Raw genomic sequence first — 121,896 nt, forward strand, 5'->3', positions numbered from 1 at the left:
TTTCAGAAATAGAGGCAGAGACACAAATTTAAGAAGTGATATATTTGTAAGGGGAAAGCCAGGAACACTGCAGGATAAGCAATTTCATTCAAAGCACACACCAGTTTCTCAAGCAGATGAGCTGCATACAATGAATGGCTTTTCAGTCTGTGCCATTTCTCATCCCTCACACTATTCTCACCTATGCCCAAATCAGCTCTTACCACCTACATACACTTTTTTCAAGAGGTAGAGTCACTTTGGCCAGAACTACTAGAAGTACACAGTCACTAGTGTAATAGGAAGCAGGAACCTGAACAGATGTTGAACATAAAATCTAGAACAAAACCCCTCTGATGTCTACCATGTTATCCGTGTATACTATATCATCATTGTGCCTGTGATAACTGTGGAACTTTACTGGGGCCCAGATTTAAATCCTGCCTTCCCACTTTCCAAAGTTGAGGTGGATTAAACCACAGGCTATCTATCACTGTCTCAAGAAGAGCATCCAGCATGAGGTGAGCTGCTGTCTCTCAACAGGAAGCAGGGTAACTCAGTAAGAATTGCAAAGTAAGAGAAAGTACAGCTGTATATATGAGTAAATCTTCTGCACATGAACATATTCACTTTGATTTCTAATGCGATGTAAACAATAAGCAGGGTGTTTCGAGCAGAGTTGTACTAATACAGTAAATCAGAAGGGATGTGAGATTCTGTGGTAAGTAGAAAGATCTAGAGCATTTGGTAATTCAGCTGGGCAGGCAGAAAGAGGCTGAGAAGCCAGTAATGGATCACAAGGAATCACTGAGTAAGAATAGGAAGGAGAAAGGGAGAACAATACAACAGGAGGTCTAATCTGCAGTCAGAGAAGAAGCAAGAAATTTACAAAAGACAGCTGGGTCACACAAGGTAGAGAGAGCACACAGGTAATTTTAGTTTATTTTTAAAATGAGAAATGAGGAATGAAATAAATGTGATAGCACTTTCAAAGACGGTTAGTTTAATAAATTGCTTAAAAGTGAAACATTGCATAATAGGCAGAACAGACTGATGACCACTATGATCATGGCTCCTCTTTGGGCTCAACTAAGTCACAACGTGACCTTTAGCAGGTCAATTAAGGACAGATCCAATAAAGGACTCAGGCACCTTAAGCCTGACTTAGGCAGATTTGAGGTACCCAGGTCTAAAACTGGAGGAGGTGAATCTGCTGTTCAGTGCTCTCCATACAAATGCCTCAGTCAGCAAAGGGTGTGCTGAGTTAACTGCTGGTGCCCCACCAGTGCTCTCTTCTGGGCTGAATGTTTAGATGTTCTTTTCGTGGAAATATGGGCACAAAAGAAAGACAATGCAGGCTGGCATTTCACCTCAATATGTGCCCAAAATCCAGCTGTGCTCCTTTTCTCTCTTTTTCTTGGCAGCATAGTAAAAGGCAGAAAACCAGCAAAGCTTTGCTTGATCAGTAGTCTGGAATTGGCTGTATCCAACGGGGTGTGCGTGGCCTGCCCTTGACTGAAAGAGTCCATGAGAACAGGAGTCTCGGTCCCCTTTCCACCTTAGGGAATACAGCCAACCTTTGTGGGACCTAAATCCTCGAGTGGGTCCAGGCTCTGGATCCAAGGAAAATATTTCTTGCAGTCTCATTTTGGTGACTGAAGCTGAGGAGACAGCAAGGAGCTCAGAAATGTCCCCATGATGATCATGCTCTGCACTGAGCTGTTGTTAACTGTTCCCAGCTTGTCAGGGGAACTTCCCCCCCTTCAGAGATGCTCCATGAAGTGCACCAAGAAGGGCGTGCATTGCACAGAAGACACTTCTTTAAGTGGAAAAATACATTGTGGTATTTGAACGAAAGAAACTACTGAAAGTATTAAAAGAAAGAAAACTTTAAAAAAACCCTTCCTGTATAATTTGAAAATTTGCTTTCATTCCAAAACCCGGTAAGAAGGAATGTCATTGAAAACACTGGATTGATTAAATGGCATGGTTTAAATAAAAGTGGAATAACTAGTAAAAGTATTACAAAATATGAATATTCCATAGATTCTTTGAAAATTGAATGGCTAGACAGAGAAATATCCTAAAAACCACCTGAAAGAATTTCCTGTTTCAGTTTTGCAAACTGCCTATTTTGAAATTATCACTTTATGCTCATGAATGAAGTTCTTCTGTGGTTTTTTTGTAATAAATTAGTCTCCTAAAGACTGATGACATGCACACATAATATTACTTTAATATGTAATTGTTCAAGTAAATAAACAGATAATAATTTTGTGCTAACTCATGCAAAAATGCAAACTTTGAGACAAATTCCTCTTGTTTTATAGCTCTAATAATTTTTCCCTTTCAGTTTCAGTGATGATTTCCTACAAGTGAAATACAAGTACAAAACCTATGTTACAAAGTGTTCAGTCTGTAAACAGGAGCAGGAAAAGAGGAGGTGCTGCAAATAGAATATAAACGATTAGTTGTAACCAAGATGAAGAAAATTGGGGTTTAGACCAACATCACTTTAGGGTTTGAATAGCAACATTTCCTTGACCACAGTGCACTTAGTGTGCATTGAATTATACATTTTGCAATCTAAATAGCAATAAATGCTGAATGTATATAATGCATCTACATTAAAGGTGACCTGTCAAGTGTCGGTCGTGTGTCCTTTCTCTTAGTATTTATGTAATGATCTCAAAAAGTGTAATTACTATTTTTTCCACATGTGTTAGTTGTATTAAAAATTCAGGTAATCTTTGGGTTAGAACCTTTTATGGTGTCCAGAGAGCTACATAACTGTGACAACACAAAAAACAAGCAAAAATTGCCTACTTCTGGCCATAAGCAATGCAATAAAGGACAGCTTGTGTGCTTCCTCCTAAAGAAGGGAGTGGATTTTCAAAAGCATAAAATGCTTTTATTAAAGTTAACCATTTTAGTAAATTATTGAATTTTATGAAATTAATAAGTTCCAAATTATTTTTGAGAAAGTATTTGGTTTAGAGGCTTAATTTTATATTGAATTGTACAGGGTAATGCAGAAGTCATCCGAGACTACGAGAATCTTGCAAACTTGAGCGACTCTTCGGTATGTATTGTATTGCGTATTGTACGGCCAGACTTCGCGAACGCAGATTTGGGCAGGGCTCTCCCCACGTGGGTGTGCCCTTCCAGCCTGCGCAGTGGATTTTTTAGGTGAGGCACAGCGTGCGCAGAACTGGCCCCAACATTTAAGTCCTAAGGTCCATATGCCACGGCTGAGCGAGCTTGGACAGTGACAGGGAAGTCCTCGGGACTGTCACAGCACCCGGTATTAACCGGGGTTGACCCTGCTGAGCATCCGAGATGTGACGGGATGGGATGGCAGGGAGGCTTGAACTGCCAGGGACGGTCCCACTGACACTCGAACTCAGGACCTTGTCTTCGGTATGAATGGCATGAAAATACAACAGTTCAGTAAAATAAGGGCCTTTAAAGGTATTCTTTCACTTTTTTTTTTAAAGGAGTACCGGTAAGCTCCTACTTCCGCTTTTTGCGCGTTTTTGCCATGTTCTGTTCATCCCTTCAGCTACCACCAACTCATTTCTACTGTTTGTGGGCTTACCAGGACGGTAATTTTTGGGCTTCAGACACTGCACAGAACTTTCTTTATCCGTTCATGCCGCGTTTTACACGCGGGGAGGGTCCCACGGCTCCGCCCCGCAGCGCTGCCACTCCCCGGCCGCCGGGACGGACGGAGCGGGGTTTGCCTTCAGCACAGCTCAGACCCGCAGAGCCGCACCAGCAGCACTGATCGAAACCCGTTTACCGGTGTCAGGAGCGGCACACCGGGCTCGGGCGGGGCGGCACCGCGGAGCCAGCGCCCTTGGCCCCGGGGCTCCCGGGAACGCGCTCCCGCCCCGCCTGGGCCCGCCCAGCGCCGTCCCGCCCGCACCTCCGCCCCGGCCGGGCGCTCCCTCCCGCTCTGGCCTCACCTTCCCCTTCCCCTTCCCCCTTCCCGTCCCTCCGGGCCGGGCGGGAGCGCGAGTGGGTGGGCGCAGGTGAAGGCGGGGCGGAGGGAGTATCCAGTAGCACTCCCTGTATCTTTTATGGATATACCGACATATGTGAGTGCTCCCAGTTTCTTCACAGTGCTCCAAGTATGATTCCCTGGCTCACTCCAGTGCTCCCAGTATCATCCACTGTATTCCCCCCACTGCTCCCAGTTCCCTCCCAGTGTCCCTCCTCGGCTCGCCCTAGTGCTCCCAGTTCCCTCCAGGGGCTCCCAGTTCCCTCCAGGGGCTCCCAGTATTACTCCCTGTCTCCTCTCCCCCCCATGCTCCCATGCCAATCCAGTACTCCGAGTCCCGTTCTCTGGCTCCCCTCAGTGCTCCCAGTTCACTCCCTGGCTCCCACTCAGTGCTCTCATTCCATCCAAGTTCTTCCAGTATCGCTTCCGGGATCTTGCCGGTGCTCCCAGTTTCCCCCCACTAAACCACTCAGTGTCACTCCCTGTCTTCCACCGCAGTGCTCCCAGTTCCCTCCCAGCGCTCCGAGTGTCCCTCTTTGGCTGGTCCCTCCCAGGCCCCTCCCGCGCCCGCAGCCGTTACCGGTCGCCCCTCGCGCGCCGAGAGGGACGGGACGGGACTGGGCGCGGGCACGGCACCGGCGCGCGCATTGCCGCGCGCCCGCCCCACGTGAGACGTGCGCGCCGCCGGGGCGGCCGTGGGCGAGCGGAGCGGCGCGAGCCGGGCGCGGGCCGGTACCGGCCGGGCGCGCGCGCGCGTGCGCGCGCGAGGAGGTGCCGGGCGGGCGGGGGAGCGGCGCGGGGGCGGCCCCGGCCCCGCCCGCACATAAAGCCCTGGCGGCGCGCGGGGGGCGGGCAGAGCGCGCGCTGGCACAGCCGGTCCCGACAGCGGCGCGTCCGCCACCTCCTCTTTGCCAAAGTGTAGTGGCGGCTGCAGCGGCAGCGGCGGTTTCTCCACCTCCTCTCGCCGCCTCCTCCTCTTCGCCAAAGTGTAGTGGCGGCGGCAGCAGCGGGGGCTATGCGGGGCCGCGGGGCGCCGCGCCGCAGCGGCGGCGGCGAGCACATGGCGTAGCCGGGACCGGCGGCGAGCGCCGGGCCGGCGTCACAGCAGGTCCGGCGGGGCGAGCGCGGCTCCCTGCATGTGGGAAGGGAGGAGGCGAGCCAGGGAGCCCGGCGGCACCGGCGAGCACCCGGCGGCGCGGTCCTGAGCCGCCCGCCCGCCCGCCATGGATTGCAGCCTCCTGCGGACCCTCGTGAGCCGATACGTGAGTACCGCCCGTGCCGCTCGCACCCGGCGCGGGGCAGCCCCGGGCACGGCTCGGCCGGCACTCGGGCGGTCCCGTGGCCGGGTCGGCGGCCGGGGCAGCCGCGGGGCCGCCGCACGCCATGCCCGGGGCCGCGGAGGAGGCAGCGGCGGGGCCGGTCCCTGCAGCCCCGCGGGACTGTCCTTCGCTGAACCAGAGCGGCTTGACCTAAGTTCGGAGCGCTGTAATTTACAGCGTGCTGCGATACGTAGTTATTAGGGCAGATAAAAGTCTCGTGGTTGTGGGATTGTTTTGGTGGGTTTTCCTCCCTTTTTCTCCTTGTTATATTTTCTCAGTTAAGCGGCGTTTTTGTGGAATTGTCCAGTTTAAATACATTAACGAATGGTCGGAATAGTCCCAAGTTTTTGTAGGTGTGCGTGGTAAGATTCAAACGCGCCAGACTTGAGAGTACAGCGGGGAGAGAGTTCCATTAGCGTGTGAAAACCCACCCGTACGGCCCGAAAGAACAACTAGGTGCTAGTGCATTAGGATGGATCCAAGTGTAAGTTGAAGTGCGTCAGTGAGCACGAGGTTCCATTGAATCCCTAACAAATGCTCAGGATAATGGTTTAAGTAGATTGACAGAACGCCTGTAAGCGTGTGGTTGTACAATACAAGGGATGGGGACCACCAGTACCAGGAAACTGCAAGGTTCTGCTTTTGGGTGTAAAAGAAATTTTTTAAAACGGTGGGGAGAGGTAATTGGGATTTTCAAATATATACAGCTTTTCCTATATGTGGGAAGTACTGTAAGTGAGGAAACTTTGATGCTCTGACCGAGTAAAAAAAAATACACTTAAGCTTGTGTGTGTCAAGAGCTATCTTCACATGATACAGGCTGAAGTCTGTCCTTTTCAAGTATCAGTGAAGAAAAATAGCAGAGGTGAAAAATGGCAGGATTCTTTTTTCTCCTGTTTACAATGTGGAGAGAATGGAGAGGTGAATACTGAAAGCACCTGTGTGTATATGGATCCTTAAAAAGTGGCCCTGAAGGAGAATGCTCAAACTAATATGCATATTAATAATGAGGTATAAGAGAAGCGGCAGTCTCTATGGATATCTAAAGCTCAGGTGAGCTGTGCTGATGTGTGAGGCAGGTAAGATCGCTTTGGGTGTGGAGATCTGTTAGTGTTGATCTAACCCCGGGTTTCATTTAAGATTTCTTTTTTGTGTGCTCAGATCTGGAACTTGTACAAATGGCACATTTATCGTGTACAGAGCAAGATGCTGTTAAATCTGCTCTGCATAACATTGTTAACTTCTCTCAAACTAAGCTTAGGCTTCAGACATGAAGGAAACAGTAGCTGCTGTAGGTGTACCTAAGATAGTTTGTTGAAAATAAGGCACTTGAGCTTTTAATTTGTGTACTGTACCACCCTCCTGCACTGTTGACATCAGTTTAGCAGTCTAAAAGATAAATGAAACGTTATTATATCCCATGTGAAGAAGGGTTCCTATTTCTTAGATCACACTACTTTCAGTGTTGTAAGTATGCCAATAGGCTATGCTTAGGTAATTGCCTGGCTGTCATGCTGCCTTATATGTTTTCACCTGTTGCTTCTTGTTCTTTTGTATGCCTTGTGTCTTAATTTTGAATTCTTTCTTCCAAGGAAAGGTGATCTTGAAATAAGGTGCTGTAAGTAAAATTGTGTTGCTCACTTAAGTAAGGCCATTAATGCTTGGCAAGCTGATGCCCATGTAGTGTGGGTTTTTTTGTAGTCTTTTTTTATGTCTGTAGTTCAACACTTTTGTACATCTACAGCAGTAAAAATGGGAAGTAGTCACTGATTGCTGGCCCTGAAACTGGCTGCTGTGCGTGAGTGGCGGATGCAGGTGTCAGTGGTACCGCTCTGTAGTTGTTCACCAAAGCTCTGTTTCACACCAGCAACACCACACAAGTGCAGATGTTTGCCACTTTCCAAGCTGCTTCTTAATAAGGGAGAGCTTATTAAGCTGTGAGAGAGCTGGGGTGGATAGTTATATCTTGTGTTTATTGCAAAGTAAGCTCAATCTTGTGTTTAGTTAAAATAAAATCTATACAGAAACTTTTTCAGTGCTCGAGGTCCTAAAAGTACAAATTTGTGTTGTGCAAGTTGTGTCCAGGACTTGTTCAGCTTCCCAGAGCAGGCTGATCTCTGGGTTATCCTGAGAACCTGGGCTGATGCAGACTGGAGATGTTGGGGTAGCTGGTAGCTCTTATAGTCCTATTTTGGGATCACACAGAGTTGCTATGTGATGTACTCAAGGAGTCTTCTAATAGAATGGTTTCTAACAGTTTTGCATCATTTCTTTTCTTTCCCAGTTACTGTTTGTTGTCGGACATAAAGGCATAAGTTAAATACCAGGATTCTTGTTACTGTGAAGATTCCCTCTCGTTCCCCTTTCTCTTACTGTACACTTGCTGTCCTGAAGCAGTGCAAAATCATACATAATTCCAAGGCCCTGTGGAAGAATAGCAGTGACCAGATGCTGTCAGTTTTCTGGTTAACATTTTCAAATATTCATCTGCTCTTTTACCTGCATTGAGTGTCATGTTTATATTTTGCAGGCATTGAACCTGCGTTGTATAAAATAGTTGTTGATGGTGCTTGTCATACTGTAATTCATATCTCTTCACCAAGAGATGGTGTAGTCTCTTAGAAGCAGAGACATGATTATGTCTTGATCTTACTAAATTTTTAAATTCATGTTGTTATTCTGCCTCTTTGAAATCATCCAGTAAGCTTTGGATTTTTTTTTTCACTTCAGCTCTTATTTCGTGTTACCATTACTAATGTTGCCATAACTTACAGGACTGATGGTGAAGAATAACTTTGTATAGAAAAAGTGTTTATTTCACTGCAGTACGGCTGCCATGAAGTTCAGTGTAGTTCTCCAAATCGTTTGTGATCCCTCAAGCTGATACACACCAATGTAATTTTTCGTTATTGTGTCTGATGAGGTTATTCTGTATATTTTACTGCTTTGAAATGTCTATGAGTTATAGTAGAGGTACGTTTAAGTCACAAAATAGAAACACCTTTATATACAACTTTTCCACTTTGTGGGACTGTAGGAACTGAATAAGCCTTTTACAGTAAGATAAATAAGATAAATTTTGACAACTGTATTGTTGAATTTACTTTTCAAATAATGGAAGTAATGATTGTATGGGGGATAGTATGAAAATTGTTGGGAGATTGCTATGGTTTTTGTCTCATATGCTGTAAAATATTACCCTTTTTTCCTGGATGTTGCTTTTGCATCAGACAACATGCTCCTCTGTCTTCTCCTTGGATTGTTTGTGTATTCCCTGGAGGATGTGTGCCACCCCAGGGAGCTCAGTCTCACAGCCAGAGAATACAAAATTAGCATGCACTATCCTGCAAGTGTCATGCAGAACCTGCTGTGTGCTCAGTAACAAGAGGAACTCATTATCTTAATATTAAGCAGTACACTATTTAGCCAAAAACCAAGAAGGCAATAGCTGTTAAACTGTCTGCAGTCAAGATTAGCTTTTGTTTTATAGTTAGATTATTTGTGACACTGTGTGTGTATCATCAAGCAGTGTGTGCTGCCTGTATGGCTGCAGCTGCCTTAGTTTTCACTGGTGACACATTTCTTGCTGATCTTAGGACTTCTGGACTCCCTCCTCTTCACAGTCAAAAGATGGCTAATGATATTAAAGCAAGTCTTGGTGACATCTTTCATAAAGTGAACACTTTTCTTAATAAAACATGTGCATATGTCATTTGTATAGTCACAGTAGCTGTTTATAACTGAATTTGGATTTGGGTATTCCTGAATATTGTGAATTTGAATATGTCTGGGCAATCAGGGAAGATGCTGCTCTTTAGCATATGTTTGTTTGGACACTAAATGGTTGCTAAACGTCTTGCAGCCTCTGGTGGCTGGCTGTTCTGTGTTTGAGACAGCTGGCCCTCATCACTGAAAGCTCCTGCGCAGGTTGATGGCTTTGGGTTGTACAGTAAATGCTACTGGGTCAGAGGTCTGTATTTGCCTGTGTTATGTAATATATGTGGAGATCCTGGCACTTTACTGCTTTACCTCTTTCAGGTTTGGCTGTTACTTCAGGATTAAAATTCTGGATATTAAGTATTTGTTACCTATGTAAATATCCCTAAACTCATGTAGCAGTAGGTAAGACTTGTTTTCAGAAGGAACAAGGATTTTCTACAGCTCTGAACTCTGGGAAGCTGCTGGCCTATTAATTGTGCAAGTATTTCTGAAAAAATCTTTTTTTTGGAGATTGGAATAAATGAGTTTACAAACGAATGCTCTATTTTTCACTTTTGTATAAGTGGGTCAACTTTAATCATAGTCTGAGGAGATGACTGACTAGTCTAACCAGGAAGTTACAGTAGGGGTTTTTAGCCCCTAAAACTAAGTTTTGCGGCAGCACATTTAGGTAATTTTTTTCCCAAGTATTTTGCTTGTGTATGTAGTCTTTGTGGACATAAATAAATGTTGAGCTTCAGTCTATTTATATATCTAGCTTTGATACAGCAAAGGTTGATAACTGCTTTGACCTGCAAGTTGGCAGAATTGTAAGCGTCAGTGCTCTGTGTTTGTGTCTTAAAGGACAATCCATTTATCAAATGTTTCTGATGACCTACTGGTTTTAATCCAAGTTCGTTTAATACATTTGAGGGTACCCTTGTGGTCAGTTCTTGCTTTTGCTTGTATTTATTCAGCTTTCTCTGCACTCTGGCAGATGAGTATTAAACTCGTGCTGTGTAGATGTTTCACAGTCAGGGGGCCTGTTAACATCAACACAGCTTTCTTCCTCGCTCTCACTTAAAATAAGGTTTGACAAAATTTGAAGGTGTTTTAAATGTTGTAAACGTGTTTGTATACAGATTTTGTCTGCCAACTGTCCTGATGGTGAAAAAGATGTTCTCTATAGGAGCTATGGGTGTATTCTGGGTCAGGAATTAGTGACTTGTAGCTCTTCAGTGTTTATCCCTGGTATGTAATGCATTTTTGTTATCTCTTGTGCAAGTCTGCTGGGCAAAATGTTTTCCTGAAACCTGAGATGCTTCCCATAATCTCACAGCTCTGCTTCTCTGCAGGGCCCAGTTCTTCCTGCTGTGGAAGGCATGACAGAGTAGGTCGAACAGCATGAGTAACTTCTGAATTCCTGTTTCCCCAAACACCATTGCTTTGTTACTCTCCTAATTGGCTTTTTCTTTTATTTTCTGTGGGTGGGTGTCTATATGGAGTGCTGCCTGCATACTTTTCAGGAAGTTATTCTAAAAGGCCAAGTCTGAAAGCTTTACTTCAAAGTTAATTCTGTTGAACATTGGCTGTGTCTGACAGGATTTTGCACTTGTGCAAATCTAACCAGCTCTTCATCCTGGTGGTGACTCCTGTGTTCGTTCCAGTTTGTAATATACTCTTTAAGATATTTTAGTGTTATGTGAGGCTCAAAAAAACCACCAGACACTCTTCCTTCTGCCATCAATTATTTACTGCTGAAGGACAATAGACATGAAGAATTGCACGGGCTTTGTTTTTTCCCTTTCCCCTACCCCATGGATTAGCTAATTTATACAAGAAAAACATAATTTCCTTCTTTTGAGAATAAACAAGTGAAAATAGGACATGGCATATGTAAACCAGTTTGCTTACAGGAAGTCAGCATTACAAGCTGGTTGCTATTGACTACAAAATATTGCTCATCTGCACTCATCAGATGCTCTCTGATAGTAGCAAACATTGCTTTTGGAGCATCTAAACTGTGGAAGTATTTCAGTGACAAAATAGATCAAGAACTTTTAGTCTTGCTTTTTTTAGCATCAAAATACTTCTCTTGAGATGAGAACTGCGCAGTTGTTTTTGTCATTGATAACATGTTGTTTGATTGAAAAAGAAGTTTAATATTTTTCTGCTTTTATGCCTTTTCTCAAGCACCACAGAGTATCAGCTCTGCAAGCAGGAAGCCTTTTCAAAAGTATTTTTGGGAATGGAAGGAGACAAACTATGATGTAGCACATTTATAGCTTTACATCTCTGATAACCATTTCTCATTGATTCCTTACTCCTGTCATACAATAGTAGTTGAAACAGGAAAAGTGGCAAAAGGGGATGGGATTTTCCAATGAGTCTTCTTTTTAAACCCCAAACACTTAGGAAATAGTAACTGGACTGACAAGCATTCCACAAATACACACCATAGCTGGCTCCTGTTTGTGGTGTTGAGATGGGGATAATAAAAGTTGTCCCATCTACCTAGTTTGAAGTGTGATGAGAAAACTGTTGTGGTTTCTGAGGGGCTACAGTGTGAGGGACAGTGAGGTGCTGTTTGTCATGTGCAGGTGTGTCAGGGAGCAGAAACCAAGAGAAAACTGTCACAGAAGACTGAGCAGATGTTTTAGCACCTGTTATGCAACTGGGTTCAACTTTACTGTGAGGTACTTGTTGTGGGGTGGGGTTTTTTTTGGATGGGGGGGTGTGTTTGTGGGTTATTTTGGGATTTTTGGTGGGGCCTTTTTTTTTTTAGCAAAGTAGCCTGCCTCTCCCCCCGTAAGTCTTTTAGGCAGATTACATTTTTCCAGAATCATGCTAGTGATTATTCTCATGGCTTACCATTACACAGGATAATGTGATATTTCTATTTGTGTCATTGTTGAGGGACATTTTAGTTGAAGTTCATCCTGAGTTATGAAGCAGAATGACATGGAATGCTATTATCTTCTCTGCTGTAATTGCCATGGCAACAGTTGCAGGTAGACAAGGCAAACCAAGGATTCTTTTTCTATATCATACGTACACCAGCTGTTTTTCTTCCCTCTCAGTAATGACTCTGAGAAGCCTGTGGCACAAACACTGAGTCATCATGAAAAGTGTTTTGGTTTGGGCTTTTTTGCAATTTAACTTTGATTTTAATTTTGTAAGTATTGAATATTTGTGATACTATCTTAAAACTCCACTCTTTTTAGGAAGAAACTGGAAGTCTGGCCTGGATTGTTCTAGGAGACTCAGATGAGCCAGTGATGGGGTGTTTGTTTGGAATATCACAGCAGACCACAGGCTGATTTATCACCTGAATATCTTTGCAGATTTGAATGTTAATTTCTCTATTCATGCATCTTTTCTTAGTACAGGGATGAGAGTATTGCCTGCCTTTTCCATAGAGAGAAGTTGTAAGGGTTCTTTAACGCTTCTAGGTAAGAAAATTACTGTGTCACAGGAAGAAAACTGGGTGTGAACATAAGCCTGTAATGACTGTGTCTTAGGGTTGGGTTTTTTCTTGTTACTAAATGTTCTACTCTCCTGCTTCTGATCTCCCCCTGATTCCTCCTCCTGCATATGTTCACATGCATTCATGTGCAGCTGAATGAACTTGTACTTCCTTAAATTGGGTGCTGTTCACTTGATAATGTCAGAATTATGCCAAGGTTTACTAGAGGTCCAGATGCATCTTGGTATTAAAATAAAAAGTTCTTCATACAAGCTCTTGTCTCATTACTGAAGTACCCTGTGAAAGTGTGTTCTGGGCTGCTTCTTACTGAGATCATTGTGCTTGTTACTACACGCATGAAAGCTTAAGAATTTGGAGTTGTGATAGAGACATACTTTCTTTTGTTCTGCGCTCACCTGTAGATTAATTTACCTTTTTGAAACAGGAAAACGTGTTTCCCTCGTTTATGATTAAACTCATCTAGATATGGGGCAGAGTGAGGGGGGGAATAGTGTTTCTTTTTCCTGGTGACACTGACTAATCTCTTTGCTTCAGTCAAAAGAGGATTTCATCTAACCTATTTTGAATAGAGGATTAAGGACAATTAGGCTCTTCCTCTACTTTGCCAGTAAGATAGGATGTTGTGAAATCCTCTGAAAAGAACATCTGCTGATGCACCATTAAAGTTTTGTGAAATTAATGTTAATAACCAAAATAGTTACATGCAGAAAAAAACCCTTCAGTTGTGAAGTACTTGTCTGGATGAAATTGTATGAGTAAACTGGAGTGAGGGAAGGAATACTGAACTGTTTGTCCATTAGTTTCTTGTCTCTACTGCTTCTAAATTCCATGGTGGAGTAGACATATAGATGAACTGAAATGGATTTTGTGTTATCTGAATTGCATTAGTAACTTGTAGTTCATGCTTAGCCTTTTACGTAGTCCTTCACTTCTTTTCAAAGCACTACTAATGAGCTGTTTGCACAAATTATAATAATGAGATACAAACACTGTCCATAATCTGTGCTTGTGTAACTATTTTATGTCACATTCATTATAAGTGGCATCTCATGAGATAAATCTGACTCAGCAGTGACATGAGAATAGCTAACATGAAACTGCTGTACTTGTCAGGAGGCCATTACGGAATAAAACTGAAAAATGCCACTATTGTTGGAAGATACATAATGTGCATAAGACAATGTAATGATTAGTGGGAAGGAAAAATGGCTGTGTGTATTTTGGAGGTGGTTTGGCTACCAAATCCATCCCATAAGTGATAGAACTGCCTGCCTTGCATGAAGCACAATGTGTAGTTGTGAGGCTACAGGGGAGATTGTTGAATGATACTTGGCTCTGAGAAATTGCTCTTGTGCTCCTAATTTCAATACTAGCAGTTTAGGTAGGCTATGGAAACTCATAGTTTCTTTAGCTTTGTTTCCTGCAGAACACTTGTCTAGAGAGTTCAATCTAATCTTATTTTTTGGACGATAATAAACCTGAAGAAGGTTGTTCAGAAAAAGTTGAAGTCCATTTATTTTATCTTATTCTTGAGGCAACTTGGAGTCAAATAAACTGTAATTTCTCAGGCTGGCGTTAACTGCAGTTTCAGAATGAGTGAAGCGTTTGGCTCCAGGATCCCAAAACTGACTTGAGGGAGAGTTTTGTTCTTCTGCTATATTGTATCTCCCGTCTTTGCCTTCTGTTTGGGTTTCAGGCTGTGGGAGAGTAACAAATGGCAGATCAATCAGGAGGTGAGTTTTGAGTAGAGTATAACAAATGTGGAGGAAACATTGTTGGGGAATTTTACATCCTGCTTTTCAGTCATTTTGTTTGTTTGCTTGTTTGTTTTTTCTTCAGTAGGAGAAGAGATTATCTAAAATTTACCTGCATGAAAGTTCTTAAAAACCAGGCCAATATGTATCTCTATAGAAATACAGACTTTTATTATGTGAAAAACAGCATGTATGAGAGAGGGTACTGTAAATGTAGGGTTAATAATGACCGAGTTGGAGCTAAAATAATAAACTTATTTACATAATACTTCTACTAATATTAGTATAAGTTCAGGCTAGGCATTTTGCTTTGGTCAAAAAGGCTCCTTACACTATAAGCAGATTTTGATAGATTAATGTTAGTCCTTTAGTTTAATACTCAGCAACATGGAATATAATGAAATGCTGTTCTTCACTGTTTTGTGTGTTACAGAAAACCTGTAACTCCTTGCTAGTAAATTGTGTAGTTCTTTTTTCTTTGATTTTTTTCAATGGAATTGCCTTAACAGTAGGTGTGATATTAAAAGTTACTATAACTTTTCATGTTCTAACATCTTGACACACAATATGAACTTGGGAAAGTTTAATAAAAACCTTCTGTTCAATTATACTAAAAAAAAATCAAAGACTTCTCAGGTAACCTCAAGTATTATAAACATTGTCAAGTGAATTTAATGTTTAAAATCCAATATATAGATTTTTATAATATATTATGCTGTCTCATTTTTAAGAATATTTAGTATTTTTATACTTTTTACCAGATTTTCAATTTCTGACTACCTAAAGCAGTTCTAAGGGTTCTAAACAAATCCCATTTCTTGTTGACTTTGAGCTCCTTGTATATTCTCTGTACAACAGACATATGGCAAGTTAAGTGTATGGCTGGTTGTTGTTACAGTGGGGAGGATGGAGGCAGGCAGGTTAAAGCTGGGCTAAGAATTTTGTTTAATGACAACTATCGAGCACAACTATGAAATTCGTTTCACCTTTGAAGATAAAAAAAGTGCAAAACTAACTTAGAAGATTATTGTACCTTCACTGAAAGTACTGTAGGGTTGTTAATCTCCTGAACAGTGTTAGCTGACTGCTTGCTATATACAGTTGTCAAGTGACCAAGTGGCCTAATTTGGTAGGAGGTGCCTGTGTATTGGCACTAGAAGGGAAGGGAAAATGGAAGAAAGCTCTTTCCTCAGCCCAGAACTGCATGATTGCTCTAAGATGATTCATGAACATGCATATGTTGACTTTCTGATGCTGCAAGCTTTCCTCTGGCATAAGGAGGCTGAGTTTCCATGCTTGTTGGCTGAATGGCATAGAAGCAATAGGAAAGCCTTTTGAAAAGTACACTAAAAAAATTCCTTGAGGCTAAATTTCTGCTGGGCATGTAGAATTAAAATATCGTATTCCTTTACTGTTCTCTTACAAATTATAAAGTATTTTAAGCTGAAAATAATAATGCTTTTACATGTGTCTTTGCTTTCTGGCATGTTAAAAATGGTGACAAAAGCCAAACCAAGTTTGAGTTGTGGTTATGGTTGAGTCATTGAGTGAGACAACTGCAAGTACTTGAAGATATTTAGGGCTAGTAAGACAGTAGCGTGGACTTTCCTTGCTTTCTCCCACTGCCTGCAGTCAGACTACTTCATTCTGCATGTAATGACTGCTTTTTACTGCAGAATAGCAGCTGCTTGGTTATGTGGCTTTTAGCTGGTCTTTGAAGTATTTTGGCAGGGAGAAACAGTGCTACAGCACTGTCAAGTTCATATCTGTCTTGGAGACATGGAGGGGAAAAGGAGAAATATGATCTTTACAGCCCTGTGTACTTGAGCACAGGGAGCTTCCTGCCTGGTGCTGGGCAGTTCGATCTGCACAGGAGTGGAAACCATGTTTGCAGCTGACTGGAGGCAGCTCCATCTTGTCACCCCTTTAAACTGATGAAAGGTGTGATCTGGACTTCCCTTCAGCTTCTTATAGTATGTAGAAGACACCAAAGCAGAAGTGGTTAAGTGGGCTGATGCAGTGGCATAGATGTAGTGGTCGTGCAAGAGCTGTCAGGAGGATCTCTGGCTGTACAGACAGGTCTGTGCTTTCTTTTCTCTTCTATTTGGCATGTGCTGTTGGCCTGTGGATAGAGACCTATGTCACTTTGCTGTCTGAGGGACAAACCATTGGGTAGTGACTGGAGGTGGGTGTGTTCCTCAAGAGGCAACTGTTGCCCTGGGGTTGAGGCTGAAAAGGGTAATGTAGTAGCAAGTTTCCTTGTGAGTGGGAAGAGTGCTACTAAGTGCCAGGGTTCTAGACTGTGCTTCCAAACTGGGATGATGTGACATCCTGGAGTGATGACTGACAGGTCAGTGGCTGATTTGGCAAGTTCCTGCCATCCTTGTGTCGCAGGTTTGGCCTAGCTGTTGCCAACCCTGGACTGGCCCCCTTTCCCCCCTCCCAGAACTTTCCCAGCAAAGGAAAGAAAAAAAACACTGAAAAGAAACGCACTCTAGAGAAACTGAACTGAATAAAAAGAATAAATTATATTTTCTAACATTCACAAACCACACTGTATACACAATACATAGGATCCCACCCCCAGGGAAAAGGGGAAGGGAAAAAAAGGGGACTGATTAGCCAGAAAATAGGGAAGACACCAACCCAACCTAAAGAAACCGAATGAATCGAAACAAACACAATTGAAAACCTCAAGAAAGGGGAACGAGCATGAAACAATCTCACCCAGGACAGGAGAACCACCAACAACTGGAGGGACCAGACTCCAACCACCTCCCACCAGCTCCTCGGCCAAGAGAGGAGACCAAAACCACTCCCCCCCCCGCTACATGGAAGACACGTGTGGAATACTTGTAACTTCCTTAGATACAGTGGTTACTGAGGAAGCCATGGGTCAAACCATTACACCTTGGAACACTGACTTGTTTTGTGAGCAGCATCTGTCATCAGAAAAGTCATTGAGAGAGGGATGGGAGTTAACACTTTGGATAAATGTCAAGAAGCTTTACAATTTATAGAATAAAGGGAAGTATTTGGGGGGCTGCATACTGGAGGAAATGTTACTTAAAAAAACCCCAAACAAATAGGAAATAACTCCAGTTTTTCCTCCCCAAACAAACTCTGATGTGCGTGCTCTTGTAGCACTTATCATATGGCTTGACCTTCCTTTTAAGTGCAATCAGAACATAATGACGTGGCAGGGGGAAATGGAACAGCCATTTTATGCTTATAGTTTCCTCCCGTGTTTATTGGAACATGTTTCACTGAAATAAGGATGCTGGCCAGCACAGGAATACTTTAAGGTTGTGAAAGTCTATAGTGCCTTTAACCCTTTCATAGGCAACTGTAGGAGATGGGTATTTTTGGTTTAGTATGAAGGCCAATATCAAATGCTTAAAAAGCAAAGTTTTCTTTGCACAAAGACAAGGTGTACACGATCTGATTCACTGGTGATATTTGGAATGAGTTCTCAAAAGAATTATTTAAATTCAGTGTTTCTAAAAGAACAAAAATATTTGTTAATATCAAACTGGTTTGATAAAGCTTCATGCTTTTTAACTCTTTGCATAAAAAGTAACTGGGTGTTCTGGACAGGGTCCTTCTAACCTACACTGTTCTGATTCTAAAACAAAAACCACTGAATTCTGCTTAATTTAAAGGGGAAAATACTCCTCCCTCTTTTGTAGACATCTTGGTTTTCATCTCTGAGGAGGTGATAGTAACAAGACATCCTAGTTTAAAACAGGCTCTGTAGATAAAGCTGTGTGACTCTTTAAGTGATAACCCACAGGCTCCACAGGTTGTTGCTGTGAGCAGTAATTATACTGCTTGGTGTGTTTGTTCATTCATGCTTTAAGATTGCTGTAATAGAGGTTTACAACAACTTCATCTACTTATGTGATCATCTACTTACTCAGTAAAAATTGCTGTAGGTGGAACTGAGGCTTTAATAGATGTGACCTGAGCAGGTTAAACTATTTCTTCTGGTTCCTGTTCCAGTTAAAGAAAAATTATTGCAGGCAGCCTATATATGGTTGTTGTCATCATTCCCTACTTGCTTTAACTGCTAATGTGGCTATTCCAAAACACATTTCCATAAAAAATGGATTTTTCTCAAGCTACTGAGGAATTTGTTAAGCTGTCTGATTCATGTTCCCTCATTCAGACATTCATAGTATCTAAGGAAGCCTTAGCCTGAAAGGGAATGGTAGTGAGTAACTGGGTGAGGAAGGACCTGGAGATGAGAAACTCTGTGGAAGCTTGAATAGCCTGCTTGCCTAGAACTTATTTTGGATGCTGCTGTTGTGTAAGGGTGACCTGAGAAGCTGGAAGAGAAAAGCTACTAGACTTTAATTAGTAACAAATAGTGTGAAAATGCTTGTGCCCCTGAGACTTAAGCTGGCCCATCTCAGCTTTCATGACAAGATTGTTGTGCCACCATGGAGCACTGACTGGGTGCAAGTGCTCTGAGGAGTTACTCTGGAATTCCATTTAGGTGCTAGAACTGCATGTGTTTTGGGGAGTGTGGGAATGGTAGGAAGAAGATAGAAAATAGCAACAACTCTAGAAGTCTGTATGACAGAGTTACTTATTCAATGCCATTACAATAAAAAAACCAAACTAGATCACAGTAATGGACTGTAAGCTGTTCTTGAAAGACTTCTTACTGGGTTAAGAACTGATGAGAGTTTTGAAAAGGTTCTTAAGCCTTAAGTTGAGTAATAGGTGATGAAGATTATTTGACTGTTAGGAAGGAAAATATGAAAGTAAAACCACCTTGAACTCCCTGTATTTGACTTAGATTTTCTTAAAGTAGTTTGGGGCATATTAATGCAGTGGGTTTCTATGTCTCTTTTAAAATGTCAAAGGAAGAAGGATGGTGAAAGAATATTCCATGGAAGAGGAGGAGTCCTTGGCTGAAAAGGAAGGTTGAGCCCTTGACATCATGTGCTTGAAATCGTGTGTTGCAATGGGTCCTTTTGTGGTTTCTGAGCTGCTGGCTGAGGGAGAGCAAGCTGTAAACACTTCTCTGTTCTCCACTTATGTGGTGTCTTGGTTTGAGGGGAAAAACCAAAATGTTTACCCACAAGTGGAGAGGGGGGGCCTCCTCCACAATAATCACGCCACTCTTTATCAAATTTAGGAAAAGGAGCTTTAATCAGGCAATGGATACAAGAAGGATAACTGTTCTTAACTGATATATATGTGTGTGTGTGTGTGTAGACAGTCCAGAGCAAACCGCTTCCTCAACACCACAAGAGAAAAAAAACCAACAAAAACCCCCCAAACCAGCAGGTTTCCTCCTGGAGAAAAGTTATAGGCAGTATCAGTGTCACAGCCCGGCTGGCGGCAGGGTGAGCTCCCAGATGAACTCTGTCTCTCTCTGTGTCTCTTGTCCCAAATGAAGAAGGAAAACTGGAAGCGACGAACCGCTGCGTGTCCTGGAAAAGCAGCTGCAAGTTCTCTCTCCCAGGTCGCTGCCCCAGCCGGGACGGGCAGGCCGTGATGCTGCGAGCAGCAGTGAGACCGGAGCAGAGGCCGGGACCCCAGATGCAGGAACCAGGAGAAACAGCCGTGGCGAGGAGAAAAGAAACGGCTCACCAAGAAGCAACAGCAGCAGCAACGAGGAGCAGGAGAAAAACGGCTTCCCTCCTGAGCAGCACACACCCCGCTCCGCATTCAGCCGAGCTAGAAGTCAAAAAAATGTCCCCAAAACCAAGAGACAACCTGCCCCCACCCGACCGATCAAGAAGATGGTAGCAGTTAACTACCTCTTTTTGTTAACTACTGGCATGGGCATTTAGTGGCAGGGGAGAGAATTTACATAATAATTCCAAACTACAACATGTGGTTAGTTGAAGCTTACTGGAGCTTTTATTTAGAACTTGATCGCCAAATTCGAAAATTGAGGCAACTTTCCTCCTTCTGATTTAAGTTTGCTCTTAAAAAAAAAAGTGAATCTGCCTGCTTAAGTGATTTAAATAGGGTGCATTCTTAAAAGAGGTGTGTTCTAAAAGAGGATCTGGAAGCTTTGACAGACTTCTCCAGGAGGAAGGTTTTTCTTCATCTTTTTGGTAGACTTTTGAAGAATTAATGATAGTCCTTCTATACCAGGTTCAGCCCTTCTGTCCATTTGCATAAAACAATCTTTGCTTAAAATGTTTATTTTCACTAGAAAATGTGTTAAAACATCTGGTCTTACTTTGCCTTGTTCCTGGATGTGTAGTCTGTTTCCAGCAGCCTTTCAAACACCAGAGACATTCCTGAAAAGGCTTAAATTCTCAGCTTGAGCTGTAGCTTCAGTAAACGTCAGAGAAGATACAGCCCTTGCTCTGGGTGGCATCTGACAGCCTCACATGGCTTGTTAAAGCACTGTTTGTGCAGCTTTGCTGCCTCTGCAGGTGGTTCAGGATGCTCTGTTTTTCCATGTGCTGTCTCAAAATAATATACTTGTCTTCAAGCCCGGGTGCATCCGAATTCCAGTGCCTCAATTTCCCTTTAGTGCTGCCTCACCTCATCTTACTATGGTTCCTTTTTCTTCTGAAAAGCCTTTCTTAAAGGTCTTTTTCTGCTCAGGTCTGCTGGTTCAGTGTTCCACAGTTACCCTTCCTGAGCCTGTATTCTTGGGTCAGTGGGGTCTCTGCAGTTCTTTGCCCTGGCTTGCCCAATCCTGTATGCATCCATTTTGGGAAGTTACAGGAAACAGCACAGTGAACTCCAAATGAGTTCTCATGGCCCTGCCAAGACATTGATTGCCTCCTTTCCCATGGCCTGGTCTGTGTCAGCTGATCCCCGGCTGACAGATCAGCTATTGCTCTGTGGTGCCCTTACACAGGAAGGATAATGGACCCTCTCTTCCTTTGAAGATCCCACTGCCTTGGGTGTTTGGAAAACTACAGCCAACAAAACATGCTTTTATCTCCCTCAAACTGAGATGAAGTGTATGACTGAAAGGAGTATGTCACACTAGGTTACTAAATATATTTTTGTATGACACTCTTAGATGAAAAACACCATGGTAGCCATCTCCAGTAATGATGGGAGTACCTTCTCTTGGTGGACATCAGTGCCAGAACTTTATTTTAGTACCTTTAAGTCATTAGTACAGAAACCAGTGCAGCTGTCTTGGCAGGCTGTGCTAGAAAGAAGTGCAGTTCTTAATTTAGTGTGTATCTGATTGATGCACTTGAAAGTGGCAATTCAGACTGGCAGCAAAAGAGGTTTGAAAGCTGCTGCTGAGCACAGCAGTGTTTAGCTTATGGTAGCTCAGGGCTCCTTCATTCTGTGCAAGGAGGAAATGTTAGCGTGGTCACCCTCTGCCCTCAGAGAAATGGATTGCAGAGTGGTCAGAGTTTTAGCCTGGCTGCTTGTTACTAGAAGGGAGTTGGAAAATAAAGGTGTCTTTTGAAATGGGTACCTTGCTGAAGGCCTTGGAATTTTGAGTGGCCTACCAGCTATAAACCAGGTGTTGTACCTGGGAGAACCACCTGAAAACATTCCCAACCAACATTATTTTAGTCTGTCCAGGTCTGTTTCAGGTGTTTGTTTATCTAAATAATGATCTCATGCATAGGCTGGAAAGTTTTTATGAGGCCAGTGGTTGCTACTGGGTCACTTAAAATAAAACCTACAATCTGTAAGCTTGTTCTCACAGGCCCGTGGTTTGCAGGAGGTTGGGATACTGAATACTGTCTTGTAGCAGTTTTATAGAGAGTGCAGGAGTCTGGGGGAAGCCTGTTCCTTTGGCCTCTTCCATGGGGGAAAATGGTTGCATTGCAGTGTGTGCTGAGGCCTGCCAAAAACAATTGTGGTTATTGCACAGAGCAATCACAGCTCATTGATTGCGATAAGGAGCTGTACTTCAAATCTGAAAGTTGCAATGGGATTGCTGAGTCTCATCATTGTTCTGTGTGCCTGTTGCCTTGAGATATGGGCATGACAACTGCCAGGGCACCCATCTAAAAAATGTACAACTGAAACTTTCCTTTGGGATGGGCCATTTAAGAGTGTTATGTTAAGGCTCCTGCACTTCATCCAGCGGCTTGTTTTGCAGATGTTACGCTCCCAGTTAGTCTTTAGGTTTGCTGTTCTGAAGGTAGAAGTGTTGCTGCCAGAGGGGGATAGAGATACTTTCATTGCATATATGAAGTTGATAAACACTTGTGACCTTCCTAGGTTTGTAACATGCACTGGTGGAAAGCTTGGAAACAAGTCAATTGTCTCTTTGCTTCACTAAAATGTTTTCCTAAACTTTTTTCAGGTAGTGACAAATGTCCTTTTTATGGAAGACTATTTGTTGCGTGTTGACCTAAAAGCAAAAGGTTAAGCTGTCTCATGTCGCTGCTTTTTGTCCTGAATAGAATCAGCAGTGAAAGTTGGCCTGTCAGCTTTGTTTGCATTTCCCAGCTATTGTGCATTTGCCAGCATCTTTTAAATGTTTTTAATGTAGCTTTTGTATTTTTCTAATGCATAGCATTTGTATGCAGTGTTTCTTGTCAGGATGCCAGAACAGCCATATAGTAAATATTTAATAAGAGTGGTAAAGATTTCTTGTTCTCAGTGGGCTAAGTCCTGATATAAAGGAAGTGAAATGGCCATTTTTAAATTATTTATGAAATGCTGCACAAAAAGAGAATGGATTTGTTTGCTTTACAATAGGAAGATGACAGGAATAAAGGTCTCAGTTTAGTTAAGACATAAATGGTGTAGGTGGCTTTTAAGCATGCTAAAAATCTAAGTAATCCTACTTTCATGGCTGAAAGTGACATATCCTTTATCATCTGAGATGGTATCTGTAGTACAGGTTGGATGATGGAAATTCTCCTCTTACTCCATACTTCAGCTGACTCAGTTTTAGGAGAGCTTTGCTTTGTTATCCTTTATCTGAAAAGCACAAACTGTTTGCCTGAAAGTCTTAACAGTAGAATTGTCCCCTGTGTTAAAAAATTATTTTTTAAGATGATAGACATGGCTATCAACTCTGATGGGGACATGAATTTCCCTCATGATACACCAGTGTTTGAGACAGTGATTATTGGTATAACTTCAGTGCAAGGGGGAAGAAAGTGAAACAGATGTGGTTGATGCTTTGAGTATCTAACTCAGCATGCAAAAAAGTGCTCTTCCCTCTTTGTTCAAATGCAAAAGAGACCGGGGAGGGGTGCACAGAAGTTGGGAAGTGTGGAAGGGACAGGAGACTGAAGTTGTTAAAGAACATGTACTGTGACAGCCTTTACCCAGCTCACTGTAGAACTGTACATGTAATCCTGGTCTGGTGAGAGGCCACTGTAGTTTGTGGAACATGACAAGAGAATGGGCAAGATTGCCTGGCTAACAAATAAGGGCACTGCATGAGAGGAATAATCCTTTTTTAAAATAAAAAGCTCCAACATGCTTTCTTTCATATCTCAATTCTGAAATTTACTTTGCTGTTGGGATTTATTTTACTTATTGGTATTCGTTTCTTTTCTTGCTTATTGTGCTCCAAACAAGAAAATAAGTTGCCTTTCACAAGTCATTGTATCTGGAGTGAAAGCACGTTGTTATATTTAAAAATGTATGCACGTGTCCAGCAACTTTTAACTTCAGTCACCCCAATTCACTTCTTCGCAAATGAGGAGAGACAGGTTCTAAGTAGCACCTGTGGAAGTTCAGCTCCTTAAAGAAATGACTTGCTTTTATGCTGCATCTCAGTGGGATTACAGTTCTCTCTTAATTTGTTTTTCTTTACACATAAACCCATTCAGAAGCCCTGACTGTGTGTGCTTATGCCTGGATGTTTTGCACTTCTGTAAAAGGTGAGCTTTCAAAACAGGAGTTCAGCACCACCTCTGAAAACACTGATAGTTACTCATACAACAGAGTGTTATAATTTAGTTAGAGCAAAACAGGAAAATTAAATCTTTGCTATTGAGGTTTCTTTCTTTCTTTTTAACATTTTAGAGTATAACTGGTCTTAAGACACACTGAAAATTCTGCTGCAACATTAAAAAGATTTTAATGATTTAGACTTAAATCTATTCTGATTTGCCTCAGAACGTGGTGATGTGTATTTAAGTGGCGGACCCTGAATACAAGGAGTATGATGGAAGTGAACTCAACTCTTCCACAGTGATAAGAGGCATGAAAAGAGCATTTTCCAGTTGTATAAAACCTTTCCTGCCCACTCTTCGGTCTTAGAGGACTGAAATAGGGTTAACTTTCTGAGAGTTGTGCGCGTTGTATCTGTAATGGACGACACGATAACAGAAGTGTGCATGTTAAAAATGCTGGATCTGGAAAGAGTTACAGGACTTCTTGTGTTCTGAAACAGTACAGGGAATAGACATGATGATTTATTTTAAGCTGTTTCTTTTGGGGGCAATAAAGATATAACTGGATACTGTGAGTTTCTGTATGTATATAAAATTATTTTTGTGGAAACAAATCGTGTTGTAGATGCCAAGGATGTGGATGTTCATAGGAGAAAATTAAGTGTGACCAGGTGAGCTGTGTCATTGTTTAAACTCTCCAAATTCGTCCTCTGAGTAGCCCTTCCCATCTCCCTTATTTGAATACACTAATTCTTCTGCTTCTGAAATAATTTCTTTCTGCCAAATAATGAAATGTGTTCAGTTTGGTTTTGTGTGCATTTTTTAATGCTGTCTCCTGCAGAAAATGCAAGTGGTTTAACAAAACAAACAGACAGTTTCTGACTCATGTCTGGTTGAATCCTCATTTGGGTTTTTATGCCTCTGTGTGAGCTTCTGAGAAACCTGTTTCTTTCCTGTGTTTCATGCTCAAGAGCCTTTTATAAGCAAATGTTTGCAGATCTCTGCTGTTCTTTCCTGTCTGCATTTTGAGACCTCTTCCTAGAAGTTTTGTTTGCATGCTCTGCTATTAGTTTCTCCTTTTGTAGGAAGGCTCATTATTTCCTCCAGGTTGAAGGAAAATCCTGTCTCTTATGTAGGAGGAGCCTTCCTGTCCAGGGCTGCCTTCAAAGCCCGTTTATCACTTGGTGAACTCCCTGCAGAATTGGTCTGACTTCACTTCTTTAGTGATCCTTGCACTTTGTGAAGTTTTGAGCTTTAACTTAGTGTATGCTTGTAATTCTTCAAAGTGCTAAAATGGATTTGCCAGGGAAGAACCAGGGGTTGAAACTCTCTCATGAGATTCAGCCAAACAAATTCTACCAGTTTTTACTCTGGTTATATGTGGAGTAACTCCAGAGTATGCTCTTCTTTTTACTGGAGCCTTTGGAGTTTTTTTGGTTGATTTATTTTTGTACTGAGACTGATTGTAAGCAAGGAACACTGAAAAAAAAAAAAGAACTACTGTTCTTGCTAGATTTAACTCCACAAAATAAGAAGAGGGGGAAAACTTAGTAGCTTAGATGTCTTTCTGATTAAAAAAGCAGCCTGGAGAAAGGGTGATAAGGTAGATTCTTCCAGAATGGTTAATGATCAGCAAACTGTGCTTTCAATAGAAAGACAAGCTATGAACAGGTTGTTCATTTAGCAAATGGTTTTCTTGTGGGAAGTCTTAATACTCCTGAATATTTTTGGCTGACTAGTTGCAGGTGCATGCAGAGTGTGGTGGGGTCCTTGAGCTCTCTCCGTGCTTTCCATGTTCTGATGTGGCTGTGGGTCATGCACTTTACCAATCCTGATAAAATAAAAACAATTCTTGTGGCAAAATGGTGGGCAAGGGAAGATCTGCAGTTTGGTGTGGAGGAGAAGTGGGGAAAGAGCGAAACTTTAAAAGTGATATGAAGCAGAGCATATCAGGTTGTGGGCTGGGACTTTAATTTCATACTTCAACTATGTGAAAAATTTGAAGAATTAAACACTTCTCAGTGTAAGTCAGCTGAAGTGTAAATTTAAAAATTAAACTTGAGAGAATGCTTACACCCAGTTCCACAGGTTGGTTGTCAGACACTTACTGAGAGGTGCTGTTCCCTGATGAGGAGAACTTTCTGAAACCTGGGAATCCATGGGTTATCAGGGAGTCGAGATGTATGAGAAACTGAGGAGTGTTGTTTTTCTGGTTGTTTCTGCAGAAGTCCCTGAAGGTTCCTGTTGCAGCACATCCAGTTTGAAGGATGTCTCCTGATGAACATGCTGTGAGGTCTGTCTTGTTCTCCTGATTAGCGATGTTGCTGTGGGCTGCAGGGCTAACATTAGACTCATCTACTACTACAGCGATATATGATAAAAGCATAATCAGGAGAAGCAACTGCTCAGATAGGAACGACTCTCTCCTACAGTGCCATATTTATAACAGTGATGATCCAGAGTAATGTGACTCTTGGACTGATATTGCTGCTGTAGAGATGGAAATAAATAGGGAAGGAAGAAGGTGTTGCCTGCATGAAGAATTAGAAAATATTTTCTAAAATCAATTTGAGGTTTCCACTTCTTTGTATTTCTGAATCTGGTGGCATTGCATGCTACCATGTCATTTAGTAAAAGGTAAAGTCACTCAATTATGGTTAAGTAAATTATTTGAACTTATAATGAAACTTTGTTTTCTTGGCAGTTATTGCCCTTTATTGCACTCTTGGAAAAAAAATGTGCTTTAATCTTAGGGGATAAATCCCTCACAGTGTCTTGTGATGTACATATAGATGTTACACTAGTTGTGTGTATTAAAGGAAAAGAAAATCCCTTTTTACTGCAGAGATGTTTGAGGATATGCCTCTAATGTCTATTCCTTGTGTGTGCATGTTGGAAACTTTTACATTGTAAAGCATCTGTTATGCTGCTGTGGATAAGCAACTTCATTCTCTCCATTACTGACACAGTTTTCTAATATTTTATGAAATGGCCTTCCCTTTCTGTGTCCTGCACTGACACTGTGAAGAATCCTTCCTTTTAACTGGCATTATACACTATCTGAGTCTGCTTCAAGGGAAAAGTGTTGCTCTCATTTTTCCAGGCATCAGGCCTGTTACTGAGAAAGTGGAACTTGAAGAATGTCTCCCAGTGGCAAGTAAACATTTGAAATTTTTGGGTTTGTATCTGAATTGTTCTTGAATTTTACTTTTTTCCTAAGACAAGTCTAAGGCACCAGAAATGAATGAAGAATGCTCAGTGGGGTCTGATGTGCAGTTTAGACTTCTCAAGAAGAGTTTATACTGGTTTAAGCCTTAAGAGTAAATGGCAAAAGCAAAGATTGAGCTTTCACAACTGGCCATCTTAAAGCTGACAATGTCATGCAACTGATAATTTTACATTCCCAGGAAAACCTGGTGAATAGAATTACTAAAAGAATAAAAAATTGTTCTACATTTAGATAGCAATTCCAAAGCAAGTAATTTGTTACAAAACAAGATTATTAATCTACAGTCTATTATTCTGTGTCAGTGTGTAGACTGAGTTGGAGGATGGCAGCTATTTAGCTGTTCATATGCCTGGTTCTTAGGAGGGTAAGACATCATATATACAGTTTGTATCAGATGAATTAAAGCTTTTTAGAAACAGATATGTGTCTTGCCTCCTCCCATCCCTGGTCCAATATGTAAGCCATTTAATATATTCAAGAATTCCTGTAATTTTGATCATGGGAGATTAGTTAAGTCAGTAATGTGCATGCTTCAAGACTTAGCAATGAAGTAAGTGCTGGTGAATTGCTGTCTCTGTGTCCAGATCTGGGTGAGCTGGGTAAGTTTATTTAACATGCAGTGCAAACAAAGGGTCCGAAATAGGATAAGCAACTTAGCCAGCGTCCCTCAAACCTGGTGGCAATAGTGGAAACTAGAATTTGGCTGGTGAATGCTCTTAATATGCTACGCTTTTTGGATGAAACTAGTAAACTAAAATGAAGGTTTTAATCTGTCGGCACCATCTGTCGTGCAGGGCAGCAGCAGGTGGGCTGTCCGTGGACAGGACAGGCAGAAGGGGCCGGGTGTGCTGCAGGGTGGGTGGAGCAGCGATAGCAGTGGAAGTGCTGTGGGGCCATTTCCTTGCTATCGCATTCACCCTGACTGATTTCCATCTAACCACTACCCAGGTGCTTGTACTGAGAAGTCTGTACTTGAAAAACAAGAAAAAACATTTATCTCCCTGATGTTTTAAAGTGACTTCAAGTGTGTTCAGGTGAGATTTCGAATCACCCGCGAGTATCTTGATTTCTCATGTTTATCACTGTCGCTTACCTTAAAAGGGTCAGACAAGTAGCACAACTCAAGTGTAGGATGCCTAGATTTGACTCCTGGGGTTTGCAAAGATCAGTGATGTGATACTGTAATTATGTATTGCACTTGCATCAATGTATCAAAACTACTTTACCATTCTAATCTCTTAGTCTGTCTACTTAAACTGTACTCAGATACTTCCATGTGGCACCTGCTTTTGCTTGGGGGAGTGGTAATGTGCAGAGTAAAGTCTCATCAGCCCAACTGGCATTATGCAGAAAACGAACCTGGGAAAAGTAGAGAGTGCTTATATGGAAAATTATTTAAGTTGTCCCTTTTGTAAAATCAAGTAGTTGAATTAACTAAACAAATTAAAGCAAATTTAAGCTGACTCTTTTAGATGTTTATTTAGGGGAATGGGCTTATCTTTTGGTTGATGGGTTTCCTAAGAGACCTCTCTGCAGGGTGAGTGCCTAAGAGTCATCTAATTTGTTGTTCTGATTGTGGTGTCTGCGATAAAGGAGCCTGTGGTGGCTGGGGGAGCAGCCCTCTGCTTCCTCTGCGTGGTTATGGTGCAGAGTTTGTGGGTGGGTGCTCTCCAGCTTTACTCACCTGCTCGGTAGTGCTTTTCAGACTTCATCTTTTTTCTTGTCCATGATTTCAGTGGGTCAGGTTCAGGTTTTATATGTTGGGGCATGTGTATCACCATCTATGCTTGCAAAGGTGAGGTGTTTTCTGTATAGAGAGAGAGGAAAAACAGTGCTTTGAGCAAAGAAGAGACTGGGAGGATAGAGCTGAGTCACAGAAACAATGAAACTTCTAATTTTGAAGTTGAGGGTTCTCTTTGATTGCTTCCAAAATCTTTTAATTCTCAAGTATCCCTTCTAGGCAGAATAGAAAGTTGAAATAGAACAAGAATGAAAGATTCTGTTTAGTTTTCTAGTATAGTATATTTATTAGAGGTAGTTTGCTACTCATGACTGTTTTTTCAGAAGTAAAACCAAGAAGCCTCCAGACTCTTGGAAAAAATTGTCATGCTTGAAAACCTAGACAAAGACTCTGTTTCCTCTATCTCTCTGTCCTTCTAGAAGCAATGACTATATAATCTGACAAAAAGTGAGCATACTGTAATCTAATATGTCAGTTTTGGTGTAATAAGAAAGCTATTCCATGCTCTACTTGCTTTCATGCTATTAATAAAAGGCTGCCACATTATATTACTTTGTTCCTGAGCTGTGACTTAAATTTTTCACCCTTCAAGCAGGCCAAATTCAGTGATCTGATGCCCACTACATTTATTTCATACAGAAAGTCAAATGAAGTGACAGAGTAGCTGCAGGTTATGGAACTTTGACATTTCAAGAGGATGGAACAAAAGGCATCAAGAGTCTTTGACAGCTACTGAAGTGCATCAGAAATGCCGAGCAGAATGGAAACGATGCCCTGTAGTTCCATTTGATGTGTTAATGAATGCCAGTAATTTGCTGTGTTTTCGTGGGTTTTTATGGAAACACACATGTAAATATGTAGGAAGCAGATCCCACACAGAGAGCATCTGAGCTGGAATTAGTTTGAGACCATAAGTGGGGATTGTTGTCTTCCATATCCTTGGGGAACCCTGGGCATTTGTTAACACCTGCTGTTAGTGCAGGTAGCTTTGTCTGCTGTTCTGTTTTAGCCAAGTCTGGTTTTCACTGAGCTGTTACACTAAGACATAAGGTTGGAAAAGATTAACCCAGCATGCCCAAGTCCACTATTACACTGTGGTAGGAGTGACTGTATTAATGTCATGCTGCTGGTAATTTCAAGGCCCCAAAAAGTGTATAGGGACCAGTGTGCAGACAGGTGTGCCAGCTTGCCAGTGGGAACAGTTAAGCAATGGTGCTAGAAAAGGGGAATTGAATGGAGCCAAAATTGAGCAAAAGGAATGTCTCAGGTAAGAAACAAGTGTTTGGGGCACTCTCTAGAGCAGTTTAGTAGTATTAGAGATGATCAATGTAGAGTGCTGGGGTATCCTGAGTTGGTGTAGAGTCTGAAATGGCTCATGAAAAATGTGGCTGAAGGTGTCATAAGGCAGTATTTGAGAAGCAGGATTGCTGAATGAAGGTGGTGAGCTGTTACACATCCTGGGACCTGGCAAAGGGGCTAAATGTTTTGGGTGTTTTTCAGCTATTGGAAAATACAGGAATGGGCAGGTGAGTTAAAAATGCAAGGATTCTTTTTTAGTCCTGGGGTTTGGAGGTGCACTCTGCCAGCTGTCAAATGTGCTGTAATGAAATTTAAAAACAATGCAAGCTTTAGGATAATAAATTTTTCATCATTCCTTAAACTGAAAGATGTAGAAGAAAAGGTTTTCTTGGGCAGTAGTTCATGGAGTGATAGAAGGTGAAGGAAAACACTTCTGTCCCTTTTTTTCCTTATTGCTTCTTTCGTGAAATTTAATGTATCAGCAAATTAAATCCTCCTAAATGAAGCACATGAAAATAGACAAGCTGATTAAGTGTGTGGAGTCTGTAGTTTGCCTTTATGAAAATGCTCTGTTGCTTTTGAAATAACTTCTGAAATGAGCATATTGATAACTTTGTGCATTCTGAGAAACTTGATGGAAGGGAGATAATCAATGAGACTGTAGTATCTGGGTGCAAATATGTAGGAATTCCATTGCAGGTGAGTTCCTTTAGTAGGAAGGTTCTATATAATTAAGGAAAATGGAATAAAGTAAGATGTGTGTTAACTTATGTGGATTGAAATATGCCTTAAAAGGGATTTAATATTGTAGCTGTTTAATAGTGTAGCTGTGCTGTTGACCACATAATCAGAATAATGACAGTTTTCTACAGTGCCAGAAGACATGAAAAAGGAAAAAGCTTTGGTAAAAGTAGTGCAGTTCATCTACTCTCAAGAGGGAGAAGGAGGGCCATATCTCCCTGCTGAGTGTGATGAAGAGACAGGATTTATTTCAACTGTCAAGGATGTTCTTCGATCATCTGCCTCAGCGTGCAAAGAGCAAGTTTTAATCTTAAGCAGTGCAGGAGGTCTGGTGCAAGATGTTACTTGGCAATCATCTTGTCAACATTGCCTGTGTTGTATTGTTATAGAACAATACAGCACAATGTATATATTGTATATATTGTATTGTTCGTACATTCCTGGATGAACAAAAACATACCCCAAATTTTTAATAAGACTTCTTCCCAAAAACTGAATTGAGCCTCACAGAAGCCAATTAAGAAGCAATGAAGAGGTGAAGCTGTGATGGAGAGTCTTGTATATGTCAAGACAGCAGACTGGGGACTTGGAAGTGATGTGTCAAAAACCCTAAAAAAAACCCCAACCAAGCCCCAAAAGAATCTACAGGTTAAATCAAGTGACAGAAACTGATGATATAATCTTTTCAAGAGCAGAACTGTTTGCAGAGTGACAGATTTCAAATTAAAACCCTCAGATAATTACTGACATCACTGACAGTGGGAAGCATCTGGGGAATCCTGCAGTCCACTAAGTGACCAGAACATCAGGGAGTCCTTCTGGAAGATGCTGTTATAGCAGACAAGCAACAGGAGTTTTTTGCAGCAATGTTCACTGTGGAAGACAGTAGATCAATTCTCTGACTGCAGAGTTTTTTACAGGTGTGGACAAGAGACTCTGTCTCTTTAATTAATGTGTAGAGAATAAATCAGTATAAATGAAGAGTATCATGTAAACCAGCTAAAATTTGCTCAAGTTGTAAAATACCTCAGATAGGGAAATGTCAGATTTTTCTGTTAGACATACGTAATCCATCCCTTACATCAGGCTGTGTGTACTGGGGGTGTGGAAGATGCAAATAGTGACTACAGTGACCCAGGAGAGCAGTAGAACTCGGCATTTCAGGTAAGTAAAGTGCCATAAAATTCTTTAAATGCCTAAATAAAGTAAAAAAAAATACTTGTAGCTATAAGTCATGCTTTGCCAAGCGGTTTGTATCCTTGGAGGGGGAGGTGGTGAGGGGAATAAGTACATGGCTGGTGTAATGCACTTCGATTTATAAAAAGCATTTGAGGAGACCTCCTGCCAAAGGCTTTTAAAGGAAATCAGCTGCTGTGGATTGAGAGGAACCGCCTCCTGTTGTATTAATAACTGGCCAGAAGATGAGAAAACAGTAAGACTGAATGATCAGTTTCCACAGATGTCTTTCCAATGGGATCTTCAAGGATATGTGCTCTCAGCAAACTGGTGTGTATTCTGGACAAAAGAGCAAAGTGTGGTGACATTCAGCTGGGAATACAAGATCACATGAATCAAAATTAATTGTGAGATTTTCAAGAAGAATTTGGAGAGGAACAAACTGGCCCATAAGCTGGGATTCAGCCTTGGCTGATTGTAATGCCTGCTGTGGGAGGAGGATGAAAACAGTTCTGATTGTGTCAGCTTTAACAGAGTCCTAGTTAGCTGTGATACTTTGGCAGAAATTTAGTTATTATTGTGGGTAGTTCTTTGGAAGTATCATCTCTGTGCTCAGTAGTTGTAAAAACCCCAAACAAACAAAAAACCAAACAACAACAACAAAACAACAAAAAGCCAACAAAACCAAAGGCAGAAGTGTTTAGGAAAGAAAGAGAAGGTGGAGCAGGACACATCCTTGTTATTCCTTACTGTACTGTGTGCTGTGTCCTTCCTTGGTCACTGCCTCAGACTGAGTAAAACTGGTCCTGGTGACTGGGATAATCACCGTGGCACAGCTTTCTGGAGAGACGGCTAAACAGGATTGAGTGGTGAGAAGAAAGTTTGTGGTTACACTTCAGCAGGAGGTTCCTGTGGAAAAGGGACCCAAGGGGTGTGCCTCTATTTTGCTTTGTATTTTTTCCCTACAAAGTCCGACCGCTTTATTACAAGATAGTTTCTATTGCATGAATTACTGTGTGAGTACTGAAAGATACTTTGCAGAGGGGATTTCATGGAGAGGGTCACAGGTCTTAGAGAAGAGTCCTAATCAATTTAGGAACTAATGATAAAGATAAGAAAATAGCTAAATTTTCAAGGCTGTCATGTAGAGTACCAGTGGTTCTGCTGTCTATGAATGATTGTGTCCTGTGTAAACTTTGAAAATTTTAGTTTCCATTATCTACATATGGGAAATACAAATGTGGACTAAGTTGGGCATGTGAACTTTGAAACCAGAAAAACAGCATCTTAATAGAGGTATAAATCACCTAAAGCCCTGATTACCTACAGCAGGAGAAGCTGTGGTAAAAACTCTACAAAACTAGAGCAGCTTTAATTTAATCGCCTTCCTTCAGGCCTGAAGTGACAACTTTGGCCATAACTCTCACCTTCCCAAAGGGCAGGATTGTGTTTCCTCCTCAGACACCCTGATGAGTGTTCTGAGTCAGGTTTGTGGCTACAATGCTGCTGCTCTTGTGAAGAGGAATATAGGTGTTACCACTTCAGTTATGAGAATATTTCTGTGTGTCACCTTGAATGACTCACTAAATGGATGAGCAGAGCAGTCTCCTCCCCGTAAGGTGTGGTGGGTGATGACCAGCTACTGGGACTGGTGTCAGGTGTTGTGGGGGACAGGAATAAAAGCTGATCAGCCAGTGTAAGCTGCCAGGAACTAATTTTCATTTTAAATTTGATTTGAAGAACTGAGATTATTAACCCTTCTTTTCCTTTCCATGAATTGCTAACATTTCTGAACAATCTTGAGTGAAATGTGTGAAGGGAGATAAAATGGATTGCTTTTAAGGGGGGGGGAGGGGAGAAAAAAGTCTCCAAACTAATCAGGGATACTCTGCTTAAAATATGTGGGGTTTGCATATAAGTTGGGTTGGTGTTTTTTTTAGGGGTTTGTTTTGTTTGGGGTTTTTTTCACTAAAACTTTATGCTGAAACAGTACAAACTCAAAGGGAAATTCATACAAATTGAGGATTTTTTTAAATTTATTTACTGCATTAGAAATAGTATCACAAGAAAACTGCTTTTGAAAGATTGTGGTTTCTTCTCAAAAATCTTTGGGAAAAAATTATAGTTGAGACTTCTGGTATGCTTGAATGTATTAGAAATGAGGATCATTGCAATTCCATGAAATACTGGCTGTTCTCCATATGGAGTGAATTACTTGGCAGTAAAATGTAATTATTCAAACTGGTTTTTTGATACTGTGTTTTTTCAATCTTGGTATAATTTCCTGATCTAACTTTGTTGAATTAGATGTCTGTTTAATGTTTTAAACATACTTTTTCACATAAACTTTTGTTAAACTGAGACAATAATCAATTTTAGTATATGGAGATGAGACTTGACCACCCTCCCCTTTCAACAACTGATGCACCAGCCTCTATATCTGAACAGTGAGAGTGACCTCAGTATTAAGCAGGCTGACTACAGCTGTCTCAATTTAAAATTTTGTGAACTCTTGTGAAGATTGTTTTACTTTTATCTCTATAAAGAAAACTCAGCTTTTACAAAAACCTAACAAATGTTTCCTCTGTTAGTACCAACTACTAGACCTGCAGAGCAGTTTGAAGGATAGCACTGCTCTTAAGCCCTTTTAAGTATAGAATTTCTTCAAGGCTTTCTGTAGAGAGGAATTAAACTCCAGCTTAAAACACACTGTAATCCATGACAGATCCAGGGTTTTTTTGAATAAAAAAGAAGTTTTGCAGTCTTTGCCCCTGGTTGTTTTTGCTGCAGAAGTGATTGACAAACTTTTCTGGTTGCAAGTCCAAATATTCCATGCTATGCTGCAGTTATAACTTAGTCAGGCTTATCTGAAGATTTTGTTTGTGCAAGAATTTGTGTGGAAATAAGGTATGACAGGACTCAGATTGCAGAGGGCAGCAACAGGTTCACCTGTAGGGACTATGACTGTTGTTAATAATTTATTTAAAGGTAAAAATTTTTGGCTTCGTTTGCAGTTTGTGTGTGCCAGGGAGGTCTCCAGGCAAAACGCTTCATTAAACCAACTCCTGATAATTAATGTGTTTGAATTGTTGAGATGGCTGTTCAAATACTTAAATTCCTATTGTTTGGTTTCCTGAGCCTGACAATGTACTGAAACATGACCGACCACTGAGTTGCTTCTGTTCCTTTTGTTTCCTTTTTTTTGTGGTTTACCATTTACAGAGTAAACTACTTAACCCTTTTCCTACTTAACTGTTGTTGAATTGGCTAATGCTGTGCTATGTGGGTCACTGGCTACAATGATGTCTCCAACCTCATGATCTGAACAGAAGGAATGATACAAAGAAGGGAAGATTGGTGTACTTCCCAAAAAGTAGGGTTTTGACAGTTTTTGCTTTCTTAATGCTTGGGAGTTTTTCCTTGCCTGAAGGTACTGCACGCATTGAGCAGTAGTTGAGATGTAAACTGAAAATACCTTCCTGCAGGAACAGGGGTCAGACTTTTTTTTTTAATAACTCAGAATAAAGCTTTCTGATTCTGCTGTCAGTTTAGGGAGCTGTGTTATTATTGAAGGAAGGAGGTTTGCATTGCTCTCTGCTCATGTCAGTGCAAAAATGTGGAGAATTGTGGAGCATCACGTGGCTCACAGAAGGATTAGTATTTCACAGAGAATATCCTCTCAAAGCTGAAATCACTATTCTCTAATGTGTGGAAAGGACAAGGTTTCATATTATTTTGAGATAACTTCAGGGCCATTTTTGAAAACCAAGATACAGAAACATCAGTGCAAGTGATTGTATCAGTGCTTGTAAAAGAAAAATCTCTTCAGTTGTGACAGAAATGTGACATATTTAATACCACAAACCAGAAAGTGCCCTTGAAAAATGACAGATAATCTTAGAGATGCTTATGGAGAATGAAGTAAATACCTTATCTGCCTATTGTTTGAGTGTCAGTGCCACTCAACAGTTTGCTGGTAGAGCACCTTTTTTTAAATTAATTTCCATCTGGAATAAAATTGGTTCTATGTTACTGTTGTTTGTAGCTCCCTTTTTAATGTGGCATCATATTTACCAAGAACTTCATTTCAGTAACATTTAAATGTGCCAGATTTAGTTGAGAAGAAACATCATTTTTCCAAGGACTCCTGCCTATTTGATGGTTTTGTTTTCATGACTCCTCTTTTCCTTTAGTAATTTTTTTTCACTTCATTCCAGCCTTTTGCTTCTGGTATTCAGTAACATGTTGCTGTCTCACATACACTGCTGGTGCCTGGAAGGGCTTAGGAGTTGCATGGAAAATGAGAATACAGGGCCCACTGATCTTCATGTGTTCAGGGCACACTTCACCTCTTGAGATCCTTTCCTTCCTCACCATTAATTCTCTTGTCTCGTTCTATGCATGATACATGTTTTGTTCCTGTGCCCAGGCTAACCTATTTTCTTTGTTCAGAATGTCTTTTGTTGAGGTTAGATGTGAATGTCACATCTATTTCTTCTTGTTCCAGAGCACTGAAATTCTTCCCTCTGTTTGTCTCTGAACAGTCATGTCTGAAGAGTGCTTAGCAGTGCTAATAAAATTTGGCAGCATTTTGTAAACTTTGTCTCAGTTGAGGACTAAATAAGCTTCTGTGGAAATGTTTTTATATTATTTTTATATTTATTGCTGTGTTCTCACAGTAAACTTTCTATGTATTCTTACTGTCTTCCCAGCTGCCTTTGCCATACCTGTTGTTATTATTCCTGGGTTGGGGTGTTTACATAGATGTGTTTGTGTGTGCAGTTAAGAGGGTGTTTAAAGCCTTGTTTACACTTCAAGACAAGGTCTGACCCAGCCACTTTGCAGAGAGAGTGTGCAGTCAGCCTCATGTTAGGTCATCTTTTGGTGTAAAACACGTTCCTGAGTCTTCTGGCCCTTTTGTCCACTCATTTTTTTATGACCCAAGAGTTACTTGCCTTTAAGAGTTGAACACAGTTCAGTTTTGGTAGTATGTGGCCATCAAGGATGCCTGGCTGTGATAGTGTAACTGGTAATTGTAATTGGTAATTGGTAAAGTTTAGGGGTCACTAAAACTTCAGGTAATGTTGCCTGCACCCATTGGGCAACTGGCATTTGGTGACCTATGAGTGAAGTACTGCCAGAAGCCAAGAAATGACTGGACGTGGCACTTCATGCTGTGGTTTAGTTGACAAGATGGTGATCAAAGGCTGGACTCGATGATCTTGGAGGTCCTTTCCAACCTTAGTGATTCTGTTATTCCAAACCAGCGAAGTATTTCAAGCACCCTGGTTATACCTCTCACAGGTGGGCCATTATTATAGTGGAGACTTTTGTGGAAGGTTGAATGTGTTGATCTTGACAACTCCCCCACAACATTATTTGTGGATCTTCCAAAGGTTCAGGTAAGAATTTTTCCATCAGCCATAGCTTAGCAAGTTCAGACAGGTATGCTTGTTTTTTGCTGTGGTTTCCTTCACCAGGATAATGTGTTACACATACAAAATTCAGTGACTATTGGAGAAGACCCTGTGTGTGCTAAAGGCACCATCACCTTCTGGGGCAGAAAATACCTCTGCGGAACTGCCTTTGGCCTCTCTCTCCTTCCCTGTGTCTTGGGGCAGCAGCTGCGTAGTCAGGAGCGAGGGTGCTTTGTCTGCCCTGACACCTTGACACAATGTTCACCTGATCATACAGAAGGGAGAACAGAAGTTGCTTCATTTATGTTTTGGAGGCTGTGAATGCTCTGAACAGGGAATTGGGAGGGAAGAATGGATGGCCTTACAGTGATGACTCTTTGCAGGCTGCCTATAATTCATCACCCACTTGGCCCTGAAAATATTTTGTAGAAATCCTATTGCAAAACTGAGGTAATTACAATGTAAGTATAATTACCAGAGGATGTGTATGAGACTTCTGACATCATGTAATCGCCATCTGATACTATGGGGATACTCCCAGACTCGAGCACTATTTTCTTGGGCAGGAGTCCACTGGTACCCTGTGGACTGATTTTTGTTTAAACAAAGGCTATGCCAGTTGGATTTATTTTTTAACTCTGGGCTTTGTTGTTCAGATGAATAGTGCCCCTCACCCAGGAACTTCAGAATGATTACTTTAAAAAGATTAAATTTAGCCGTGGTGGCCCTTATCCCAATGGAGTATCCTCAATGGTAACCAGTGATATTTTAATAACTGCAGTTACTGTTCTGCAGCTTGAATACTTGAAAAGTTTAGGATTGTATTTTCCTATTTTTCTTGATTCCAAAGCAATTAGAAAAGGCTGTGCTGCTGCTTCATTTTGAGATGTTTTTGGTGATGTAAGTACACTAATCTTCAGCTTTGAGGCTTTGGTCTGCTGGGCTTAGATAACTGAAACAAGCAAAGTCTGAGCTTGTTCCATTTGTTTGACAAGTGCTTTAGTTTTAATTCTGACTTATTGCCAGCTCTGACTGCACAATATGTATATCCAATAAATACAAATGTATAGGTGTAGTCATCTGTCTAGTCCCGTTTGTCAGCAAAAAGTCTTTTGGCATGGAAAAACATTTTAAGTATGGACTAGATAAGCATTTAGAGATGTTACGATTGGTAGAAATTTTCTATTAGATGTCAGGTGATTTTTTTTCCCCTAAGCCCTGTTCTGAAATATTCTCCATAGACTCTCATTTCATAAAATAGTGTCATATTATTTCAAGTGAATGTTTCTGTAATGAAAATCATTTTAGGAGCTTAACATTTTTTCAGTGGAAGAAATATGCAGATTGGCGGGGACTTAAAAAAAATTCTCAGAGAGAGGTCATGTGTCTGTGAGTGAATGATTTGTAGTAGTGCCTTCCCCCAGCCCTGGATGCCTTTTGGCATTTATTCTGTCTCATAAAGTCCCATATTTCAGGCAGCCAGGTCTCCTGTTATCAATTTACCAAGTTCAAGATCTGTTAGAATTTTTTCTCCTGTTTGGAAGAGTTTCTTTTTTTTAGCTCCCTTCCAAACCCTACAAAGAACCAAAACTTTGCTTCTTAGTTTGGAAGCCTTGTTTTAATTTTCAGTGAAACTTTACAGACAATTAATGGATGTCTGTTCATAAAACAAGCTGTTATTTAGTATTTGATTACTTTTTATTATTTTGTATTTTACAGGACAACCACAACTTTTTTCACTTAAATTTCATAGATTCATAGGTTTTCCTGATGGGTTAGTTTCTTTTCATCCAACAGGTGCTCTGATTATTGATACAGCTCTGCTGTATGCCCGTCTTAATTTGAGTTGATCCTTTTTTGAGTAAGGAAGGCCAGAATCCTACATTTTTTTTTAGATGCCACCCATGCCTTGCCTGATGCTGTTGGTGCAGTGCTTTCTGTACAGACACCATCCCAGCATCTGCCTCTCTCCCAGCTAATGACCTGCCAGTTACAGCCACAGCTTTTGCTGAGAGCCCTTAGAAGGGCATCACCTTATACTCAGTATGATTAAATGTTACTGCTTTTTTTACTGCAGTTTTCAAGGTGTTCTATTACGAGATCCCAGTCCCCTTTTGGTACCCAACTTTGTGTTGTCGTTAGGATTTACTGCTATTCTGTGACACATTCCCATAGTTATTTACAGGCCCCAGTGCTGTTCAGTCCCCTGCTGTGGATGTACCTTGGTTTCACTGGCCAGGCTGTGTGGTTGGTGTGCTCAGTGTCAGCCAGGCCCGTCGCAGCTTCCAGGCTTTTGTTATCTGGCACTTTTCCACACAAGAGTGGATTTGTTGTTCTACTCTGAGTTTCATTTGGTTCATTGTAATAAAACACAGGAAAATAGAACCATAAAGTTGTTTAAGTTGAAAATTACCTCTGTGACCATCAAGTCCAACTGTTAACCCAGCACTGCATAACAGGCTGTATTTCCCTTGTTCTGGGTCAGAAGAAAAGGTAAGTCTTGAGATTCTCTGTTGGTGGGATACAAAACTCCCCTCCCCAACCACACAGTTCATATAATACTCTTAATCATTTTGGGGGACTGATACAGAAATAACACCTCATGCTGTGCTGTAGTGTGTGGTCCTGCCGCTGGGTTGATCTTGTGATTCTGTTACTCTTTAGTAAAAAAGAGCCACCTAAAAGCTACTTTTTTGTGTTGACTTGCTCTGATCTCTAGTGGGAAGATTCCCAAGGTAAGGTGAGCTTATGATCAAGTATTTTTTGGTCTTTTATTGGAATTGCATGTCAGCAAACAATAGGATGAGCCAGTTTTGTCGCAGGAACAGTGTGAGACTTTGATGGAAGACTTTCGTCAGTATGAATGCAGAGAAATGCTTTCACAAGAGAGACAATAGAGAGAAACTTCTACTGGCTGAAATGGGTAATATAAACAGTGTAACAGAAGAGAAAGAATTATTAAAATGTTGATACTTTTTAGGGAAAAAGTTCTCATGCGTGGCAGCCTTGAGAGGAGGAAGACATAGAGATCGAACTACAATTTGTGTTGAGAGATCTTTTCATGTCTTACAAAGAAGACACGAACCTTTCTGTTCAGGCTTTGGTGTTTGCGTTATTTCCCTTTCCATGTATGCAGGTTGTGGCAATGTAAAGAGTGAGCACAAGGCACAAGAGGATGCTACTTGTATTGTGTTTGGGTGACTTTAACAGCTTATGCTGCACCTTCCTTTTCCTTCGTGGAAGAAGAGCCATTTTTATTAATAAGAATTTTTTAATCTACAGTGACCCTGAATCATTCCCAGCATTGCTGTTTAGAACATGGTATTTTGAATACAATTAGGAATGAAGCTGTACAGAAAACTTGAAATGCTGATTGTTTTTAACTTGACATTGCATACCACTGTATTTAATATGATGATCTGATTCAAAACTTTTCCTTTCTGATGCCTGGAGTAAAACCTGCAGTTTTTGCAGTTTGTTTTTGTGATAAATAGATTGATTTTTCTCTTTTTGCAAGTTTTTTTTAAGGATTTATGCTTTAATATGAATAGAAATGTTATTTGTTCCAACAGCTAAGTCTTACTTTCTGTAACATTTGGTGCATTGTTAACTTCTAATCTCTTATTATGCCATTATTAAAAGAGCACAGAAACTGAAGCTTGACATTCCAAGTACTTTGCTTTCCCAAGCAGAAAAAAACCAGCATAGTCCTGTAAAAAAGCATTTTTATTTTGTTTGTGTTAAACATAGAGGGAAGGGGTAGAAATTTCTTGTAGATTTGTAAATGAAGCAGTATTTAGGAAATAGTCTGTACATGACAAAATAACACTGGATGTATCTTGAAATAGAGAGGACACAGGGTTGTACCTTCTTAATTATAAGGCAAGTGACTGCAGTGTCCTGTGGCCAATGTCTGGGGAGTGAAGGATGGCATTGCATGGAATGGTAGCAAAGCTTGTCAGAGACAGAGCATTGTTTTTTCTGTAGTATCATCATATATCTATGAAAATCAATTACACTGTAAAATTTTTTTGTTATGGACTAATCTTTACTGCTTCGGAGTTAGTAGTAGTTTAACTGTTGAGGGAGGGAAGAATTTATTATGTATATAACAAGAGTTAAAACCAGAAATCTGAGATGCAGGTTGCTTTCCATCTGTACAGGTAAGGTTGGACACACTGTAAGAGTCTTTTATAGATTTTTTTAAAATTTTTGTTTTTTACTCATTCACACCATGTTTAAGTGATGGTTGTTACAGTTGGGAGTGATCATGTGTTAATATAGAGAGAAGCCATCATGGAGTGGTCAAGTTGATGTGGCTGTTTTTTTATTCTGCATAAATAAATTGAGATGGGTAAGGTTTTTGAAGGCCTTGAATGCCTGACTTCAAGAGTGAAGTATATTTGCTGATTGGCGTGTGTTTTACATGGGAGGAAGGGTTTGGTGATGGTAGTGGTTGTCAAGTCACTGCTTATCCTGCAATTACTTAATTTCTGTCTCTTTAGCTTATCAACTTAGATATGATATGAGCAGCACATCAGTTACGTGGCTGTTTTATGCCTTCAGTGATGTGCAGTGGGAGGTTGTCTATGCAGATTTCATTTCTGGAAATGGTGGTACATGGGTAAGTTGTTCTGATGGCCTCTGGTCCAGTAAGGATCACTCATTGTATCATTGACTGACTCTACAGTGACTGTAAGTAAGGAATGGTATCAGATGTAATTTTGTAGAAGTGATGCTGATAAGGGGAAGGACCTTCATAAGACTGAACTGTTTCATCTTCTGTTTGAGGCCATTTGTGTTTTGGACCTTTTTTTTCTGTTGTTGTTTATTTCTGGGCTCATGGAAACATAACAAATCCAAAGTCTTCATGTTGTTTCGTGCTTCCATGTCCTTCTGTCTGTGTGTGGTGGGTCTTTATTCTTGATGTGCAAGGTAGAAATTACCCACATTTTGTCAACTTCAAATGTGTTTGTTATGCCTAAAGTGCTTCAGAACCTTCAGAACTTTACATAGAAATAGACACACTGAGCAGACAGGGTTTACCTGACAGCACAGTGCATAGTTCAGCAAAGCCCCTCAACCTTGTGAGTTTATAAGGTTAGCAGTGTTTTTCTAAAAGTCTGTGGTCAAAAAACCATTTCCCCTTTGCCATTTTCTGGTGGCCGCCTATGCTTCAAAGTTGGATACTGAAGGCTCTCTCTGACCTTGGAAATTGATCTGCTTGCATTCTTAGGAGCCTGAGATAGGGAACTTTTAGATCCTGCCCTGAGGTTTCCTTGCTCAGCATGTGTAGCTCTTTTCCTGTTGTCTTTTGACGTTTCATTTCTCTTAGTTGGCTGTTGGGTTTATATTGTGTGTAGCTAAGAAAACATCATGTAATAAGCTGAGCTGAACAAGTTACTTTTGTTTTAAATGCCAGAAACTGGACATGCAGTGTTGGTTCTTGGCTCTGTCTGGTAGTGGGAGAAACATAGGAAAGTACCTTTATCCAGATGGGAGTGATGATGAAATTGGTGAGATTTTTCCTAGGGTAAAAAAGGGTATTGTTTCCCTTCTCACAGTGATTATTAAAGCTTGGAATTAGTATTGGTGTTTAAATGGTATGTAGAAACCATCTGTAAAGAATTACCTTGTGTATTGGTATAATTCTAAGCAAACTGAAGTACCTCTTAGTCTTGGGGTTTTTTCTTCCTGTTCCGTTTTTTTGAGGGGAAGAAGCAGCAACAAGTTGTGTGGAAGCACCTTCATGTTCTCTCATTTGGCCTACAAGTCCCAGTGCTGACCTTTAATCCTCCTGTGTCTGTATTGAATGTCCATCTAGGGATGTTTGAGAAGAAAGCTTGAACAGTTTTAGAGGGCTTGAACAGGGAAAGGGAAGTGTCTGGAGGGTGTGTGAGTTTCAAAATGTCGTAGCATCTGCTAATCAAATTTTGAATTTCAGTTCTTGGAAAGTAGCGATAATCTCATTAAACCAGCCTCGCATAACTTTGTTCTGGTCTTATTTCCATCATTGAAAGTAATTGTTGTGATTAGAGCAAACTTGCAAAAGCTGTTACCTGTTCTCTTATTTCAATGCATGGGAACGAGGAAAAATACAGTAATAATTTGATGTGTATTGATTTGTTGCTTTCTGTAACTTTAAGGAAAGTGTTTTATATGGGCTTTCTCTTTTATTTATTAATTTCAAGGAATTGCCAAGGTGATTTCTTTTCTTAGCTTAGCCTTGTTCTATAACCTAGAGAGTTTTTGAACTAAGGTGGTGGGACAATCCAATAAATTTCATCATTTGATTGAATTTAATGTGAGCTCCCTGGAGTGGAACCTCTCAAATCAATAGGCTTTAGAGCCACTCATTTTTGAAGGAAATGGCACCAACCAATAATGACAAGCTAGCAATAAAAGAGGAATGGCCTTTTTGGAGAGATTTCAAAAGTATAAAAGTGTTCTTAGATCTTCTGGCATGTGATCATTTCAGAGACACAGGAACTCCTTAACTAATGTTGGTGAGACCAAACCAGAAAGCTGGCTAATGTTGGCTCTGTATGCAAAGTCAGAGATGTTAAGTTTTTTGAGATTATTTAAGTTGCTGTCCACAGTTAGATGCATAGTGTTTTAAAGTAAAATACAATTTCAGAGCAGTCTCCAGTGGCCATTGCTGTACAGTGTCACTATGCCATGACTGAGTTCCAGGAGCTTGGACAATGCTCTCAGGAGCGGGGTGAGATTCTTGGGGTCACCTGCACAGTGCCAGGAGTTGGACTCAGTGATCCTGATGGGTCCCTTCCAACTCAGCATATTCTGTAATTCTGTGATTCTGGTAGTGTTGAAATATGGGGACTCTTAAAATGGTCAGCAGCAGCATGTAATTTAAAATGATAACAAGGGGAGGGGAAAATGCCTTGCTTAAGCATCAGTTGAAGGACATGGGTATCTGTAAGATGACACAAGTTTTCCAGAATGAGCTGCTTCATGATACCTTGTCTCTTCCATCTCCATTGTCTGCCCCACTTGCCTTTCCTTGTATGCATGAAAACTCTTTCAAAAAAAGTTCATCTTATTCAGCTCCTTGACCAAATGCTGACAATTCCTCACTGAGGGGGAGCTCTGCAATGAGCCAAAATGGAAAATATGATTGTAACCTCTGTGGACTGTCAGTAAATCTGAAGCAGCTTCATGAGTTGGACACAAATAACAACATGGCTGTAGAGACGTGATATTTTTGTTGTTTGTTGGTCTTGAGTGAAACGAGCTTTTTCTCAAGAACTCAAAATTGAGATGTTTTCTAAACCAGTTAATTTTGATACTGAATTTATAGACTTGTAGCAAAGTGACTTCTAAGAATAGTTACTACTATGGAAATATAAGCAGCTTGCAAAGAAAATTACTGCAGTTCTTACAGAGCCAACAGGTCACTTTTATATGTGGAACTTAGCAAGTGTTTCTTTTTGCAACATCTCTAAGTCTTTCAGTGGTGACACTATGGAATAAGGGAAAGCAGGTGGTTTATTGTTTTGTCTTTCCATTAACAGTTCAATGTAAACATTGCTCCTTCAAAGGACATACCTTTGCTTTTCTCTAAAGCTAAGGCATCATTTTGTAGGCTTTTTATAGAGTATATGGGAGGGATGATGGATTCTAATATAGATGATTTGACAATTTTATGTACTCAGGTTTTATAGTATTTGCTTTGTTTTCACTCAAGATTGACTAATTATATACAAATGAAACTGTGATCTTCAGTGGTTAATATGTATCTGTTTCAAAGGCACAATGAGTCATGAGGATGCTGTTAATGGTGTGTTAAGTATGTGCAGATGAAATCTGTACTGGGCTTGTCTGCAGGAAGTATTTTTATAGCATATTTAGATTGTTTGGAGGTGTAGTCCTCTGGTAGGACTTCTTTGTAGGACTTGAATACTTTGTATTTGAAAGGATTTATGTTGGGTGCAAATACATTTTGGCCTAACTTCTATACTTTCCAGTTACTCTTTTTGTAAATATAAAAAATTACCCTGCAAATGAACTTATTAGCTGTTGAATAGCCTCCTGTCACTGTTCTTGAAAAAACATCTGGGAGGTCCTGATTCTAGAAGTTTGCAGCTCAGTTAGAATCATAGAATCAGTTGGGTTGGAAGACCTCTGAGATCATAAAGTCCAATCCTTAATCCAACTCCACTGTGATTACCAGATCATGGCACTCAGTGCCACGTCCAGTCTCATCTTAAAAATATCCAGGGTCTGGGAATCCACCATCTCCCTGGGCAGGCCATTCCAATGCCTGATTACTCTCTCTCTCTCGAACCCTGGCAGAGCTTAAGCCCATGCCCTCTTGTCCTACTGTTGGTTGCCTGAGAGAAGAGACCAATCCCCACCTGGCTACAACATCCTTTCAGGTAGTTGTAGAGTGATAAGGTCTCCCCTGAGCCTTTTCTTCTCCAGGCTAAACAACCCCAGCTCCCTCAGCCTCTCCCCATAGGGCTTGTGCTCCAGTCCCTTCACCAGCCTTGTTGCTCTTCTCTGGACTTGCTCCAGCACCTCAATATCCTTTCTGAACTGAGGGGCCCAGAACTGAACACAATACTCAAGGTGAGGCCTCACCAACGCAGAGTACAGGGGAAGGATCACTGCCCTGGTCCTGCTGGCCACGCTATTTTTGATACAGGCCAGGATCCCATTGGCCTTGTTGGCCACCTGGGCACACTGTTGGCTCATGTTGAGCTTCCTGTCAATCAGTACTCCAAGGTCCCTTTCTGCCTGGCTGCTCTCCAGCCACTCTGTGCCCAGCCTGTAGCGCTGCAGGGGGTTGTTGTGGCCAAAGTGCAGGACCCGGCACTTGGCCTTATTGAACTTCATCCCATTGGAATCAGCCCATCTCTCAAGTCTATCCAGATCCCTCTGCAGAGCCCTCCTGCCTTCCAGCAGGTCGACACTCCCTCCCAGCTTGGTGTCATCAGCAAATTTGCTGATGATGGACTCAATCCCCTCATCTAAATCATCAATAAAGATGTTAAACAGGACTGGACCCAACACAGACCCCTGGGGAACACCACTGGTGACTGGCCACCAGCTGGATGCAGCTCCGTTCACCAGCACTCTCTGGGCCCGACCCTCCAGCCAGCTCCTAATCCAGGAGAGGGTACACTTGTCCAGGCCATGGGCTACCAGCTTTTCCAGGAGTATATTATGTGGAAGACAGTGTCAAAGGCCTTGCTGAAGTCAAATTCAATTTTCTTCCAAATGTAATGTTACATCTTCACTGAAGAAAAACCCAGAACAAACAAAACACCAAAACCAACACGCAAACCCCAATTTTCTTGACTTTTTGAGTGTTGTCCATAATATATCTCCATAAGAGTTATAAACTTTGTTTTATTCAAAACAATAGGAGATTTAACTTGCTTGTGATAGAACTTGCCATGTAATATCCTTACTTCTTGTGTGCACCAGACCTTTGTCAAACTGGTGTGAACATTAATGTCCTTCTAATGGTAGATCCAGTGCCGTTCCCACCTCACAGTGCCCCATTGACTGCAGGCAGTGGCTCAGCTGAACTAAAACAAAACGTTCCAGCTGCCACCAGAGAGCCTGTTGCATAAGCACATAATCAACTTACATTAAGAAACAAAGTAAGTAATTATGTCTTACTATCAGAATACTTACTATGTTTGAATTCAACTGAAAATGTGTAATTGATCCCTTGGTAGCCATGTGTACAGAAAAAACCGAACAGGATAACTGGTAGGTTCCCAATCCTTCTCTGCACTAGGCCAACAGTAGCCATCTGCTTCCAGAGACATGGCTGTTAGGTAGGATAGCTGATTCTGCTGCTGTGGTGAGGCCTCAGATGCAGTCATCATATTGGGGAAAGTAAAATAAGTGTGAAAAAATGTTCTGCTTTCCTTGGTTTTTGTTGTAGCTGCTTGTTTATAAGACAAAATGGTGACTTTCCTTTTTAGTTTGTACTGGATCTCCTAAGGCAATTCAGGTTGGGAGCTGTGCCTGATGTTGCCTCTGTCTTTTTAAAATGTAGTTGTATTTTATTTCTAAGGAATTGTCCAATAAAATACCTGCTAAACCCAGGAAAGAGTAATTGTTTTGACATGGCATAAGTAAATTACTTTCCCCTCCTGAAATTCTCTCATACTTGTGGATTAAATCTTCTTATATTTAAAGGAGGGGAAAAAAAGGAAAGTATTAGGAAGTAGACAGAAATAACTCCTGTAAGACATGATGCCACCAACCAGAACACTGCCAAGGATTACTTATCTCATTTGCAGTAATACTCCTTGGGCTATTACCTGGAGTTTTATTTTTGGTGCTGTCGTTTCCCCGTTTTCTTTGCCTGCAGGACAGCTGATCCTGCCAGTGGAATCCATGCCCTGCAGTGGGCAGCACGTCATTGAAACCATGGGGAAGCATTCAGATTCCACAAAATCACCTACAGGCTTTTCTGCAGGAATTGAACCTGCCTTGTGCATTGGGAGTGTGTATTTATGTGTACGTGAGCAAGTAGAATCTTATTTTACTCCTTTCTTGGGGGAACAAAAGTGAGATTTCTGTCTTGATTTAGGTATTGCCTTTGACTTTCAATGTTTTTAAAGGTTTAAGGTAACGAATTACCTGATAGAATAAATGTTTTACTTGTGTGGACTTTTGTTTTCAAACAGTTGTGACTGAAATTGTCCTGGTAGTCAATAAACTCATGTGAGCTGGTTTTAGAGTGTAAAATTGCCTCTTCTAAAATCACTGAATTCTGGGCATTTGTCTGTCAGTTTATGCAACCAACTTGAATGGAAGTCATTTGGTCCAGACCTCTGCTCAGAATAAGGGCAGTTTTACAGTTCCTTGAACTTTGAAGTCAGGTATGTTGCTCAGTAAATCTGATTCACACTTCCTTATTCACAAATGATATCAAATGATAACAAAGTACAGAATTGTTGTGTATTTTTGAAACAAGCAATATTTGGAATCTATGTTCAAGTATAATAACAGTATTGGATATTCACTTTAAGACTTAATTTTCATTTACTTCCTGTACAAAGAAATGTAAAAAACCATAATAGAGCATGACAAGCTAGTCCAAAATTCCCCATTATTTGTCCTCACCTAATTTTGAAGCACCTGAGGTTTTGCAGTTTTGGTTCTTCTGCTTGTACTGATTCCAGGAATTCCTAGTCCAACAGGAAGAGACAGATCAGAGCACACCCTGTTATCCGTGAATGTTTTTGAATAGAGCATAAAACCTAATTATTTCAAAAGAAAACCTGTCTATCGGACTGTTTTTAAAAACATACCATTAAGAAAGAAAAACCTATTAAAAGTAATTTCTTTTCTGTTGTAGTAATTCTATTTCTTAAATATTCATTTTAAACAGCAAAATGTTACCACGTGCTTTTTATGATGACCTGGCTGTTTCAGTTTCCTTTAGCCTGTCATACAAAGCACATTAAGTCATATAGTCCTGGCGATTCTGGTTCAAAGTTCACTTCAAACATTTCTCAGGTACCATTCTTATATTTCAAGATGAATTGTTTGGGGCTTTTTTCTCAGATAGTCTGTCACAGAGGCTATCTAACAGTCTAGAACACTCAGCTCCGTTTCTGAAGGCTCTGCAGGGCCTGTGGTGTCCTTGGTACAGGTGCTTTCTCCAACTGGCTGAATAGAGGTGTTTGCTGCCAGCACATCCTGCAGTTCACTTACACTGGGGTTTCTCAGGATGGGGGGTACGGGAGGCTGTCAGTGTTCTGTCTGCTACTCTTGGCTGGTGTTGGTTTCCTTTCTGGTCTTCTATTGAGCAGAAAATGTGGTTAGGGTTTTTTTTTTCCCCTGTTTTTTTTTGTTTGTTTGTTTGCTTGTCATAGCCAAAGGAAGGAGCTGGCAGATCAGCCGTTTAAGTCTGAGGAGCATTTGGTTAGAGAGATTTTTAAGGATGTGAGTTTTTAAAGATGAGTTAATATTCTGGAGTGTACTTGTCTAGGGAAAAAGATAATGTGGCTTGTTTTGTTTTGTTGATTCCAGAGTCCCGAGAGAGAGTTTCATGGCAGAAGGGAATATCCCACCAGAAGTTGTTTTTAGGGCTTGGTGTATTGTAAGGACTTGCCTCCATCCCTCCCCACATCAAAGAAATCAAAGCCTGGTAATAGATGACTTCTCTTGTATTCTTAGGTGTGCTGGTGCTTCTGAATAGGAACCTGCAGCATCAAAAGGTTGTCAGACCTCCTCTCTATCAGTGAGTGACAGATGTGTGGAGCTCGAGATTGCACTTATCGTCTCATCCCAGACAAAGCTGCATAACCTCCTTTGCCTTTATTATCAAAATCATTGCAGCTCAGAATACATTAATCTCAATGTACAGGACAGGTCTGGACTTGATAGAAAAAGCTTTCTATAAATAAATCTTTCTTTTTCTACGTGAAGGACATGGAAGAGTTTTGATATATTGAAGTGCAGTGTGGACATTTCTTCCATGTGTAAATAAAATAAGGTACATGGAACCTTTAAACCTTTGAAAAACATGTCCCCCAGTGTTGCAGAATTACACTGATACAAGTCTCAGAGCGGTATTTAGGATTTTGTTCAGCTATAGATAAATGCTCTGGAGTGGGTTATTTCCATTTTAAAGTGGGAAGTAGCTACAGTTCTTGCTAAAATAAAATAATTTGCACCTTCTTTGCTTCTGACCAAGAGATTGTCTTTGACACTGTACTTGATGTACTGGAGCTTGCCTTCAGGTGTGCTGGGCATACTGTGTTGATCTTACTGTGAGTTCCCTGGTTACCACTAATGCTTTTCTTAGTGTTTTACAAGTATGAAGTGTTTACTCAAGGCTGCCAGTCATTGTGGATCAACTTCTAATACTTTACAGGCCACTGACTGTATGTTGAGAAAAAGTATTTTGTTTAAGTGTTCCTCATCTTTGCAGTATCAGAAGTTCTCTCTATGTTATTAATGATATTTTGGTTGAAATGTCACCCAGTCTTCATTGAACTATTTAGGATGGTGAAAATTGAAAGTCTGTCCTTGATTTCCAGTGTCCTTTGTGTTCAGGGGTTAGTCAAGTATTGGAGTTTCTCTGACTTCAGTTACTGAAGAGTTCAGTTACACAACTTCATTTTCACACTTTAAATACCAGTCACTGGCTATTTGGATTTCTCAAGCTGGTGATTTAATTACTTGTAAAATAGATGTTCTGTGCTTTCTAGATTTCTTTTTTTTTAATAGCACTTGACACCAGCTTCTAGCTGAGCAGTCAGTGTATTATAGGGTGACAGTTTTTTGAAATGTTACGTTTTTCTGTATTGACTATATATCACAAAGGAGAGAGCTCTAATTAAGTAATGGTTTTGTATGAATATCTAACTTTTAAAATACAACTAATAGCAAATGCTGAGAGTTTACTTTCTATAAATATTTGACTGGTTACTGTAGAAGTTCTTGATATAATTCTTTTCGTGTTTGTAAAAGTACAAAGTTGTGAAATATTTATTGTACTTCAGATTGTTCAGTTGTAAATCCTTAAATGTGTTTTTGAGAGTAAAATAAATATTAAAAAACTTACTGCATCAAAGGAATTGTCAAGTAATATTTAATCTTCGTGGAATTCACATTCCTCAAGTGAAGTGAAAACAAAAGGGATTCTAAAATCTTGTGATTATTGGTGTCATAAATCTTTTTATGCATCATGAGTAGGTTTGCTCATACTTCTGACGTGAACACTCGAAGGTTTTCAGTGTCCTTCATGTCATTTTATAAGTTAAAACTCTTGTCTTTACCAGTGTAGATTTTATCTGAAGTCATCTTTATGATCCTGATGCCTGCTAATTATGGAAAATTTAAAAAATCTTCACTATTATGCACGAGGATTGAATGTGGCATTTCATCAGTGATACCTGTGTGGTAGTAGCTAAAACTGTACAATGCAGTGTTTGCCTCTTACCTGAGTCAGCATGTGACACTGCCCCCCTCAAATACTTGAACAAATAGTATTACTTTGCAGTATTGGAAGAAGTAATAGCTTAAAATTTCATTTTCCTTTTATGTTCCAGAGCTGTACTGGAACTCTATTGTTTAAGAGTTTGAAGTATGTTGTAAGTTTTGTCAAATAGTTCCAAATAAATGTTTCGTCGGCTTTACAACCATCCATAGTTTTGGGCCTTTCTTGTATCAAAGTGTGTCTGTCCATGTGTTCACAAGCTGAATTTGTGTAGCATGAGATCTGGGCTGATGTGCAGCAAAAAGCATGGAGATGAAGGAAAATGCTGGGTAGCTTCTAATTCTGTATAATTAATCTTCCAAGCACCCAAGTTATTTTGATCAAGATTCAAGAGGAATTATAGGGGTGCTGGGGTTATGTTGTTCAAATAGCACCTAAAAACCATTTCCACATAGGAGAGGTAATTTGCAGGTTACACTGCAGGGAGTATGGGAAAATACAATTACTCATAGAAGTTTGGCTATTGATATTGTTACTTGGACCAATGCCAGGTCTTCCAGGTTGCTGATAAGTTTACCATAAATGCAGGGAAAGTTGTCACTTGCACTGTGCCTTTCTGCTTCTTTGGATAGTTCAGTCGACCAACACAGTCTGGCCTGAGTCGGAGGGAGTGAGTCAGGACAGGACTACATGAGCAAAATCTTCATTTGACAAGAGTCATAAAATGACACTGGCTAATTTTGCTGAGGATTTAGGTTTCTCCTTATAGGTGTGGAAAACTGACAGGTAGTAAAGGCAAAGGTTGTACAGCTTTCAGCAATGTACATGTGGTAGCTTTTCTCATTTTCTTCTTGGATTAATTGCTTCTGAGAAGGTTGCAACCTGACCTCAGGTGTGTGTGGTAGCACAGGTACATGTATACATTGGGAGGCTTATTTTTTTTAAGTAGTCCGTGTGTAGCAAAAAACCCCAAAAAGTTGTTACCCATCTCTTTTAATTGTCTGTGGAATTTAGGCTGGAAATTTGATTCTTCCCTTTTTGTTTGCTAAAATCCTTGCAGGTGTCACCACTCTGACCAGTTCTGATCATGTTCACTTGAAGCCTGTGGGTAATTTACTGTTCTAAATTTAGAGCAGAGTTTTAGAATATGTTCCCTTTTGAATAGCCTGAAGCTCCTGTAAGAACACCACATAGCCATGACTTTAGTTGCATCTGATCTTGTCAGTCTTACCAATACATGTTGTCTCCTCATATGCATGAACTTTTTCTTTTGAAAAGTTTCACAGCAGCTATTTTTTCTTGATTGTTTTTCCCCCCCCAATCATTTAGCATCTTCATTGGAAAAAAACCAAATAGTACGATGTATCTGTTTTTATTGCTATTTTGAATTAATGAAAACAACCTCCAGCTTACCTCCCTCCATCCTCCTGTCTCTTAAGAATCTGTTAAAACAATATTTTTTTGAAAAATTTAATTCATTTTAACCTGGAAATTTTAATCTCTCTAGACTGTTTATTAATGAATTACTGCAATTAGAAATATCTTCTGGCAACTGAGAGAGTAAAGAAATCCCTGCAGATTCTGAACTATCTGTACAACTTTCTCATTCTGCATACAAACCTTAATGCCATTTAATTGGCTTGCTGGAAATAAAATTGCTCTTGTTATTTTGCAGCTTTTGTTAGCACCTAAGGAAGCTGTAAATTTTATCAACAAACCTTAATTTCACTGTTGGTCTGGAGCTGCTTAGATATAAACTTGGTTTTTAATTAATTTAAGTGCTAAGGCTGTCAAATATCATGTGTCTTGTGTGACATTTTCCCTTCCAGTTTCTCTTATCGTGTTCATTTGCAGTATAGTTTGTTTCTCATTTGCCTTTCTAATTGCAAGTGAGACACCCTTGAAAGGATTTCCATGTAGTGGCAGTTCCTGACTGGGACTGGGAAGACCCGCAAGGAGCCACCCCCTGTCCCTGCCCCCCTGGCAGCAAAGTGTGTCAGAACCAGGACAGTGAGAGGAAGGAAAAGGAATGAAGCAAGAGTATTTTTTCCATCTTTCCAGAAATTCACATATTTCACAGATGTACCTTTTTGCTGTCATTCCAGTGATTCCTTGAAGTTGGCTGAAGATTGTCCATGTGAATGGAATAGGAGACTTTTATTTGCATCACTTTTATGGCTACTTTTCATTGAAGGAATCAGGGAAACTAAACAAGATTGTTTCACCTGAAGAGAAAGCACAAACATCACAAATAGCTGTATCTAATGTGCCACTATGTCAGCAATATCTGGAACTTAAAGTGACCACTTAGAAAAGATCATATTCCTGCTTGAATTACTGGGGTTTGTTTTTATGTCTGTGAAACAAAGGATTACTGTAACTCCTTAGGAAGAACACAGAGATGACTGGCCTTGTCAGCCAGGAAGTCAAATGATTCAACCATGCAAAGTACAGAGTATGTGGAATTCAGTTAAAGATGACATTCCAAACTGGAAATCAGGAAGGAGAATTGGACTGCCTACAAAGTACTGAAGTGCAGCATTCTGTGCCAGCTCATGTGACATGACTGAAATATGGCTGTGTTAGAAAGGCTTCAGAAATCTTCTGTTCTAAGTACAGCACCAAAGGAGGCCTGAACTGGAAGGCTGAGGAAAAGTTTATAGTAGGGACATACACAAAGTGTTAAGTACTTTACAAAAACTGGAATATTTTTTGTTACAGAATGCTTATTCTGACAGTTGTGAATTAGGGTGCTTTACATCATTTCATTGCCACATTTCTGTTTTTTCTTCACAAGTTCAGGCAATTTCACATAATGCTATTGCAGCCTATTGCTATGAATTCATCTTCCCTTCTGCCTCCATGCACAGACCCTTGCAGGAGGTGGAAAGAAAGATCAGAAAACCAGGATCCACCAAATACTATGATATGGTTTGGTAGGAAAATTTATGTGGTCCTGGTATCATTTGCTGTAGTTAAGACATACCCACCTTTGCTTCTAATTACATCCCTTTCCTGAGAGTCAGAAATAAAATATCTTTTTTGTAGTCCAAGAAGGTTATCTGCTTTCTTCTTCCACTGCCTATACTTATGTACAACATTGTGTCATTTGTAGGGAATTGATGTGGGCGAGTTTTGATTTAAAATGCTATTTGTGATGAAAATCATCATCCAAGGATTTAATTCACTTACTCAAAAGAAATATTCTGTGTAGTTAATATTCTGTGGCAACAGATCTTACCATGATGACATATTCCATAGGAAATGTGTTAATTAGTCATAGGAGTTTCTGGGAGAAAGTTGTTCTGGGTTTTTTGTGGTTGCCTCTGAAATGTTGCAGTTTGTTATTCCATTAAATTATAGATGGATTGGCACATGTCCATATGACTTATGGAGGTCCCTGAAGTAATTTTCTTTGTTTACGAAGCCTCATATTGAGGTAATCCTTTTTTGAATTATAAAACCTGCTAGAGAATATGATTATATGAATTTTTTTTATGCCATTCTCTATTCATATGAAAAAACCCTCAACAATCTTAACAGCTTTTAAAGTTTTAGGTACTCTTCATTCTGAGTTTTTTCTCTTTACATGGAGGGCTGATGTAATGCTTTGAACAAAAGGTAAATTTTAAGTGCTCCCTATATAGGTCTTAGTGAATTTCCTTAGCATTTGAAATCTTACTAATATCCTTTAAGTGGATGAGAACTTTACCTTTTATCTCCACAAGGAAATGCATGTAAATTAATGAGATTTTTTTTCTAAGTGGGCTGTTTAAATTGTTAATCTATTTTACTGGATAGCAATTATAGGAAATACGGGTTTTAAAAAAGTAGTATTTCTTTAGAGGGATTCTGCTTTTTGTGATTTATAGATCAAATCTGTCTTTGAAAGGACTGTGGATTTGATGGGATTTTTAAAGGTTAGGTAAAAATTTGCAGACTGTACCCTTGTTGGCATAGGGAGGTGGCTGCACATGGACCTGCAGGATGGTATCAGGTGTAAAAGAAATAGTGAAGACAAAAATGAGATTATAAAGGAAAAACAGTTCTTTTTTTATTTCACTTTAGTGAATTACAGCTTTCTCAGATATTGAAGATTTTACTCTGCACGGAATGAAAAATTAGCAGCCAAGGGCAATTAGTGCAGAGCTATTGTAATGTATCCCAATAGGTACCAGCAAAACATTTCACATGTGAAAGTTTTTTCACACTGCACTGTTAGTTCTTCCTGCAGTTTCTAAGTGATAATGGCTTGTTGCTATCTGTTATTGTTTTGACAATGATGCTAATTGCTTAATTGCCTTCCAGTAGCAGAGTTTCAGAAAACATCGGGCTGTCGGTAAATCCTCGCTCTGAGAGTGTGAAGCTCTTCCCTGTGAAAGAACTGGAGTTACAGCCTGGGGGAACAAGGCAAAAGCTGTTGCTGAGAACTTGTTGCTGTCGAATCTGTGGTTAGAGTGTCCTGTCCACTTTAATGAGAAACTATTTAGCAAGAAGGTGGGGGGGATTATTGTTCAATGGAGTGTTACAGCCTGGCCAGGGACATTGTAGCTTGGGGTATCAGCTGTATTTAATGCACTCCAACTTAAACGAGTAGTGTTTGTGTTACATTATTTGGAGGGAATAGAATTTTAAACCAGAGATTGTTGCTGCTAGTTATGCCCAAATTAATAGTTCACATGGAGATTCAGGACAAGAAATTCAGTGTTTCCCTTGAGTTCCAAACCATAAGTCAAATCTGTTTGCTATAAAATACTTGGAAGGGCTTTGGATCTTTCAAAGTCAGTTACTTTTCCAGCAACTGCCTTTAGTATCTTCCTATCATCCTTTTGCTGTCTCCTGTTGAATATTCAGTTAAATATTTTTGTTTAAATTAAATATAGATAAAAATTAGCAGAGTAGCATGAAGGTGAATCTCCAGCTAGTTTCAGTTTTTGATTTTTAAATCAGAATGATGCCAAAGGGGTTTTTGATTTTTGATTTTCACATTTTGTAGATTTTAGTAACACAGTAGATGTAGCACTGTAGATTTTTAGTGGGTTAATATTTAGCAACTTAAGTATAAGGTCCTTCTATCTCTACCCCTGCTCCAGAACAGGCAGCTAAGATCTTCTAGCCATTTAGTTTCCTTCTCAAGGTACAAGATGGGACAACTATCAGAAAAGCCTACAAAACAAGACATAAACACAGGTCAGAGTGACCCAGAACTCAGAACATTGGAAGAACTCCAAGAGACCTTTATGTGCTGAAGAAGAGGTGGATGAAGACATAGGGTCTTGACGACCCCAGCCTCAGTTCCAGGGGAATTGGACCAGGAGTTGGAACCAGGGCTGGACTGAGAAATGTGTAAAGCAATGATTGGAGGGATCTTATAAAAGCCATGGAAACTAGACCTGGAGGGCCGCAGGAATGCATGCCATCATGTATTCCTGTGGGCCTTTGGCCTGATATTAAAGGACCTGTACTTTTTATCTTACCCTACACTAATGTGGCTTAGAGTCCTGCTTTGGGGGGGGGCTCTCATGGCATCAAGAACAAAATGAGATGCATTAATATTTTAGTTCTTAAGGTACAATCCTGTTAACTGTCTCTATTTAGTGTTATGTAAAGATGCCTTAGTCTTTTGCTGGTATTTGCTTTCAGTCTTGCTGACCCTGCTTGAAATAATAAAAGCTAAGTAGCGTTTCTTCATTGATGTGCCAATGAAATTAGGTCTCAGTACATTGAACTTTGCACTATAAATAGAAGCAGATAATGCTAAGGTTTATTTATGGGTTCTTGGACATATCCTAATGGGCTTAAGTAATAGAACTTAAACCAAAGTGAACATAGTTCATTTTTCTGGCAGCAGCATCAGATTGCTTTTTTCAGTTGCTCTGTGTCCTTCTGTAAATCATCTCTCAGGTACAATATCTGAACATTAAAAGAATCATTGGATCAGAGTGGTTGTCTTTGTGGGTTGGCATTACCAGGCATTCAGTTGATGTGCTTCGGTTTCTCTCAGTGGCCTGTCCTGCTGTTTCTCTGGAAGCACCTTTTTCCCTTCACACAAGTGAGTTTCCTGGTGGGCACACAGTGCAGAATCCGTGCTGCTTCGTGCATTGGGCTTGCACTTCCCTGCAAAACAGAGCCTTGCTCTTCCTGCTAAATTTTTACACTTGAACTGTGAGTGGTTTGGAGGCTTGTAGTTGTTGAATTAGGTTAGTCAAGTGCATTCATTTTCTATTTTTCAATAACATATTGCAAAATAAAAATCATAGAATCATAGAATCCAAGATCATCGAGTCCAACCCTTGGTCCAACTCTAGTTTATTTACTAGATCATGGCACCCAGCGCCACGTCCAATCTGTGTTTGAAGATCTCTAGGGATGGTGAATCCACCACCTCTCTGGGCAGTCCATTCCAATGCCTGATTACTCTCTCTGTAAAAAATTTTTTTCTGATATCCAACTTAAATTTCCCCTGGCAGAGCTTAAGCCTGTGCCCCCTTGTTCTATTGCTGAGTGCCTGGGAGAAGAGACCAGCCCCCACCTGGCTATAACTTCCCTTCAGGTAGTTCTAGACAGTGATGAGGTCACCTCTGAGCCTCCTCTTCTCCAGACTAAACAACCCCAGCTCCCTCAGCCTCTCCCCATAGGACTTGTGCTCCAGTCCCTTCACCAGCCTTGTTGCTCTTCTCTGGACCCGCTCCAGCACCTCAATAACCTTTCTGAACTGAGGGGCCCAGAACTGAACACAATACTCAAGGTGTGGCCTCACCAATGCAGAGTACAGGGGAAGGATCACTTCCCTGGTCCTGCTGGCCACGCTATTTTTGATACAGGCCAGGATCCCATTGGCCTTCTTGGCCACCTGGGCACACTGTTGGCTCATGTTGAGCTTCCTGTCAATCAGTACTCCAAGGTCCCTTTCTGCCTGGCTGCTCTCCAGCCACTCTGTGCCCAGCCTGTAGCACTGCAGGGGGTTGTTGTGGCCAAAGTGCAGGACCCGGCACTTGGCCTTATTGAACTTCATCCCATTGGAATCAGCCCATCTCTCAAGTCTATCCAGATCTCTCTGCAGAGCCCTCCTGCCTTCCAGCAGGTCGACACTCCCTCCCAGCTTGGTGTCATCAGCAAATTTGCTGATGATGGACTCAATCCCCACATCTAAATCATCAATAAAGATGTTAAACAGGACTGGACCCAATACAGACCCCTGGGGAACACCACTGGTGACCGGCAGCCAGCTGGATGCAGCTCCGTTCACCAGCACTCTCTGGGCCAAATGTTCTATGCTAGCACATAGTTAATTTAGGTATGGTTTTGTACATTTGTGCAGAACTTGTCATAGAATTGATAGAATCATAGAATCGATTGGGTTGGAAAAGACCTCCAAGATCATCAAGTCCAACCCTTGGTCCAACTCCAGTCCCTTTACTAGATCATGGCACTCAGTGCCACGTCCAATCTCAGGTTAAAACCTTCCAGGGATGGTGAATCCACCACCTCTCTGGGCAGCCCATTCCAATGCCTGATTTCTCTCTCTGTAAAGAATTTTTTCTGATATCCAACTTAAATTTCCCCTGGCAAAGCTTGAGCCCGTGCCCCCTTGTCCTATTCATTATAAAAACAGATTAAGTTAGTAGTAGAGATTGTCTTGGTTTTGTATCCATGCTTTAAAAAGCCTCTACAATACTTTTAGGGATGCAAATTCCAGAGTGTGATATTAGATTGGTTCACTTAGTGTTGACACAACACTTCAGTGCCATCAGACCTGTGAAAACTGATAGTGCTGTTTAGAGCTCTGTCTTTTGTGCTTCTGAGCTGCAGAGGTGATTTCAGAGGCCCATTTTAACTGAGTCATGATAAAGATCCAATTCATACAGCAAAATTTTAAAAAATGCTTTTCTGAACTAACAGCCTTGTCAGGCTGTCTTAGACTTGCCCAAAATAAATGTAAGAGATAGATTGTCAAGCTGGGCCTGTGTAGAGGGAATGAGAAGCAGAGGGATTTCTTCTTGATGTTCAAAGTTTAATGTGTGGAATTCCCATTAACCCTTTATATGATCATATCTCAACTCAGGCACTTATCAGGAGTAATTTTTCTGTTGCTTTTATGTCTAGAATGTCTGTCCTAATGAAAAATTTAAAAAAGTTGTACAATTTAATGTGTTGTACAGGAATACATCACATTCCCTTGCATTTCTAGGAGCATTACTTGGCACAAGTGTCACTAAATAATTTGTGTGCATTACAAGTTAAAAAAGTATTGTGTACCAATAAAATGGTAAAAGCATATTTTGTTCTTTTCTTAGAAGTGAGGTGGAATACAGAAGCATTTTCATTGCTTCTTTCTGAATTATTTTGGCTTGCTCAAAAATCCTACTTGGTCTTCAGAAGTGGCACTTTACTTTGGATTGTGAGAAGCCCAATCAGTGTTATGGGAAGAGCTCTCTGGCTGGAAAAATCAGAGTGATTTTTAAATTAACCCATATCATAGTTGGAGGTCAATGTTACATCTGGCATTTGAGAAATGTATGTGCACTCCCTCCGAGGCAGGGACAGTGAGAGTTTAGCCTAAGCTCTAATTAGGCCACTGGTGTGTCTTTTTTTACTTCCTTTATGAGCAGCTTGTCTTCATATAATATGTTTAATGACTCTTTCCAGTGATTGAAAATTGAATAACATTAAAATGGCCAAGGAAAACTTTGGATTTACTTTTCATTGTCATTTTATACCTAGTCTTGTAATTTTGGCCTTGGATATCTTCTGAATGTAATGCCTTCATTTTTCTGTCATATGCAAGAAGTAGTTCAACTTTAGGGTCTTTTGTGTCTACTTTGAGTGTAAATGTCTGGGATGGAAGAAGTTGCTTTTCTTTAAGCCTCCTCCTTGACTTCACATTTCACTTGATGGCTACTCAGCTGTTCTGTGGTTAATAGTCTGAGTCCAATAGGTTTTCTTTTTATACTTTTTGTCCCTTTCCCCTTCCCCCCAAAGTCATGTGCCTCACAGATAATACAGAGTATTGCAAGGTTTTATATGTGCATTTCAGCAATAAATGATGTTGAAAGTTTGATCCCCGCCTGTGTTGCACTTAAGGCAGTGGAAAAGTCACGAAGAATTGAATTGATGAAGGAAATGTTAGAGTGAATGTTCGAGAACTAAATTTTATTTTAGACTTATTAGTCAAGTGTGTACTAGTAAAGTAAATGGTCCTGTAACTATTGGCAGAAAGACTAGCTAGACAAAAGGTACCATGTCTATTTGATTAAACTCTTATTGTCAAGAACTGCTCAGCCACATCCAGCTGCCTTGTGGAGTGATGCTTTGGCTGCATTAACTACAAAACTTACTTCATTTGTCCAGGGTTAGTTTGCTCAGTGGTAGACTAACAGTTCACCCATAGGGACGGATAACCAAGAACCAGTGCCCAGGAGCACTTTCAAGACAAATTTAACACGCTAAATAAATGTAGTTGTTTAAGATGCAGAAAAGAAGCTTCCCTCCAACATGCTTAACAAAAGTATGTGTGATTGATAATTATAACACAAGCAGAGGTGTGGAGTTTAAAGTTACTACATATTTTAATATTTAAGTTACTCCCAACTTGACCATACAGTGATGTTAAAATGCAAATCATAGAATTGTTTGGGTTAGAAAAGACCTCCAAGATCATCAAGTCCAACCCTTGGTCCAACTCCAGTCCCTTTACCGGATCATGGCACTCAGTGCGATGTCCAATCTCCGTTTAAAAACTTCCAGGGATGGTGAATCCACCACCTCTCTGGGCAGCCCCTTCCAATGCCTGATTACTCTTTGTAAAGAATTTTTTTCTGATATCCAACTTAAATTTCCCCTGGCAGAGCTTGAGCCCATGCCCCCTTGTCCTATTGCTGAGTGCCTGGGAGAAGAGACCAACCCCTACCTGGCTAGAACTTCCCTTCAGGTAGTTATAGACAGTGGTGAGGCTGTGATGATGCCTGGGCTCCTCTAAATATTAGGAATGTGTTTTGTCCTATACCACAGCACTGGTGGCTGTGTATGTGTTAAAGGTCAGGCACGTGGTTAGTTAATTCAGTGTGCGATTCATCTTACTACAGAACTGCTATGTCAGAAATACTGAACGATCTGACAGGATAACTCTTTTTTCCCCCCATAGTGTGCTGGAGAAGAGAACTGGGTGGACAGTCGGACTATTTATGTTGGGCACCGTGAACCCCCTCCAGGCGCCGAGGCCTACATTCCACAGAGATTCCCAGATAACAGAATAGTCTCATCAAAGGTACCAATATTTGCTTTCACTCACTCTACGTAAATCAGCTGAAGTTATTCTATGTGTGTTCATTTATCTCTTTCAAGATTTTCTTCCTGTACTTCCTGCATATTTTTTTCTTTCCATGACCAAAGGGCAAAAGTAGAATGATGGTATCTTGTTTATTCTACAGAAACTAATTGCCAAATTGCCTCTGACACGAACAGAAATAAAATTACTTCTCTAGTGTTTACTGCAGTACAAAATGTAGCTCTGTCTTTGGGTAACAATGTGCTTTTCCACAAAGGAGTAAGAAAGCAATTTTGATTTGGGACAATCGTGGAGTAAAGACTTCAAGGAAAAATTGCATCTTTTGTAATCTAAAGCAATACCTCAAAGTACTAAAAATAGGTTCATTTGTTGAGCACTTACATTCATCATACAATCTCCACCATGACAGTGTCATTCTCTTCAAAAGCTCATATTGGCAAACCCCCATAGAATTAATAATCTTCATTATACACATGCAGGTGTGAATCATTCTTAAAGTGATTTACACCTGCATGTGATGCATTTGTGATGGATTTGTGCCCTTTGTAAACTTTCCAGTTGTCCCTCACCTCAACTAGTAAGCTTCCAATTCCCTAAGTGAAGAGCTTTCTGTGAGCAGTTGGGATGTTTGTCTCTCCAGCTGGTTTGCTTTAGCCAAGGGTTCATGTTGCAGTGTCCTGGGAAACTGGACATTTGCAACTGATTGTATGGCTAACAGCTCAAGAACTCCACCTTATCAGTGTGCTTAGGTTTTTAATCTTCATGAGCACACCCCATAACCAATTAAGAAATCATGAATTTAAAAGAATAGCTCCTTTTAGTGAGAGAATTTCTTTTTGAACAGTGTCTCAAATCCACAGACATATTAAGAACTTCAGTAGCATTGTGATCTCAAGGAACTGAGTATTTACCCTTGTGGATCTGAACCCTTGCTATCCATTAACATAATGGCAGAGTTGTAATTAAACCCACACTTTCCACAAATGGTGTCTCATATCTCATGTGAGATTTTTGCATTTTACTACCTTATTTCACTGCTGGTTTTAGTACCTTCTTTCTGTACTTCATTCAAAAACAGTGTGACAAGCAGCATAGTATCTGGGCATCCTCACCTTTTGAACACTACCTAATTAATGCAGCAAATACTCCAGATGAAGTACAGTGAAACTAGTACAGTAGTAAATCCTGTGCTCTACACGTTGATTTGTATTAACTTCTGAATTATAGAAAACACATTTTATGCAGATTTTGTTACTCCTGTGACGCTTTTCTGATTTTTTTATCTCATACGTTTCATCTGGTATTTATATAAATAAAGCAATTGAAGTTATGGCTGATACTTGTTGAAATAAAACTGTGTTGCTCAACTCTGCAGTGTGTTTTGACACCTTTTTGTGGTTATTAAATTAGTGGAAGTTTCAAGTTATTGTGTCTTGTAAAGTGAGATTTTAAAGTATGGATTGAATTGAAGAATCCATGGCAGCAATTGATAAATATGTACAACTTCAGTCAGTTCAGGAAGGAGACTTCAGTATATTTTTATTTGGATGTAAAGTGTATTTAGTTGAGTGTTTTTAATATGAAACTCTAGTTGTGAACTGTATCTGTAAATAGTTTTCCATAAACAAAAGGTATTAGTGAAAATATGTACATTTTTAATATATACATATATACACACAATGTTTCTCAGTTTTTCTGTTTATTGATAAAATTTTTTTCAAAAAAACAAAATACAGGTTGTCTGTGAAAGTAAATAGTGGTGATATTTTCAGGAGGGAGCGGAGTTCACACAGATGCTTTATAATATTAACAGTTCTTTAGGCTGCTGAAAGCTGTTTCAGTGGCATTTGCTACATGAGTTGCATATGAGAACTTTCCATGCTGTCTTGCCTTTGCTGTCCCTTTCAAGAAAACTCAGTCACATGCTCCATCCCTAACGGCCTGAATGAAGCACCAGTGTGACTTGACTTGCATTCACTCTGTGTCTGTAAGGTAGCTGAACTTATCCTTTCACCCTGTGCTTGTCCCATAGTTGCTTCAGGAGAATCTACTACAGTGCAGGAAACACAGGCTTAAGCTTCCTGAAAAATTATCAAATCTGCAAAATGGAGACAGCAAATCCATAATTGTCAGAGTAGAATAAAGATACACGCAAGCAAACTGTATGATGTTACTTGAGCCATGAAGGATATTTAGTTCCTCTTTCATCGGCGAGACAGACGTTCAGCTGTGCCTTTATAGGTCTTTAGTGCTTATGTAAGAAGGTGTATGAGTGCTCTTCAAGGGTGAGGAACTCTGGACTTCCAAGTACAGATTTTACCAATTTAAGACAAACTGAATTTCTAAAAAGGGTGGTTTAAAACTATGAGGGAACTTCATCACTTACTCTGTCTGTATGGTGCTGTAGTAACAAATGTCCTGAAAAAGATGGCAGCTTTTTTTGTGAACCTTAGACTTTCCTAGTCCTTCCGAAGGTGTGCTTGTTATAGTTTGAGCTGGCAAAATGCCAACTGCCTGGTACCCAGTCAAAAAGTCCACTCCCAGAGCAGGAGAGTGAGGGAAAACAGCAGAAACGAGGCTTTAGACACAGTGAGGTTTTTATATTTATACAGAGAAGAGGAGAGCTTAACACAGAATATGAAATAGCACATAGTGACAGAAAACAACAACAGGCTCACCTAGGTCACCCCAGCTAACAGGTGAAACTCCAAGCCAACCAAACCCCCTTCCCAAAGGAAACCTCCCAGCAAGGGGGAAAGAGGAATTAACAGGAATGTGCTCATGTCCCCGGCTAAACAGACGTGCGGACCGGCAGCAGGGCCTGATATCAGCAGTCAGGGAGCGGGAACCGTCCTGGTCAGAAGCATGGACCGAAGAGAGGAGAGACTCCTCCCACCTTGCTTGTTATACTCCCTGACACTTCCTGATGATGTCAGATGATATGAAATACCTCTATGGCTGTTTAAGTCAGATGATACCTGTCCCCTCTAATCTGTGTCACAACCTTTGAGGCCTGCTAAAAACTGAGGCCTAAATGGGGACCTATGCTGACTAAAGCCAAAACTACTACAGTGCTTTATTGTGCTTCAGCTGGGGCTTCCCGGTGTCATCAAGATAATGCTTGGATTCAAGTACAGAGGGATATTTCTTGTATATTGCAGTGTCACTCTGGAACTTGGTTAATACTCTGGTCATGAAAAATGATAGGCACATCTGGACCAGACATAAATGTTCTATTGGTTTGATGTGTTAGTTCAAATATGATTTTAGCAATGTATTGCAAAAGGGTGGAAATAATAAAAGTGTTAAAATAATAAAAGTGGAAAACTTAGGTCTTTTGGATTGTGCAAGCAGTTTATGTTCTAGAGGTAGGGACCTTTGTAATGTGGATCCTTGTGCTGATCTGACTTCTTGCTCCCTAAGCTGCCTCAGGTGTTCGCCTTGAGAGTGGCTGTTACTGCCCTTGATTGAATTTATCACATGACAGGGATGCAGCATGGCAAGATATCAGCTGGTAGAAAGAACTAATGTTTCAAATGAGAAGAAAGCAAGCAATTGAATTGACAGGGAAGTGGCTTGCTTTTTTTCTTTAAAAAATTGTGCACATTTTGAAATTGCTTACTTTTTGGTAGAACTGCGGGGTCAAAAGGGAACAAACCATGTAGCAGTTATCAAAACTGGGAGGAAAGCAACAGTTTTCCTTATGACATAGGATAACAAAAGGGTCTTATTTATTAAAAAGACTGATAAATCACTAAATAACATTCACATGAAACTTCTTTAAGGTCTAAGCTTCATATTATTGTGCTGGGAGTATCCCAGTCAGTGCACTAACCAGAGTATCTGTACAGGTGTAGTAGTAAGGGGGTGTGGTTGATCAGCTGAGAACTGCCCAAGATCCTTCAGGCACAGTATGTTGTCACCAGCAGTATATCCCCAGGGGAGAATGCAGGACAAAATAAACACACAGTGATAGTTCCTTGAAATACTTTCATGGTGTTTGCTGCTCTGAGACTTAGCCATTTGTGGACCAAAAGTGATGATTTTGTATTTAATAGTTATTACTCCAAAACCTTTTTAAGCCCATATAAATTCTCAGAATATGCAGTTCAGGCACAGTCAAACCAAAGAAATGTTTGCTAAAAGAAACTATGAACCTTCATTTTGTAACTGAGCAATAACATTTGAAAGTCAAAAGAGCATCCCAAGCCCACAGTGGGAACAGGCCTTGTCATGTGTTTGTGAAGCTGATAAAAAACTGTGTAGAGCACTCTCTGTGGGCAGAGAGTAGTTAGACACAAATGTGAATGGGACAGGGACCAGTGCAAGGGAGTGTTATGTCTGCCTTTCAGTGTGTACAGTCCTGCTCTGCTCTCAAAGCAGCTGTAACAGAGCTCCCAGCTTGTGCCCAGGGAATCACTGACTCACAGCCACACTGGCTGAAGCAGGAGGTCAGATCCGATGCTGCAAGGGTTGAAGAGTCAGGTGTGCCCAGCCGTGCCAGGGAGTGAGTGGGGCAGGAGCTGTTGTTGTCAGTCTGTCTAAAATGCTTTTGTATCGACTGGACTCTGTAAAAGGTGCCAGCTCAGGGGTAACAATACCTGAGATGAGATGGACTCCATGAGTGTGCACTTCTCCTTCCAGGCACAATAGTACAATTTCCTTCTGGGGACAGCTGCCAGTGCCTACAGAGAGCAAGGAAGAGCTCTTGTTTGCTCTTGATGATCCTGGTCAGGATGAGATTTCTGGGGCAGAGGCTCTCTGCAACCTCCCTTGTGTTCCCAGGAGAAGCCATCTACCCTTCCCAGGACTCAGTCCAGGGTTATTAAGCAATATTTTATCCTCTGCTGGCACAACCCCTAAGAGAGCCTTTAAGTTTTTTTGTGTAGTACAGAGTCTGCATGTAGCAAGAGAGAAGCAGAAGGAAGGAAAACAAGCAGGTCCAAAACTAACACCAGGGAGGACAGGTGTAATTTTTCTCTCTTTACCTATAAGAAAGTGAAGCTTGCTCACTCTCACACACTTTTTCTCCTGTTTTACCAACATTCTCTGTGATTTCCGTCTTCAGTTGAGTCATCCTTGCTCTAAGGCCATGCTCTCAACTCAGTTCTTATGATTTTGCTATAGTTTTCTTTGCTTGTTCTCTAATAGTTAGGCAAACTGTGATTCAAAGAAAAGTAACATTTTTATAAACAAAACTAATTTAAAAGAAATTTTCAAACTTTTGATGAGGCCTTTTTCAACTATTCTGTTGAAGGGGAATAACTGAATCTATGTAATATATGTAATACTTGTGTTGTTTATTTAGCATAATACTATGTAAGGTGATTTTCCAGTACCTAAAAGGGGCCTGCAAGAAAGCTGAAGAGGGACTTTCTACAAGGGCATTTAATGATAAGACAAAGGGGAAGTGGGGTTGATCTGAAAAGAGGGTTGGTCTAGGCTGAATATTAGGAAGAAATTCTATACTGTGAAGATGGTGAGGCACTGGACAGGTTTCCCAGAGAAGCTGTGGATAATGCATCTCTGGAAGTTCAAGGCCAGGTTGGATGAGGCTTGGAGCAATCTGGTCTAGTGAAAGGTGGAACTAGATGATCTTGAAGGTCTCTTTCCACCCAAACCATTCTATGATACATGTATATGCCTGCAGTCTAGTTTTTTAACTGCAACTTTAAGAATACATTGTTTCTTGGTAATTGATAGATGCTGTAAAAATCTGTATATTAAAAATACTAAGTCACTGTGGACACAAGTGACCGCAAGATTATTGTTCAGCTTTTCTCTATACTTCCCTGAATTTATTATCCTGAGGTTGGATTCTGTTTTGCAGAAGGGATGAGAATCAGCATACCAAGATGTCTATAAACCAGGGGTGAAGCAAAGTAGTAGATGTCTTTGTCATAACAGTTTTATTCATATACAAGACATATTGAAAAAGATTGAGGGAAATGAGTGAAATAAAACTGGGTTGGAATAGAGGTGGTGACTATTTAAAACAAATAATCTGTAAGAAACTGAGGTGTTGACAGAACTCTAGTGCGGGATGGAGAACTTTTTCTTACCTCTTCAGCTTTTGATGTCAAGTGATTACTTAAGAAACTCTCCATTTACTTAAAGAAATATGTGCCTCTTGGGATGGAAAGAGAAGCTTGAAACACCAATTCTGGCATGCAGAAAAGGTCAAAATAGAGTGTTTAAAAAATCAAACCATTGCCAAGAACACTATTTTGTATTTTGGAATTTGTGTGATTGGTTCTAACAAGGAGGTGTTGGAGCTGAAAGCAACATGGTATCAGTAAAGAGGATGCAAGAATTGGTGCAATGGAGCCAGGGGCGTGAGCGGGAATGCTGTGGGGGTGTGCAGGAGTAGTTTGAACACATCATTACAGAACTGCACCAACATTGTGGGTGCTATTGCGATTATAAATTGGAAGAAAATCTACTTGAATGATGCTGATTTGATGACAAACAGACTGATTTTACAGGTTCTTGCACAGCGCTTCAGATGCGTCTGTTCACCCAATGTGCTCATCCCTTGGACGAATATCTAACTCTTACCATTTGCTGTTTGATGTATTAACTCCTGTGTGCAGAAACCATGTATGTGCTGTGGCCTCTAAGTCTCTTGCAGCAATTAAAGATGATCAATTAAGCCTTCCCCAACTTAAAAGCCTATGCAGGTAGTACATAACTGTTTGGATAACCTTATATCCTTCAAGTGAATTACAATTAAAAATGTTAAATATACATAAACTACTTTTCAGAATTTGCAGAGTGTGACTAGAAATTATCTGAAGAAGAGAGATGGTATTAACTCTGGGCACAGTAAGATGCATTTAATGTCATAATTCTTAATGTCTTTCCTTTAAAGATTTTTATTTTGTTCCTTCCTAACTAGGGTAGAGAAACTGCCTTGAATGTAGTCATGAGATAGATCTTGTTCTGAGTGGCAGGCACTCTGTTGCTTCTCTGGGGAGTGATTATGGTCATTAAACATTAATTGCCCCTTTGTCGATACTACTCTGAGCTACTGATGGCTGGGGCAGGGGAAAGTCTGTCAAGACCTCTTAGTGGTCTTTCTTCACTAAACTCCCGAAATTATTACTTCTCCTTTGAAGAAGAATGAGTAGAATAAAGATGTACTTTGTATGTTTGAAAGAAAAGGTTAAGTCTGTCAGGTTGTTCGAATATAAAGTCTTAAGAAGTCCTCTGTGTTAAAGGAGCATCCATTTTAGGACACTTTTCAGGCCATAAAAATTATCTGTTCCCAAGTTATTTGCTTTTGTTCAGCTCAGGGAATTGCTGACTGAAGATGGAACTGTGGGAAAGATCAGTTTGACAGGGAAAGCAGCAAAGTGAGGTTGGAATAAGAGAGGATCAGATACTGAGGGTAAAGGTGAACATTCAACTTCTGTATAGATTGTTGTTTTAGTTGATTTACTTGACTTCTTCAGTCAGATTTTTTAAATATCTAGTCTGCCAATAATATGCTGTTACCACATATTTAGTCAAATAACCCTCTGGGAGATTTAAATGCGAAGTTACTGCATAAGAGATTACATATTTTTAAAATGAAGGATCATTTGGGGAGCTCGTAATGCTCAAAAGAATCCTTTACCAAGGCAAAACCAAAGAGCTAAACAGAAGAATGTTAAAAAGGTTTTTTTTCACAGAAATCTCTCCTTGTTTTTTTTTTCTCAGAAGGTAGACATTCTTGGGAAAAAATGGATACAATTAGAAAACAAAGATAATTGAGTTGATGAAGTTAATAATGAAAATAGACAATTATTGTCATTGAATAGATGCCAATATAGATTCTATCATAACAGTAGTTTTGAATGATCAGGATTGTTGCATAAGGAAAAATAATCAAGTCTAACTTGTCCTCTTTAAAAATTCCAAGATAAGTAGCTGGGCAGTGGGCAGTGCAAGCTGCATTCCTGTCTGATGAAAAGTGTTCTGATTGCAAGATTAGAGCATTTGGTTTTCTAGCTGTTGCCTGCCTGCCTGCCTGAGTTTTGGCTTGCTCACAGGTGACTTCAACAGTGAAGTAGCTATTTGAGGATAAGTGGTAACTTAGGGCATATTTAGAATAGATACGATTTTTGGCACACGATGATAGAAAAAGAACATTTCATTCCCATGTCTTGCACATGTCCAGGCTCCAGCTCCCAGGAAGTAAAAAGATCACTCTCTATAATAGGGGTTTCACATACAATTAAGGCACGCTTTCTCAAGGGTCCCCTTTTGTCTGCAAATGCAATAGAAGTACTTTCCTTCTGGAGCTCTGTCTGACTTTGCCTTCAGGGCCAAACTCAAATGGTGTTTAGCTCATGGAATAATTTGGTTATCACCAAGTGTAAGTGCAATCTGCTAGGAGGAGACAAGGAACGTTTGTAGCAGAGCAAATAAATTAGGATAAGCTTTTTAGACCATCTCCTTTGAAATGAAATTTTTATTGGAGTTTTCATTTTATTACGTGTGAAAGGATAATTTAGATAATAAGATGATGCAGTGTTATTTTTCTCAAGCCATTTTTCAAAGCTTTTCACACAGTTTTAGATGACACTTTTACATGTGTTCCAAAAAGTAATCCCTGCAATGTTTTTCTGGAGCTACAGAGTAAGCTGTGTGAAAAGAGTTGAAACTGCTGCAGGGGAGGGGAAGGGGACTAGATGATGTCAGGTCCTTTCTCTCTCATTTTTATATGATTATTTTTTTTCCTTTGAAGTTTTAGCATTTTCTCTTTGCAGTTTTGAATACTGTTTCTTGTGTTATTTTACAAAACTTTTGATAATTTTTAAGACCAGTAGAGAAATATGCAGCCGTTTACTGTTATTCACCACCATAGCTTATCTTGAGGAGTAGGTTTCTGTCCCAGCCAACTAACAAAAGAGGGGCTGACAACTTTTATTTGGTTGTCTTGCTATGGCTGTGTAGTTAACTCTGAGTGCCACCTGTCTCCTCAAGTCTTGCATAGAACATGGAAGTGAATTAAAACTGCTCTTTGAAGTAACTAAGTTGCTTTTAAAATGCATTGGTGGTTTTGAATAAACTGTTCTATAACTGAATCTCTGAATGAGCATTGTTGCTACTTAAAAATTATTACAGTGTCTAGTACAAAGATTATCACAGTTCAAAACATAGATATGACTCTGAGAATATAATTGCCAATTTAAGATTCAGTTTAAGTGAATTATTAAAGTAAGTAACAAAAATACTCATGCTTTTTTTTTTTTAACTTTATTCTGAAATGTGAATTGTGAAGTTGTTGGATTTTTTGGCATAGAATGTGAATAATATTTTTCTCACAAACACTCATAATTTGTGCATTTGTTTTCAGTACACATTTTGGAACTTTGTACCAAAAAATTTATTTGAGCAATTCAGAAGAATAGCTAACTTCTATTTTCTCATCATTTTCCTTGTTCAGGTAAGCTATCCCCGTTTTTCAGTAAGTTCTGGGACTCCTTCTAAAAAAGAGAGGAATTGAAAAAGATTTAAAACTAAAATAGTTTTGATGACTGAGGAAATAAATGGTTGAGCCTGAACAGCCTTTTTTACACTGATGATTTGACAAGGGAGTTTTGTTTCATTTCCAGGTTGTAAATGTGCATCTAATCTAAAGAGAATTTGACACCATCACTGGTTTAATGGCAACACATATCTTGATAAAATTGAGAAGGATGAGTGTAATTTTTATTTTGCACTGAACATCCGGATGAGTAAAACTATTATTATAGATTATGTTGATGATAATGTTTTGTGAGTTTTGCAAAATATGGTATTTTATAACAAAATTAAGCCTTGGCATCAGTTTTCCAACAGTAATGTCATCAAAGTCTGTAGAGAAACCAAAATATAGATACTGATATGTTTGCTTAGGAGGGGTACATTAATACTTGTTTTTGTAATTAGTATAATGAATAATTAGTGTGCTGCTTTCTAGATGTCTTCATTCTGAACTCTTCACAATCACTTAAATGTATTAAACAGTGAAAATCTTACAAAGTGCAACAGTGAGTTACTTTGCACACCAGATTCTGCAGAAAGAAAAGCGATGCAGATTCCCATGACAATTCAGATTTTGTCATTTGCATTCCCTCTCTGAATTCTGCCTATTTTTTTATGTTTGCAGAAGCCAGAGCTCAGTGTTTCAGGATTTGCTTTTTGCATGCATAGTAACAGCTGTATTGTCTAATGTGTAAAGCAAGTGCCACACTAATTTCTAATGGTGCTCCCTAATTTTGCCTCCAAAGCTGCAGCTTTCTGGTCTAATACTTCCTTTAACTCTTGCAAGCAAATATTTTTGTGAGCCATTAACATCTGAATGTTAATGTGATCTAACTATAGTATTGTACCTTCTTAGAGCATATAATCTTTGTTGTGTGTTTTTTATTGTTGTTGCTATAGCATATGTTCCTAAAGTTGTATTGAAATGCTGTTCTTCTTAAATAAAATTCCTTAGTGCCTTGTAACTTATTGGTGAAATGATGACTTTAAAGATTTTACTTAAAAGACACTGCTTACATTCATAAAAATATAACCAGAAGATGTTTGTTCCTTTCATTGCAGTTAATTATTGATACACCTACTAGTCCAGTTACAAGTGGACTTCCACTTTTATTTGTCATCACTGTAACAGCTATCAAACAGGTGAGTAATTCACTGAGCAGAAGTAAAACTAAAGAAAACAGATCAGTTTGGGTGTGCTGCCCAGGCAATGCCCCCTCCCAGTCTCTTGCCCACCCCCAGCCTGCTGGGCCAGTGTGGGAGAAGGAGGAAGGGAAGGCCTTGATGCTGTGCAGGAACTGTTCAGCTGTGACCAAGGCTGCTTTAGCCCCAAATATAAAACACAGCAGCATATGGAGTGCTGTGAAGACAGAGGATAATTTCGATTGTTCCTTATTAAATAACTGATTACCTTTGCAGTCTTTATGCCAAACACAGAATTGTCCTTCACAATTTTTCAAAGAAGCTGTGGAGAGTTGCATTTCTGTTTCTTTACAGTGCTAACTACTCACAATTGAGTGTATTCTCTAGTTGAGTTCAGCTCCTTGTGTTGAGCAGAATATGTGATACATGCTAGAGCTGGTATTTTAGTGTGGCTTTCCAGCTATTAAGATTTGAAATGTTACACTTTAAAGTCTTACTGTCAGTAGTGACCTACCAAAGCCTGGATCATGATATGCTGTGTCACTGCTGCAGTTCTGTCTCCTTGAGTCTTTCTCCCTATGACTGGTGTAGATTCTGGGCCCTGCTTGAGGAGCTGTTCCAATCCCTGGAAGTATATAACACTAAAGTTGTAAAGTCTGAGTTCCCAGATTATCTTTGAGCGCATCCAAGGCAGTGATACTTTTGTTCTACATTGAATTTTGAAATGTGTTCAAGCGAGTTAGATGTAAAAATGCTGTGGACTACGAGTGGTATTTTCCATCCTTTAACACTGGTGACTTTTTCAGTCCTAATCTTTATTGTATGGCAGCACCTTTTCAATGGAAAGTTTCAGATTCCCTGCCCTTTAGTTACTTTATCTGCTTGTATAAAGCACAAATTCATAAGGTAATGGAACAATAAAAATAGGTTACTCTGCACTCTCTTGAAACAAAATTCTTCATGACTACATGTATTGTATATTGAGTTAGAAAGGTCAACTTAGTTCTGTGACAGTTGGGAAATACGAGCAACTTTAGTCAGGTCATCTCTTTATCAGCTTGCAGGATAAAATCCTGGTCTTCCAAAATGTATTTTAAACACTTCCATCTTTTCGGCCACTGCTTTTATAAGGACTTTGCACTTACTCAGGGGTCAATAGAGCATGAGCAAGGGATGATCACTTAAATACCAGAAACTGTTTTACACATTGGAAACATCCCTATTCATCAAAATGTCTTCATTAAAATACACAATGTTGCTGACCAACTGTAACTGTAAATGCTCTTTTTCATAAATGTCCAGAATGACTGTGGTACTGACATATATCATAATTTCATTTCTTCTAGTGAGAATATTTTTTTGATCTTGATAAACAATAATTTTTAAAATTTTTCTTGCAAGCTAGAGCTATTCTGTGTCTTTACAGCCAAATGTACATCACTGCATCATTCCATTTCACTGTTTTCCAGGGTTATGAAGATTGGCTGCGACATAAAGCTGACAATGCAATAAATCAATACCCTGTTCATTTCATTCAACATGGTAAACTGGTTAGAAAGCAAAGCCGAAAATTAAGAGTAAGTAACTATGATCTAACAGGTTTTGGGAGTTAGGCTGTACATCACCCTTCTTATACACTTACAGAAATGTGGTAGGATGTTGTAGCATTTATTGCAGTTAATGGAGATTAAACCTACAGTATACTGCTTTTTAATTTAATGCATTTGAATAAAGTATTTTTATAACCTAGTTATGTTTCTATTCTCTCTGCCTTGTTAAACTCCTTTGATAAATGTTCCTTTTGTTTTCTATTTTTTTAACTTGGGATTTCTCTCATGCTTTATCTTTACTCCATTTTCTGCCCTCTGAGATTATCACCGAATTATAGAATAGTTTGGGTTGGAAGGGACCTTAAAGATCATGTAATTCCCCTCTCTCTGCCATGGACAGGGACACCTTTCACTGGACCAAGTTGTTCAGAACCTCATCCAAACTGGTCTGGAACACTCTCAGGGATGGGGCATAATTACTATTACACACATTAATAATTTATTTCAGCCTGATTGTGGCAGTCAAGGCCATGTATACAGATACATGCATACCTATCTACACAGTGAATTCTGAAGGCTTTCTCCATTATCCATCAAATCACAGTCTCTTTATTGACCTTTAAATGCTGCTACATTCCCTTCTTGGTATTTTGAAGGTTATTTTCAGAAATTAATTTTTGCTGCTACTTTTTTCCTTTCATGAGCAGATTACATTTTTATCATTATTTTCTTTAGAACTGAAAAAATTTGATATTTGTTTGAAATTTTATTGTTCATAGTATTTTTATTAGGGATATTTTTTTCTGCTCTGCTATGTTTGGGCGTAAATGCACCATCAGTGTTCAAAGCCTGTCTGCTGTGACCTTCCCTTTGGTGTGATAACTTGTCTTGGGCTTCTTAGGTTAAGGCATCACAGGCTGAGAATTCTGTGTGTAACTAACCAGTTAAGTATCCCAAACAAAAGTAATAGAGGACCACATAACTGGAATTCAAATTCAGTTAGTTAAACTGTTGCCCATGTTTTCTTAATTTCTACCCTTTCCTTGCCTATCTCAGAGATTGTATATTGAGCAAATAAGTGATAGAAGAGACAAACGTTGGCATGGAGAGGGATATCTGTATATATGGATGAAATTCTCTGATCTGTATTACACAAGAAAAACTAGATTGTAGAGAGGCAGACCTTTCTGCACCTATAGCCTTTAGACATTTGATTAAAGAAAGGGAAAAGGAATTTGCTAAAAGATGAGGTTTCTTTTTCACAGACTCAGAGAACAGTTGAGGTTAGCAGGTGTCTCTGGAGGTCATCTGATTGAACCCCCCCCACCTCTAGCCAGGCACGAGGAGATCTTTGCTGAGGCCCATGTCCTAACAGGTTTTAAATACCTCCAGGGAGGGAGACTCCAGAATGTCCTTGGGCATCCCATTCCAGTGCTCGGTCCCCACTCAGTGAAAATGAGATGGGCCCTTCCATGTTTCCGTTTGTGCCCATTGCCTCTGATCCTGTCACTGGGTACCACTGACAAGAACCTGTCTCTGCCCTCTTTGCATCTTTAGCTGACATAGTGACAAGTGTTATTGGAATACCTTTTAAATTTTATTAAGAAGATGCTGTGTGCTAGTACTTCCATTTCTTTTGGATTAAGGAAAAAGAAAATTTTCTGCCTGGTAGTTGCAGATGTGCTTAATAGCTTGTGTTCTCTTGTGTCAGCTGTACAATCTGCAATTTTACCTCACTATTGGTTAAGAAAAAGGAAACCTTTCTCATATCTAGAATTAGATAAATTAATTTATTATCATCATGCTAAAATTTTATTTTTGATGTTGCTGTTACTGATTGCTGTCAGACTGTTTTGCTTAACTAGAATTAACTGTCTCCTGCCAATTGCTGAGGAAATTGGAATTTAGCTTTATAAACACATGACAAGAACAGTGATTAAGCTGAGTCTTATTATAATGAATGATGGCAAAGAAGTATATTGAACAGATATTGACCTACATGAAAAGTTGAAAGAATTACATATTTTTGATGGGATTATTTTGAAACTCTCATGTTCTTAAAATGTGGAGTATGTCTTTGCCACTTGTTACCATTTTCAAATAACTATAAAAAATTAGCCTTCAAAAATGTAGCAAATGCAGTTTTTATCAAACAAATGATTTGGAGGAATATTTTGAATTTGTAGCTGGTTGAGTGTTCTGTGACACTTTAACATGCTGCAAAATACTGCCTGCATATCCACAAATAAAAATTCATCTGCTTACTTGTAAACATGGATAAAAATAGAATGGACACGTAGTCACAAATTCTAAAAATGTATCCTGTTTTCAGGATACAGTCTGTTTTCATTGACAGACTTGGAATTCTTAGCTTTTTCTGCTCTCTTACTGTAATTTGGAACTAGATGCTTATCCTCAAGAGCCAGTGAGAGTAGCTCTCATCTCCACCTGGTTTTGAGACAATGTTTTGTTGTCTTCAGTCTTAAAACAACAATGTCTTCCATCTCTCAAACCATGTTGCAAAATTCAGTAAGACAGTACTTGCAAAATGGTTATCTTGAGAGGAAAAGTAGACCTCAATCAAAGGTATAAGTTTGTTTTTCAGAGATACTTCTGTGGTTCTTTACTCCTGTGGTAAACTCCTGGCGTAAATAAAAGTTGGTGAATTTTCAAAATATTTGTGTGAATAAGTTTTAGTGTTGAAACCTGAAATATGGGCTGCTCTATAAATGCGTTTTATTTTCTTGTATTTTTTTCCTTAGGTTGGAGATATTGTAATGGTAAAAGAAGATGAAACATTCCCATGTGATTTAATATTTCTATCAAGTAGTAGAGGAGATGGAACATGTTTTGTTACAACAACTAGTTTGGATGGTGAATCCAGTCATAAAGTAATTAAATGTTCTACATTTTCATTTTAAGGCAAAGTTTGCTTTTAATTTTTTACACAGATCACAGTATGACTTTGTGCTTGTGTGTGTGAGCAGATACACTAGTTTGTGTAATCTGTGTTTTGAGCAGTTGTTTTCATTTCTCTAAAAGTAATGTTATTTTATGGAAAGTTTTAAAACATTTGTGATTTTTGTCTGTGTTCAGTGTGGGAATGCAGATTGCAGAGACAGTGCACTCACTTTTGCATTTAAATGCTTTCACAGTGACTCAGTTTGTGAGTATGTCACAGTACTTGCACATAACCATGGAATCATTAAGGTTGGAAAAGAGCATGCAGGGGGGTGTCCTATCAGGAGCATTTAACACTGCGACAGATTTGAACTATGAGCTCTGATGTAAAAGTTAGTAGATCTATTTCATTCTGAACTGAAGTATATGTGCAGATCACTTGTCTTGTATATCTGTCCTTTTTTATTTTACTTACACCATTTTATTCACTCCAGACTTACTATGCTGTTCAAGACACAAAGGCATTTCACAATGAACAAGAAATTGATGCACTACATGCTACCATTGAATGTGAACAACCTCAGCCTGACCTTTATAAGTAAGAAAATAATTCTTACCTGTTTCATTTAAGGTACCCTAGAAATAAACTATAAAAATATCATAATGAAAAGATGCTGTCTGCATCTGTCTCCTTAGAGAGAACTCCAGAGTGATCTTGAAGGCAAGTTAGTCTTCCATCTCTACTCCTGTTCTGCAGGTCATTCCCCCTCAGGTGTGCTGATGGGGAGTGGTCTCCAAAGGGGGATGCACAAAGCTATGGACTGGAGAGTGTGATGAAAATGTTAGAACACCAGTTCCTAGTTCCTTTTTTTTTTAATCTAAAGATAAGAAAGAAATTAAACTGCCAGCGCCCCCTATCATATGCAGTTCATGAGGAGCTCCAGGGAAGGAGAGGGTGTTCTGCAACACACAGAGGTTGCTTGTGGCACCCTCACTCATTCCTTTGCTTTCAGCATATTGCAAAGTATTGTAGTTTGTATGCCCCATTAAGTGGATTTACAGGTTATATTTTTGACAAAAGTAACACAAAATGCTGCAGTGACTTAAAAAGATTGTTTCAGAATGAAGATGGTAATAGTAACATTGTAGCACAAATTAATAACAAGAAAATGGTAAACACTTCCACTCCTGACATGAGAACTTGATCAGCTACTTTGCAAGGTAAAGCCACTGTCAATTGGCTGACAAGACGTCCAGAAAAAATTTAAATTGTCAAGATGGGAATACAAATTTACACCTGCTATTGTTAACAATGAACTTCAGGTCATGTGCTTTGAGACATTAAGTAAAGATAGCATGAACAGCAGGACACTTAAAAACTAAGAACATGATAAAAAACCTCTACAGTTGTTTAAAGATATTCAATACTCAATATTTTACAAAAGTACTGTACAAAATTTCACTAAACCTACCAATAAATATTTAGAAGCCTTTTTTCAGGTTTCTTCCCTAATAGTTTAAGACAAAAAGCCCCATGCCACTGGTAAAACACTTGGTTTTTCTGCCACAGTAAAAATAGCTGAAATAATACTCAGAAAGCAATATGGTGACAAACAAAAATGCACTCTTACCACAGTGAATGCTGTTGGAAGATGCTGGGGAAAACATTGCTTGTTTCTGAGGTGTGAAGGTATCTCTTTTCTGTGATCTCAGTCATCAAGGGCCTACTCTCAAAATCTGCATGAGAACAGACTCTTTGGATAATCAAGTCCATCACAGGCTTGATCCATTTTTAAGTACCTGACTCACAAAGGAAGTGATTGGAAGCTGAAGCTCATACTACTTCAAGTGGTGGGATTTGCTGGGACAGCTGTTGACACACAACTGATGAAAATGCTTATCGGTACACAGCTTGTATCTTTGCTGATTTTCATGTGGCACTTTATCTCTCAACAAGCCACAGTGGTGAATCTTTCTTTTCAAAGGCACCTGATGTCTGATGTATCGTAACAGACTGTACGTTGTCTTTAGATGTGGCCCTAATGTGTTTTTGTTTTCGGAGCAGACAGGTCACCACTCCACTGAACCTCAGAACTTTCCTTTCAGGGTAACAGGTCTGCCAGCTCCCTGCAGTTTCCTCTACTATCCACAACACTAATGTCTGGGTCAGTCCCCTTTGATTTGAGATTACCCACTTGGGCAGTGGTATTGCATACACAGTGCACTGAGTCTGGCTGGAATGGAGTCAGTTTTCTTGGTAACAGTTTTCTTCGTGGTGTAGTGTTGTTGATTTGAGACTGAAACAGTGCTAATAAAGCACACCAGGGTTTTAGCTATTGCTGTCAAATTCTTGCAGTGTCAAATTTTTTGTTCCTCACTTTGCCCCTCCAGCAAATAGGCTGGGTGTGGGCAGGAGGCTGGGGATGGACACAGCCAGGATGGCTGACCTGTGACCAGAAAACCAAGATGGGACAGTCTCCAAAGTAGGTGTCGATGGAGAGTGAACATGGGCATGCTCATGGAAGGTGGTGAGGTGTTGCCTTTGTATCACTTGTTTTTTTGCCTGAGCTTATTCAACTGTTTATGGTCTTCCTCTTGCGCTTATGATTCTCTTCCCTGTCTTGCTGGGGAGGGAATGAGTGAGAGGCAAGGGGGTACTTACCTACTCTCAGTGTCAACCCACGACATAAAATGTACTCAGAGATATTCAGAGGGAAAATCACTTACTGGCTCTATGCTTTGGTTTGCCTTGGTTTTAATTCACTTGTAGGCTTTATATGTTGTGACTTATCTCAGGCAGTTTAGGGAATGAGAATTCTTGTTATTTCTTGCTTATGGGTCTACTTAGAAGATTTATCCCTAATTTTATATTCTCTTATATCTTTTTATATGCAAAATTTACGTTGACTTCCCCTGTGTATTTTTTGTATTTACATGTTTTAAATGTATATCCATGTGTATCTCTATGTTCTTGTTCATGTTCCAGATAATTTGAGCTTGTTCAGTTGGAAAATGCTCACTGTGATAAATACTTTCTAGAAAATACTTCTCAAATAATCTATTAGCAGTGCTGTTAAGCTAATTGTGTATTTCCCTTTCAGATTTGTTGGTCGAATAAATGTTTACCATGACAGGAATGAGCCTACTGCAAGGTAGGGAGATCCAAAGTTTCTACACATTTAAACATTTTCAGTTAAATAAGTATCAATAATTATCTTTAGTTTATCAACATGGTGCTGCCTTGCCTTAATGACAGAATATTCTTCTCTTAGAAGATTCAGACTGTTATTTCATAAATCATAAATATTGTCTTTTAATAATATTTTTCTGCTTTTATGTTTTTATTGTTTATTTGACTGCAGTTTTACTTGAAATGTATTTAGTTTGTAAATAGTTGTAAATAAGTAGTATATAGTTTGTAAATAAATGTTGACAGGATCCTGTACAATACTGTGCCATTACCATGAGATGTTGATAGTGCACTAAACAATATTAATTGTGTCATTTGTTTCTCTCATTTTTCTTCTTGGATATTGAAGAGTTTGAACAAGTCAAATAATCACATTTAATTTAATAAAGGGTGTTGTTACATTTATCTAAAATGTCCACAATGCTGTGTGTTCAAGGAAAGCAACATCCAACTTGCTGTCCTTGCCCCGTAGAGGCAAAGCAGGGATGGAAAGTTGCTTGCTTGGGTGATATCCCAGATCCCAGCATGTGGGCAGTTCCTCAGTTCTGGCTAAGTGCCTTCCTAACCTTGTGTCTGTAGATACCTTATTTTCTGTCACTATCTGCTATGAAAACTGTCACTATCTGTGTCCTTTGTAAAACACGACTCCACTGGTTTCCTGGAACTAGTTTCAGGTTTTGCATCTGAGTCAGGGCCCTGGAGTTCCTGTTTGTTTAGAGTTTCTTGATTTTGTGGGAGTTTGATACCATAAGAACACTTTGAATAATATTCAAAACCACTGAACTTACTTCTTGTGGTGCATCAGTGATCTATTTATTACATATCATGCTCCAAAATATAATTTAAACTGCATGAGAGTCCTTATGTTAATTCCCTTATTCCTTAATACATTATTTTGCATGTATTCCTTGACATGCTTTGAAATGTTTACAGGTATCAAAAGATACTTTATATACCATTTATACTTGAAATGGAGGAGTGTATTGTCCATAGTAAGTAATTCTAACATACAGGATGCTACAGTTTATGCAAGACTAAAAAAGACTTGACTCGGTATTTTTTAAAAATAAAACTGCAATTAGGTTGATGAATATTTATGTGGGTTTCAGGTGCATTGGTTTAAGTTTCTAATTGTGAAATTATGAGTTTAATTTTAGGCATCTGATTATCTATTTTTAATTTTCACTTTAAAATGTTACATATTCCTAATAAGTTTGTTAAACAAAATAAATGTATTTGAATAAAACTAATTTCCTGCTTTACATGACTTTCACCAGCGTCTAATGTTTTGCTCTAAATGTTTATTTTGTAATACTTGTTTTGCAGGCCATTAGGATCTGAGAATCTGCTCCTTAGAGGAGCCACTTTGAAGAACACAGAAAGGATCTTTGGTAAATATTTGTATTGACTCTTTGAACGGACCCCAAATTAATAAGCGAACATCAAACAAGGGTTACAACCCCACAGTTACTACTGGGCATATGATTTCTTTTGAATCACTTGATTTACAACTTCTTAAGAGTTACTGATGCTACATAGGAACATTTTAGAAGTTGGAAACTGACTGGAATGGAATGGAAATGCTGCTTAAAATTTTCCTCTAAGAACCAAGATATTAAGGCCATTTCTAATTTTGGGGTATCATCCAAATATTTTTCCTTTTCTTCAGACTAAAGAAAGTTTAAAAAATGACAGAGTAGAATAATTAGTCAATTGTGCTTTTATAAAGTTATTATAAAATTGTGCTCTTATAAAGTTATTGTACTGTGCAGCCTTTAGTAAACAAGTTGTCTCATTTCAGGTGTTGCTATTTACACTGGCATGGAAACCAAGATGGCATTAAATTACCAGGCAAAATCACAGAAGAGATCTGCTGTAGAAAAGTAAATTTCTAATTTTCCTTTTTGGAGTTTTCAACTGTGTGCTTGAATGATGAAAATGGGATATTTTATTTTTTCTGAAAGTATATGTTTCATTCATTTACAGTTTTTTAAGAAAGAGTTAGAAGGGCTTACAGTTTTGCTTCTTTTTGAGTAATTTTTTAGTTATAATACCAGTCCTGTAAGGCCACATAAATAAAGTTTCTCAATACTGAATTATTATTAATGTAAGATGTTTAAAAAATAAAACTACCTTTATTTCATGCCTAGCTTTTTAAGATATGATGTTTTGCTATTCCAGAAGAACTTTTTCACTGGTTAGAGTACACCTACTGGCAGTTTTTCAAGGCTGTGTGTTTTATGATGCTAACATTCTATGCTTTTCACTGCAATTAAGTCTCGAATTCAGTAAAAGTAAGTTTTCTAAGGCACATCTTTTGATGAGCTGCAGTAAGTCAGTGCTTGTCTGTGGCAAGTTTTCCATGGTTTAGCTAAAACTGACAAGTTCCATAGAGGTATATGTGATGGGAAAGCAAGACACTGCTATCCTTAAGGAATGAGCTGACATTGGTTGCCTACTGTTTTTAAATTAGGTCATTTTCTAGTCCTACTCCGCTATCTGAAATCATCAGCTCTGAGTAAGGTGTCCTACCTTGTGAAAAACAAGATGTCATGGGTTGAGGCAAGATGTCCTGACCAGCTGACAGCCCTTCTCTTATGCAGTGACTAAGCAATGATGTGTCTCTTTCTGTTGTTATTAATGTGTAACCCATGGCTTTTAGTTTGGCCTATCATTAATGAAAATAAAAATTTAAAAGCAAAATGTTCTTTTTTTTGGATCAGTCTAGGGTTAAAACATTGAAGATACATAGCAAAATGTTTTTGATGGTTTTATATTTCTATAAAAGTCCTTATGTGAGTGAGTTTATATTGATTCAGAGAAATGGCCCATAAAGGTCTGCAGAGACAAGCCCAGTTATTCTGTTATGGTTCTATCTATGCTATCGTTTTCACTAATACACACATTTTGGAAACAATTATAGCAGTTAATATTTAAAATAGAAAAAGGTTCTCTTTTTATTGGAAAAACACTGTAGAAAAGTTACTTAATGTCATAATATTGTTAAACTTGCAGCAAATGTTAGGCTGGCGTACAAGTGCAACATTTTGTAATAAACTCTGTAGTTTATATATATGCTAACAGAATTCTTATTTTGCCTTTTTTTTTTTAGATCAATGAATGTATTTCTTATTGTATACCTCTGTATTCTCATCAGTAAAGCACTAATAAATACTGTTCTGAAGTACGTCTGGCAGAGCGAACCATTTCGTGATGAACCGTGGTATAATCAGAAAACAGAACCAGAAAGGAAAAGAAATTTGGTAGGGAACAGAATTAAAATAAGTTTCCCTAAACTCTTAATTTATAAAGATCTTACTGAAAAGTATATACAGCCTGCTTACTTATCAGTCATAAATTGTTGCTTTTTTTGCTCACAACAATGATAGTATATTTGTAGAAAGCTTGTATATTAAATTTTTGCCCTTAAGTTGTATATGTGAATTTAACTGATGAGAAAACGTCTGGTTTAGCATAAAAAGCTTCATGAAAGTGTTTTGAGGTTGCCTGTCATTTTTGGAAATTACTGAAGAACTGACCTCTTGCAGAGAAGTGAGGCTGGAATGAGTCCCACAAATATTGGCAATCCTGTGACAGACATGTTCAAAAAAATCTGCTGTAGGAATCTCTGTAAAAACACCCCTCAAAAGCTTCGTTTCGTGTAGCTCTGTCATGAGAACTACAGACCAGCATCAAGAGTCACCAGTGTCCAATATTCTTATGGGAACAGGGACGTTGTTCAGAATGGATACTCAAATGATGCAAAGTAATGAACTGAACCCCACACTACAGAAAGCACAATATTATTTCACTAAATCCTCCCAATCAAAGTAGGGGAAAATTTGCTTTTCTACCCTAAATCATGACAAGCACATGGTAGCCAGGCATGCTCTATATTCTCATTACCACCAGTAATGAGTGGTTCACTATAGCTCTAACAAGTCTCCACCAGTGAAAAAATGGAGCCAGGTTGTGTGCACATGTTCTACTTGTGTTCAGAGAGGGAAAGGAATCCCTTTCCTTTGCTTATTAATGAAATGCTGCCTGGAAGTTATGTACTTTGGTAATCCTTGGAGGAGGTGCTGTAGGTCTGTGGTATTTTTTAGTAATTTGTGAATGTTCATGTTATTATTTCCCTTGTTCTCAAATAGATCTTCACCACTCTCATTAGTTGCTCTAGAACTTTGCCACAATGTTGTGTAACTCTTTGCCACACCTGTGTGTCTAAAGAGAAATGCACATTTGAAAGCAAAAAGTTTTGTTTCATGCCAAATTAGTTGTGGTTTTTTAAATCATGAAGATCAACATCCTGTGCTGAACTGTGAGCTGTGAAAGTCACTGTTTACTGTTTTAAAGTTATTTGAAAAAAATAATTTGTAAATATGTGTACTAATCTTTCAGTCTTTGGTGATACATGAAAAATCAATATTTTCATCTTGTGTCTTTGGCAGTTTCTTCGAGCTTTTACAGACTTCCTTGCATTCATGGTTCTTTTCAACTACATTATTCCTGTATCCATGTATGTCACTGTGGAAATGCAGAAATTTCTTGGTTCTTATTTCCTTACATGGGATGAGGAAATGTTTGATGAGGACACAGGTCTAGGACCATTGGTGAATACTTCTGACCTCAATGAAGAGTTGGGACAGGTACATTTCATTGAATGATGATTTTTTATCAATTGTCTAGAATAGTTTATTTTAAAGTTGTTACTTGAAGATGGGGAGATTTTTTTAGTTTGGGGTTTTTTTGTTCGTGAGGTGGTTTTTGTGTTTTGGTTTTTTTTGGGACAAGTGTGCATTTTCTTTGGTGCTGATTAATTTTTAACATAATATCTGAGATATTCTGATTTTTCAGAATCAAAAATTCTGCTTTCTCACCTAGTCAGTGGAAGTCAATTAGTATTATTATATTAATAAATAATAAACACATTGGGAAGGTGTAATAATTTCCCTCCAGTCATAATGGAGGGAGATTATATAAGCATCCCTCTTCCTTAGAGTAAAAGTTAGGTGTTAAAAAAGCCCTTTTTGTCTGAGTAGACGGACATCAAATCCCCAGTCACAAGTTTCATGTAGTAAAATGATCAATTGTCACACTAATTTTAAAAAAGAAATTCTGTTTTACATTCTGTGTTAAGAAAATCATCACCTTGTGACAGATATGGATGAATGTTTTTTGAGAAAATATTTAGGATCTCTTAATGAAAAATGTTTTCATAGGTTTTCAAATAAATAAATAAGATGGTATATTTCCTTCTGGTTTTAGTCAAATTATTCATAAAGGTTTTAGGGCCACCTACCTCTTTGGATAAAGGGTGGTACCAGGTACTTCATTTTTATCGCAGACAGTTGGCACTGTCTCCCATGAGGTCCTCAGAATGAAACTCGTGCGAGGTCAGTACCTGGTGGTGTGTACCGGGGTCAGTGCTGGCTCCTGTCCTGGTCATTAATGGTTGGGTCATGGGGCCCAGTAGGGCCACCCAGCTGGGAAAGCAGCTTTGCAGGAAAGAACCTGGGGCTTCTGGTGAACATTAAGTTGAACATGAGCCAGCAGTTTGTCCGTATGGCAAAGAAGGCCAGCGGTATCCTGGGATGCATTAAACAGTGTTGCTAGCAGGTTGAGGGAGTGATCCTGCCCCCCTAAGCAGTCCTGGTGGGCCTCCCTTGGGGTGCTGTGTCCAGTTCTGGGCTCCCCAGTACCAGAGACATGGGTGTACTGGAGGGTGTCCATTGAAGGGCCACAAAGATAGTGAAGGGACTGGACTTTTCATGTCTCATGCAAACAGGTTGAGAGACCTGGGACTGTCCAGCCCAGAGGAGGAAGGTTCAGGGAGGATCGTATCAATATATCTAAATACCTGAAGAGAGAGTACAGAGAGAGGTACAGAGAGAGTGGAGCTGGGATGTTCTCAGTAGTGCCCAGTAACGGGACCAGAGGCCGCGGGCACAGCCTGAAAGAGGAGGGTCTGGCTGAGCATCAGGAAACACTATTGCAAAGCAACACACTGAATAACTAGAAGACCTTTCCTGGGCAGCATTTTGTAACTTGTATCCATGTATTATAAAAGGGAATGTAGAGGCTGAGATGAAAAAAATCAATATAAATTCTTTGCTCTTTGAAAAAAGTTGAATTACGTATATTTTGTCCACAGTCTGGAAAATTTGGAAATTTACCTTTTCAGATTAACGAATATTAGACGAGTCAATCTCAGTGGAAGATTTGCATTTTGAATGACTTTTTTAAGACTGAGATTAAAGAAAAAATTTGTTTTTAATTTATTCAGTGCACTGGATAAATTCTGAAGTTTGTTGAACAATCTAACAAATAATTGCCTTACTTCCAGTGTTCAGTTCCTAACCTTACATAATACTCTTAGTTTATTGACTATTACATGCAGTATGTATGCAATACCTATATACAGTATCCAAAATTGAGCTTGTGCCAAACTAGCTCTTCTAGTTTATAGTTCAGATTTTGGTTTTATTTTTGCTGTTGTTAGCCTTAAGGACTGGGGCTCACTTTAAAAGATAAAATTAATGGAAAATTTAATATTGACACAAAGTGAGTATTTCCAGGATAGTCATATGTATAACTGTGTGTGTCCACAATCCTCACTTAAACTAACATAACTGTAGTGGGGATTTCTGATACTATCGTGAAGACCAGTCTAACAGTAACTGATGCAAATCCAGGCATGTGCATTAAATAATAATCTCTGGGAAATTAAATCTGTGTGCCTTTTGTTTCCATAAATACCTGTCTTGCATTGAGAAAGACATTACAAACTAAAAAGGAGCTTGAGAGAAAAGTCAAAGTAGGTTAAACACATTATTTGTGTGTGTTATGAGGGAAAAGATAGCACTGCTGATACTCTTGTATGATAAAATCTCTCAGGGCCCACATTTCTGGGAAGAGAACTGCCAAAAGAAAGAGTTGTCTGGTTTTCTGAAATAACCTGCATAAGGATCTTTAAAGGAAGGGGTAACCCAGTAATAAACTCAATTTTGATAAGAGATGATGGAAAATCTCTGGTGATATTCCTGCTTCTTTTAATTTGTGCTCATTTGCAGATTGAGTATGTCTTCACAGATAAAACAGGAACGTTAACTGAGAACAACATGGAATTCATAGAATGTTGTATTGAAGGGCACGTTTATGTACCACATGTTATCTGCAATGGCCAAATTCTCCATGATTGTACAGGCATTGATATGATTGATTCATCTCCAGGAGGAAGTGGAAAGGTACGATAACTCTTGCTGTGTTCTTGGTTTTTTTACAATGAAACATAAAAACTGAACTGTACCGATGAAGGGAATATTAGAAATTACAGCATCATTTAATTTCGTTAATCAAAGTAGGTAACTTTATAGACATGTTTCCTTTTCTAGTTTAGAGCAAGGTTTAAGGGCTTAATAGGAAGTTTCTCAGCTTACTGCAGATGTGAGACTGAATTAAACCCCCCAAATATAGAACTTTCTCTGGTTAATAACTAAAGAAATGTAATAACTTGTTTCTCTTTGACATCAGCTACAGTAGGGAAAGCAAGGCAGGAAACTCCTCAAAGGGGAAAAGTGCTCAATGCAAACACTTAGTCATCACTGAGTGAAGATGGGGCCATAAAATGGTTTATGATCAAAATAAATTACTTTAAAATGTGATTTAATATATCCACATCTGAAGTATGGTACACACAGCATGTATGCACTGTGGCTTTTGTGCTGTGTAAAGCAAAGTTTGTTGAAAGTTAAGGAGTCTTCATGTGGCAGCAAGTGAGAAGTGTGTAAATGGGCAGCACAATCATAGCCAAAGGAATATATGTTTTTTTAATACATCAGTACAAGTATCATATAATACTTTGGCCATGCCATACCCTTCACTATGACAAAATGAGGCCTCTTAAAATATGTTGGTGTAATTCAGCAGCCTTTTATCTCTCACCCATGTCCCTCAGAATTTTGTCCTAAGGTGTGCTGTGTTTTTATCATGGAATTACAGTGGCTGCTTGTATTTAACAACCCACAAGAATAGGTTTCAGATATGAAAATAAGGGTATAACACAGCCAGGTACCCATGAAATAGAAACACTTTTCTGGTTCTGGAAGCTGTCATTGCCAAACTATCTGTAGTCTTACAGAAAGCATTTGGGCTCCAGCTGACAACATGTAGGCACTCTGGTAATTTATGTAGCTCTGAGAGGTATTCAAGCTGCCTAAGAGACTGAAATCTGTGCTCCCTGTTATGACTTGTGCTTCAGGTGCTGCATCCTTCTGCGTGGACTCAGGACTCCTAAATTACATCTTGACTAGTATTTAAGTAATACAAATTGTTAAAGATTAAGCAAAAGAAAAGAAAATCACCTTCAGCCACATCGTGGTGCTCAGAGGAGGCAGAAGTTGCACACTCCTCTTTTGGGCAGCAGCAACTTGACTTGCAAGGCAGGGCAGTGTACGAGCAGCTATGGAGCAGTTCTGTGGTTACCAGTGGGACAGATTTGGCTCCACCTACAGGGAAGGTGACGTGTGGCATTGCCTTTGTCTGACAGGGAACAGCAGTAATCAGTTCACCTTCCAAAACAAAAATTTTCAAAGCAATACTTAAAAATGGGAACACATAAAAACAACCATTTCTTTTATTTTTTAGGAGAGAGAGGAACTATTTTTTCGAGCTCTTTGTCTTTGCCACACTGTTCAAGTAAAAGATGACGACAGTGTAGATGGATTGAGGAAAAGCCAGCTCTCAAAAAGATCTTGTATATATATCTCGTCATCACCTGATGAAGTTGCTTTAGTTGAAGGAATACAGAGGTATGCATGCAATTAGTTATCATGCTTTTTAATCTATGGATCTAATCAATAAAGTTCAAAATTGTTTTGAGCACAAAAACCATAATAAGTAGCACCAATTAATCTACAGTTGACTGTTTTCTTAACATGCAGTTATAATGATTCATATTCTAAAATCAAGTAAAAAGAGTTTTGGATTTTGGTGTTGGTTTGTTGTGGGGGGTTTTTTGTTTGTTTTTTTGTTTGTTTGTTGGTTTTTTGTTGTTGTTTTGTTTTTGTTTTTTTCCAGAATATAAGTTCAGTTATAAATCTTTGACATGCTTAAACCAGATAATTATATATGTTTTGTATTCATTGTCTTGATTTTTTTTTCATTTTACAGACTTGGTTACACCTATCTAAGGCTGAAGGACAATTTTATGGAGATCCTAAATCGGGAAAATAACATAGAGAAGTAAGGGGTTAAAAATATAACAAAGTAGACTGATGAGTTTTTGTTCATGTGTTTAATAAATCATTATTTTTTATATATTAATTTTTATGTGAGAAATTTTTTAAAAAGCTTTATTTTCTAGTAAAAGTAAAAATCACATATTAGTATCTCTAATAAACCGTGGAGTTCTATCTTTTCAGTTAGTCTAGTAGTTTAACATTATCTGCAGTACAAAATGTTGATATGACAACATAGGTGTGTGGGACTATGAGCTAATCTCATAGTTCCTAATAGTTTTAGGAACTGTAGGCATTTTTCTTTTTTATATGGTAAATAATATTTTCTTAATGGAAAGTGGTGTGTACCCAATTTGTTGTTCACAATCTGTACAATTTACAGGAGGGTCATACCTCTAAAATAAACTTTTTTTATATCTGGTTTGAAGAAAATTGATAATGGGTACTTTTTTTGTTACATTTCTTTGACATGTAGAATAAATTTTGTAGACCATACTATGAGTGAAATTTTCAGTAACATTTAAGTAGTACAGCTGTTCCATGGGATGTACATACTTTTGAAAATGTTACGTTACTCTGGTGTCTTCTGGTTAGGTCTGTTGTGTATCTGGGTCTTCCTCCTCCGATACTCTAACTATGCAGGGACTCTTGGACACAGATACAGGAAGTCTGCTGTTACTTCTCCCCCTTTTAGTATGGAGAATTTTCCCCAAAGGGTATTTTAGACTTTTTGTCTCAACCCATAACAACTGGAGTCAGTACCATTTTGGGCATTAGGAATTCTCTTCAAAGTGCGTCATAGTTTGTAGACATAGGTCTGATGTAGCCTTGTGCAGTTATGACTTCCAGGGTGTTGTAAGAACTTAGAACTAAATGATCTAATTAAAGAAGCAGATCTGGACAGACATGAATCCTGAAAAGTTTGGGATTAATGATTCAATTCCTTATATTTGTGATGGAAAAAGCAGGCTCTCTTATATAAAAGGAAATAGGGAAGAGAGTAAATGATAAAAGTGTATAAACTGATGAATGAAACCAAACCAGTGCAACAGGAGCTTGTGTTCATTTTTCCTCCTAGAAAGAAAGGAACATGGTATAAAATCAAATCATAGAAACATTGGCAAGTATAAAACCAGTAAAAAGAAATGTTTGGGTTTTTTTTCACTTGAATAAGTTGTTACTCAACATTTGAACAAGATTCATGAAATTAGGTGGGCACTAGGAACAGTGAAATTAGAAAAAAATATTAAATGAAGACTTCTATGCGAACACCTATTCACTTCAAGTTCTAAGACTCTATCTAGGTATTCTAGGTAGGAACTTACTTTATAAGCAGTATAGTGCTCTATTGCAAGGCTTTTGGTATTAAATAAATTACGTTGACTATGTACCCAAAGATACTTGTAACCATCTTGCAGCCAAATTCTGTTTCAAGTAATTAGGCTCTCCTATTTATTACTTGTAAACCTGCTGTTTCATTCTGTACTAGTTTCATATTCCACAGCACTTAACATAATTTTTCCATGTTAGAAGTAATGTTTTAATGCCTGAGAGAACAGGAAAAGCAGAGTTGTTAAAAAAATAATTCTATTTCTGTTTCAGGTTTGAATTATTGGAGGTTTTGAGTTTTGATTCTGTGAGACGGCGAATGAGTGTAATTGTTAAATCTTCAACAGGTAGGGCTGTCATGTCACATTCTGTTTCTTCTTCATTTTTTTGTTTCTCTTGAAGTTGATTCTTTGCCTTTGTTTCTTTTGTCTTAAATCTGTATCAAAGATTTAAACATTAATCACAGTTTATGTGCCTTTCTTTATAAAATAGGCCGTACTGGCAGGGGTGCAAATATTGTAACAAGTTGAAAAAAATATTTTGAGAACTTAATAATTTGAATGTTTTTTGAAGAAAGTATGTTTGGCTATTTTGAATTTCATGTGCTGTCTCTTTTAGGTGATATATTTCTGTTTTGTAAGGGAGCAGATTCCTCCATATTTCCTAGGGTTAAAGAAGGCAAAATTGAGCAAGTACGATCCCGAGTAGAACGCAATGCAGTGGTAAGGTTGCATTTTATTGTTCTGTTCATGTGATATCAGTGTCAATAAAGAAATGAAGTGTTCTGACCTCCTGCTTTGTCTGCGAACAGATTTATCTCCCAGACACCAAGGCTGTCTATTCCAAGGTTCACTCAGACTGTGCAGGAAACAGTCTGTGGTACTCCCGTCTATCCTTCATTTTATCTTCCAAATGGCAGTTGTGGTGGGATACAAATGCATTAGAAATGCACAACTCTATGTTAAACCAGAGGTCATCAATTAGCTTTTTAATATGGCACTTTCACAATTGTGGTAGTTTGAATTTGTGATTTGCTGCCTTTGATTGCTTTACAAGCTCTGGGGAAACAGTGCAGTGATCATCCATATTCTATATTTTTCCTTGCTAAAAATCAGTGATAAATTTGGCTGGTCACCTTTAAAAGAAATTCAGAACTTGGTTTTACCTAAAACAGTGTATGGAGTTGTGAAATACTGAATTTTGCTGTGTCCAAAAATATGCAGAACTCATTGCAGTAAAATATGGCTGCTGGTCTTCAAAATAGTGTAACATTTGCTGGCATCCAGTACTCAAACTGGAAAAAAATTTTTGTTAAAGGTATGTGAAGAAAACCATATAGTGTCTCCTGCTTTTATTTTGAGGGGACACTTCAAAACTCTCCAGGTACTTTGCTAAGCTTTACTATATGAAACAGCTGAATAATAATTATAAGTGAAATCAAATTGAAAGAACTGTTTACCTGTCATATCCATCCAATGTCTTTCCAGAAAGAAATCCAGACCAGCAACTATTTTTTCCATCATGGATAATTGACAATAGGGCTGGCTCCTACAGACAGAAACCTCTGAAAGAAAATACACCTGCTAATATACATGCTACCTGTCCTTATCAATAACCAGAAGCAGGGAACTATGTTAATATTCTCTTTCTTGGTTTGGTAATAAATAACTATACAAAGACCTACTGGATTGAAGTTTATGAAGATAAAGTGCCAGTTAAATGGTGTTGTGAGGGGAAATTCATATTTGAAGTGGCAAAACTTCTGTGCTATAGCAGCTTTTCCCTATCTCACACAGTCCAGATACTTCCTTTCTTATTCATCAGACAGTCCAGAAGTCTGCAGTCTGGAACACCTACAGCTAAATTCTAGTTTTCACTTGATTGAAGTTGTATGTTTGGATTTTCACTTTCAACACTCTGTGATGTTTTGTCCCTGCTCATGCCTCTGCTGCAACACAGCATCAAAATCAGACTCTGCAAAGCTACTGTTTATAATATTGTTATTTATTCTGACTCATCCTTCATAATTATACACATAGAGAAGGAAACTTTTGCTTCCCTGGTATTCTAATACATCCAGTTGGGTGTCACGGAGCTCTCTTCTCTTGTGGAGGATTGAGGTTTGTGTCTCAGGTTGTAACAGCTTACAGGGCAGCAGATAATCAAGCTGAACCATGTTCTGTAACACTTTCTGCTATATTCACTTCACTATAAATGTGAATAGTGGACTCTCTGTGTTAATAGTAAAATGATTTTCATTTTTCAGATATTCTGGTGTAAACAGCAGCAAGAAGTCTAAGAGGAGCTTTATAAGATGCATTTTGTTTCTTTGATTTCATTCTTTAGGAGGGACTACGAACATTGTGCGTTGCGTATAAAAAGCTCACAGCAGAAGAATATAGCAATGTACAGAAGCTGCTTCAGAATGCAAAGTTGGCCCTCCAGGACCGGGACAAGAAATTGGCAGAAGTGTATGAGAAGATAGAAAGAGATTTCATTTTACTTGGTGCTACAGCTGTTGAAGATCGGTTAGTGCATTTCTAAGTTTGTTTAGTGATGTTATGAAAATAATTGAAGTTTTTTCTGCATTAGAGATTTATTTGAAAAATTATTTATTTGAATCAATTCCACACCCTTAACTTACTGAAGTTGCCCATGGTAAGTTTATAATTTAGTAAGCTAGTAACAATAGTTAGGGGTATAAAAGTCAGTGTATTCGAGCCATTTGCGTGCATTTCATGTAATATTTCACTGATAAATTTGGAGAGAAAAATTTTGGAAGAAGGAACTACAATATGGGTATTGGGGAAATAAAGGAACAATCCTAAGATCTTTAAAAGATTCAAAACGATGTACTGGTCCCCTGAATGTTTTTAGAGTCACACTTTTGGTGAAAATTCTTATATCTGATAACTTCTATTGGAATTTTTTATTTAGAATCTTTCAGTAAGGACTTCTGAATTTCTCCTTTTCAAGCCATCCATCAATATGTGTTGTCAATTGACTTTACAGATTACAGGAAAAAGCTGCTGACACTATTGAAGCACTCCAGAAAGCAGGAATTAAAGTTTGGGTTCTGACAGGAGACAAAATGGAGACTGCTGCAGCTACTTGCTATGCTTGCAAACTCTTCCGAAGGAATACACAAATACTTGAGCTAACCACGAAGAAAATTGAGGAACAGAGTTTACACGATGTGCTTTTTGACCTAAGCAAAACTGTCCTAAGACACAATGGCAGCTTAACCAGGGATACTTTCTCAGGGTAAGGAAAAAATTGGATTTTCAAGCCAGGAATGAGCTTCTGTGCATTTCATAAACAATTAAATGATGACTGATTAACTTAAGAGCAGCCAGATAGTATGGTTCAGTTTCTGTTGCTGAAGTGTGAATTGTTGTATGGCAAATAAGTATAAATTTCATCTACATAAATTTAAATTTTCAGTCATGATTCTTTCTCTCATTTATGTTACTGCTTTAACTATTAAAAGAAAAATCACAACTGATATTGTAATTACTTATTTTTTCACTGCAAAACTGTTTGTCTTGGGACAAAAAAAAGGGTTCTAAAGCAAAGTACTGTTTTCAACTTCTAAAAAGAAAATAGGTGATACATTCATGTAACCAGAGTTAGTATATGATATGACTTTCTTGATAAGACCAAGGCCACAGAGAGCAGCAATATGTCATTGGTCTAATCAAGAACATTTGTATATTCAGTTAAATCCTGTTTTTCTGTCACCACATTTAACTTAAGTACCACAGGCCTTACAAGGTAGGATTAAACATGTTTGTTTAACTTTTAGTGCAATGCTAATTTTCTAGATGTTAAAACTCTTTGGAATTTCTTTGCCTTTGGCCCTAGAGTTGGAGAATGTGCTAAGATAGTAATAACAGGATTCTGCCTGTATATTCAAATTCAGGCTGAAAATATTTCACTATAATACACCAAACATTGAGTACACTGCCTGAGCTCAGTAACTCTTTAGTTGAAATCATTGTACACGAATGGTGTTGCCCTATTTGTGCCAATGGTAGCAAAGTGCTGAACGTAGATCTGTGAACTGTTATTAAATAAAGCTTATGGAACTCTATTATTTGCCAAAAGTAGCTTGTGTTCTAATAGTGACGATGGAGATGCCCAAACTACATTGCTGTTAATAAATATGGTGTTTTTCTCACAAACACTGATCCTGGTGAAACTATGTTTGTTGGAAACCCATGCACAGTTGTATAACCTTGGAGCACTGAAAAGAGCAAAACTAAACCTCAGTGTATGTTAATTCAATGTTGAGCTGGGCCCGAGGCTGCTGTGTAATGCAGGCAAACACAAGGCTGCTCTGAAGTACCTTGTTCAGGTGCTGCGGAAAGCGGCTCTTGTAATGCAGACCATCTTCCCACATTGTTTAGCATGTGTTATTGGGATAAACTGCTTCATGCAACCATGGTTGCACTTCTAGCAATGCTCAAGTTACCACAGGTATACTGCGGTGTGTGTGTGTATGTATATACATATATATATATATATATATATATATATATATATATATATATAAAAAATACTATATTATGATGGCTAGGCTAGCTAGGCTTGGCGAACAAAGATTTGGGCAGGGCTCTCCCCACATAGGTATGCCCTTCCAGCCTGTGCAGTGGATTTTTTAGGTGAGGCACAGCATGCACAGAACTGGCCTCACCCTTTAACTCCTGAGTTTCATCTGCCATGGCCAAGCGAGCTTGGGCAGTGACAGTGAAGTCCTCAGGACTAGAACCTACAGCCCCTGGTGTTCCTGGGAAGTCTCCCATCCAAATACTAACCGGGGCTGACCCTGCTTGGCTTCCGAGATCTGACGGGATCGGGTGTCAGGGTGGCATTTAACTGCCTACTATATTATAATATTATAGGTAACATATGTAATTGTTACATTTTAAGATTAAAATTACTGTTATATGTGTATCAGGCTTAGCCACCACACTAAGCAAAGTATCCATACTGTAAATGTAGATAGTGGCCTTGCCTATCCAGGCCAACAGATTTCTCTTAGCTGTTTTCTTCAAAGTATGGCTTACTCTTTTAATGTAGGTCCCTAGGGAGGAAAAAAAAAGTATTTTCATCTTCAGAGTATGAAAGGCCTTTCCCTTGAACTTTTTTTCTTTGCGTTGTTAAATGTCCACAAAATTAACTTTATTCCTGCAACTTGGTTTACCTCACTGCAGTTCTTGGAGCCCTTTCAAACCAAACTGAGAGGTCATTAATTAGACACATACTCACCAGTGAGGTCACTGAGGTGTCAGATTTCTGTGAACTGATAAAGCACTGAATATTTTCAACATAACCTGAAATTTTAAAATGTCTTAAATATCAGTCTTATACAAGAAATGTCTTTTAGAAGTGAATTAATTTTGTGGTATTCTGTACTCATTATTTTTTCATTAATTATTTTCACATAAGAACTATTGCCAGATTTTAAAATTGTCTTAGAATTCTATAGTGACAGTTTATATTTTATCCCTGAACAGACTTTCAACTGATATGCAAGATTATGGTTTAATTATTGATGGAGCAGCATTATCATTAATAATGAAACCAAGACAAGATGGGAGCTCTGGTAACTACAGAGAGCTCTTTCTTGAAATTTGCAGGAATTGCAGCGCAGTGTTATGCTGTCGAATGGCACCTCTGCAAAAAGCACAGGTTTGTGTTTAATTTCATAGCTGCTTGTTAGCTGTGCACATATCTAAGTACTGAAGGTTAATATTCTGTATGACCTATTATGATAACTTAAAATATTACAGAAATGAATGGTATGTTCTAAAATGGGGAAGGCAAAAAAAAAAGGGAAGGGAGAATTTCTGCTGGCAAGCAGTTTAGGTAATGATATGCTAAAATTGCACCCAGCTGTGCACCTGAATTTGATTTATGTACATATTGTGCAAATTTTATGGTGGGTATATGCTCAAAAATGAACATATTTGGTAACTGAACTAACTGCTCTCTTTTTAACCTAACAAGCTTTGAATAGTCTTCTATCTGGTGGTACTGCAAGAGCCTGCATTATTTATTACTGTAGAGTGATGTTTTTTTCTATTTTTAACACACATGGAAAACCACTAAAGGAAAATCCAGATGAAAAAATGTGTGCATTATCATTTTAAGTACTTCCTGACTGTTGCATTTGTTGTTTGTATCAAGTAAAACATGCCCTTCCATTACTGAAACGTCTCAAGATAGCTGAAGAACTTTTTAAGGAAACAAGCGTTGGAAATATGCGCTTCTTTTTTTCTTTCAAATGGTCATGTCTTTATCTCAGTGCTCAAGGACAGCATGTGTAACCCTTATTCACATTAACAAACATGTTTAGCCAGCACTTCAACTCTGTGGAAGTTCGTAGAAGTTTTTAGTTGCAGTTGACTTGGTACCAAATGTACAGAGGTGATAATTTGCAATGGAGAGATTTCAAGTTAAATTTTTGGACTGCTTTTGTGTCACAGTCCTATTATATTTTCTTAAATAATAAGAAAAAAGTTCAGCACAGTTAAGAAAGCAGAATTTTTCAGTCTTTAATTTCAGGATTTCTTTCAAATTGTACACTCTGTCTCTGGAACCCTCTGAATTTATTCATACACTTAAACAGCGTTAAGCAATCCCAACAACATCTTTTATTGTGCTTTGTGCTCTTCCTTCCACCTGTCCCATCTCTTCCAAAGTAGTTTGGAAGGATTTGAAAAACTTTTGAAACAAATATTCTGTAATATGAAGAAACTGTGATCTTTATGCATAATAGTAGTTGTATTGGGTAATGTTGGTTTTGTGTCCATTCAGAGAGTTTATGTAACCATCTTGATAATTTTTATCTTATTGTACACTCATGCAAAATAAGCCAACCATTTACAGAAAAGAGTTTATAACACTATTTTTTTTCCAGATTGTAAAATTAATTAAGTTATCAAAGGAGCATCCTATCACATTAGCAATTGGTGATGGAGCAAATGATGTCAGTATGATTCTAGAAGCACATGTTGGTATAGGTAAGCATGCTTTTTAGAATATTAATTCAAGTGAAATGACAAAGACCAATTTATTTCTTAAAAACAAGCAGTCTCAAAGAATCAGGTTATACATTTCATAGATGACTTTTAACAGATTTATCCCAGGAATTGTATGAGATACAGTGATGATCTCCTATTAGATCAATGTCATAACAGTATTACATCATTTTTCAAATAATTTTATCTTTTTAGTAGTCCTTTAGTTACTAAATGGCTTACTTTTTTTTTAAGGAATCATTGGCAAAGAAGGTCGTCAAGCAGCAAGAAACAGTGACTATGCAATACCTAAATTTAAACATTTGAAAAAAATGTTGCTTGTTCATGGGCATTTTTATTATGTTAGGATATCTGAACTTGTGCAATACTTCTTTTATAAGGTAGGACAATGCTTATTCTAATTATATAAATCTCAAAAACTTCCATGGTATTACCTAACTAGATACAGGTTTCGCAGCCAATTGTACAAAACAGCAATAATTCCATAAAGAGATTTTGTTGAGTGCCGGATACAATGCTGAAATGGGATTATTGTTTGTATCCTGAGGATGAAGCTTTTACATACATAGATTCTGTAACTGATGTTTAAAACCAAAATTTGCCTTGTCTTATTTTTTCATATTCTACAAATTCCATCTCAGACTGTTCTACTTATTTCCAGTACCTTGCAGGTTGTCTCAACAGTGACCTTTTAAAGCACATTGGAAATAGTGTTTGAGAATTTAGAAACTAATGTAAATTAAGTTATGCTAAATTTATTAGGATAGTGTAGATGGAGAACGGTTTTAATGAGCATCACTCTGTTTAGACAGTTTTGCTATTTCTGAATGTTGGGATCCAATGGAAGTTCTTTCAGTAAGGAATGGAAGATTATAGAAAGGAACTACCAAAGAATAATTCAGGTTTTTAGTGTTTGATTATATGTACAATTAGAAGAGGATGATGTTTGTGGTCACAGCTAGAAACATTTTTAAGTTGCTTTGCTGGAAACCATACTAACACAACAATCCATGCTTACTTATCATGGTTTGTGTCATCCTGTGGAGTGTCCTATATTTGCCTTGTATTAACTGGACTGTGCTCCTGGATCACAATTTTCGTTGCCCTTGAATTTTGAAACTGTAGCTTTATATGTTTGCTTTCAAAATATTTAATTGTTTTTCTCAATGGTAGTACTGCAAGATGTGACTGTTGATGTTTAATACATGCAGCTTTTTCTACCATTCCTGCAATGTTTACTATCACTAGTGTTATAAAACTGTGACATACATAGCTATAGCCTTGTACAGCATATAAATTAGTGCTCACATTTCACTTGATGACTGTCACTTTGTCTTTCAGAATGTCTGCTTCATTTTTCCTCAGTTTTTATATCAGTTCTTCTGTGGGTTTTCACAACAGGTTAGTTGTTCTTTTACCATCAATGCCATGTTTTCTCTTTTGCTTTTTTTTAAAAAATAGATCCTTCTGAGAAAATTTTTCTGTTAGTTCACACATTTTAAAAAGAAGAACATCACTTTTGCTGTATAGGGTTTTCAGTGGCAATTTCAGTTAAGTTACAGAAATCAGTTTTATGAATTATCATAAAAGCAATGTTACTTACAAAGTCAAGGAATACAGGAACACAAAATTTGGAAATGGCAATGCAAAATGAAATGTCTATGGAAATGCAGAATCAGTTAAGTTTAAGCTTATTGGACATGGATGGAAGAAATCCTGAAAGAGGAGTAATTGAACTAGTTGTTTGTTTTTAGAATCCAGAAGGAAAAAGGCAGAGTAAACTAGTTTTCTCTGATGTGTATGAGTAAAAGTCACAAATTTTAGACAAATAGCAGCATTTACTTAGTTGAAAAGAAAAAATAAAACCAGAAAAAATAGAGAAACAGTGAACTGCTCTCACCAGAAGTGTGCCATCATTCAGGAGAGGATCCACTATTCTCATTCCTAAATTTTTGGTGTTTTCTCTTCTCCTTGTTCTCATCTAATTTGTGCAGAAAAGATCGACCTCTTTCTTCTGAGTGAGGGAGCAAAAACCAAAGAAAGGAATGACCAAATTTAGACCAAAAAAGGTTTACCTTTTCAGGATTCAAATAGGCAAGAGTAGGATTTAACTGAGAAATAACAGTACTGTTGCTTTGAATTTGTTGAATGTCTCAGGAAAAAAGTTCCTGGAAGAGTAAAAATTACAGAACTATTTTGTCTGTTTTGGTTTTAATTTCAAGTGACTGGTAAAAACTTTGTAGGCTTTTATCAAGCATCATTAGTATTTAGATATGAAAACATATGCTGTGAAAATTTAGTTTGATTTTATTCTTTTAAGTGCCAAATATAATTTCTGAATAAAAAAGGGGATTTGACAGCAATTTTTGCAGCATAAATGATCACCAAATAGGTTTTGCGAAATAAATAATAAACAACTCTTTTTATGGGGTGACGTCTGTTTGAGGGCTAATTACAGTGACAGACATGAAAAAGTAGTTCAGTGAGAAGAATCAAAGACACACTGGGATGTTTATTCATTGCAGTCAGCCACAGCTGAAGAGCTCTGGACTATTCCCCCTTCCTCTCTGCATGTCTCCATGTTATATAGAGGATATGAAAGGGAAGGGGGGGTGTGGGTGTGCCAGAGAGGAATTTCTGCCTCCACAAGAATCAGCTGTTCAGTTTGGGTAGTTTGCAGTAGGTCTCAGCAGGAGGGGCTGATATAAGACTAAAAGTTTATCTCTTGTTCTCCAGGTGAATGGGGTACAAATGCAGAGTTTTATCAGTTAGTGGCTGTTCAGGGATGTTTGCCTCCATTCTGTAGGAGTCACTTTTCTTGAAAAAGTGACTCCTACATTTTAAATCAAGTGTCATGCAGGGAATTTAATTTTATGTTTTAATTTTAAATTAAAATAGCTGATTTACTTGTTTTCCATCTTCAGACTTTGTACGATACTGCCTATCTAACACTGTACAATATCAGCTTCACTTCCCTTCCTATCCTCTTCTACGGTCTAATGGAACAACATGTCAGTGCAGACACACTCAAGAGAGAGCCTTCCCTGTACAGGTAAAATTAATACACTGCGCCTCAAAGTTTGACTTGTCAGTTGTGGCATCTACCTCTGTTACAGCAGAAGTCCTGAGGATTTCTATGCCACAAGGCTGCAGTAGAACATCAGATACACTGCGACAGAAGGGCTGAAGACACATGGACAGTCTACAAAGTACAGTGGTGTAATTTTACATGTACATTAACAAACCACACCACTCACTTGCTGTGTGAGTGAGAGTAAAATAGAAATTACTGTTATACAAGTGAAATTGTGATTTGTTTTAGTACTCTTTATTTCCTCAAACCATGGGGAACACAAATATTTTAAGAGAAGAAAACATACTGTTTTTTCCTATATGTGTGTTTTATTCTGAAAGAAAAGAGGACTAAGTGGTAAAGTGGCGTATTAGAGGGTGGTATGTTCTGTGTGGTGTCCAACACTGTCCTTTGCAGGTTGTTGACTCACTTCTGGGCACTGGTATTGTGACTTGTTTCGGTTCTTAGTCCCTTGAAATACAATTCTTGTGTTTTAACTGCATTTGACCATCTAGATTAGGAACATTGCCCAGTTTTGATCCTTGTAGCTGCAACCACAGTACATTTGAGGGAGAGGTAACAGCAGGTAATCAAATTGAGGCAATAGTAAAGTAGGTCTGGGCCAGATAGGCTATTGTTGGACATATAAGGGTTTGCAATCTACTTTGTTAATCTGAAGGGAGAAATTACTTCATATGGTCATCAGACAGTCTTTAAAGTTCATACAGTGAACTTATTGGCTGGTAGCAAATGTTTTTGTAATTCAAGGTCTTCATTTAACTGTGTTCTGATTTACTTTGATATGTTTTATGCTGTTTGCCAAGTCGATACATACCTATGCTGTGGACCAGAACTAAAGCTGTGACACTTAAATTCTTTTGTTGTGAGAAAATACCTGCTAGTGAAGTGTTGTTGTTGTCCAATTCCTGTAATTTTTTTATGGGAAAATGTTCACGAAGTCCATTGACCTGAAGTTTCAAGTCAACTGAAAACCACTCTTTTCACGTTTCACATAAAATTAATCTTTTGTTTTGTTGCAGTAGTCTGTATATAAGAAATAAAACAGTCTCCAGAGACCTCTAGTGTTTTCATATCATATCTACAGTGGATCATCACATGCACAGCAAATACTGGAATAGAGATACCGTCTGTAAAAAGATGAAAAAGTAAATGGGTGCAGCACAGGAGGAGTGTACCATACTGTTGAAATAAGCCGAATTACAGGCAGCAGTTAAAACAGTTTGGTTAAAAAGAAAACAAAATAAATAAAAAGGACTTTTTCAGGAAGGATTTTAAGTGGTAGACAGTTGTCGTGTGGAAATGTAATGGGTTTGCATGTAATATCTCAATTGTGTTTTCTTCAAAAACCAGTGTGAATGACATAATTTGTCTGGTATTTTCCAACCTGCTGATAATGAATGCCTGTATCTTATTTCACACAGAGATGTTGCCAAGAATGCTTTGCTGCGCTGGCGTGCTTTTATTTATTGGACATTCCTAGGAGTGTTTGATGCTGCGGTATTTTTCTTTGGTGCCTATTTATTGTTAGACAACACAGTTGTGACCAGCAATGGACAGGTTAGTGTTGGATTTATCAATCAATGATAATTTTTTTAATGTTGATTGTCAAAAGAACATAGTTTTAATTGTTTTCTTCAATATTTCATGCAAGATGATAACTGTTTTATGACTTACAGTGAGATAGATGGGTTACCTGTTCAGCAAAGTCTGAACTATGCAATGGGACATACTGTGTATCAGTAAGCAGAGACAGAACTAGATACAACTTAGGAGAAATGTACGTCATAAATTCCAAGTATTCCTTCTGAATTTACATAGTGACTTTTTCATTTCATGCTTAACGTGAGTCTGACAAATATCTGTTTAACATATCAAAAGACTTGGTGTAGTAGTTATGAATGATCATAAAGGATCTTAGATATAACAAGCTTTTTAATAGTTTAATTATTTTTGACATATGGCAGCTTAAAATAATCTATTTCTACTTGCTTTGCAGTCACATGAATGCAAATTTTAAGAATTTTTGCATTTTATTTATTTTATCCATTGATATTTTGGTCTATTTTATTTGTGTGCTTTTTTTCTTTTTGCTACTTGCTTCTCTTCCTATCCTCAGCTAATGACAACCAGCACTCACATGGTAAGACTATTGTGGATTTGTCATGATATCCATTTCATCTTTCACTGTTCTTTAATTAAACTGTTAAAGAGCAGTAAAATATTACTTGAACTTATAGTTAGAAATGTTCTTTATAGCTACTCTGTAAGTACTTAAAAGGAACTTTATATAAAGTATATTGAGGTATATGAGGTCTGATAAAGAACCACTAACTTTAAAAAGGCTTTTTGCTTCCTTTCATTTTGTTATTTTGTTGTGTGCTTTTCTGTAACCTGCATTTTGTTGCTGACTATCTTTGCTATGGAATCTTTTTACTGTTGGTGCTCTAATGTGCTTGAATGGCTTTAGAAAAGACCCTCAAAGTGAGAGAGAGAATAAACTATGCAGTTTTGTTGCTTACATGCAACATAAACATTTACTAGAAATGCAATATTCAGATATCTTTAAAAACCATCTTTATGACATCTGTCAGGGAAATGAATTTCTCCTGTGTGAGAGAATGCTTGCTAAAAGGAGCTTTTCTAAGGAGAGAGTGAATTTCCATTAGTCGGAACTGTACACTGCAGTATGTCTTTTCTTGATCCATTATGCTGTTAGATGTTCAGAATTGTACATTTGCTTGTATTTTGGTCCTGAAAGTCAGAGTTATAATACAAATTTTGTGAACTGTTTGTATTGCAAATATTCTGAACTGGGTTCCTTTTTGAAATTTTAGTCATCTTCTGTTGCACACATTCAATCAAATTGTAGGGCTCTAAAGCCAGACTGATGCCTCATGTTCAAATTTGAGTGTTTATATCTACAACTAGATACCCATGTTAATATTTGATTATAAAATATGTTGCTTGAGGAGGCATTCTGAGTCCTGAGTGTCTGAGTGTATTAGAAAATGTGTTGCTATTCCACATGCATGCCTGTGTTTATTATAAAACTTAAGGATCTTGAGCTGCAATTTTAGATTTAAAGGCTTCAAAATGTTAAGTGTTCAGGAATAGTTTTACTTACGTGAGTTCCTACTTACATGAATGCTAGTAGGTGTTGATGACTATTTCCCAGTATTTAATTACGCTTACATCTGGAATAAGTCAATGAATGATTTGAAGATTGAAAGGTTTACTACTGAAACAATATGTTGTTATGGAACAGGGAAAAGGTAGAGAGCAAGAAAGGAGGTAAAAGAGCTGATGGTAACACTAATGCCATAAATGTTATATTAAATAAATCCTCCAAATTGTTTAAAGGGGTGCTGAAGATTTATCTTCTATTAATTGTTATTAATTTGTGGTATTTGCTTGTGCATATGGTGTGCTACTCTGGATATGTCATCGTGGTTGGTGTTGTATAAGAAAGTGAGAGGAAAGGAGGGCATTGTAGAAGTCAATGCACATTGTCAAATGTCATCTTAGTTTAACCATATAATAAAATGAATTTCCTGTGCGGTATTTTTTTATTTTAACATTTGATATGGAGTAAGTTAAATAGAATTGTTAAGCTGGGTTGAGAGAGACTTCAGTTAAAAGGAATAACAGAATGGCAAATACAAAACAAGAGGAAGGAAGGTAGGTGAGCAGACTGCTGAATTAGAACATAGTCACAGAAGGAGGAAGGCAAGTCTTGGATAGGCTGGGAGCAGAACATACCAAAAACTTGTTAATAAACTCGATGTTGTCAAACAGACTTGAAAAAGAATCATTCATTGCCTGAGGCATGAGTAGTATTTGAGATATTCAATGCTGAAAATACATTGTGAGTTTTTTTAACTTGCACCTTTCCATATTGCTCCATTTACCTTTCTCAGTGCTAAATCAGCAGCTTTATGGACTTGTGTCCCTGTGCTGTGACCTCACTTTCTGAGCCAATGGATGAGTAGCCAAAGGATTTGGTTGCAGCCCGATGCTTTCTATTCAGCCGAAAAAACAGAGAGGAAGGCTGTTTCAACTTTTATTTCATCTAGCAGCCTATATTGGAAATGTGAACACCACTGTTCAGTATGCAGAAACTTAGACTGACATTAGGCCCTCAGAGAGATGCCAGGTATAACATCAGAGTATTGTAAAATTTAACTGCAGGAAGAAAGTCAGTAAATGGTGTTATTTAAAGCTCCAGATTCAGATCCAGATTCTTGTCCAGTTTTACCTGCACAGGGTTTGTTAGGGCACAGAAAGTATTATAGTGATGGCATGAGCCTATAAAATTATTAATTACATATCAAAGTAAAAGGTCAAAATGCTGAAGGTTTTCTGAATTTCATCTTGTGTTCTATATACGTGGTCACACAGAGTCACTTTAAAAGTGTGGAATGGTTACTGAAAATAATGAATTTTCAGCCAGTCATATTTTTTTAAACTTATTTTCCATTCCTAGTTGATCATGTTCTCAGCCTATTTTCCTGCAGATTTCTGTCTTATGGCTGTCTGTGGTCTCCATTCAGGATTTATCACACAGCAGCACATTTGTGTGGTCACATGTCTGTGTAGATCCCCTGTGATGTAATACTGGGCAAGCTCGTACAGAAAAATTTAGATGAAATGTGATCCAGTTCAGATCCCGGCTTTGTGCAGGGCTCATTAAAATCAAGCTGCTGAAGGCTTTGCCTAGTCTTTTTCCAGTTTTGGATATCCCTAAGGACAGAAATTCCATAGCCTTCCTGGGCAACCTATTGCAGTGTTTTTCTGCCTTCATGGTGGAAGAAGTTTCTCACAATACCCAAGCAGAATATTTCTTGTTGCTGAAGAGAGGTCTGTTCCAGTTCTTCATCTTTGTAGTTCTTCAGATATTTATGGGCATCTGGCAGGTTGTTCCTTAACCTTCCTTCCACTAGACTAAAGAAGTCCTTTAAAGTCTCTTTGCAGAAGAGCCATAAGCTGCTGACCGCTTTGGTTGGCTGCCTTTTGATCCTTCCCAATTTTTTTCACATCACTCCTGAACTGAGGGGCCCAAAACTGAGTATGGTGTTGCAGGTCCCACCTCACTAGCTGAGTAGATGGGAGTAATAACCTTTCTTCAGTGGCCATGTTCCTCGGAGTGCAGCTCCATTTGCAGTTTCTCTTATGCATAGAGAGAGCACAGTATAGGCTTGTGTTCAGGCTGGAGTCCATGCAACCCCACTGCAGCTTCCTTGTCAGCAGGGCCATTGCTCTGCCAGTCTGTTCCATTATATAGCACTACTCCTTCATAAGTGTAAATCTGTGCTTTTCTCTTATTTAATTTCTTAAGATACCTGTTAGCCTGCTTCTGAAATTAGCAGAGGTCCCTCTCGACTGAAACTCTGTCATTCATTATGTCGGCTGTTCTCTATTTTTGTATTACTTGGTAGTTTGCTCATGATGTTTTGTGTCACCATCCAGGCCACTGACAGGAATATTCTAATGATATCTGCCCCAGTATCTGTTCCTACTGTGGTTCACTGATTACCAGCAGCCAAACAAACATCGAGGACTCTTGAGTCAGTGGTTCATCCAGTTTTCAGCTCTAGTAGTAGTCTACTTACCTAACCCCTACTTCCTTATTGTCCAGGTGTTAAATGCCTTGCTCAGCTGAAGATACATTGCATTCACTGCTTTCCCTCCTTAACAAGTCCTTAACTTGGTGGACTCACACTGTTGGCTGCTCCTTTCCTTCCCAAGCTTAGCTGTTTAAATGCAAGAAGCAGGTTTTGCTTGTGAAGGCTAATTATCTTGAGTATTGAATAATTCAGCAATTTCTGAGACACCTTCCACTAGGTTGTCTTACCACTCCACAGAGCGCTTTCATTTTCCCTCTGAAACAAGGATATCTCGAAATATCCTTTTTGTCACCTTCGACACCCCTCACTAATCCTAGTTAGAGCTGACCTTTGTGGGGTTTTTTTCCTCTCTACCCAAGTAATGCTTTTATGCTACCTGTTTGCTGCCTGCCCATATTGTCATCTCTTGTATGCTCATATTTTGCCTTTTTGTTCACTGAGAAACATTCTATTTGGTCAGCTGTGTCTTCTGCTGGAATTCCATGTCTTTCTGCAGAAGGGAGGTTTGTGAGAACTCATCAGTTCTCTCTCAAAAAATTCAGATCTCTTGGGCATTCTTGTCTCTCCTGGGTGCAATACTCTGAATCAAAAAAAGTCTCTTCTAAAATACAGTATCCTAACTGTTACTGCCTTTGCCAACATTTCTCTGGATCCTGAGCCTGGCCATCCAGTAGCTACTGCAGTCCAAGCCATCCTCTGTGACCTGTTCTTCCCTCCACCATCATTAGTGATCATTTCTGCCCACCTGAAAAGCTGAAGTGTTTTTATTTTGTTGTGCAGGTGGGCATAAAATCAAACACAATTTGAAAGTGTTTTATCTTTAAATGTATGTAGACATTTATGTACTTAAAAGGTTATCACATTCTTTTTTTATATTGTTACTCATCTATTTAACATGCTCTTCAACCTCCACGAAATTACTGGATGCCAAGGACATCAGAGAAGAGAGATCATAGAGAGATTGTGTTCAAAAAGACCGATGAAATTACTGCAGTTCATTTGTAAATATTATTGATCTGCTAACTATGCTACACTTGATTTTTATTAAGAAATGTACCTGTGAACTTCAGGTTGAGAGCATTGGTTGTGGTCTTTTTCTGTCTGTATGAAATCTGAAGTGTACGCACAAGAGCAAGAAACCAAAACACTTTGCACTGGATAGATCATGTAGGAATTCAGCATTTTTGCTTTGGTTTTAGTCCATGATGCAAAGCAATACATAGCTTTAAGATGCTTATTCTGGACAATTCACAAAGTAGTGGACAATGTTGCTTAAAACTGCTTTGGACCATTTTTTATAGATGTTTGGAAATTGGACCTTTGGAACAGTGGTGTTTACTGTGCTCGTATTCACAGTTACATTAAAGGTAAGGTGTGCTGTGTTTTATTCATTGAAACTTTATTAGAGCTTGTTTTCTAATTGCTGCTTACTTATATCTGTTTATGACCATGCATTGTTGTATTAGTTTAAATACAGATTTTGCTCTGTGCCTTCTTAACTGTGCTCAGAATTCAAAAATGTTTTCAGCTAATTCTATGTAGAATTCTTACCTAGTTTTAAATAGTATAATTCTATTTTATCTCCTGCTGAGTATTCTGTTGCTTCTAGATAGTAATAACACCGTATATTCTCTTTTTCTTTTCTTCCAGCTTGCACTAGATACACACTATTGGACGTGGATAAATCACTTTGTGATCTGGGGATCACTGGTATTCTACATTATCTTTTCTCTGCTCTGGGGAGGAATTATTTGGTATGAACCCTCATAAAAATTGCATTGCAAAAGTTGCTTCAGAAACATAAAGTTTCCCCTTCTTGTCCCAAACAGATTTAAATTTAGCCTTTATCCATTGCAGAACTTCATTTTAAACACATCATTATTGCTAACTGGAAAGTCCTCAGCTCTTCTTTCACTGAATGCCTGCTAAAAATCTTCGTAAAGAAGAATACAAGGAGAAGAATATCAGATGTCAGCCTATCGCTGGGTTTATCTCAGTAGTGTCAGTCAAAAGCAGTCTAAGGATTGGTTTAAGGGGCTGAGGCTGCCTATCTGAGGCAAAATGTCAGAGAGTAGGTCATGTCTATGCAGCTGGTGGCTAGCCACCTACCTGCTTGTCTTGGAAGGAACTGGCTGTAGCAGTCAAAACTAGGGTCAGGGAGTGAAACTCACACTGCAGTGCTGTAAATAGCCAGGAGTCCTGTGTCTGAGCATAGTATTGCCCTCCTTAGCAAAGTAGATTTACCGTAGGTCTCTGAGCACCTACTTATTCCCATTGGTAACAAACTCTTTAGGAATTAGTATAACTCTTATACATAGCTGATTTAAAATGTTGGGGGTTTTTTCTGTTAAAAAGTTCTGTGTACTTGAAACTGAAAAATTTGGGGAAGGAAATCAAGTTGAAACAAGTTCTATTCCTTACTGTGCCTGATTGCCATCAGGAACTTGAGCACCCAGTTAAAAGGCCATGTTTTCTAAGTTACTCTGCTGGAGCTATTCTTTGTATACATAACATTTTGAGGGATGAGAGAGAAGGCAGGGGCTAGCTATTGCATGGTGATTAAAATGCTGTTTAATTTGGAGGAAGGATTTGTATTTCAATGTGTCATTTGCAAATGAGTGTGTTTTGCAGCTGCCTGTCAACTCTTTGGAGATTCAGCTGCCTCTTTTTTCTTAGTAAGATCAGATGGCAGTTTCTTCAGCATCAAGAGAAAAACAGTTTGCAAAAGTGACATTTTCCCTGATAATGTTTTCCAGCCAACCTTGCTGTGTATTAGAGATGTGACTATTTACATGCAGCCATGCATTTTAACTTTGTTATCTTTTTAGAATGCAAATACCATCAAATTTTGGAAACTATCAGGAAACTGTCCTACTAGTGAGAGGCCTTTATACTGCATTACTGCAGATTGACCCTTGATTTTTGCTCTCAGTAATCATGGCCTCTGGTTCCCAGTCCCATATAATGGTGGCATTTTACTGACCATTGAACTGCCATGGGATACAGGGAGAGATGGAAATGAAGGTGTTGAAAGTGGGGTTAGATAACAATGTGGTGGGCCATTGACTTAAGAATTAATTAATTAATTAATTAATTAAGAATCCTTGTGGGTCCCTTCCAACTCAGAATAGTCTGTGATTCTGTGACTTAGTTAGGGATCATAAGATGAAACCATCAGATTTACTTAGGAGAGTCTGAGAGGTATGAAAAGAGGTGTGGTTTATGAGCCTTTCTCTGAGGATACATGTGTGCCTTAGAAAAGAGGGAAGTGGTGGATGGAACACTGAGAAAAAAGGTGGAAAATACCTGAGACAAGATAAAGGTACCTGGAAGAACATAAACAGCTTAAGAATGTAACTTAGTTTATCTTTGCAAGGGAGAGACACTATGGCAGGGAGGAGAAGATGGTATTTCCTGCAGCCTGGAAGGTGAGAAGGATAGTTATCTTCAGTCGGTGCATGTTTAACTCTCCTTTTGAGAAAGCTGGGCAGGGGATGGATGAAATCCCACAATGTGGGAAGCTGAATCTGTAGCATTTCAGCACTGTCATAATTTTTATATTTAGCATTGTCAGCCCTTTTTTTGGATGATGAAGTGTAATATTCATTTAATCGTTTTTTCCTACCAGGCCTTTTCTCAATTATCAGAGGATGTATTATGTGTTCATGCAAATGCTGTCTAGTGGTCCTGCATGGCTGGGTATAATTCTGCTCATAACTGTCAGCCTTCTTCCAGATGTTTTGAAGAAGGTCTTATGCAGAGAGTTGTGGCCTACAGCAACAGAAAGAATCCAGGTAAAAAAATATTTTTCACTCTGAAGTTTTTCATATCAAAAGTCTCTAGTAATTAGTCCCCTTTTAAGGTCAGAGATAAGATTAGTACAGGGGTTCCCCATCTGAGCAGTATGGTGAAAGACACTGCCTGTTATTTACATGGTGGTATTAACCTGAATCCTGGGGCAACCCTTGTGCCTCCATATGGACAGCCAGAGGGAAATCAGTTGATGAGAATGGTGGGAGGCAGGTACATGGCTCAACATGATTTCTGATTAAAGGAGATAGGAAGAGCAAGGGGATTGGGATCTCTGTGAGTGTTGATAGAGGGCACTTACATCTGATAATACCCTCAAGCCTTTTACAAAACACATGCATTAAAACATACTTATATCCTATTAATCATTTTTTCTCTTTAATATTTTGACTTATATTTTGCCTGTTCTGATCTATTATTTCTACATAAGTGTGTCTTGCCGTGCCAATAGGAAGAGCATTTTAAAGTCTATTGTCTCCTTTCATCTGATCAGCCAAAAAAGAGGAACCCCTGTGTAAACCCAGGCCTGCTCTGCTGAGGCTGGAGGGGAAGTCAGGTTCAGTGAGAAGCATGGTGCTGTGCTGGGGACATCAAACCAGCCTCAGGAGAAACTGTTACCTCTGTTTGAACCCCAGGGAACTTTTATATATTATATATGTTATCTATTATATATGTTAGACTGTGAAGGATGGTAGAGGTGTTGAACCTTAATGTTACTGCCCTTGACTTTTCAGCCCATCAACTGCCATTGGTAGGTTAAAATAATGAGTTACTGGCAACTGTAGGGATTAGGTAGCACTTTGATGTTTATTTGAGAAGGTACTTTACATTAAGAGGAAAGAAATAAAGGAGCTTTACTGCCAAGAAAAATAAAATTTCCCTTTGGTAAAGGTAAACCCCCTTGCCATTGTATGGTGTTCCTAAAATGTACAGGTGTAATAATATCTCACTTTAGGAGGGCAGGAATGAATAAAGAATAGCAGTAAAGCATTCCCAGGCAGATCAGTATTTAGTGGGTTTTCATTTTTAGGTATTTGACACATCATCTTTGCCATATGTGCTACTTGTGGAAGAAGTTAATCTCAGTATAGGCTCTGCATGCTTAATTTAAAAGTCTAAATAGAGAATGAGCATGGGTTACAGCAAAAAGTCAGGCTAGTGAATAAAAGCCCCATACATAGCTATTGCAGCATTTCCTGGAGACACTGTCTATTAGTGCTGGAAAATGAATCAATGTAAAGCATACTTTGGGCTCAACACTTGCATTATTCGTTTTTTAATATTTAGTAGAAAAATCTGTGACTTTTAACCAGTTATATCCCTTGTGTTTCCTTTTCCCTCTCTTTGTTTCTTCCTGTCTTCCAATCTGCTTTGTCTAAATAACTGCTACCTTGCTTTAAACATAAATGATGCTCACGGTTGCTTCCTACATCTTCTGGGGAAATCAGACTAAACATCAGTGCCTTTCTGTTGAGCAGTCCACCATCTTTATGCTTTCTCAGACTTCAAGCAGTCTAAGTTTCTAATGGAATAAAAGGTGACTTTTTTCTGCCTTTCTGCATGCTTGGCCATTTCATTCAAAGGACAGTAAAAAGTTTATCGTCAGAAGTTATTTATCTTACTCATTATCTCCATTTGTGATTCATATCAACTATATTTTGAAGACTACTTTTTGGTACAGTTCTTTCCTTCTGTTTATCTCAAAGATTTTATGAATTGTTGTCACAGTTCATCACTGTCACTGTCATTTTTGTCACTGTTGTTACTGCATTTCACAGAATGCCTCTGCCTCAAGAATCCAGGATTTTTATATTCCCATTTTAATCACTGATCTGTCTATAGGTGGATGCATGATGTGTTTTCATTGTACCTGAATAAATGCAATAGTTGCCTCACAAAGAAGTGACAATTGTGATTAGACTGATATTACTACCATCATACAGAAAATGTGGTACTGGAAACCATTTAAGCAACATTTGGAACATATTAATATATCTTTTCCACTGTGATAGAAAAAACACAACTTTTTGTTAATAAGGTTTTTTTGCAACATGTATTTTGAAACTGAGTTTTTCTTATATTCCCTTTTATTAAATTCTGAGCTCTTTCTAGAAGGAAAGCAGCTCAAGACCAGAATTATATGACATTACGTAATATAGTGTAAAGGTGGAAGAAATGCAAGTAAATCTTGTTTCCCTACCATCTGCAAGAAAACTGTTTTTTACTTAATACTGTGAAACTGTTGGTTTCCATTACAGATATGATATCTTTATTTCTGAAATGGTTCAGATAAAAAGCATATTTCCTCTTTTTTTGCCCCCTTCAGAAATATACAGTCAATAAAATTTACTGTAATTATGTAAGTCACTGAAAAATTATACACAGGTTTTTTCACTAATGAAATTTCTGGCTAAAATTGGCTTTTAAGTGCCTTAGGATTGGTTTCAACTGAGCTTATAAACAATTATTTTTAAATTTACTGCATTGCTATAAATTATAATATTGCTTTCTTTTTAAAAAAGGGCCTTCTGGAACAGTTGTAAATATTAACATAGGATGATCAATCAGCTCTCAGGGTACTAAATTATTTCTACTCGGGCAATAAGAATGCATAAAGCCTTTGAAGCAATTGACATCCTTCTAAATTTTTCATTTATTTGAGTGTCCTTTCTTTGTGTGGTGAGTGATTGTTTGCCATCATTGACATTCAGATGTTTTTAGCATTCCAGATATGGACTGGGTTTTTTTGAGAAACCTTTTCAGTGATACATATATATATATATATACACACCCCTACAGACATATATGTACATACAAGTATATGTATATATATGTGCACGTATATTGATGTATGTATATACAGACATATGAACTGTTGTCTTTCTTGGGCTAAACCCTTAATTTTGCAAAAGCTTTGGAGGAATCTGTTGCCTTTTGGTAATTTCAGTCAAATTGTGCTTATTTCTCATACATATAATCTCTGCAACTCTCTGGCTCAATGAAACAAGCTGAATTTTGTGCTTTAACTGGTGATTGTGCATCTGCAAGGTTTCTTGTGGCCTTTACTTTTGAAAAGCAGTAAGGTGGTTTTTTTTTTTTTTTAGTATATCCAGTCTATATTGACTGTATTTTCTCTTTCTTTTTTCTTTTTTTTCATTAATAGCAGAAGTTCATCCTCTCTGTTAGGGAAAATATAAATTTACTTTACAATATCCTATTTCTATTTTTATAACTGTCACTTTGATAGACAGTGTTTCAGCATTGCAAGTACTTTGTAGCCAAAACACCACGTGTTTAGTTCCTGAACTGTAAATAACTTCTGTGCTTCCATCCCTTTTTAAGAACTCCTTTTACTTTGTTTTTTGACTGATGATTTTTTGATGATTTTTTTTACTTTGCTTTCTCTCAATCATAAGCTTAGCCCATCAGCCACCTTAGGCGATTTCTATCTTTTGCTGTGCTTGGGGAAAGCCAAAGCGGTACTTTTGCCTGGGGAATCCTCTCTGGAGACTCATCATTCTTGTTCCTCAATGGGCTTAGCTGCTGTTGATCAGCTGCACAGGGCGCTTAGAAATCTGGTCACCAGAAAACTGCTGCCTTTGTCAGGTGTTGGGCTCCTCTTCTCTGGAAAACAAAGCAATGAGCTTGCTGTTGCAGTATTTGAATCCTGTGCAAGAAGTTTCCTTGGCAACTCTCCGGCCCTCTTTCCACAGTGTCATGGCTAAGCTGTAAGTCAGCCCTCATTAGCACTGGCCCAATCACCATGGTGTGTGGCACTCCCTTCAGCAAGCCACTTGTTCTGGGAAGTAGAGAAGTGGATGTCCACTCCTTAATTTGGAATTGATTTGGCCTTATTGTGTCACAGGGACCTCTCCTGTTTAGTGCAAGAAATTGTCAGAAGGGCAAAACACACAGCCCATAGTACCAAGTCTGCTCTAGAGAGTAATTAAGTATTTTTAATGAAGTTTGAAATAGACTTAAAAGTATCTTCAGAGTGGCTCAAAGAATTAACCTCAGGACCCAGAAGTACAAACCTTGTTTTGTGCTGGATCATCTTTTTTTTTTTTAACTGTCAGAAAATCCATCCCTTTTACAGGACTTTGCTGTAACAGTTACTTACAAATGGTACAATTTATTCACATTTCCCTTTTGTATTAGCAAGAGTCTCACTGTTTTTCCTCATCCTTACAGAGGAGTATGAGACATAAAACAGCCCTAAATGCACTGACGAACAACGATGGGCCACTTCTTGAAGGAAATATTTCAGCTTCCGAGCCATAATTAGATCAAAGCTAGGTAACAGTACTGTATGTGTTGCCAATTTGAATTAATTTCTATTGGTGAACTGTGCTATTTACAAATCAACTGTTTCCTCCAGAGTTTTTGATGTACTTGATCAATATTGATAGAAAATCAGTATGTTTTTCTTGGAGAGCCTAGTTTTTGCAAGAGATGTTCCATGCCACAGGTAAGATCTTTTTGTCTTGGAAACTTAATTGTGTAAAGCAAAACAATAAATCAATATATCCCTAGTCACGTCCTATAAATACTTTGTTTTGTGTGTAGGTGTTGTGCAACATTTCTTCTGTAAGAACTGCAGTCACTATTGCAGCATGTGTGCACATTACACGTATGAGCTGTTGTCTTTCTTGGGCTAAGAGAGTAGTGTAGAATACATAAAGTCAGAGCTAATTCTCACCCAGTTTATCCATCATCTCTCATGCTCTTGAATACACATGTAGACCAAACGCATACAGTAACAGGTGAAGATTATCACAGTAATTACTTAGGTCAGAAGACTGCGGGTGTACATCTGACAATGTCTACCATAATACTGTCTTCCCCATAGACCAGGGCGTTGCTGCACCACTGCCTTGAATCAAGAGAGAAGCATGGTAGTTTGGCCAAATATCTGAGACAGCAACATGAGTGGGGAGCTCCTAAATTCCCCAAGCATTAGCCAGCAGAATGAAGTTCACTGCTTTACATTATCTCTTTGCCATGCCACTAATTGCATGAACAACAAAGTACATTTTTTACTCAAATACGTTCCCATCTGGATGCCAAGTCTGTTCCAGTCCCTTTATTCTCGACTGAATTTAAGTGAAGGTGCAAAGTATCAGTATGTGAAGAGGACAAATGTCATGTGCTCTGTGGGCTGTAGGACTTCAAAGTCGCTCAGGGTGCCTTTTGATTTGCTTTTAATGACTGTTAGACAAGGAGTAGTAGAAAACTCCAGCTTTCTTGAGGAGCTTTAGGCATAGTAGAGGTGCTTGCCTCAGAGACAGATGTAGGAAAAAACCCAATATTTTATTTTTAGAACTATGCAGGGTAACTAAAATGCTTCACTTTCTAGCTGAAAGAATGGGATAGATAGTAATCAAGCAGTGCATGTCTACTTCCTCTGACGTTTCCAAAACAAAGTCTGCTAATATGATCTTTCTGTATTAATGCTGATATTTGATCTATATATGTGTTTAAAAGAACCCAGCTTCACTGTTGGTGAGCAGTTCATTATAGTTTTGTGACTTTTCCAAGACTACCTGTTGTAAGAGAGCTTACTAATTGCTCTTGGTTATGCAACGGTAGTGTTTCATAGTAGTGTTTCAATTGGCATTGAAGTGTAATGTTACATGTCAGTCCAAGTTCTAGAAACTACATCATTAATATTAATTTTGTGATTTTCTCCCTTTTGCCATTGTATTCCAGTTAACAGGGAAGAAGGAAGGGGATAATTAAGAATAGAGGATTCACTGCCTTATATGGCATTCATGGAGAGAGTGGTTGATAACATTGATTTGAATCATGCTTATAAGGCACTTAAATCTTAGATATCATCACATAACCATACCTCTATACCTGGAAATTTTATGTGTATTTAGTGAGAATAATTTTATATACTCACTGGGGAAAGTGCTGTGCTGTTTGTGCACATGTTCCAGGCTCTTGTCCTGCAGCGGTGGTGTTACTGGAGTCCTGAGAATTGCCTGAGTGGAAGTGCTGATTCTGCCAGAGTATAAATTGATTATGTGATACAGATAAACTTTAATAGATAATTGGATCAAAATAGTATTGTAATGTGTAGTATAAATTGCCTGTATAGATGCTACATGTAACCTAAGCAAGTCCAAAATTCAATACTGCTTGGAAGTACAAAGCAAGTCCATTAAACTTCTGGATCTTATATCTATTAGCACAAACTGACCATAAAGAATTCCCTCTGTTTGGAAGTACAGAGCAAAGTACTTGAATCTGTTCTGCCTTAAAATTCCCCATAAAAAGTTGTGACTAAAAAAGTTTGGAGATAAATAAATGTACCAGGAAATATTGCAAAACTAAATATAAACTTCATTTAAAGCACTTTGATATGAAAGCAATCCTCTTTGTCTTCATCTCTTCTCTAAAGAGCCCATTATCAAATTTAAAGATTGTGTAAAATCATGTCTGGTTCTGTGTGTCTTAATATAAAACTGATGATACTGGAAGTGGTTGATTGCAAAACAACACAAGAGGTTATCCTTTCACATGAAACTAATAGCCAGAGTGGTGATTTAGTGAATGGCATTATTACGCAAAGAGCGCAATGGCCCTATGAAAGAACACAATTATATGCTTTTGGTTCCAATATTATCTATTTACTGTGCATTTGTTTCTCTTTTCCCCTTTAACAGAATGCATCAAGGCACTGTCAGGAGCACATCTCAGAATTCACACCTCTTGCCTGTCTGAAAAGTCCAAGATACAGGAGCAGCGACTGCAGCAATTCCCCAGCAAGAAGGTCTAATTCTCATTCTAAAAAAATGATGTTTACGCGCTGGAGAGGTGTTGATTATTCAGTACTTCCATCTATCTTTGGCTATTCAAATAAGCATTGCCGTTCCAGTGCAGGTTACCACTACAGTGGGTCAGGTTTGGAAACGTCTATATGACAGAACACCAAGTCAAGCCTTTAAAAACTGTATTTTTGTTTATTTCCTTTTTCAGGAACAAACATGTCACAGAAATATATTAAACTGTACGTGGCTTTTGCTGTCTGAGGTAGTGTTCAGACAAACAGGATCAAGAGCTAGAAGTATGAACCCTTCTAGGCCAATAGGCCTCTTTTTATGTTTTGAACTACTGAAGCAATGAACAATCTGCACAGTCTGGTACTGTGAGACTGGTAGCACTGAAAATCCTCTTCATCCTGTGTCAAGACTTCTGTGCATTTACTGCTTCTGTCATCTTTAGTAATTTTCTTGTTACTTGAAGTGTATAGTTTCAGTCAGTGACCTACATCTTGAGATCAACAGTTTTAATTTTCAGCCAGAAGCAATGACCTCAGTTATCTCAAAAGAAAGTTTCCTAAAGCATATTTAACAAATGCTGTTTCTGATTTTCCTCTGTCCTTTTTCTTTCTTTGCTCTTTCTGTAGAACAAACTGGTGTTTCCTCTGTGCAAATCTACTTTCAAGAAACACTCTCTAATGTTCACTTCCTTGTAAGTGGCCAAATCAGGGCTATGTTTGGTTTTCAGCTAGTTTTCCCCTGTAGAAAGATAGGCAAAACAATCCTTGTGTAGAGTATGCACACACTGTATGAAGTCAAGTTGGCTGTTAAATAGGTAAATATCAGCAGTGTTGGTATCTACTTACAAACTGAATGTAAGCCTTTTGCCTAAAAGGTCTTTGAATTTGTCAAAGATGCAGATGACCTGGTGTTCCCACTTCCTGTCCCTGTGATTGTAAAATAATACATAGGAGAAAGTATTATATATTAAGCCTTTTTATTTTTTTGACACGGTTTTTTGGGTTTGGGTTTCTTTTTTTTTTTTTGAAGAAAAGCTGTTTTGTCCAAATAAGCGTCTTTTACTATCTGAATTTGTCCTCTTAATTTGTGTCTGTATGGTTAAATACTGGCTAATGGGCTTGGTAGAGGTATGACAAAGCACAAGCTGTTAGCAAGCAAACCACAAGGTGGCACACGGCTCTTGACCAACAGCTGAACCGCATCTGGGATAGAAACTACTTTGACTGCAAGGATTCTCTTTGAATTACTTTAGAATGACAGCCAACTTGCACTTCTGTTTCGTCTGCGACATTTATGTTATCTTGTACTAATTCAACTATTAGCAGTGTCCTTGTCTTGTTTCTTTAGTCCAGTGTTTTATTTTGGGGTGCAAAAATATCTGAAGGAGTAATCTGATCTCCATCAATTTCAGCCTGATGGTTAGAACTCGTTATAACCATCCTCATTCAATACCTCTGTGAGGACATCAGCTAAAAATTTATTTCAGTTTGAAAACAAAATATTTGGAATCACACCTGCAGCCTTTATTGGAAGACCTGGCCAAGACATTGTTAGTTGTGGCAGATGGTGGCAGAGAAAAATTATTTCCCTTTTTGTGTTTAAACAAGAAAAAACCACTAAGTTTACTTAATAATTTACCTTTTAATAAAAGAGAAACCAAATTACTAGGAAATTTTCCTCACAGTATTCCAAATGATTTTCACATTGAACAGACAGTGAATTATTATTAAAATGCCCTGGGTCAAGCAGAGATTGTAAAGTGATTTGTGAAATCTTTAGTATACCAAAGATAACAGAATTTTACAAAGTCTAATGGTGAGCACCACAGACAGATGTTTTTTATCATTTAACATGTAGCACTTTTAAGTTTCAAAGAATGTCCTTATAGCAGTAGCATGTTGAAATACATGCATGTGTGGGTGTGTGTACATATACTTGCCATTGCAGACTTGAATGTTGGTCAGTTAGAACTGTCCCCTACATAAAACACTGGTGTATATATTTTTTAAAAGTTCATATGGGTATAAATTTTATACCAGTAGCAGTGACAAATTTCTTGTGTGTAGTTAACAAATTATTTGTAATGTATTTTTTAGAAATCTTAAAATTGCCTTTGCACTGAAATATTTTTCATACTGTAGCTATTTATAAATCTGTTTTACGCATACATTTGTTAACACACCATTTCTATTTTTTTTAAGTATATGTTTTGAAGGCTTTTTTTATACCTATGAGTTCTGGCCACTTAAATTTAGCCTAGAATGGAGTTGTGGCTGAATGTTAAAATTCTAATGAATGTCAAATTAGAAATACAGGTCTGTTGCTCTGTCAGTTTCACCCAAATTATTGCTGTTTTGTTGGGATTTGTCGTAGCCATGATTAGAGCACTCTACCTGCAGTGCTTTACTATTATTGTGAGCTTTTTTACTCTATAAAGCCTCCTGCTTTTTTAATTCGTGAGTTCTGTCTTTTAGCCTTAAATAAGGATATTTTTGCTTGATGTTTTTGAAAATGCTGCATTCCTGTTCTGCCTACTAACAAAGCAGTTCATGGCAAATTTCATGTGGCCCTCCACTTAGAAGTTATTGACAGCAGTGTTCAGGCTGACACACCTATACATGTGCTTGAGAAATTTTAGTTAAAATGTCACTTTTTGGAGGAGAAAGAATGCTTGAATTTAAGTGGAAGTTACTGCTTTGATTTAGCAATACTTTTACCTTTAAAAGTTGGTGCTGTTTGTTTGTTGAAATAGGCTGTTTGATGGAAAAAACATAAAACATGAACATCACTTGATGTGTTTTTGCTTCAGTCCCTGTTACGATTGCCATGCAAACTTAGTCCACTGCAGCAGGTGTTAACTTGGAGTTTCACTGTAAATGGATCAGATGAAAAAGAACTTAGAACAAAATGCATTATAATGTTTTATTATGGATGGGACACTGAAAGGAGACAAGTTTTTACGTATCAAGAAAAAAAAAGATTCAAGAGGAAAAGTCTACAAATCTATATAACTTTCTAACTTGCCTTGTTTAAATTGTTGCAGCTTTAACAGCATAATGTCTCCATAACTGCTTCTATAAATGTCTTGAAACTGGTAAGCGCTAACCAAATGTATGTGAAGACTTAGAAAGTATTTCAAGCTTCTTGGCCACTGAAGTTCATATATTCCTGCAGTGGCTTGTGGCAAAAGATCTTTTTGTTTTACCATGTACAATAATTGTTTGTTCAGCCTCTTAATGTAAGAGCTTACAGTTTACTTTCTTGCTTGCATTAGCCTGTTTGTCTTTACCCAACTGGCTTGCAAAAATAAAAGGAAAAAACAGCTTATTGAGGAACTGCACTACTTTCCTTTTGGAAGCCAGTGGGATCATTGTGCTCATGCTACTGTCTGCTATAAAGGCTTTAATGGAAATTTGTGAAAGTATTACAAAGTGAAAAAGTATGTGATTCTACTTTGCAGAATAATCAAAAATCAGTTTATATAGCTTTAATTTTTTACCTTATGAAGATTCACAGGATTTCAATTTGTGTTTTCTTGGACATAAATTCTGTGCTATGTACACTTTGCATTTTAATGTCCTTTCATGATCTAATGTAAAGTAGAATCTGCGAAAGTTGCTGTATGGGGGCTGGGGGCTAGTTACCTGTGCATTAAACATTAAAGATGTCTATAGTCATCAGCACCAAATACTGACACTTATTTTTAATTGTACAATTATAGGTGCATTTATTTGAAAATAAATCAGCCTTCAAATCCAATGTTTAGATTATCCTATACTACTTCATTTATTTGATTTGAAAAGTCAGTGTGTGAATACATTACTGTAAAGTTTCTTTTCAGTGCTATTTTTAACTTTCATTTCTGTAGACAACCAAATATAACTTGTTTATATTCAGTCACATTTTGGATCCTTATGTAGAATATATAAGCAGGAGACATGAATCTGCTTGCAATAAATATAAACAGTCAAGACTGGTTTAAGTTTGCTCACAAATAATCACAATAATTCTAGTATGAATATAAGATGGTTTCATATTAGTCTGTAATAAAATGTAAGTAGATAACAGAAAATGAAATGAGTGTTTGATTCTGTTATTGAATATGCTTGTTGTCACCCTCATTTCTCCTCATACTGGAGAGGGTCCAGCGGAGGATACAAAGATCATAAAGGGTCTGGAGCATCTCCTTTATGAGGAGAGACTACCGGAGCTGGGCCTGTGCAGTCTGGAGAAGAGAGGCCTGAGTGGTTATCTCATTAATGCATATAAATGTCTCAAAGGTGGGTGCCAAGAGAATGGTGCCAGACTGTTTTCAGTGGTGCACAGGGACAGGATGAGGAGCAGTGGCCATAAACTAAAACATATGAAGTTTCACCTCAACATGAGGAAGAACTTCTTTGCATTGAGGGTGGCCAAGCACTGGAAGAGGCTGTTCAGGGAGGGCGTGGAGTCTCCTGCTCTGGAGACATTCCAAACCCACCTGGACTTGCCTCTGTATCACCTGTGCTAGGTGACCCTGCCGTGGCAGGGGAGTTGGACTAGATGGTCTCCAGAGGTCCCTTCCAACCCTAACAATTCTGTGATTTTCAGAGAGTATATGTAGTCAGCTAAAAAAAGCAAGCTCACAAAAAAGTATTCAGAGAAGGCTGGAACATGAGCTGGGTGGGGGATTTGTTGCAAAGCTAATAGAAATTGGTACTGGTCCAGGACAGCTTTGTTCCTCCTGCACAGATTGGATAACTGCTAAGGTTCTTTCCAGAGTAAATTCGTAAGCTACACACAAGAA

The 121,896-nt window shown here is 38.7% G+C and overlaps 1 protein-coding gene across 3 annotated transcripts; it reads left to right on the forward strand.

The window, feature by feature from the left end:
• Positions 1–4,858: 4,858 nt before the first annotated feature.
• ATP11A (ATPase phospholipid transporting 11A) lies at positions 4,859–121,180 on the forward strand. 3 transcript variants are annotated; one of them, XM_071569848.1, is made up of 30 exons: positions 4,859–5,244; positions 61,740–61,862; positions 71,227–71,316; positions 72,459–72,539; positions 74,009–74,116; positions 76,852–76,980; positions 77,485–77,588; positions 80,092–80,142; positions 81,507–81,571; positions 81,982–82,063; positions 83,293–83,443; positions 84,632–84,829; positions 87,254–87,427; positions 88,827–88,990; positions 89,352–89,423; positions 91,022–91,095; positions 91,367–91,470; positions 93,095–93,276; positions 93,761–94,012; positions 96,268–96,442; positions 97,674–97,776; positions 98,029–98,174; positions 99,136–99,195; positions 100,719–100,846; positions 102,310–102,445; positions 107,814–107,879; positions 108,163–108,266; positions 110,141–110,306; positions 114,514–114,618; positions 116,994–117,081. In XM_071569848.1, the coding sequence occupies exons 1-29, from the start codon at positions 5,206–5,208 to the stop codon at positions 114,601–114,603; spliced, it is 3,417 nt and encodes a 1,138-aa protein (XP_071425949.1). In that variant the 5' UTR covers positions 4,859–5,205; the 3' UTR covers positions 114,604–114,618; positions 116,994–117,081. The 3 variants fall into 3 exon arrangements, with proteins under 3 accessions (XP_071425949.1, XP_071425873.1, XP_071426042.1); XM_071569772.1 differs by lacking the exon at positions 114,514–114,618 and having other exon boundaries at positions 116,994–121,180; XM_071569941.1 differs by lacking the exons at positions 114,514–114,618; positions 116,994–117,081 and adding an exon at positions 111,771–113,111.
• Positions 121,181–121,896: the final 716 nt, after the last annotated feature.

Source organism: Pithys albifrons, chromosome 1 (genome assembly GCF_047495875.1).
Source record: "Pithys albifrons albifrons isolate INPA30051 chromosome 1, PitAlb_v1, whole genome shotgun sequence".
Classification (NCBI taxonomy): domain Eukaryota; kingdom Metazoa; phylum Chordata; class Aves; order Passeriformes; family Thamnophilidae; genus Pithys; species Pithys albifrons.

Excerpts from the sequence above, each read along its gene's own strand:
- ATP11A (XM_071569772.1), top strand. The coding sequence starts at position 5,206 with ATGGATTGCAGCCTCCTGCGGACCCTCGTGAGCCGATAC. Across the intron at positions 94,013-96,267 it reads ACCAGGGATACTTTCTCAGG|ACTTTCAACTGATATGCAAG; the intron begins GTAAGGAAAAAA and ends ATCCCTGAACAG. Across the intron at positions 107,880-108,162 it reads TATTCACAGTTACATTAAAG|CTTGCACTAGATACACACTA; the intron begins GTAAGGTGTGCT and ends CTTTTCTTCCAG.